Source organism: Apodemus sylvaticus, chromosome 10 (assembly GCF_947179515.1).
Source record: "Apodemus sylvaticus chromosome 10, mApoSyl1.1, whole genome shotgun sequence".
Taxonomy (NCBI): Eukaryota; Metazoa; Chordata; class Mammalia; order Rodentia; family Muridae; genus Apodemus; species Apodemus sylvaticus.
The window spans coordinates 59,008,739-59,152,917 of NC_067481.1; positions in this window are offsets into that span (position 1 = coordinate 59,008,739).

Here is a 144,179-nt window from a genome sequence, read left to right on the forward strand (position 1 = left end):
CATGAGAGTTGTTTACAAAAGTGTCTTAACATGGACAAACCCACAATAGCAAGGGAATGGGCAGAATGAGAGCCATATTTTATTTTTCTAAGCCAGTTATATTTATTTCCAAGGATTTAGTACTAGAAAAATCCAAGGAAACTATGTGTAATACAACCAGGGAGAGCCAAGTGACTTTTATTTACCTAAAAAAGGGTCTACTGCAGACTACGTTTGCAATACAGTTCCTATTCCTGTAATCCGATGTCCTCTGTTAACTTCCTAAGATTAGCCAGACAAACCCAGCTGCTCGTACCCTGGAAGAATTGGTCATTTTCAGCGCTCAGAGCACAGTTGAAGGTACCAAAGTTTCAGAACTCTTCTTTTGAAAGCCCAAGTTTGTTGTCAGAATGTGAATGTCTTCACATCCCCCCATTTCCTCCTCCTTTCTGTCAGTGCCTGCTCCACAACTAAGCATTTAATGGGCAGCTATTGAATCCCTTCCATCCTTGAATTGATCCTGACTAGAAGTCTAAAAGAACTGCACCTCAGGCCTGCTTGGCTGCTCATTGCTGCAGTCATCCAAAACTGACTATTTTACATTGTTTGTTTATACTAATGGCACTCACGAGGCAAGGAAAGCTGTAGCATTCACTGTCTACAGTTATGGATTTTGAATGTCCTTCCTGCCCCAGAAGCCCACGTGTTGAGGTCATAGTTCCCATCTAGTGGCATTTCTGGGAGGTTGAGGGACCTTTAGGATGTGGAATCTAATTAAAAGAAGTTGGGTTAGTGGGTGCCTCTCCCTGGCCTTTTTATGAATATTTTGTTGACTTAAAAAAAAAAACCTTTACATATTACATTGTCCTCTTACCTTCTTGCCTACCATAACATTCAGATCACGTTTACTGTGTCTTGAAAAGTTTGGGTCCTTTACAATTACTCAGAACTCTAGGCCCTGTCCCATGGTGAGGCCTTTGAGAACCTCCTCAATTCCTTCTACTCTCTAGGACTTTGCAGGGGTTTTTGAGGGGGGCAATGTAGTGATTTTACTTTGTTTGCTTGTTTGTTTAACTATAGTTCATCTAGAAATCTTCTGGAATGATTGGAACATGGTGTTTGTTCACTTCCTCTGGAAGGCTAACTTTGGGTTTGCATGCATGCTGTGCTGTTATACTAATTAGATTTACCCAGAGCTTGCTTGTCTTAGTTTCTATTTCCTTCAGAAAATCTTAATGATTTATTTGTTGTTTTTCAAATTTATATTTACAGATAAAGCAATTCTAACTTTTTATTCTGGATATAAAGAACATTGGTGTTTCTAGTTTCTGTTTACTGCTCTGGATTTGCTTCTATTGATCTTTTACCCAGATCATCTGCCACTCAGTTTTAACTTCCTGTCACCTTTTGATTTCCTATCTTGTATCAGTTTGGTGACTGTTTCTTACTTTCAAAGAACTAATGCTCTTGCTATCTTGCTTTTTATTTCTACTTCTAGTTTTATTGTATCATGCTCACAGATGTAGCCTAAAATTTGTGGTGTTTACTTTGTGCCAACTCTTACTGTAAAGGACCATGACCATAAGGAGGAATAGACATATCTTCGTGTATTGTTTGACTTTTACGTTAGGGAAATGTCTTTTTCAAAAAACATCCCAAGCTATCACCCACTGAAGGGAGCATACCAGTCTTTCAAGATGATGTTTTAGAATGAAGGCATGTTCAAATGTCTGATAATTAATATCACACGCTTAGGTGCCGTGTGTCTCCAGGACATGCAAGTTTATGGCCAGTGCATCTCCACCATAAACTCTCTTTTATTATTACACATTGTTCCTCTTTATTCCGTTTGGTGCTTGTAACCTTAAGTTCTAGCCCATGTCACATTAATATTGTTATTTCTGCTTTCCTTTTGTTTGGGCTTTCCTGACATCTCTTTGCCCTTCCTTCTGCTTACAATGTTTCTTTTCCAATTTTAAGAGTGTTCCTTGTAAACAAGGTATATCTGGTCTTTGCTTTTTATTTTTTTTAACTCAAAATGACAATCTCAGTTACTTAATGGGGCAATCCATCCTGCTCACATTTAATGTAAGACGTGACTCTCATTTCTGTTTGCCACTTGTTTGCTTTGTACAACCCCTGTGTTTATTTGCACTTCTTAGGTAAGTTTCTTTACAATCTGTTCTGTTCTATTCTTATTTGTTGGAGCGCCCTACTGCATTACTTGCTCCCTTTGTCTCATGTTCACCTTCCAATTTCTAACTGCTAATCAAACACTTTTTTTTTCATGGATGTGGGGGCTTCAAAGTCCCACTTACCTCTATGAAAGTGCTCTGTTACTGACCTACGGTCCATCCCTAATTACAATATTTTATCTTCCCCATCTTCAAGGTCCCCAATTCCCCTCTTTATGACAGTTTAGAAGTTTATACTTCAGACCCATATTTGAGGTTCTCTCTCTGCTTCTCTTGTTCCACCTTCTTCTCAGGAATCATCATTAGCCATTCCAGTATGGTGGCAGAGGGTATTGTTGGAGGACCAGTTTTCCTTCAAGAAAGTAAAGGTTCTGGGGAACACATTCAGTAAAGTTTTGCCCAGCAGCATCAAAGTGACAAAACTGTTGGAGGTCAGGGCTCCTTCATCTGGAGATGCCAGAGAAAAGCAGAGTCAGAAGCAACTTTGACCTCAAAGGTGTTTACAGTTAGGCAAATCTACCCTGGATGGAAAAACAGGGTGTTAAAAAAGAAAGCAGCATGGCTTCCCCAATGGGGAGATGAAGAAAGATGTTTCTGCCATAGATCCAAATTCTCAAAAGTCAACCCCTCAGGGGAGTGATGCAGTTATCTCTGGGGAATCACAAGATCTGCTCAGCACCTGGCAATCAGAACTAAAAATAGCACCAAAAAGATAAAACAAAACAGATCTTGTGGACCCCAGGGCTACCCCCAGACAGTGGTGACACAAGCCATCCCCTCTTTAAATAGGCCACAGGCACCTGATGGTCAGCAATGCCTGATCTGATGGGTCCTATGAAAGCTGCAGAGCCGGGAGCCCTCCAGAAGCCTCTCAGAGGCAAAGCACAATCTCTCCTCATCTCAGAAGCTCAGAGTGTTACAGAGAAATTTCTAGGGAAAGGGTCTGTTGATAGTAATGTTAACTGAGCACAAGAGGAAATTCCTCACTGTGAGTCAGAAGCAGCCAGAACAACTGGCAGCATTTCTTTAGATATTGGAACTACCTAACCTTGAGCAATGCAATAATGGTTTTCTACAGTGTTTAAGGAAAAAAAAAGAGAGACAAGATTATATATACATCTTCTAAGAATGGAAACAAGCAATGAACTAAGTGACAAGGTCTTTTTAAAAATCCAGGTAGTGCTGCTGAAATAAAAACTAAGTTACTGAAATATGAAATGAAAGTGAATGCAGAGTTTGTAAGCCACACTATACATTGGGTGCCAAAAAAGCAAATTACAACAGTGACGGTAAAACTAGTCAAAAAAAAAAAAAAAAAGAAGAAAGGGTATAAGAAGGAAGGGTAGAAAGAGAAAAGGAGGAAGGAAGAAAGGACAGAGGAGGAGAAAGTAGGGTTGGGGAGAGGAAAGAGGGAAGAGCAAAATGGGAAATTTCTACTTTCCCCTGAAAAGTTATTAGGTATGGGTGGACCAAGCTGTGGGGACTCAATAGAATACCTAAGCCATTGGCTAGGTAGCAGAAGGTGTTTTGTTCATATAACCACAGCATGCTTGGTGTGTGGACAGCTCCCCTCAAAGTCATCAATCTGATTGCCTCTCTCTTGGGATTTTGTATCTCCCAGTTCTTACTACAGCATCCAGGTTCTGCATAGGATAAGACAATGTGGACAGTATTCTGGTTTTGCTTCTTGACACAAAAATTACACTAGACACTTGTCATTTAGTATTAGTCAGGAATGCCGCAAGGGAAGCTGGGAAGGGTATGTAGTTCCCACTTGGCTTCCATGGTTGAACATAGTCTGTGGAGCAGTCGAGTATGGGGATGTGGTGTGGCTAACAGCAAGTTATCTTTGTTTGAGCATCAGGCATCCAAGAAGAGACATGATAAGTGTGGTTGCTTTTGAAATAAACACTTAAATTAATGTGCAGTATACCCACAGCACAACAAATCATCAAAGTGAAGAAAACACCCATGTAAAAAACAGCACTCAGATTAAGAAATAAAAGATTTCCAGGGCTCGAGAAACCAGAACCGTCTTGTCTTTTTAACAACTATCCCAAGAAATCCTGCTCAAAAGATAACTGCTAATCCCCCATATTACTTTTCTGTTGCTGTGATAACATGACTGAGAGCAGGATACAGAAGGGAATGTTTAGTTTGGCTTGGGGTTCCAGGGGCATAAGAGTCCAGCATGGCATAGAGGCATGGTAGCAAGTGGCCAGCATGGTGGCAGGAGGAGGAAGCAAGATGGCCACATTTTGTCACACAGGAAGTTGAGAAAATGAGCTCACAGTAGAGGGAATGACTCCTTCCTGATGCTCCGGCAAGGCTGCATGTTCCCCAAAGAGTGCCACCAACCAGGGACGAGTGTTCAAGGATGTGAGTCTACTGTGGAAGGTTCTCAATCAGACTACCTCACCCCCACTCAAAACATTACAGATTAGGTTTGTGGGGAGAGAGGTAGCTATAAATGCTGAAGGCAGTGCAAACTGGTGCAACCCCTGTGGAAGTTAACATGGAGCTTTCTGTATGGAGCTAAATGTAAAATATAAAACAAATGACCCAGGCTTTCCACTTCTGGCTACAAACCAAAAGGAATTGAATTCAGCACCACACGGAGATATCCAAACACCCGTATCTATTGCTGTGTTATTTACAACAATCAAGACATGGAGCCAGCCTAGTTGTCCATAATCAGATCAACGGGTAAAGAAAATGCCCAATGGAATTTTACTTGGCCATAAAGAAGAATGAGATGGTGTCCTTTACGTGAAAACAGATGCAACAGAAAATCATCACATTAAGTGAGATGAAACAAGTGTCATCTCCTTGTATAGCGTATCTGTGCTCAATGAAACTATGAGCAGGTTAAGTGAAAAGACAAGAAGGGAGAAAGACAAACTATTATGTTTTGTTTGACATGCAGGGTCTCTATTTCACACACATGCACACATGAGAGAGAGAGAGAGAGAGAGAGAGAGAGAGAGAGAGAGAGAGAGAGAGAGATGAGAAGATTGGGTAGAGGAAGATGATGTAGGAGGGCAGAGTCTGGGGCAGTTAGAACCAGAGCAAGATGCAATGCTATATTTGTATAAAATGTCATGATGAAACCCATTATTTTGTATGCTAACTAAAAAAAGAATAATAAAGAAAAACAAAGTCCAACAGGTTTGTTTAAGAATGAGTGACAAGATTAATATGACAAAGAATAAAATCAGAGATGATCTGGGCAGAGTGTGCACATCTGAGTTTCATCTTATAAATTTTTAGTAAGCCATAAAGCAGATGGAGGCGATGTGACAGTTGTTCTTAACAAACTTTCTCATGCTTTCTCTTCTGGACAATTTGTTGTTTGTTCTCCACATTTATCTTTTAAAACAAAAAGAATATATTGTGCCTCTCCATGGTCAGCTAGCACTGTGCTCTGGGAATGTCTTTTTGGCACATACCTTATATTAATTATCAACTGTTACGTGACAATATCACCACAGATTTAGTGGCCTAAAACAACTCTTGTTCCTTGCCTCTCACTGGGAAGTCAAGATTGCCTCCAAGTCTTTGGAGGTTCTGTAAGGATAACCACAGTATCTTGTTATGTGAGATTTTAAACAATTCCCTTGCCTTCTTAAAGATGGAGAAGGGAGAAAGGGACACACAGAGAGATAGATGGTGATGATAGATAAGTAGATAGATGATAAATAGAGAGATAGATAGATGATAGATAGATAATAGATGGATGGAAAGAAAGGTGATAGATAATAAATGACATAGAGAAATGATAGATGATAGATAAGTAGATAGATGATAGATATAGATGATAAATAATAGATGATAGATAATAGATAGATGATATACAATAAATAACTTATAGGGAAATGAGAGATAGATGATAATAGATGATAGATAAGTAGATAGATGATATATAATAAATAACTTATAGATAAATGAGAGATAGATGATAATAGATGATAGATAAGTAGATAGATGATAGATATAGATGATAAATAATAGATGATAGATAATAGATAGATGATATATAATAAATAACTTATAGAGAAATGAGAGATGATAATAGATGATAGATAAGTAGATAGATGATAGAGGAAAGAGAGATACAGATGCTAGATAACAGAGGATAGATGATTGATAATAGATGATAGATAAAAGATAATAAACAGATAATAGATAGAGGTAGAGGTGTGTGTGCATGCGTGTATGTGTGTGTGTGTGTGTGTGTGTGTTGAGAGAGAAAGCAAAAGCGAGAGGGGAGAGGGGAGAGGGAGGGAGGGAGGGAGGGAGAGAGAGAGAGAGAGAGAGAGAGAGAGAGAGCAGGCATCATGGCTCACCCTGTACATGTAAGGCTGATGAAGAAGGGTTGTCACAAGTCCCAGGTCATTCCAGGGGTACACAAAAATAAAAGTCTGATGAAATAGCAGGTGGGGGCTTTTCCTGCCGAGGCTGACACCTGAGTTCAGACCCTGGAACTTGGAACCCACATGTTGAAAGGAGAGTAATGACTTGTGAAAGTTGTTCTTTGAACTCCAAATAAACCATGCAGGAACACAAATATGCACAAATAAATAAATATAATAATTGCTTTCAAAGGAAAAAAGATGATAGGGACCATGTTAACATAATAATGTATATGCAATATCACTGGCTTTGCCACCTTTGCTATATTCTTTTCACTGAAGGCAAACTACAGGCCATGCTATGCTTTGGACAGCTAGGGAATATACACATGATTGTGGTCCCATGACAGTATAAGCAAACTGAAAAAATTATCACATTAAAAAATTATGACATTGTAGCCATTATAATGTCATAGGGTCAATTTTGGTGTAAATAGCCCTATTGAATTGGAGATCTTATAAAAGTACAGGACATGCAATTATGTACAGTATACAGTATTTGATACTGAAAGTGGCCATGTTGATGCATCATGAATTTAACTATATTATGGTTTAATGATATTTTAGAATGAAATATATACTATAACAAGGTCTGTGATTTGTTTTGTGTTCAATTTAAGGAATACAGCAACATACTTCTCATGAAGTGTGTAGCATGTTACACTAATAGAAGTTTATAATCTAGTACTGAATCTCTTGATCCTGCCAAGTGACCACGTAGAGGAATGGACTTCCACCATGCAGTGCTGTGAGTGCCCCTGTTATGTTCCCATGATGAGATCTGTGATCTCAGAGTGTAATTCTGCCTTAGTCTCTGTGTTGTTCCAAGGTTACTCGGCATCACTGGTAGAATAGCCTTTTCTTTCCTCACTTCCCTCACTTCCTATTTCTGCCATGCAGCAGGTGTTTCTGAAGCACACAGTACTCTATGTGCCTTTCTTTTGACTATTGTCCTGTTAACAGGTGACCATCTTCCACCTTTACTCTTCCTGACTGCATTGGCTGTATGTGGCCTCTTATCTATGTTTAGGAATTTTAGAATATGATTAAGAATTTTCACAAAAACTTGCTGGGTTTTATCTAGAGGACAGTAAATCTACATATGTCTTTAATAAGAACTGAATATACTTGTGAATCTCCTAATTCGCTAGTGTCATATGTCCTTTCTTTTAAAGTTACTTTGGTTTCAATGTTTTAGAGTCTTTCAAAGGTTTTAACAAGTTTATCAGATGTTTAATAAGTTTAGCAGTCAAATCAGTATTTGATTATTGGGATTATTTTATGCTATTGCAAACATGTATTTAAAGCTTATATTCTAAAAAGAAAAAATTAAAAAAAAGCTTATATTCTAATTGTTTGGTACCTGTGAAAGGAAATATATTTAACTTTTATATATGAAAGCCTTGTGTCTTTCAACTTTAAAGCATTTTCGTTTTTAAATTTTTGTTACTACCTGTTTAAAAAATCTGTAGATTCTTCTAGCTTTTCAAGTACAACATACAACATTGTGAGCAATTTCTTTTTCCTAATACTTGTGCCTCTTTCCTTTTTATTATTGAAAGAGCTGATCAGCAGGGCAATAATGACACACTTGTCTTATTTGCATTCTGATTGTCAGTTTTCAGGCTCTTACCATGGAGTGTGATACTTGCTGTAGGGTTTGGTGGACAGTCCTTTTTAGATTTAGAAAGATCCTCTATGTCAGATTTGCCAAGTGTTCTTTTTTTAAAATCATGACAGAATTTTGAATTTTATGTAAAAAAAGACTTCTGTATCAGTTGAGATAATCATGTAATTTTTTATTTTGCTAATGATGTTATTTACATGGATTATTTTCTAATGTTAAGCCAACTATGTATTTCTGAAATGTTCTCTATTTGGTTGGATATTATTCATTTTTTATCTCCGTTTACTTATTTATTTCCCAAATGTTTTATCTAAGCTACTGTATCTGTTTATGGGAGTTTTAGGAGGAAAAGCTCCAGCTTGAGGAATTCCTATAAACAAGACTGAGCCGTTGTCTCACTGAGACAATTAAAGAGACAGTAATGAAAAAGCAGAGAACAGAGAGCCAATGGGACACACTGGGAAAAGGAACTGGAAAAGGGGTCCATGATCTTCAAGTCTATCTCTCTTTGATATGGGCAGGAACCATCAGACCTATCAGCTATAGGTCTAAACAGAGGAAGAGTTGGGCCCCCTCATCATTGTCATTGTTTATCTGGTTGACCATTGTCTCCATCCTGTCTCTGCAGGGTGCTTCACAGATGTTGTCATGGCTGTTTGGGAACAATCTGGCTCTCATGAGGTGACCCCTCAGGCTTCCGAAGCCAGGTGATTGCCTTCATCCAATCAGAGGTCTGTCCTGGTGAGCTTGTCATTGTTTCAGGGTAATTGACACAGAGATCTTTTTTTTTTTTTTTTTTTTGTGTGATTTTTTTTTAACTTTTTTTACATTTCAAATGATTTCCCCTTTTCTAGCCCCCCACTCCCCGAAAGTCCCGTAAGCCCCCTTCTCTTCCCGTCCTCCCACCCACCCCTTCCCACTTCCCCGTTCTGGTTTTGTCGAATACTGCTTCACTGAGTCTTTCCAGAACCAGGGGCCACTCCTCCTTTCTTCTTGTACCTCATTTGATGTGTGGATTATGTTTTGGGTATTCCAGTTTTCTAGGTTAATATCCACTTATTAGTGAGTGCATACCATGATTCACCTTTTGAGTCTGGGTTACCTCACTTAGTATGATGTTCTCTAGCTCCATCCATTTGCCTAAGAATTTCATGAATTCATTGTTTCTAATGGCTGAATAGTACTCCATTGTGTAGATATACCACATTTTTTGCATCCACTCTTCTGAGATTTCATCTTACACCAGTCAGAATGGCTAAGATTAAAAATTCAGGAGACAGCAGGTGTTGGAGAGGGTGTGGAGAAAGAGGAACACTCCTCCACTGCTGGTGGGGCTGCAAATTGGTACAACCACTCTGGAAAGCAGTCTGGCGGTTCCTCCGAAAACTGGGCACCTCACTTCCAGAAGATCCTGCTATACCACTCCTGGGCATATACCCAGAGGATTCCCCACCATGTAATAAGGATACATGCTCTACTATGTTCATAGCAGCCCTATTTATAATTGCCAGATGCTGGAAAGAACCCAGGTATCCCTCAACAGAAGAGTGGATGACACAGAGATCTTTATTGAGTAGCACTGTACCTCCTAGAACCCACTGAATCTTCAGGGGAATGGCACAGGAGGAGGAAAAGCTAAAGAGGCAGAAAAAACAGGAGGCCAGTGACTGGTGCCACTTCCGTGTCTGTGTTCATAAAAGGTCCCACTCTGGAGTCTTTAGAGCATCAATTTCATTTGTAATACTTATGGCGGGCTTACAAAATAAGTAAGTCTCCATTTTCTGGAGGGACTTGTGAAGTTGGTTCAATTTCATTTCCTTATGTTTGAAAACACAAGTGTGGACCTGATCTACGCCTGGAGGATCCTTTGTTGGGAGATGAGAGACTTGCTGTGTGCAGAAGACCTGTAATGCTTTAGATTAGCAGTTCTCAACCTATGGCTTCCAACCCCTTTGGGGTCTGAAGGACGATTTCACAGGGGTTGTCTAAGACCATCTGCATACAAGAGATCTACATTACAATCATAACAGTAGCAAAATTGCACCTATAAAGTAGAAATGAAATATTTTTATAGTTGGGAGAGTCACCCCAACATGAGGAACTCTATTATAAAGCTGCAACATCAGGAAGGTTGAGAACCACTGCTCTAGATGCTGAGTACATCCTAAGGCTGCTTAGTAGTGTGTTTTCTCTATCTTGACTTTGATATGTAATGGCTGATAGGTCATATAATATCTTTTCTGTGTGTCCCTTGATGCCTGCTTCTTCCTCTGTCTTCATCTTAAAGGCTCCCCGTCTTCACCTTCTTTGAGGTTATTTTGTTGCTCTATCTCTAGCATTGTAAGGTGGATGGATAACTAGATTTTCGCCTTCATTTCTTTCTAACATGTATGTTTAGAGCCAGAGGTGACATGGTTTGGGTCGGTTCTACATGTTTGACATTCTCTGTAGCTGCTTGCATCTCTCTGGGTTTTGTTCTTAATTAAGTTTGATTGGTTCTTCTTGGCCATGATCAAATCATACAAGGAATAATGATTATAGAGTCAGGAATTTTATCATTTCCAGATAACAGTCAAGGGAGGGAGAGCCTTAATATTTTTCCATTTGAAGCAGCCAGATTTTGTGTCTTTTTAAAGTTTCTTTATTATCTTGTGATAATTCTACATAATAATGGATTTCATTATTACATCCTATATTCTGATTCCAAGAATGGATCGCATGTACCCTGGCAATCTCCTGAAAGTTCTATCCCCTAGTGCAGCCATCTTATCCTGTGGGAGTACTCTACTGTGTTTACACAATAATTAAAATCACTTGATGACACCACCCTCAGAATGTGTTCCTGTTGCAAGGACACACGCCTGTCATCTCCTTTGCAGGGTAACAGACATGCTGAGCTCTGCTGCATCCACCTTGCACAAACACATTGCTGCTTGTGACCTGGATTTCTTCTCTATGAGACAGCAATGGCACCATGGAGAGATTTAAGGCCCAGTGTGGTAAACATTTGTCAACCCAGCACATAGAAGTTGGGCAGAATAATCTCAAGTTTAAGGCTAGGGGAGTTGTATGAATAAAAACAAACAAACACAAACCAAACAAACTTCAAAACCTGCCTACCAAACTAGAAACTCAACTAAATACCTCACCTCTAACAGGCAAATAGCAGTATTTTATTAGTCCCCTAAGCTTTTATGCTAAGTGATGGTGATGATGTGTACAGCATCTTGAGGTTAGTGTTGTCATGAGCAAGAGGCAGGAAGTACCCTGGTCATAGTTCACAGGGGACCAGCTCGCTTTCTCAACAGCCATTGCTGTTAGTTATCTGAGATATTCTAAAAAAGCACCAGTACATGAGAATTTCCTGAGAGACTTATCTATATCTTTGTCTTTGTTACTTCATGTCTCCGCTGTGTAAACTGAGGCACATTTTCTATCTTTTTAAAATTCTTTGATGATTTCATATATGTGTACAATGTATTTCGATAATTTTCCTACCCATGGCCTCTTCCTATCCTCTCCTAATCCTACTGAACCACTTCCCAACATAGCCTCCTTCTACCCTCATGTCTTATTCTGTGTATGGCTGACTGGATTTAGTTAGAGTTTCTTGCACAAGTATGCTCTTCTTTCTTTCTTCTGCTCCTTCCTCCTCCTCCTTCCTCCTCTTTCCTCCTCCTCCTTCCTCCTCCTTCCTCCTCCTTCCTCCTCCTTCCTCCTTCTTCCTCCTCCTTCCTCCTCCTTCCTCCTCCTTCGTCCTCCTCTTTCCTCTTCCTTCCTCCTCCTCCTCCTCCTCCTTCCTCCTCCTTCCTCCTCTTTCCTTCTACTTCTTCCTCCTACTCCTTCCTCTTCCTTCCTCCTTCTTCCTCCTCCTTCCTCCTCCTTCCTCCTCTTTCCTCCTCCTTCCTCCTCCTTCTTCCTCCTCCTTCCTCTTCCTCCTTTCTCCTCCTCCTTCCTCCTTCTCCTTCCTCTTCCTCCTCCTCCTTTCTCTTTCCTCCTCCTTCCTCCATCCTCCTCCTTCCTCCATCCTCCTCCTTCCTCCTCCTCTTTCCTCCTTCCTCCTCCTCCTTCCTCTTCCTCCTTTCTCCTTCTTCCTCCTTCCTCCTCCTTTTTCCCCTCCTCCTCCTCTTCCTCCTTCTCCTCTTTCTTCTCCTCCTCCTCCCCTTATTTCCCTCCCCCTCCCTCTCCTCCTCCTTCCTCCTCTTCCCTCCTCCTTCTCCCTCCTCCTCCCCTCTTTTCTCCTCCCCTTTCTTCCCCTCCCCCTCCCCCTTCTCCTCCTCCCCCTTCTTCCCCTCCTCCCTCCTCCTCTCCTCCTTCCTTCTTCTCCCTCCTCCTCCTCCCTCCTACTCCTCCCCTCCTTCCTCATCCCCTTCTTCCCCTCCCCTCCTCCTCCCCCTTCTTCCCCTCCTCCCTCCTTCTCCCCTTCTTCCCCTCCCCCTCCTCCTCCCCCTTCTTCCCCTCCTCCCTCCTCCTCTCCCTTCTTCCCCTCCTCCTCCTCCCTCTTCTCCCTCCTCCCTCTCCCCCTCCTCCCCTTCCCGTTCTCTCCCTCTCCCTCCTCCCCTTCCCCTTTTCTCCCTACCCCTCTCCCTTCCATTCTCCCTCCCCCTCTCCCTCTTCTTCTTCCCTCCTCTTCCTCCCCCTCCTCTCCCCCTGCTATCCCCCTCCCCTCCCCCTCCCCTTTCCTTCCCTTTTCCTCCTCCTCCCCCCCCTCCTCCTCCTCCTCCTTCTTTTCCAGAAACTACACCAACTGAAACAAAAGACTCTCCCTCCCACAGCAACCACTGACCACCAATTGCTCCTCTGCTAGTAACTAGGCCTCATGTGCTCTTCTCTCATCCATGATAGACTCTTATCTAGGTCTTGGGCAGATAACTGTGCTCTAAGTTTATGGTGTGATGGCTATGTCATTTCCAGAGATAGTATTCCTTTCCCATTTTTCCACTCTTTACATTCTTTCTGCCCTCCAGTTCTGCAATGTTTCCTGAACCTTGAGGGAGGGGGCATGATAAAGATGTTTTGCTTGTGGATGATCATTCACTTACCATTTATACTTAACATTTGAATAAGTTATGAGTCTTTCTATATAAACTGATGTTTATGACAAAGAGTTTCTCTGACCAAGGCTGAGAATAGCATTAATCTATGGCTATAAACATATATATTTGGAAGATAGTTTTACACCATGAACATTTAGCATAGCAACAGGAATAGACTCCCTCCTAGGGCCTATGACCTCCCTATCCTTGAGCTTTTGACCAGGTTTACATTAAGAAGTATGACTGCCTCCTGTGAAGCAGGTCTTCAATCCAATCAGAAAGGGATTTGCTATTTCTCTAACAACTATGCTGCTACTTAAACAGTAGACACATTGTTCTCAGCAGGTTGGTACTGTGGCTCCCAGGGTTCACAGATCAGCAACACTTTGATCACTTTCCTTATCCAGCATCAGATTAACACATTCTAGGGCTATGAAAACTAGTCAGTGGGGAGAAGGCTTCTAGCTCAGTTCAAGCTCGATTTCTTTGCCCTGCAACCAGAATCAGTATCTTCAACAATAGGGTTTTTAAAAAAATATATATATATAAATGTATGTATGTATATATATATATATATATATATATATATATATATATATATATATATATATATATATATAAAACTAAGCTTGAACAGAGGTACTGTGTATGGGTGGACAATGTTGCTCCCAGATATGATAGGTTATTAAATGAAAATTCCACTTGTCAGGCATGAGAAACCTCCATATGAATTCTTGGTCAAGGAGGCTCTAAAGCTCCCTCCCCCCTCCAAATCTCATAGAATATTGCATTGTCCCTGTTGTCTACAAAAATGAAATAGTAAAAGCCAACTGCTGGGGCTGGAGAGAGGGAAAATGCCTACCTAGATCAGTCAGAAGAAGCCACTATATCTCCTGCAATTAGAGTTTCAGGTGGTTGCGAGCTGCCTAACATGGAAGGTGAGACCTGAACTCAGGTTTTCTGCAAATATAGTAGCTGGTCTTAACCATTTTCTCTCTCTCCAGCTACCTCTGTTCAAGCTTAGTTTTTATTTTATTTATATATATTTTAATTAGCGTATAAACAATAGTTTTCCACATGGCTGTATCAGACATCTTTAGTTGTGGTCAGATCCCCAAACTCCCCCCCCCCCACTGCCCATGCCCTTGCCCTCACCCTCATATGAGTCCTTCTGCCCCTGGCATTCTCTTTGTACTCTGTCATTATATGTGTCCAGTACCACCCATCCTGTAAGATATCTCTCCCCCTTTAGAGCTTCATGGCCAACTGAAGCAAATTACTAAAAGCCTTTACTGTCTAATGTTCCATACTTCATTTGTAAAATACTTTATGTTTTTACATAGGAAAGTAAATTTTAGAAAATTTCCCTCAGTACTATTTACAATTAGCAAACCCACATTAGATCTAACAGCTATTTTGTGCATCTTTCCCTGACAATCATTTATGTATCCTTTCCTAGTGTTTCAAAAAAAATTCACTGAGAAGATGCATTTTCTATTCTTGATGTTTGGAGCTGATTAAAAAATTATATATATATATATATATATATATATATATATATATATATATATGAGGCTGGAGAGGTGGATCAGATGAGAGATGGCTGATCTTGCAGAGGACTTGGATTCAGTTCCCAGCACCCACATGGCAGTAGTTCTATATCCAATGCCCTCTTCTGGTTATTGCTGGTATTACACATAAACTTACACAATGTACACATGTGTGCATGTGCGCAAGTGCATGCACACATACACCAAATAATAAACAAATTAAAAGCCAAAATTAAAAATAATAAAAAAATGATAAAAATTTATGATGGAGACAAGACTTATTCTTCCAATCCATGCAGATATTTTAAAAAATAAATATAAAACCCCTCACAAATAATAAAAACATCACATATCCAAACTAAGTAGATTCAAAGTCTACAACTTAATGAATTTATATATGGTTAGAACTGACATTCAAAATGGAAACTGTGGAGGCTCACATTGAATTTTCATTTTCAGAAGATATTTGTACATTTATCCACTATGAAAAACAAAACTGCAAGACAGTTAGAACTACATAGACAATTAGCTTTACATCCTTCTTTATAACTTGTATCCATCACCTTTATTCAGTTGGTCCTCAACCTTTAGTACTTAGACTTTCTTATTCTCTTTCTACAAGTTAACTTTGTATCATATGTGCATTTTTTGCACAATACATGTATTGCTATCTGGAGTCTACATATAAGTAAGAACATGCAGTTTATCCTTTTATAAGATGGTGTGACCTTCCTTAGTAAGATACATTCTGAGGCCATACTCTTATAACTAGCAGCCTATAAACATGCTATTTTCCTTCAGAACTAGTGAATTAGAACAAAAATAAAATACACTTTAAACATATGCCATCAAATTTATGCAGTTATGGTCATGTATGTTTTATCAAAAGGTTTTATTCTCCACAAAATAAATATTCTAAGGTAAATTTCAGATACCTGAGAAAGAAACAGCCTATGTAACAAAAAATTTCAAAATAAAACAGCAGATTGTATAAAATCATGATCATTGAGAAAATTCAAAACACAACTTTAAACTTCCATGGAAAAGATGAGACATCTTTCATTTTATTACTTTTTACTATTTTATAAATGTTATAAGAGGCACCAGCTTGTGATGAGACTTGGGGGTATGTCCTGTTTCCCTAAACACCTCTTTGGCATTCTGACTTTATTTATTAGGGTTGACAAAACCTTGTAAATTTTTGGATACCACTATAATATACTGATATAGTATTAACAGATATAATACAGTATACTATAACTAGTATAGCATTTATTGAAGATACTGATAACTTAAATGATCACTTTAAGACACTGATACAGTACTAACATTTTGAATTGCAACATACAAAAATGTGGTGGTTTGATGAGAATGGTTCTCATGGGCTCATATATCCAAATGCTTGGCCCTTGGTGGAACTGTTTGGGAAGAATTAGGAGGTGTGGCCTTGTTAGGAGGGGTGTGTCACTGAGGGAGAGCTTTGTGGTTTTGGCTTCAAAACCCAGTGCCATTCACGTTCTCAGCTAGTGATCGCTCCCTCTCCTGCTCTCCTTCCCTCTCTCTCAGTGTGTGTCTCTGTTTGTCTGTCTCTGTTTGTCTGTCTCTCTTAGTATGTGTCTATTTCTATTTCTCTCTCTGTGTTTGTCTTTGTCTCTCTCTGTCTCTGTTTCTCTCTCTCTCTCTCTCTCTCTCTCTCTCTCTCTCTCTCTCTCTCTCTCTCTCTCTCTCTCTCTCTGCTTTGTGGTTGTTATCTAAAGGTATAAGCCCTTAACTACCACCTCCACACCATGCCTGCCTGACTCCTTCCATGACGATTATGGGCTAATCCTCTGAAACTGTATGCTCACAATAGATTCTCTTTAATAGTTGCCTTGGTGATGATGCATATTCGTAGCAGTAGAGCAGTGACTTAAGACAAAGAATAACTATTCTCAACAACAAAAGAAATTGTGGGGGAATCAGTATCCCTGACTTCAAGCAATACTACAGAGCAATAGTGTTAAAAAGTGCATGGTATTGGCACAGTGACAGACAAGTGGACCAATGGAATAGAATTGAAGATCCAGAAATGAATCCACACACCTATGGTCACTTGATCTTCGACAAAGGAGCCAAAAACATCCAGTGGAAAAAAGATAGCCTTTTCAACAAATGGTGCTGGATCAATTGGAGGTCAGCATGCAGAAGAATGCGAATTGATCCATTCTTATCTCCATGTACTAAACTTCACTCCAAGTGGATCAAGGACCTCCATGTAAAACCAGACACACTGAAACTAATAGAAAAGAAACTGGGGAAGCCCCTTGAGGACATGGGCACAGGGGAAAAGTTCCTGAACAGATCACCAATAGCTTATGCTTTAAGATCAAGAATTGACAAATGGGACCTCATAAAATTACAAAGTTTCTGTAAGGCAAAGGACACTGTTAAAAGGACAAAACGGCAACCATCAAATTGTGAAAGGATATTCACCAACCCTACATCTGATAGAGGGCTAATATCCAATGTATACAAAGAACTCAAGAAGTTAGACTCCAGGGAACCAAATAACCCTATTAAAAATGGGGTACAGATCTAAACAAAGAATTTTCACCTGAAGAAATTTGGATGGCCAAGAGGCACCTTAAGAAGTGCTCAACATCATTAGTCATTAGGGAAATGCAGATCAAAACAACCCTGAGATTTCACCTTACACCAGTTAGAATGGCTAAGGTCAAAAACTCAGGAGACAGCAGGTGTTGGCGAGGATGTGGAGAAAGAGGAACACTCCTCCACTGCTGGTGGGGCTGTAAGATGGTACAACCATTGTGGAAATCAGTCTGGAGGTTCCTCAGAAAACTGGACATGAGACTTCCAGAGGACCCTGCTTATACCTCTCCTGGGCATATACCCAAAGGATTCCCCGGCATGCAATAAAGACACATGCTCCATTATGTTCATAGCAGCCTTATTTATAATAGCCAGAAGCTGGAAAGAACCCAGATGCCCCTCGAAGGAGGAATGGATACAGAAAATGTGGTATATTTACACAATGGAATACTACTCAGCAATTAGAAACAATGAATTCACAAAATTTTTAGGCAAATGGTTTGATCTGGAAAATATCATCCTAAGTGAGGTAACCCAATCACAAAAGAATACACATGGAATGCAATCTCTGATAAGTGGATATTAATTAGCCCAGAAGCCCTGAATACCCAAGGCACAAATAGCATAACAAATGACTCCCATGTAGAAGTATGGAGAGGGTCCTGATCCTGGAAAGGATTGATCTAGCATGGAAAGGGAATATAAGGACAGAGAAAAAGGAGGGAGGTGATTGGAGAAGGGATGGAGAGAAGAAGGTTTATGGGACATATGGGGAGGGGGAATCTGGGAAAGGGAAAATCATTTGGAATGTAAACAAAGAATATAAAAAATAAAAATATTAAAAAAAAGAATAAATGCAGTGTTTTGTAATATTGATTTTCCTAGGGAGAAGAGAATATGTTGTAATTAATAAAAGAGGAACATTGAGGAACTGTACTAGATATCATGTCTGTCAGATTGTGTTCTCACTCTCCTGTGCATGTGGCAGATAAAATTTCCACCATATTTGTGTGCACACGTGTATGCACATTTATTGAGCTGGAGATGATGGAAGGTCTGATTTTTGCAGATCCCAGGTTATGGCTTGCTGCGACGTGGAGTCATGAGTGGCAGTGCTGAATCCCTGTTGGATCTGTTCAGTGCACCAGAGTATTCAGTTAGGAGATCACTGGAAATAACTCAGCACTTCCACTAAGGGACGTAGACTGGAGAGACAAGCTTATCACCAGTCTTCGTCTTGCTCCCCAGCTGTAAAGGACGGTGCAGCTGTCAATCCAGGGAAACTCAGTGAGAGTGGCTGTGAATATGTATGTTCAAGCAATCCGATTTTTTTTCCTCTGTCAAATCTCAAAACCAAAATGCAAACAAGGAATCTGGGAATAACCCAGTAGGACGCCATTGTTAGGAGAGGAAAAACAGATTTTTAAAAAATGTAATGTAGCCAGTTTGTGGTCTCCTTTTATTACCTAAAGATTTATCACATTCACTGTATAATTAAATCTCTACATCTGTGGGGCACAAATGTTTTATGTTTCCAACATTTATGGTTTGACATCGGAAACATCTGTGCAGGCCCAGTATACAACATCTGGAAGGCATTTCTGAGCTTTTATGACATGCAGAGTGATCTTTGTTTTGGAACAAGTGTGTGGTTTTCTCCAGTAGCTCTTCCTTCTGGCTATGTCCTTCTAATTGGCATTTCGCTGGAGGACTGAAAGAAGCCTGGCTTCCTGACCTCCCCCTAGGCATAAGGATGTGTTTTGTAGGAGTCTTCCCTGAGCTGAGAATCAGAAGGACAAGATGCTGACAGGGTTTAGCTGCTTCCCACCAGGATTTGTTGATTCCAGGAAGCAGGTTGAGAGAAAACGAAGGGCCTGGAACTATTCAGAGCTTTCCTAGATGCTTTCCTTAGCATAAGTCATTGGTGGCAAAGTGAACACCGTTGTCCCACTTAACATGCAGGAAATGGGGTCTTAAAAAAGTTAGTTCTCTCCAGGTTACCCAGCTAATCAATGACAGGTTTGAAATATTGAAATTTAAATTGAATGATCGAATATAATATCGAAACTTACTGCTTTGGTCCTAAAGTGAAGACGGATGTTTAGCATTCAGCAAATGTTTGCACCTCAGTGTTGGGAAATATTCTAGGTGCTGAGGTAGATACAAAACCAAAATCTCCATCCTCGTGAGCACGTTAATGTGCTGGCTTAGGTAATATAAGAGTGTGGCAAACACATGCAATAGAATTTACACATTCCCCATGTACAACGGAATAATAACAAATATGTGTTGTATGATCAGCGGGAAGTTGGCAAAGTTGCTAGTGTGGGCTCAGGAAAGCCCTGGAAGGATTTATTTTAGTCTGGGATTCCCTAAAATGAGCCTGAAAACAGGTCTTCGAATGGCCACTTTATTTATCAAGTGATCCCAAGGATGCAGAAGCCCAGGGTGGAGAGAGTGGCCCAGTGTGACGAAAAGGCCACTGAGGAGCTGCTTACGGCTGGGTGTTTGACTCTGTGATAGAGCACCCGGCAGCCATTTCAATAAGCCTTTCTTATTGCTGTGACAAAATGACCTCAAAAGGAGACTTTAAGGAGGGAGGGTTTACTTTGGTCCACAGTTTAAGTAGAGATTCAGCTCATTAGGGCATGGAAGACAGCGGCGGGAACCTGAGTGAGAGGAACCTTAGTTCTTCGATCGGTTCCCTTCTCCTCCAGTCCACTGTCACCACCCTCAGAAAACCAGCATCTATTGGAAAGGTGGCTCTTCCCGCCTGAGGTAAACTTCCTCAACGTCAGAACTGTGTGGCCTAGGTGATCCCAAATCCCGGTCATGTAAAGATCAACCATTATGCTGAGTGAGCACAAGACCCCGAGACCCAAACCCCTGTACGGTTAAGAAGCAGACATAATTATCTCTGAAACAATGAGGTTCTTAGGACTTTACGTCTGATGGCACGCTCCTTCTGAGGAATTGCCACTCTTCCCAACATGCTGGTGTAAATGGTCATTCTTCCAAAGCTTCAAAGCAGAAAGTGAGAGAGGCACCAAAGGGGCATGCATAGCAGGAGATGCCACCAATGTCACTAAAGCCAGCTGTTCTGCCACAGACGACAGACACCTTGTGGTACAACAGCTAGCAGCTGTGCTTTTGAATGTGCCCTGACAACCTCCTATGCCCGCCCCGCTTTCATCTCCTGTTTTCCACAGAACAATTTTAACCTGGAAGAAATTCTATGACCAGGAGCCAATCAAGAAGGAATAGATATGTAATGATTTTGCCAATACATTGTTGCTAATAGTTCTGTCAATCTTTTATATGTACATAGTTAAAGACAGATTTTTTTATGGTGTGAAAATTGTTAATTACAGCATACAAGCTTCCTGAGACCACGTTCAGGCAATCAATATGAATATACCTGTTTGAAAAATGTGAATATAAAGAGATCTAATGTCTTTCATGTGGTTAACTAGTCTTGGAATCATGGTGGCTTGATGATTCTTTTCTTTTTGTTCATTTTGGTTGTCTGATTTTTATATACTGACCATAAATTGTTTTTGTAACATGAAAAAGGAAAACACTATTTTAATTTTAAGAGAAAAAAAAGTGTCCTATCTTCTAAGAGGAAGCAGTGGAGAAAACTCTGTGAGTAGGAATGGAAGCCTCAGTCACAGGCACAACTGATACCCTTGGATTCTAGACCTCAGAGGAAACATTTTGTGTTTTTATGTGGGTGCATCTGTACTTCCAAAACTCAGGACTCATGGTCTTCTGAAGGGTGTACATGCTGGTTGGTATATCTGTCTCAGAGATAATCTCATAACGAGTTTGGTTGCTGAAATGTCTAAGCTTTAAAACTATATCTGGAAACAGCAGAATATTTGATATGAAGACATTGAAAAATCTGACCTCAACAATCACCACAAATACAGATATTTTCATTTCTTGATATTTTTCTTTACTTTACTTTTTTCTTTTCTTTTCTCTTCTTTTCTTTCTTTCTTTCTTTCTTTCTTTCTTTCTTTCTTTCTTTCTTTCTCTTTCTTTCTTTCTTTCTTTTGTTCTTTCTTTTTTCAAGGTAGGGTTTCTCTGTGTAGCCCTCATGTGGCCTGGAACTCACTCTGTAGACCATGGTGGTCTTGAACTCAGAGATTTGCCTGGCTCTGCCTTCTCAGTACTCAGATTAAAGGTGTATGTCACCACCATCCAGCTAAAAATGTTTAATGTTTTGGCTAGAGGTTTCCATTCTTATTATAGTGGACTTTTGATCTCAAGATGCTTGCCTTGTGCCTGCCTCAGTGATTTCCCAAGCTTCACGTCTACAGGAGTCCTTCATGACTGCATGTATATACCATTTATATTATTACTTACACACTACTTTTCCTTTTAAAAAAAGACTCTTTGTAGACATTGAACAACCTCCTTAACTCAATTCTAAACAATAATATCCAAGATAAAACTGACTTACAAGTCATAATTCTTAAGTACACATTAAAATAAGTACATATTTATCAAAATAGAAAATGTTTGTCCACGTGTCTCTGAAAAGTCATCTCTCACTGAGCTTTGGGAACACACTGCTCCAGGTTGTCAGCATCCGAAGGGACAGGCATTTCTGGGTGCTTCTGCAGGCTTGCTAAGCTGGACCGAGAGGGGAAGGCACTTGAAAACATTTGGCCTGGCCTGCTCTCAGCACAGGCAAACCCTGACCTCTAGCAAAGATTTATTTGTAAGTCAGTCTTGTGGAGCAAGAACACATTATATGTTAAATGGGTTTTTTATGAGCTGGTGGGAGAAGGTGATCACCACATACAAAGTAAACTTTTATGGGCCTTCTCTGAGGATGCTAGATGCCACCGCAGACATGATTTGTGTATTTATTTTGGCCAAGGATGATCCACCCATGCCTGACACCTGGTAGTGGTGGATATTTCTTGAATTTAATTGAGTAAAACCCATTTAAAATGCTTTCTTTAATTATCTTGGAAATTTCAGAAAGAGAATGGTTCTTATTTGAAACTGAAAAGGAATTCAGAAGCCACACTGAGATATGAACCAGGAAGTGAGAGAAAATAGCAAGGAAGATGTTGAGAGGATATTAGATCTCTGTTGGAGAGATCATATCCCATCCCCCAATAGCTTATATTTAACATGGGTATACACACTGTAGCATGCAGTCAGAGGGTCTATGGACTGTTTGTAGCATGAGACAGTGGACTCAGTGTTGTTTTGTGGATTCACATCCTTGCTGTATAATCTATCATTGAAACTGACTTAAAATTTCATCTGGGGAATTCTTCATTTAGAAGTTGCATTCATTTTCTGAGCCGATTTTGGTTGCTTTTCCTTCGTACCGGAACCCAAGCCATACAATGAAAAAGTTTAGTTACTACTGTTTTCAAAGAATTTTCATTGTGGTACAGTCAGCCATCCCTAACACACTTTGCTGTTTATTTTTGGAAAGTACCGTACAAGAATTCACATCAGTGTATCATATGCAAATGGTCTTAGGAATGTTCAAAGATGAGTCAAGTCAGTAAAAAATATTTAAAACAGTTTTTTTTATGCATTGGGTATTTGTGCGTGGGGATAGAACATGGGGTTGGTGGGGGCTGGAGTCACAGCACAACACATGTAAGTCACCATGCTTCCATGCAGATACATGGATTAATGATTATTAATGTTTAGCTGTTCATCTGGCCACTCCTCCTGTCTGTCAGTTACTTATTAACTGCTTTTCTGTTTTTAGTGCTCACCTGTTTCCGATTTGGAATTCTAGTCGCAATGGTCATCTGGTGCCCATGTTCCAGGGTACTCCCACTGAATTGGTGTTGCCCTGTGACCTGCTTTAGTCACTAGAATGTGGAAGAGATGACACAGATCTGCTCCGCATCTGTGTCTACAGAAATCCTGGCATCTTTTGCATTGTGTCTGAGAAGGCCAGTACCAGCTACGAAGTCCTGCTACCTTCAGATCATTGTGCTGTGAGAATCCCACGCCAGCCATGCAGAGTTCATGTGGACAAACACAGAGGCTTCCAAGCCCCCAGAGCTGCATATTTGCAGCTGTCAGCCAGCACTAAACTCCAGCCACAGGAGTGGGGTCCTCTTAAAAGTGATCCTATTGCCTTACTCACGCCTCCTCTGGGAGTGCCATATAGAACCTGATAAAGCGTGTGCTGGATTGCTAGCATGTCAAAACAAAGACACAAAATAAGAGACTCACATTTAGTCTCTAATATAGAGGCTAGACGTCTGAAATCAAGGTCTTATGTGTCAGTGCCAGGATCCCTTCGAAGGCTCTAGCAGGGAACTGGCCTTGTATCTTCCAATACTTCATAGCCCCAGCTACTCCCTTGGCTTGGGGTAGCAAGCTCCAATCTTTGTCTCCATCTTTACGTGGCTCTTTTCCCTTTAGCTGTGGCCCAAACTTCTTCCTGCAAGGATGCTGGTCATTGGACTAGGTCCCACCATAATGACTTCATCAGAACATTATTACATCTACAAAGACCTTATTTCCAAATAAAGTCACACTTACCAATCCTGAGAGTTAGGATTTCAACATTTCCCTTTGGGGGGGGTGGGTGGGAGGGTGGAGACACAATTCTATCCGTAACAAACTGTCTGCATTGAGCCCTGCTGCAATTGAAGAACTGTGTAGTAATAAATAGCCTGATGTTTTTAGGCACTGAGTTTTGGATTACTGTCTTGTAGAGCAGTAAGAAGCAGGGCACTAACTTCGCAGTCTTTTGGTGCCTTCCTTGGCAGAAGCATCTCATTCCTAAATTGCAATCCTTCTATAAGCTTCCCCTCCCCTCCTGTTGTAAAGATCATTGTGATTTCCAACCATGTCTAGTTTTTTTTTTTTTTCCCAATCCAAAGCAAGATTGTATAGGGGGCTCAGGTAGGTCATTTGTTTCATTCCCTATATAATTATTCACTATAATGATTTCCAAGCCCTGATTTCTGTATTCTCTGGTCATAGTGTTCTCTCTGTTCTCTCTCTCTCTCTCTCTCTCTCTCTCTCTCTCTCTCTCTCTCTCTCTCTCTCTTCTGCTGTATGTCTGATCCTATAATACAATGGTTCTCATCCTATACGTTTAGACCCTTTTTGGGTGGTTGAATTTGAATGACTTTTTGAAAAGGGTCAACTAAGATCATGAGAAAAACAGATATTTACATATTAACAGCTATGAAGGAGCAATAAAATAATTTTGTCATGGGGGGGTCATCACAACATGAGAAACTGTATTATAGGGTCACAGCATTAGGAAGGTTGAGAAGCACCACTCTATAGATACAGACTTCTGAGCATTTCTTCTTTCTCTCCTGCTCTTTGCTGCCTCTCTCTAGACAGAGATCTTACACTAGGAATTCTCGTGTTCCACAGAGCTGAGTCTATGGCTCAAGGCAAACTTTATTACCTCCCTACTATGTGCTATGAATTGTGACCTGGGACATTTTTATAAGGAAAGGGGATTTGGGTCTTAACATTTGTATCCCCAGCATCATTCTCAATCCATACTTTCTTAATTATGGGAGAGATGGGAAGATGGCATACTAGGGTAAGGAAAAAATTGGGAGATGCTACTAAAATTTATTTTGTATTCCATATTAGTTCTGATTTTGTGTTGTATCAAAAATACTTTCAAGAGCAACTTGAAGGGGGAAGATTCATCCTGACTCATGGTTCCAGAGGTATTGGCCCATTATGGCACAGAAGCTGTAGCAGAGTGGACAGTTGATGCTATGTAGGAGGCAAGGGGAGTGATACGAAAGGAGCAGGAATAATATGTGCCCAAGTATCTGACTTTCAGTGGCCACTTGCTTTCAGCAAGGCCCACCCCCCAAATGTCCACTACATTGTGGAACAGCCAGCTAGGGAGGTTCCCACTGAAACCATGAGCCTGTAAAGGCTTTTCACATTCACGTGAGAATTTTCTCCCTGGGGGGTGGGGGTGGGAGGTGACTAGCAATATAGACTTCCAAAGTGCCGAATATTCTAAGGTGCTGAATAACTAACCCAAGTTTAATTCCACCAACGTTCACCCTAGGAACCGATGAGTTTGTTAGACTTAAAAACAGAGTATGCCTAGAGATTACTAGGAGCATGGGTGACCCTAAAACACCTGCACTGAAAAGTCTGCCGACATGGATCATAGTTTCCAGTGGTGGTGGGTGGAGCCCTTTTCTGCATTCTCCCCTCCCCTATACACCTTAGCCCCTCCCTGAGCCCCTAAGGCTATATGAAATTGGAGTTACATAAAACAGATTGAGAGAAGCACTGGATATTCAGGTGAAGGTCCAGTGACCTTCCCTGTGCTTCCTTTTATGAAGGAGCATCAACAATCAGCAACCCAGTTGTGGGGATGCTTGCAAGCAGAAACAGCTGGTTATGAAGATGGCAGATGTTCTGTTCAGGGATGACTACTATACAATATCCAAACCCCAACAAAACCCAACTTCCTTGCACGCTTGTACATCCATATCATGGCAAAGACCTGAATATTATGTCCTTCCCACATTTCTATCTTCTGACATGATCTTTTGTATGCTTATTATCATATATTTCAACATTTGAAGTCAGGTGGTACTATTATCAGCTGACACTGAGACTGGGGTGCTTGAGGTCTTTAAGTTTTAGATAAAGTCTCCACCTCAGGCTGACCTTGAACTCCTCATATAGATAAGAATGGCCTTGAACTTCAAGGTAGTCTCCAGTCTCTATCTCAAGAATTCTGAGATTATGGGCATTTGCCCCCAGGCCAGACTTCTGCAGTGCTGGGGATCTAACCCAGGCCTCGTGAATGCCAAGGAAGCCCTTTACACGCCACACTGCATCCCTGGACCCTGAGGTTGAGCTATAAGGAAAAGCAATCACTCACTGATTTGTTCATTTCTCCAGCAGAAATATACTGCTTTAGAACTTGAAAGGCTCACATTGCTACAAAAGTAGGTGATATCCGAAATTTGTTTCCTAGAAATCTAATTCAAGGCTTTTGTGTAAACCTTTAATTCAGAAAGTTCTCTTAAGATATCATGGGAAAGGCAGTGGAGTCTGGGATTTCTGGAAGAGCTCACCAGACAGACAGTTGTCCATTCCCCATGCCCAGAAGTTTCTTGTCTGTTTTGAACTGTTAATGGAGAGGTCGAGAACTATCAGTCAAAAATCTCAATTAGTTCTCGTTTCCCTAAAAGGCTTTGAGATAATTAAGAAATATAACACATGACGTGTGAAGATGCCCAAAGGGGATCTTCCAAGGCTAACAAGGGATGATGACTTGCAGCACTGGGCATTCCTGCCTCTGGGCTATTCTCAGATGGATTAGTCAATGCCGCGTACACCTTTACCCAACGGGTGCCAAGCAGTGCTGGGAAAGAATGTCAAGACAGCCTGCAGTTAATTTAACACTCTGTAACTATTCACATAAGAGAAATTTGCCTGTAGTAAGGAAAAAGAAAATATCTCTTGTCCCTGAGCCAACCCCTGCTCCTACCCAAAACAAGGATTGATGGAACAACTCAGAATTCCAGTTTTAGAGCAGGGCATCTTATCGCCCAGCATGGGTACCAACTGGCTGGCTGCTAAAAGCACTCACATGTTTGCTCCTGTTCCATGTTTGTGTGTGTGTGTGTATGTATGTGTGTGTGTGTGTATGTATGTGTGTGTGTGTACACATATGCATACACATGTACATTATATACACATATGACATATATATATATATATATATATATATATATATATATATATATATATATATATATATTAGGGGATAAATGCAAATGGTACAGAAAATAACTTAACACAATAATGTTTCAAGTGACAGTGATGTAAGTGCACAGTAAGTTAGGAAAGAAGTTTGCACTTTAGAGTCAAGAGTTGTGTCAAATATAAGCTGGCCTTTGAGGTGAGCATTAAAGACTTACTAATTCTAATTACGTGCATATCTCTGTATATAATCTCTCTCTCTCTCTCTCTCTGTGTGTGTGTGTGTGTGTGTGTGTGTATTTCCCTAGTTAATTAGAGCCATGAAAGGAATAAGACCACCACCCCCCAGAGAAAAAGCAATGTGTTAGTAAATTAGTAAATACTTTGAACTCTCAAACCACAGCATTTGCAACTTCCTGGTTCTCTGGTTCCACAGCTCACCTCTATCCACTTTAGACATTTCAGCTTCCTGCACTGTAGGGATCACTTGATCTTTTAAAGAATTTTCTATACAGATATACGCTGTTGGCCGTCTCTTTACATACCTGATATAGCTAGGAGGATCACACATGGGAACAAATTGACTGGGGTAAGCCTTTAAATCAACCTCTGGGTTCTGGCCTGACTTTTGGTCACAGAGAGGTTGAGGATCAAAGTGGAAAACTGTTTTGAGGAGGCAGCTTATAACCCAGGCAAAGGATAGCAGAATCAATGCAGAGCTAGCAGCAGAGAGGCAAAGAGAAGCCGTAGGTTTTCAGTCTTTGCAGGTTGAGCTACCTGCATTTACTGTTGGGATACTGACAATTTTGTTGCAATTTATTATGGAGATTTAGGGCTTTGTCAAATCAAATGTGAAGTTAGTGATTTATTTACTTTGGGGCACCGGCAGGAAAAGCATGGTAAGCCTTAACAGACACAGGCACAGAATGAAAGGCTTGCTCCCTGGAGAATTCTGGCCCCAACCAAACAATTCAGACACTTTCAAACATGCTGCAATAAGCAAGAAACAAAACACACTTTGATAGAAAATTTATTTCCAAACTATATGTATCTTAAGGGTAACTGAATCCAGCTGTTTCTTCTCCTTGGCTTTCTCCTCTCTCTCTGGCTTTGATGAGGCACTGACAGAGGCAGAGCACGTCAAGTTCAGAGCTCCCCCAGCGGGACAAAATGTTTTGTTATTCACAAGGACTCTGACCCCAAGAGGGCCGAAGGTTTTCTTCTATAAATCATCGCCCAGACATCCAAGGGCTGCTGTGTTTGGCACCAACCCGCTGCTGCCCAATTACATCAAGGCCAATGTCAGGCACACACAAGGAAAACTAAAGCTCAAGGTGAAAGATACAGCCACACTGCCCCGAGCTGTCTGTCTTTCTACCTGACACATGCACGGCTTTGGCAATGCCTGCTGTGTGAACCTCATGCTCCTCCACCTGGTGGTCATTTCCCCCACAACCTGATCCACCTGACTCAAGCCCTCAGCGGGTTCTTCCCGCTTTGCAAAGAGTGAAAGTTTACATTTTCTTGAAATGTATTTGAAAGCCCTTATGTCACTGTCACTTGAAACATTGTGTTCTGTTATTTTCTATACCGTTTGCAGCCTCTCATTGTTTCCTTAGAAAGTACTATGGTCTGAATGTTTACATTCCCCCACATTCACCTGTTAAAATCATCACCATCCCAAGGTGATGGTTTTAGGAGGTAGGGCCTTTGGAGTGCAACGAGGTCATAGGGATGGATCAGGAAAGGGATAGAATCGGTGTCCTTACCAAAGAGAATCCTCAGGCTTTACAAACACGATTAACAAAAGAACACTCAAGCTCCCTGCACATGAGGTCAGAGGAGAAAGCAGTCTAACGGAGGCACTCCTCACCAGGCATCCATCTGTTGGCTCCTAGATCTAGCTTTTTCTAGCACCCAGAGTTAGGAGAGATAAACTCCCATGGTTACTCTATAAGGCACACAGCCTACAGTGTTTTCTAGAGCCTCCCAGACTAGTGCAACCAACTACTGTGAAGGTCTATTCTATTTAATAGTACATTCATGAGCATCGTGCCATTCCATTTCCACTGTCAAGGCTCCAAATCCTGGAACATAAGAACAGGCCCACTGCTACCTGGATTCCTCTTTTAAGTCTAAATGTCAGCCTAGGACCTTGTTGTGTTACTATTTTTAATTTGCCATTTGCCAGGATCTGAGTATTTGATGTTCAATCAAGACCTTTAGCGGAGAGGTGAAATTCAAAGGTATACAAATAACTTTGTCATCATGTTCCTAAAACCAGATCACATCTCCAAATTTCTAATAAAAGACATCATTATATCCCTAGATCCCCAAGCATTGCTACTTGCACACCTTACACTCAGCACATCCAATCCTGGAGGGTAGGGAAGCCTTTCAAGTAGTCCCTAGATTCCTGTCTTCATTACTGCTGGTCCTAGCTTGAGGTATTTTTCATGTGTGAATTAGTAAAGCAGCAATTTCATTCTGCCTTCCTGACCAAAGGTGAAACCTATGCATATTCAGTTTGTGATTGTACATTTTCATACTTTAAGTATACAGCCTTTTTACTCCTATTATGTATGAACATATCACACACACACACACACACACACATACACACACACACACATACACAAACACACACACTCAAATCTACATATGTGTGTATGGAGGCACATGTGCTGCATAGTTCGATGTCAACACAAGCTAAAGTCATCTGAGAGCAGAGAATCTTAATTACTAAAATGTTTCCATAAGACAGGGCTGTAAGCAAGCCTGTTAGGTATTTTCTTAGTCAATGATTGATGGGTGAGAGCTGGGCTCATTGTGGGCAGGGCCCCTCCTGGGGTTCTATAAGAAGGCAGGCTGAGCAAGCCAAGGGGAGCAAGGCAGTAAGCAGCACCCTTCTATCGCTTTTGTATCAGCCCCTGCCTCCTGGTTAGGTTCCTGCCCCCTCTGCTTGTGATGATGAACTGTTACATTGAACTGTGTGAGAAATAAACCCTTTCCTCCCCAACTTGCATTTAATCATGGTGTTTCATCACAACAATGGTTATCCTACTTAAACAGCATATGTCACTTTAAACATATGAATTACATGATATAGTCTCAGTCACTTTCTATCTCAGGTGAGGTGTTGCTATATCCTCCAGGCAGGCCTTGAATCTTTTTGCCTCAAGCTTGTAAGTGAGGAGATCTTAGGCAGACGCCACCATGCCCAGCTTACTTTTGTTTTCTCTTTCTTTTGCCAGGTTATCAAAAATAACAAGAAAAGTGGAAAACACACGTTTGTAGGATAGAGAGGGAGAGGATGCACTGGCAGAATTCACATTTAGGACTCATTGCAGTGGCAGAATTAGTAGCAAATCTTTTACTCTAGAGCCACATCTTTACTCTGGAGCCACTAGAAAGGGCTCCAGAAATAGACTAATGACCGGGCCCTTTTCTCGGGAACTCCAAAGAAAGGCAACATATTGTGATCAGAAGCTGGGCCACACAAGCCAGCAGGCCCATGGATTTACTCTTCAAATCTACATCATCTGGGTGGTGAGTTTTGTTTATAGCGTTTCTGGACTGGAGGTCCTCTCAACGCTTGGTGGTAATGAAGAAAAATTAGAGCCAATTATTAACAGATGGAAAAAGTAAAGTTGCATAAAATCTATTCAGTGCAGAACAGTATTTATCATTTAATATAACAAAGACTGAATATAGAATTCACAAAAAATGAGATATTATGATCTTGGGAGAGTGGACAGAGGGGGGAAGGGAGGAAGGTGCTGGGTAACAGTGAGCCAATAAGCAATAAGTAGTAAAACAAAAAAAATGTAATTCAGAAACATAGGATAAGTTAGCAATGATAGAGTTAAAACCTTTTGAAGGAATTGCTTTTTAGAATGTAAAATGGCAACAGTAAACTTGAGAAAAGTTATTTTTTCTTTTGCTCTAAGCCTTTAACAGTATTGGACATTTTAAGTTATTAAAACCACATATAATCTTTTGTTTAAAACAAACTCCAAGCATAAAAGATCATAAATAAATCATAAATGACCCAAATCCAAATGAAATAGAGGCGTGAGATACAATGCAGAAGGAAAGTTCCAGGAGAACCACACAAAGACATCTCCACATAAGACGTATATTCGACAAGAAATAGAAAGCCATGAACATCTGTATCACCAAATACCATTCAGTATATAAATCAAAAACTATTATAACACTGTAGGAACCACTACCAGAATACAGCAAAGCTTAGAAGGTTGCATGTCCCACTCAGTCACTGTGAACAAGAGTGAGATATAGAGAAAATATAAGTGATGCAATTATACTTAGAATAGATTCACCAGATGAGATGTCTATTCAGCAGAAATTCTAGAATACAGGGACGCGTTGTAATTCTGTAAAACTAAAGAACTGCAATAACACAATGAAATAACACCCAGTCAACTGGAAATATTAATGAAGTATCCTAAATATCTCTTGAAAGATAGAATCATATACAAACAACAAAAGGGGGATTGGAAAATGGAGCTATAGCAAAGAATATAACAGAAGAACTTAATAGATTAGAATTTGCAGGCAATAGAATAATAAAATACTAAAGAAATTAGCTTGTATGGTTAAAAAAAGTAAAAATAAGGGCTACTCAAAAACGTTAGGTACTGAAAAATATGGAAAGCGCTACAAAATATACATTAAAGTATTTAGTAAAGTAAGAGATTTGAAATAAATATTTTATCAAGGAGGAAGCAGAAGGAGGCATGACACTGACACGTATGCAAGCATCCAGTCTAGACCTGCTTCTACAAGTCTAGACCTGCTTCTACAAGTCTAGACCTGAGTCTAGAAGTTTTCAAAGGACAGACAGCTATCATAGTGTGAAAATTTCTTTCTTTCAGAATGGTTTTTTCTTAACCTGTTTGAAGAACATCCAGTCTCTCTAAAACTTACTTTTCTGATTATTAAAGTCACACTAATAATAAAGCACTTGACTGTAAAAAGAAAGGGACATATTTAAAGTACTTGAGTTGCTAGGTGCCTGCAGTCATAGTCAGTTAAAATCCAGCACTACTACAATAAGACAATTATGGTTTGAAAATGCAACAGGAAAGATATTTCATAGCACAATCAGCCTCAAACACACACACACACACTAAAAATGGTACGAGACGCACCATTTCCCAAGAAACACACAGGAACACTTACATAAATAGAGACGGGCTTGGGACGAGGGGAAGGTTGACACACTTATGATTGTGGAAAATATGATGCTTGTGGGCAGTGTGGTACTTAATTTATGTCTTTTCTGTGGAATTTACTTTTTTGCATTCTGAGTAAATTCTGCTAAAGTTTTGATCAAGATATTTTGAATACATGGGAATGATGTATTCTCAAGCAATTGTCTAGTTTTGATGGAATTTCTATGGAGCATGAATGAACAGATCCGTTTTCTGGGTTCAATTTGTATTATTAATGCTTCTGCTTCCATATTCTGGGGGAGATCTCATCTTGCCTAGTGGTGAGTCACATAAATTAAATACACTAGACATGGGGACTAATGATTAGGTCACCAAGGAGGCATGAGGGACCTCCCAAGAGGCCAGAGCAAACAAGCATCTCCACAATGAGTCTGGCACTTGGGCAGGGAGAAGAGGACTTGCAATTAGACATAACATGTCTCTGAGAAAGCCTAGGGTGCATCTCCCTAAAATCGCCCATGATGTCAACCATTGCCAAACTGCAGCTGCCTCCCAGTGGTCTCTCCCAGCTGCTGTCTATCAGCCAGCAGTGATGGGAAAGACTCCTCCTTCCTGGAATTCAGTCCAGCAACAAGGTCAACAATATGAATTACAACAGTGAACATCTTAGAATTTTGAATATGCTCCTGGCTGGCCAGAGAGCACACGCATGGTCGATCCCATGCACGCGCACACACACTCCACTCATGTACTCATGCACTATTTGTACCCCCAACTCTCATCTGTATTCCTTTCCATAACGCTTTAGGGATGGCTATTAACTGATACCTATGCTGCTGGGTGAAGGCTTGTGTACTGCTGTTATCCAGGCACTTCAATAGTCTGTTCCCACTCATCACAAAAAGAACACACATTATGAATCTTTCCTGGCCATGACTGGCAAATCAAGTTCTAAAAAACCTTAAGAAAGTTTCTTCTATGAAACAGTTGACAATTTCAAATTTATAATTTCACAATTGGGAACAATACCAAAGTAAGATGTGGAAGGCAAGAGCTGCATGTGATAAATCTAGTAGAGAGGCTAGTTGTTGGGGTCCACAAAATAGGGAGGGAACAAACGGGTTCGAGGGATTTAGTGGCTGGATTGAGTACCTGTGTCATACTTTTTCAGTGACTAGGAAGAGAAAACAAAAACAAAACAAAAGAAACAATAAACCCAAAACTATCCACATCCCACTCACCTACCTACTACACATGAATACACAGCCCACCTCTGTTCAGATGTGTGGTTCTTTTCTTCAATTTAAGATGCTCTAATTAGACACAGCAGATCCTGGGAGAAGAAACTAAAAGAGGAAAGGCGGTAAAGTTGTAAGAGGGGTTAAGGACTCATAAACTGTACTTAAATCTAAGCATTTAAATCTGAGTGAACCACCTAACCAGCAACCTATGACCCCAAATGTCAGAGTTCTGACCAGTTTGCACTCTTTCTTACAGAGATGGTTATAGACAGAAAAATGTCTAGGAGGTTCACTCTTCTCCTCCTTCCTGTGTTATATAACTCAGGCCTAATACTGGAGTCATCCTTATGGGAAATTGGTTCAAGGACAACTGACAGCAAGATTCTCAGTTGCTTAGGTCTTTGATGTAAAATAGCACATTACTTGAATATATCCCATACCCATGCACCTAGCTGACTTTAAATCATCTCTACATTACTTGAAATACCTAATAACATTCGAATGCTATGCACATAGTTGCTATACTTCATGGGTTAGGAAATAACAGGAATGAAGGTTGAACATGGTCAGTACAGACACAATTTTCAGTTACTGTTTATAGTCCATTATTGGAGTAACCTGGAGCTGTTGGACCTGTAATAATATGTATAGCATGGTCTTTCCATGTGTGTCCAGCTGACTTAAATTCAAGAGCAAAAGGTCTATCAACAAGCATATATTCTGTTCTGGATTTGTGTCATCTGAAGCATGAGACTGTTGCATGAAAATATTAAAAAAGTTTGAACCAGCTCATTCCCATGCTTGTGCCTCTAACTCTCTGCCCCTGCGGCCTGGCCAGCCATATGGAGATTCACTGGCCCAGTGCTCCCAGAATGTCTCCACCCAGCTCATTAGGTTCCCAGTGGCAGATTGCTTCCATGCCAACCCCATGCTTCAAATCCCCCATGACCTTTGTGGAGCACCTCAGGCAAACTCATGCTTGGCTGCAGTACCTATTCCCCTTGAAAGCAGATGAATTGCTATGTGAAGGAAAATGCAGCACAAACTTAGTTCAGAAACAATGGTAACTCAATATCTGGGTACAACCTAATCTTGTAAGCCTTATTAAAATCTGATCCCTCCCAACATAGATCCTTGCAGATACACCATGATACTAGGAAACGATAGCACCTACATCTTACCCCTCTGCTGTCCCAGCTCCAAAGGGAAGTCACTCTCCTGCTTCCTCTTTTCCTCTGTCCAACCCAGAAGTCCCACCAACTTGCCCAGTGATTGGATCCTTTATTCACTAGGGATTGGTTCACAAGAACAGCACTAGGCCTATCCACAACACAAGACCACAATGTTATCTTGTGGGAGGAGATGACAATGTTATGGAGCTGAAGAAAATCTTCCCAGCCTCTAACAAAGCAGCACCCTCTGTCCTAAATTCCCTAGGGAGTAGGTGCCTATACATGGTCTTGAACATTCCCACTGTCCATCTCACTTTCATTTACCTCCAGTAACCATTCCTGCGTCCTTGAAGATGCTTTAGCCTCTGTGGCCTTCAAGGCATCCTTAGCCCTTGTGTCATATTGGTTTTGTATCACTTGAAAATGTAGTAGTCCAATAAAGAGACTGGAGATGGATTCCTTAAGCCGACAAATGGTTTCCTAATCCAATATTGATAATAGAATGGTGGGAGATGATAAGTATCAAGCTTCACTCAGAGTGGTTAATTTCTTCTTTCTTTCTTTCTTTTTCTTTTGTTCTTTCTTTCTTTTTCTTTCTTCTTTCTTTCCTTCCTTCCCTTCTTTCTTTCTTTTTTCTTTCTTTTTTTTTGAAGATCTGTATTAGTTAGGTTGAAGATCTATTGTTAGAATTGGCTAGGAGGAAAGTTCTAGAAAGGGAGAGTAATATGAACAATTACTTGGAAAAAGAAATGGTGTGGCTTGTTAGGATACCATTGAAGTTCATCTTGGGAACCAGTGAGCCTACTGAATAGAAGCATGCATGACTCAAAGGCAAGCATTTTGAAAGCCCATCCCAGCATGAATGGGGACTCAGGAAGGCTGGAATTCTGGAACTATTTGCATGGCTCCCAGTACTTAGGCAGGTGGGAGGGTCTCCTTGTTTCAGTCCTTACTGCTTCTATAACCATAGGGAGAGAATATCTTTCTGCATCTGGTCTGTTTCAGGGACTTCCTGAGACTTTTGAGTTGTTTCCTCTAGAGTACAAAGGACTTAAACCTTTCTGAATATTAAGGAACTTCACTCCAAGATAGATTGTTTCAGTTTGGAGGAAATTGTTATACAGTCCTAGTTCAGAAAGATTTCAGAGAAAATAAATCATGATCCTGAGGATTATGGGAAAATAAACCTCCCTCTGAAGCTGAAGAAATTTCTGGAGTTGAATATGCAACATTGAGCTGTGCCTTGATCCATCCATTCCCTTTTGAGTCTTGCTACTGAATGTATGCCTTAGACCAGAGAAAATATTGTAGAGTTGTTTGTGTAGAATCTCAGGGTCTGCCCCAAAGTTTTCAAAACAGAATCTCGGTGATTTGTACACACTTTACAACTTGACAAGCGTTGTCAATCATGTAAGTTGTTAAGACACTAAGTGTCCCAGTAAGTCTTGAGCAGGAATAAATGCTTTTGATTGCAGCTAGCAGCTGGGTTCTGGGTCATTACCTTGAATTTCATTTTTTACCAGCATTGTTCCTGAAGACAGCAGGTAAGAAGGAAGGTCCCAAACTTCAGTGAGCTCAAGAGAAGTCTTACCTGCAAGCCCCAGTTCATGGAGGGAGTGTGAGGCTGATGGCGGACAGTGAGAGGAGTACTGGGCTGGAAGGACTGGTTGCTATCACTGAGGATAGGATTCTGGACAAAAGAACAGTTTGAGACATGAATATTTCCCACATCAGAAAGTTTTAGATTTGCTGTATTGGTCTTCAAAGTGCCCCAGTCCTGCTTCAGCTGGACATTTATCATAGTTAAAGCAGAAATCATACCATTAGCTTTCCAAGCATGATAAAATTAGCTGTGTAAACAAAGCAAGCAAACGACCTTCATCAGATCCCTTGTTGTTGCTGACCCAACACCTACTAAGATGATTAGTCAGGGCACATGGGAGCAGGGCAAAGGGACCTCTGAGGACCAGAGTCTTCTTATTTATTTTCTGGGAGTCCTCAGGCACAGGCTGGTTCCTAAAATGCCTGCAGATGATTAGGCTCTGGATATTGTGTTCTGTGCCAAACTCTGTCATGATTATTTTTCTCCAAGAGGGAAAGCTCCTTACAACTTACAGTGTTTTTAATTTTTGTATTTACTTCTTTTCTGCTGCTGATACTTTGGCTTCTGAGAAGAGAGTCCTCTCCCTGGAGCTTCAGGGAGGTGCCTGTGGCATGAGAGACTAGCCACCTCGACATCTTCTGGCCTTTCCTGGGACGTGCTTGTGTTGGATAGACAGCATTTGTGCCCATTGGCAAGAGCCAGACAGTGGCGTAATCTCCACATGTCTCACAGATTTCTGGACTGGCCATGTCCTAAGTAAGTGGCCCTTCTGTTTGTCCATGTTATGGGCTTAAGCCCTCACACTATGCTTTCTATTGGACTCTCTTCTACCTGGGAGATTGCCTTCTTGAGGCACCAACTTACATTTCTTGTTTTCTTCATTGTGCAGCAGGAAATACAGTGTGTGTTGTCTTGGTTTTTACTATGGCATGGAAGGTAATACTCCTTCAAGTCTCTTCAGCATCGACTCTCAAGGAACAGTCTTAATCAGTGATAGACAGCAGACACTAGCGGGCTTGATGACAGATGAGTTTTTGTTAAGCTGTAAGTTTACACATGGAAGTATGTTCTGGGTACATGTACACAAGTGAATGTGTGTGTCCCCTTATATATGTGCCCAGGTACATAGACACATTTATGTTTGTGTGAATGTATCATTTTTATATATTTACTTACCTGTAAGTTTGTGGATATATATGTGTACATGTGTGATCACATACATGTATGTACATGTATGTGTTTTTCTGTTACTTCCTCCTCCTGTGTTTATGTGTTTCCTTCTCTCCTCTCCTCCCTTCCCCTCCTTCTCCTCCCCTCCCCTCTTCTCCTCCACTCCCCTTTTTCCCTCCCCTCCCCTCCTCTCCATCCCCCATCCCCTCCCCTTCCCTCCCCTCCTCTCCCTTTCCTCCTCTCCACCCCTATGCCCTCCCCTTCCCTCCCTTCCTCTACCTTCCCTCCTCTCCCCCATTCCCTCCTCTTCCCCCTCCCCTCCTCTCCCCCCTCCCCTCCTCTTCCCTCCTCTCCTCTCCTCTTCTCATTGGTGTTTTGACCAATGTTTCCATATTCCCTCCCAATTCCCACTTCTGGCAGCCTTGTTTTAATCTGTACATCTGAACAGTCATCCTTCAGTACCCATGGGGCTTCATTCCAGGGCTTCAGTAGATACAAAAGCTGGCTCTCAAGGTTTAAGAAGTGAGCTCAGAGCCTGAGGCACAAGAAACCATGTCCCTGTCTTCTCATCACACTCTTGCCAGAAGGCCAGGGTTCACTGGGGATTACTCTAAGCTAGCCCTCTTTATCAACAGCAGATAAAGCAGATGGGTGTCCTGCCTGGGCTCTCTATATGCTTCCTCTCTTGCTCCAGGTAAGCTATGCTGAGCACCATACTCTAGCCTGCTGTTATTAGGGATGCCGCAGGAAATAAACCCCAAGTGCCGCTTGCCATTGCTTTTCATGTCTAGCTTGTTATGCCTTCCTGGTCTTATACCATCCACCAGCCCTGGAATTGCAACTGTGCCTTGTGACTTCTCAACTGTGCCTCATGACACTTGCTCTTTTCTAGTGTCTGCGTCCTATCAAATCACATAAGCTCCTAGAGGCATCGCTCTTTTCACTCTGTAGAAATGGTGATTATGGTAATCATGTCCATGTTGACAGAAATTTAAGTGAAATAACATTAGCAAATGCCTGGTCAACTTAGAAATCACAGTCCAAAGGGAAATTCTCCTGTCTTTCTCCTCAGGCTTGTTGAGCTTTCTTCATGAAACAGATAATAAATCTTTATAGAATAGTTGGCTGATCAAACTGCCAAGATTTCTTACCTATAAATAGGTAAGTCAGTGTTGCCGCTGAGAAGTGATGTTGCTTGTCTGTTTTGAAACAGGCTCTCACCATGTCACCTAGGCTGAGCTTCAAGTTATACAATCCTTCTCTCTCCATCTCCCGAGGGTTGAGATTAAAAGCTACCATACCTGATGGGTTTTACAGTTTTCAAAAGAGGTGCAATACGATGGATCACTTCTGATGGGATGTACATAGCAATCACATTGGCCCTGAACATGCGTAGTGGATCCCTGTCATCTAAAATGTCAGTCTGCTGGCCTATGAGTCCATGGAGAATGCTCTGTTCATTAAATCAGGATGGCTTGACTGACTCCGCCCAGTGCTTTAAACACATATCCATTGACTTTTATGTTGAATGTGTTTATGGAACACTTGACCCCGGGAACATATTCTCAACATGGAGCAAATGAATAAACACAAGGTAAACCTTCTCTCTTTAGAAGGAAAGCCAACATTTTCGTCTTGTCTATGGGATTTTCTGTATGCAACTGGAGAAAACCAGACGCGATGAGGACAATCCCCAGATAAGAAGCCTTCAGGGAGCCTACCTCAATCTGTCTGTGTCACTGCACTGTGACGCAGCCAGCTGATTTCAATCTCAATGCACACAAGTGGCTGCAAAACAAGGTCAGATCAGCACATATGTCGAGGAAGGTCCCTGGCACCTGGATTCAACATTGTAAGATATCAAAACCGGTGGAGTCCCTTCACCCCCCCCCCAGGGACTCAGCCCAAGAGCTTATAACTCAATATATCTGTCCTGCTTACTCTCTTATGCCCACCACTTTTCCACTAAAACAAAGACAAATCTAACAAAACAAAATGACCCTTGTCCTCTCCTCTCCTCTCCTCTCCTCTCCTCTCCTCTCCTCTCCTCTCCTCTCCTCTCCTCTCCTCTCCTCTCCTCTCCTCTCCTCTCCTCTCCTCTCCTCTCAGAGAAGCATTGCTCCTCTGTCCATTGTTATAGTTTCCTGTATCAGCAGCTAGCACTATCGGACACAGTTTCTCTTTATACAGTAAATTATATTGGCTGTATCTGAGGCTGTATGAGATTCTATTAGATATGTATAGTAAGAAGGTCTTATGGTAAGTCAAACTCACATATTTAGCATCTCACACTGTTAACTTTTATTTTTGTGATAATTACCTTTGACCTACTTGTTCTGTCAAAGTCCCTGACCCAGCACCAGTTCTTGACCTGCATGCTAGCCATGGGCTCTCATCCTATGTGTCTTCTACTCTGTGTCTTTAGCTACTCTCTCCCCATTGCCTCCCCTTACCTGTCTCTGGCACCCTTTGTTTTATTATGGATCTCAGTAGTGATCCTGAACTGTAGTGTTTCATTAAAGGGTCCTGCAGATACCTAAATCAGCAGATGCTCAAGTCCTTGTATAAAACAATGTTGCCATATATCCTATGAACACCTTCCTGTAGAGGGTTTTGTTATTTTGTTTGTTTTAATACAAGGTCTAACCCAGGTAGACCTTGCTTCCTAATCCTCCTGTCTTTACCTCCCAAGTCCAAGGATTACATGAACCACCACACCCAGCCACATCTGTACACTTTAAATCATTCCTATATGACTTCTGTCTAACATGACATAAACATGATCTACACAGTTACACTGTGTTGTTTAGGGACTCTACAAAAAATTCTAATTGAGTTCATAAAAATTCAATAAAGGTTTATGTTAATACTCTTAATATGTGGTTTAGCTGAGTCTGAAGACACAAACCTGGGGAGATGAATCCCTCATCATGGAAAGCCAATTGTGCATTTGGTTTCTGATTCTGTCTTTAAATTCCACATGTAAGCAAGACAGTAAGAAAGGCAGTCTTTCTGGGTCTCGTTTATTTCACGTCACATGGTAATTAGTGTGTGCATTATGGCAAATGGCAGGATTTCCTTTTTAAAGGCTGAATGATGTTCACATGTGTATCTGTGCCATCTTTTAATTACCTGTTGATTCACTGGTGTACTGTTTGTGTGTTTTAGTGTCTGTGGTTAGAAATGAACTCACAGTGAGTGTGTAAGTGTAATGAATCCTAAGATACTATGACTGACCTTATCCCAGACATAGCCGCTACTTTTCTTTCTTTCTTTCTTTCTTTCTTTCTTTCTTTCTTTCTTTCTTTCTTTCTTTCTTTCTTTCTTTCTTTCTTTCTTTCTTTCTTTCTTTCTTCTTCTTCTTCTTCTTCTTTCTTTCTTCTTCATCTTCTTCTTCTCTCCTCCTCTTCCTCTATCTCCTTCTACTTCTTTCTTCTTCCTCCTCTTTCTTCTTCCTCTTCTTCCTTTCTTCTCTTTTGTCTTTTTTGTCTTCTCCATCTTTTTTTTCTTTTTTCTTTTTGCTGTTACCACATGGCCCAGGTTCTTCTCTCACAACTGTCTGTCTACTGAGGAATCCTGTATTTTCTTGTTTCCCAGCTACTTCAGTTTCTTTTCTGTGTTAGACCCCACTGGATAGCTTTAAAGATTATTTTAACCAAATCTTTCTCTGACTCTGAACAACAATTAATCCTTCCTTAGCCTAGCCAATTCCTGGAGGCAGCACAGGACCTACCTACCCTACCGCATCCTTTTTCTATGCAAACTCCAACCACTTCCTCCCTAAAGATCCACAGTTAGGACCAGTATCCTTCATTTTCCTCAACCTGAGACTTAGGAATTAACCTAATTGATCAACCAGATTGGCTTCTTGCCAGTCAGGGACAGTGCTCCAGAGTCTACCACAATGAGTCAAACTCTGTTTACCCTTTACCTTGCCTTGTTCCTCCCTCCATGGAAATCATAATACAGGCTATTCTCCATACTTGGTTTCTCCTGATACCTCTCAGAGCATCATGTGGCTTCGCCACTAGCCCTCCCCAGCATGCCTGGCTTTTGTTTCTAAAGAGCTATACATATAAAATACTTCTTTCTTCCAGTAGTCATTTCTGTCTTACTAGCGAGAAGCAAAGGGCAGGAAGCACACAGCAATGTGATGCTTTTCCTGGGGTTTCTCTATATGTGGGCTGCTGCTGGGAGGGGCCCTCTATTCTGGGGTAAAGTCTTCCACCCTCAATTTCCTCACATACTTGCTTTTTAAAAAAGGCGCATCTTTTAGTTGAGCCTAGATCCAATCAAGTTGACAGTCAAGATTAGTCATCATTTGGGTCTGCCCTACTACTGAAATAACTTTAGTGCATGCCCCTCCAGGGCTAGAACACGGGAAAAGAAGGCAGGAGTATTATTGGAGGGGCTGGAGAGATGGATCCATGTGGGAAAGTGCTTACTTCTCTTTTAGGGGACCCCAGTTACGTTTCCAGTATAGACATATTGGAGTTACAGCCACTTGTAACTCCAGGTACAGAGAATATGACTCCCTCTTCTGTCCTTTGACGGTACCTATAAGCATGTGCACATACATGTCTACATGCACATCATTAAAATACAAAAGAGTTCATTTTTAAAGGAAAGGATTATTGAAATATCTTCCTTCACTAACAGAGTGGCAAGATGGCTCTGCTCCTCATGGTCCAGATGAGGACCAAAGCTGGCTGGTCTTATGTAGCTCTTAGGACTGAGGATACTGGTCCCTCTTGTCTTCCTTTTGGGGTGTTACACTACAAAGAGCTGTTAGAATACTAGTTGTCCACTCTAAAAACATTTCTCCGCTAGAGCCCATTCCTCTTTCAGGCAACCCTTCTAGACAGGATTCTACACAGCTCTAGGCTACCTTTTCCCTTCCACCATAAGACAATATAGTAAAATCACACTGCCTCAGGATCAATAGATAGGGCCTCCCCAGAGAGAGAACCTCCCAATGATCTTCAACTTCTCAGCCTCCAGAACCAAGAGAAAACAATTCCTGTTGTTTACACCGTATAAAATAGTTGTGCCACAATGTTCCCCAGGAGAATGTCACAAGGTCAAGTCCATGTGGGGACCATCACCACCTCCCAGATGAAGGCTTTCATTATGCCAATAGAACCTCTTTTCTTCTTTATGTCATCCAGACTTAGGATTGCTGCAGTCCCCACCACAGAAAATATGTTGAATCCCTGCAGGGGTAGCAGTTCTGTGCCTCTCACCAGGCTTGGAAGACCTACCACCCTTGTCTCCTTGAAGAGTCACTAGCTTTAACACGGCAACATCTCTTCCCCAGGAATCCCCCCTCCCCTGTCTCAAGAGCAGAACTCCGGACATGGTACCTTACACTTTCCTCCAAGCCCTTCCTATTCTCTCCAAGTCTCACAATCAAAGCTTTCTCTCAAAGATCATCTTTCCCAGTTTTAAAGAGTTAGAGGGAATCAAGAAGAACTTTTTTAGTGACTTTCATATAGCTGTTTGTCATGATCTTTCACTTAGATAAGGGTACTACATGTTTTTAAAATTATACAGGCAAGATAGGCATTAAGGATCATGTTTCTTCTCACAGACCTATTGTGACGAAAAAAAAAAAGACGATATTTTCAAACACTTAGTTTTCTGGGCCTGTGCAAAATCTTTGTGTTTGGACAAGGCGGTGATCTGTATTAGTGATTCTCAAGCTTGGCAGCACATCAATAAAACCTGAAGAACTTATTTAAAATTCGCATGTCGGACTCTCTTCCAGGTCTACTAAATCAGTCCCTGCCAGCAGCGGTTTTTATCACGCTTCACCTGTGAGGTTTCTCGCACTGTCAGGCACATGGCTCTTTCTGATGGTGGCTAGTTAGAAATATGGTATGCACTCACTAATAAGTGGATATTAACCTAGAAAACTAGAATACCCAAAACATAATCCACACATCAAATGAGGTACAAGAAGAACGGAGGAGTGGCCCCTTGTTCTGGAAAGACTCAGTGAAGCAGTATAGAGCAAAGTCAGAACAGGGAAGTGGGAAGGGTTGGGTGGGAAAACAGGGGGAGGGAAGGGGACTGATGGAACTTTCGGGGAGTGGGGGTCCAGAAAAGGGGAAATCATTTGAAATGTAAATAAATATATCAATAAATTAAAAAAAAAAGAAATATCAATGGCAGCTGAAGCACAAAGGATGGGGAAACTCCTGACTGGAATAGGTGCATATAGAGATTCACAGAGCTTCAGCCTCCACAGAGGCCCCATTGGGAGTCAATGCCAGCAACAGCTTGTTTTTGTTTATTTGTTACTAGGGCTTCATCCGTTCCTTAGTTTTCTCTACTACTCTATATTGTCCGGTTATCTCGACTCCCAGTTGGTCAGTTAGTTGCCTGTCCAATCAGTCACTATGGAACGTCTCTGTTTAACAGAGTTGCTAAGAAAGCCTGACAATCTTCAACCCCACAGTGACTGAGTTCCAGTGCTAAGTCTTTGCTGACCGGTTTATCCACATTCTCTTCACTGGTCTTGACTACTTCAGCCTCTGCTGCCAATTCTCTTGTTTTGTGTCTTGGTAGCCTTGGGGATTTTAAACATTTCACCCCTCTCTATTCCTCCTTAATCAGAAGCCCGAAGTTCTCCATGGTTCTCACCAGTAACCTCTGGGTATGAAAAATTATATCAAAAGTTCATGACCCTTCCAATGTTTTCCTGATCTGCTATTTTGATTTGTCCTCTTCTCCTTGGTAAAGATCTCCTCCCTCTGTTCTCTTTTGCATCCTTAGCTCTGGAAGTGGATGAGGTGAGGAGGGTCTTGGGTGCTATTAAGAATTTAAGTCTTTCCCTTTCATGGTTCATGGAGTCTAAGGCGACTGGAAAAAATCTAATTCTTTCCTCTGGGCCTAACCTTCCCCGTGTTGATCCCCCTTTAAAGTCACTGAAGTTATTCTTATTAGCTGTAGGGTACCCCCACCAAGTTCCCCATAATACCTCTTGGCTTCCTGTGGTCTCCAGTTTCAAAGTTCCAGAAAAGCCTGATGCTAATGTGCATTTTCAGTTTTGACTTCCATTTTTTTCTGCTATACTCCTAAATTATTCAAATTTCTTATGATCTCCCAAAGATGTTGTCTAAATTCATTTGGGTTTCCATAACAAAAATGTCACAGACTGGGTGGTTAAATAAACATTCTCACAGTTTAGAAGGCTGGAAGTCAAAGATCAAGGCGGAGACCCTTGATCTGTCTGGCACGGACCCACTTTTGGTCCATAGGTGGCTGTATTTTTGCTGTATCTCTATGTAATGGAAGATGCTGAAGAGCTCCCTGAGGCCACCTCCCTTAAGAACACTAATCCCAGTTGTGAGAGAGGAGCCAATTAACTCCCAGAGTCTCAGCATCCAAATGACATCAGGTCTCACAGCAGCCTCTGAAAGTTACTTATAGTCTTAATTCTATAAATAGTGACATAGGTTTTTAAAGTAATCTTATCTAAAGTGACACAATTCTTAAAATTTATCAAGTACGAACCTGACCCTTCAAAGGCCCATTGGCATCAAAGACCCCTCTTCACCCGTGCCATTTCAGAACCTGTTCTCCAAGCTTGGGCATCTGCATCCCACTCCTTATGGAAACCCCTTCTGTTTTCTCACAGCCATCGTTCTCATTCCTCAGTCCAGAAATGAACCTCCCTGATAATATCCTTTTGACAGATACCGTAAACAGCTTAGCGTATCCCCTCGTCCTTCTGGAGCTCGCATGCTCAAAGATAAGACAGGCAAGCACAAAGCTATGAGAAACCCACATGTGGAGGTGCCTCAATGTGATAAGCAGTCCTAACAGTCTTCTTCTCCCTCTCCTCCCTCTCCTCCCTTTTCTTCTTCTTCTTCTTCTTTTCTTCTTCTTCTTCTTCTTCTTCTTCTTCTTCTTCTTCTTCTTCTTCTTCTTCTTCTTCTTCTTCTTCTTCTTCTTCTTCTTCTTCTTTCTTCTTCTTCTTCTTCTTCTTCCTCCTCCTCCTCCTCCTCCTCCTCCTCCTCCTCCTCTCTTCCTCTTCTTCTTCTTCTTCTTCTTCTTCTTCTTCTTCTTCTTCTTCTTCTTCTTCTTCTTCTTCTTCTTCTTCTTCTTCTTCTTCTTCTTCTTCCTCTTCTCCTTCCTCTTCCTCTTCTTCCTTTTCTTCTTCTTCTTCTTCCTCTTCCTCTTCTTCCTTTTCTTCCTCTTCCTCTTCTTCCTCTTCCTCTTCTTCTTCTCCTCTTTCTCCTCCCCTCCTCCTCTTCTGCCTCCTCCCCTTCCTCCTTCTTTTTGAAACATTATGCTAGTATCCTCAGGTTGACCTTGAATTCAAGATTTTCCTCTCACTTTTCTGGTGATGGACGGTACACCTGAGAGCCACAATATCCAGTTGAGAGATGAAGAGTTTGGAAGTCTTATATGTGAAGATGAAGTGATGCTTAAGTTGAGATTTGAAAAAAAATAAAAAAAGAACCAAATAGATGAAGTTAACCAAATAGAAGAAGAAGTTTGATTAGAAAATGTGCATCTGTATGATTTTCTTATAATATTTTTGTCTAAGTTTGGTGTCTAAGAAATGCTAGGTTCATATAATGAGTTCATTTTTCCTTAGGGATTTGTCCAAGTTTGGGCTCTAGTGATAGGTCAGTCTGGCCTGGAAAACATGAGGACCTGACTGAGTTTGATTTCCAGAATCCATGTAAAAATGCCAGGTGTGGTAGTCCCGTTTGAAATCCCATTTCTGGCAAGTGAAAGACAAGAGAGTCCTGGAAATAATTGGACAACTAGTTCAGCTGAAGTGGTCAATTCAAATTAGGGAGAGACCCTGTGTCAAACTACAAACTTGAATATGTGAGCACATGTACACAAATGTGTGCACACACACATACATTTGTTAATGTGATTTAATTTTTTGTTAGCATTTGGGAAATTTCACTAGGCTCAGGGCTGATATTTCCATTAGTAGAAGGTCTTATATGCAAAGTCAGTTTTCAGTTTTCTGAAGTAGAAGAGGGATTGTGTATTCAGGTTATCTACTTTCCCCTTGAATGCCTATTGGTTGTGTGTCTTCTGAGGAATCTGCCCTTTTCTTCTAAGGTGTCTAAATTATCATAAACTTGTTTATAACAGCGGCCCTTTGACATCCCTTTCATGTCTGCATACTTTTAGTGATGCCTCATGTGTGCCATTTCTCATTCCCAATGTTATTAATTTGTGAATCCCTTACTTTCTCCATGATGGGGTCTGGCTACAGCCACAAAAGATTTCATTGATCTTTTCAAATTTCCAGCTTTTGATCTCATTCCTCTTCTCTACTAAAGCTTTTAAAAGTTTTATATCTAATTGGGATTCTCTCTACTTCTAATGTTCCATTGTTCTGTTACTCTGAGTTTAGTGTGTTCTTTACTGGTGTTTTGTTATAGGAGGAGGCTCAGGCCACTGAGAGGAGTTTGGTCTTTGGGATTTGCATTCCAGATGGTAAGAAGAGGAGCTATTATTCCCAGTTCTGTGTCATATCTGATCCTTTCAGGTCAACTTTAGAGACAGCAAAATTGAGTCATAACCTAAAAGTGCTCAGAGATCCAAGACTGGAGAGCATTACTCAGGGGAAGAAAACAGAGGAAGAAGAGGACCCTGTCTGAGTCTGGAGAGTCTTTAGCATCTGGATGTTAGGAACCAGGAAGACCTGGAAGATGGCGCCAGGAGATGCTCTCCTGTCCTACCAGGCAAAGAGCCTTTTTGAACCACACGCAGAGTATTATAACTACCATTCACCATGCTGTTATAGAGCAGCTGTTGAAGGATGGATGGATGGATGGATGGATGGATGGATGGATGGATGGATAAAACCAATGAGGCGAGGAGATGATTGGAGAGATGTCAAAAGGAGAGAACCACAGAAGACAATTGTAGGAAAATGAATTGGGTGAACCTATTCTTGTCTTGGGTACCAATCTTGTGCTTTGTGAAACCCTGGAGAAAAGGCCTTTCCTGTCACTTTCCTGGACATAGTGAATACAAACTGGAACCCGCCAGCCTTCTGCTACAGAACCTATGAGGAGACAAAACAATGTATTCATGTTCAGCTTCCCGGATTGACTTTCTATTCCTTTGGTCTCTTGTCTGTTTTCACCCAGATCAAAGACTGCTTGTGAAATGTTTTGGCCCAAGAATAGAATTTAAGATTCACCAAGGGCAAGAGCAGACATTAATAAAAAACCATTTGGACCCTTGGAACTAAGGACCACTATATGGGTCAAAGAGTCCGGGTGTATCCCCTGCCAGCCCTAAAAGACATAAAGATGTTGTTCCAAAGATCTGGGCTCTGGGTTAGTGACAGGCTCCATGGCTACCCCCTGCTGTGCTGGAGCGCCAAACCTCCCCCCTTGACTCACAGGACTGGCAGAGACAGTGACAGGCGCCTGGCCCAGGAGCCTGGCTGACATCCGGCTGACCGAAAGCCGAGCAAGAGAGCTCCAGAGCGCTGCAGAGCAAGGCACCCTTCTGAGGTTAACCGCGATATTTACAGTTTCATAATTTCTGTGGAGAGCTGTGGTCTCGTGTTTTATACATTCAGCAAGTTGAATAGACCCTGGAAGGTTTAACTGTCCAGTTGAACCTATAATAAAGTTTATTTTGATTAAAACCTGCAACGAGCCTGAGTTTGGAGTTTGCAGCCTGGTGGCTTTACATAAACAGTTTACTTAATATCATTTTTGGCTCTTGTTCAATAAACCACCATGATAATCCCATTCACAGACAAAACAGATCACAGATTAGCAGACATGCTGCTGTAAAACAGCCGGGTACCTGCACTTTGCAGGAAGGAGACTGTCTGTTTGGAAGAGGGCACTTGTCCCCCTTCGGAGCAGAAAGCACACTTTCTTTGGCTAGCTAAAGAAGCAAAGGGTTGTTACATCGCTCTGCTTCTTTTTATACCACAAAAATAGATTTTAATTAAGCACATAAAGTGAGCCCGGCTTGGAGCTGTTATTTTCCAGAGAAGGCAAGCTGGCTTTGTTCAGATTGGAAGAGACCCTAGGCAAACGCCAAAATCACCTATGCTTACATTTCATTTTAATGTGCTCAAGTTCAATAAAAGTTTATCATCTCCATTAAACCAGTACCTATTGGAACTGATTTAATCTTCTTAGTGCACGGAACCACATGAAAGAAATCAAGACCCCATAACAAGACTGTGTCCATGGGGGGGGGGCAGGATTACATAAGAGGAGCATGGCTGGCTCACTGTCTGTCTCACCTGGTCTGGTCTATGTGAGCACTTGCCTGTACATGTGGATGGAGTTCTAAGCCTGCAGTACCCTGGCTGCCTGCCACAGTGCAGCACGCCGGGGAGTCTGCCAAGCTTGGGAGTCCTCAGCTGCTCAGTGTCACAGCACCACCGCGATCCCACACAGAACATGAATTGTGTGACATTTGAACAAACAGATGTCACGTGTAGGGGTGCGAGTCAAGCGTCTACTGGCAGCAGCGCAATGAGGACATATAGATCTTGATTCCAACCCTGGAGAATTGAGGTGTACACACACACACACACACACACACACACACACACACACATACACACACACACTCAGACACACATACAAACACACTTAAACACACTCATATATGCATGCACACATACACTCATATACATGCCATTTTCTACAAGGGACAGAATCACTTTCTTCTCATCTTCCATGTGATTTTTCCCATAAACACTATATGAATAAGTCAGTAAATAAATGAAGTCTCCTATACTCCATGGCTAGGTATGAACAGAGTCTAAGACTCAGATGTGTTAGGTCATTGATTCAAGATATGATGTGACCTTGTAACATGACTATAGAAGACATGAGGTATTAGAGGGATGAGTGGATGACCACAGATGCCTGCTCATTTGACAGAAATCTTGGGCTGTGCATAAGCTCAGGAAACATAGAACTGCAAAGGGAAGATGTAGAGTCCATTTACTTAGAAGATTCAGTGACAACTGAGGCAGGAGGATCATTTTTTAGGAATCCAGGCTGAAAGTCCCAGAATGGAAGACATGTTTTATTCCTTGATCCCTGCATGTAAATTAGGGGAAGCTGTGAGGATCACAGCTTCGCATGGGCATCTTAAGTGTTTTTAGCTTTGGGACCAGAAGGTAACTATCGCCCTTGATGTCTTAACTTCAGGGATAATGCCAAAAGCCACAGAACTCTAGGGTGGAAGAACATGGAACAGAATGTTTTGCTCTTCTGCAGGATTATCAAGATTTCTAAAAATACCTGGTTAAACATTGAGAGAGGAACTAGAGGTCCTGTTTACACAGCCTTAGATGAGCCACTAATGGCTGAGGGGTAGCAGCACATCTACTTTCTCTACCACTATTTCATTAAAAGGCTATGTTCAGCTCCTCTACTGAGGTTAAACTTAGTAGACTGTCAGTCAGCTTGGGTTGTTAGAACATAATATCATAGACTGGGTCTGAGTGGTGGAGAGCTGGACTCCAGGCAAAACTTTATTTTCCAGCATTGTAGAAGCTGCAGAATGATTGATCAAAGTACTGGGCAAGTAGGGTTTGTTTTGAGGCTTCTAATGACACATATACACTGCTCTTTTTGTGTCCTTACACAGAGGAAAGAAAAGGAATAGAATATCTATGTTATCTCTTAGAGCACCAGTTCCACGAGGCTAGGAGTATTGTCATGACGCATTTAACATGAATTACCACCCAAGGTCCCATTTCCATGCATCTTTACACTGGGGTCATGGATTCAATATATAAATTTGGAGGAGAAAACACATAAAGTTTATACCAAGACTTTGTCAAGGTTCCAGGGCTATTTAAAATGCTTATGCAGCCATCAGGGAGAAAGACAAAAAGAAGACCTTGAAAAGGACCCCTACAGCCACCGGCTTCTGTGACTTGGGCCCCAAAGGTCCATCCTCAGTACGTTGTGACTGTTCCTCAAGTGTACCAAGTCCAGTTGTTCTTCCAAGTCCTGGAAGACCTTGTCTAAAATATCAGCACAGCTGTCTTTCTTAGTCTTTGGCTTGCAGAGTCTGCAGTCACCACCCCATGCACAGTTTCCTCCTGTTCCATTCACTCAGTACCACTTTTAATATTTAAAACCATTTAAAACAGTTTGTATGTTTATTTTCACATCATCTGGCATTCCCCAGTTCTTGGTAACAAGGCTTCTATGACATCATGACTTTCTGCGTCCCTCAAAAGTGGAAAAGTATCTTGCCCTGGCAGACATGCGATAGCATGCACTGACAAATCTGAACTCCCATAGAGAGGGTGAGAACAACATTCTGTGGACATCACAGATAGGCCTTGGATGAAGGGGAAAACTTTGACAAGTAAACATGTCTGGCCAGGAGGGAAGGAAATCCACCCTTTTCCTGTCACCCACAGCAGCTCATCTCTATCTCCATCACTGGAAGACTTAGGGACTCTGTCTGCAATCCTTACAAATCTTTTAATTTGAAAATGTGAGTTATGCAAGTAAAGAGCAGTGTCATACTTTCAATGTTATGCTTTCACTGAAAGATACTGAATGATTCTGGAAAGCACCAAATAAAACTTTAGGTCCATGGCAGCTCCATGTTGTAGTTGCCCCTCACATGGATGAGAGAAAATGAGGAGATATAGAGGGACAGTGAAACAATGGCTGAGTGATGGGATTGATTTAAATGCCCATCAACAAATGAACAGATAAAAAGAATGTAATATATGAACATGTATGCACATACATGTATATATATGAGTGCATACATGCATGTACATATACACTTGTATGCACAAACACACATAATGGAGCTTTATAAGTCATAATGATATTAAGCCATTTATTGGACAATGGATGAAACTAGAGATCATGTTAAGCAAAATTAGTCAGATTCAATGTATGATATTTGGAAGTCAAATATCTCATGTCATATTCACAATCTAAGTTAGTGTGTATGTGTGTGTATGTGTGTGTGTATAACTAGAAAGGAGATTATTTCATGTGTGTGTGTGTGTGTGTGTGTGTGTGTAACTAGAAATGAGACTATTTGAGAAGAGGAAGAGGACCATCATGGAGGGAAGCAAGGAAAAGTAACAAGGGTTGAAAATGATCAAAGAGTTTCATCTATAGTTATAAAAATGTCACACAAAGTCTATCATTTTGCACAGTGCATATAAAATTTAAAAAAGGAAAACTGTAGAGAGTCCATTCAATAAACTTGTAATAACAACATCTAGGAACAAGACCTGTGCTTGATGTTGCCCCATCTATTCAAGTCAATGAGGCCTGTTTCCATACACAGGCAAGAAGGTGTGCAAGGCAGACCAAAGAGGACACTCACCAAAGACATGTGTAATGATGCTCTTGACCACTAGGCTTAGTATATAAGCCTGAAGTGCATTATAGCCTGGGCTAAGGGTCCACAACTCACATGTCAGTAGTGAAGGAACACTAAATTGCTCTTTCCAGGAGTAGTCTTTGTGACACTTAGCCTCTTGTCCTCCAGGCTCAGATTGGCTCCCTTTCTAGGCCCAGGCTCCTGAGTTCTTGTTGGTGGGTTAAGCTTGGTCTACCTCTCTTCCTGTAGAGACAACATAAATTCAAGTTCAGAAACCAGACAGCAGCTAAGAGGGAGCTGACTTTGAAGTTTAGGGCCTTAGGTTGAAGGGAATTCTCTTGGCTGAGTTACAAAGGGAATGAATGCCATCATAAGGAAAGTAGCTTTAGATTTTCACTTTATCTTCAAAATAAAAGATTAGGGACACAATTCTGGTTGAGATGGCTAAGCGGGTGTTTGTATAATTGAATTTCATGCTCATTATTTTCCTCTGAAGTGGTGTACACAAGCAGTCATTGGAAAGCAAGGTTAACAAGCACACCGACTTTGCTGGACTTTACGACTTCCTTAACTTTCCAGGTTCTTGCTGTCTTTGTGATGACTGCCATGTAGTATGACGAAAGGGAACTCTGATAGGGCTGAAAGGGGGCAAGGGAGGCAAGCGCCTGGAAGATATGCTTTTCTGACATTAGCGAACCTGGGTAAATAGTTTGGTTTTTGCACAAGATCAAACATAGTCCAAAGGAAACTTTCAGCTGCATTGGATAGGCTAATTCATGGAGTTTTAGCATCTGTCAATGTCAGAATTCAAGTAAGTCTGAACCACAGACTTCTGTGATAAGGAATATATGTCCTAAGTCATCCATCCAACGTCACAGAACCTAGAGCACAAAGAGAAAATCCTAACACTGGACTGAGGTCTTTGGGCAACAATGAAATACTATAATGTAGGCCAAGAGGCAAGAAGCTGCCTATAGAGACTGTGCTGTGTCCTCTATGGTTTTGAAGAAAGCAGTCACATGCCCATTTTGCCCCTTGATCAAAGACTTCTACACAACACATTAGTAGGGCTCATTTCAAGATTCAGTTGGAATAAGCCAGGCTTCATAAGATCTCCAACACTGACTGCAGATTTGGACTCTTTTTGTAGACAGAAGAGTGAGCTGGCATGACATTTGCTGAGCTATTCATACACCGGCATCACTCTGATGTTGACTGTGCCTTATTTGAATCTCCTTTCCTGAGATTCTTAAGCTTTCTTTAGGAAATGGCCAGGTATCTTTTGATTTGTTCTTTCCTATACCAGTACCCTGTTCAATAAGAGGAGCTCAAGCCTCTAGGCATCAGTGTGGCAGCAGTGCCACATTCCTACACAGTTTCTAATGCTGCCTCTAAGGTTTCTTGCCTCCTTCAGTGTGAACCTGGGATGTCCACACCATGCTATCTGGGCAGCAGATATGAGCAGCACACTCAGAGAAGGTGGCCAAAGGTCACACCATAGGTGAGACCTGGGTATCTTCTCCATGGTATAGTATTCAGGCACCTGTGCATTATGGGTACAAACTATAAAATGACTGTTTTTACAGTTCTCTCCAAACTAGTGGGTTTCAAATGACAGGGAAGAGGGTCCCTCATTTTCCTAAGTCAGGCCTGTAGATGCTTTTCCAAGAAATCTGGTCTCTATCCCCCACCAGCGGGGCCAGAATCTTGTTGACATATCCTTCCCGTTCTTTCCATCCTGCCAAAGCCCCTTCCTAATAACTCCCTCGGTCCAGAGAAGGGATTTCAAGGTTGGGGTGAGCATCCGAACAATTAAACAAATTACAGCGTCCAAAGGACTCTCAGGAATCCAGACAGAGCAGAAATTATTATGTTTAATATAAAACTGAACTTAAAATAATTCTGCTCCATGTTTAATAACAACAGGTATGGCTGAGCTAAGCCAAGTCCTCTTGGTCCCTTCAGCCAGGCAGCCTGGCTTCTCTTAGCAAGAAAGATAAAGCGAACAAGAGCTCTTGAAAGCTGATAGAATCTATCACTTCTGAAAGAATGCAAACTGTACAAATACTCAGGTTTTAAAACAAAATCCCTCAAAGCCAGCATTGCACAATGAGGTCGGCATGGCTTGGCAGGGCCCATTGGCTTGTCTCTCAGCTGTGCAGTGCTGTTTCTTGTGACCAGAATATCCATGACATATAGACACATCTTTGCCTCTGCACTGTATATTGAACCGGGGAAGGCAGAACCCCCATAGCTCAAGTTTATAGAACTACGTGACAGTGTTTGAAGTAGCTTAGCGGAGACTCAAACAGTCTGACATCACAGTCTTCAGGAGGATGATGGAAATTTCTTAATTTCTTTGGAAAATTGGAAAAACAAATTCTTTTCAGGTACTGTGTTGGCCACCCAAGTGCAGCTGTTGGGCTGCTGTACTTGTTTCAGGAAAAGCACCCAGGAATGCAGTGTGTGGAAGTCCCGTCCATTCTGGATGGCCCATGCTCTGGCTTATGGCCTGTGTTTGGCAGCAGAGTGTGTAATAGTGTGTGCCCAGCTGTATCGAGTGCTCTCTGCTCAACCTCTGGATTATTTCTCTTTTCTTCTTCCTCCTCTGTGCCTTTGGAGGTTGACCCCACTGAATGTCATACTTACATTTGGTGGGCTTACACTTCTATCTGGGCTTGGCCAATGAGAGACATTGCTAGGAGAGGGATGAGGACAAGGGAGCCCACCTCTAAACCCCCATCTCTTCCCAAGGTCTATAGACACAGTTGCCTTGGTTGTCTGTTTTGGCCAGGGGTTAGTATCAGCTGGTCCCTGGGAGATTCAGTTTCTCTTCCTTTTAGTGATGCCGTCTACTTGGCATTTGAGCCAAGGATGCTCAGCAGACTCACCCCTTAGACTAAGCGACTGCTCAGGAGCATCTGTTTCTAATTTAATTTGAGCATGCTAATATTAAACTGATCGTTCTGAGGACAAATGAGATAAGCTGATGTAAAGAACAAAATGAATATTTTTTTTTGCTCTCATTTAACCATTCTTTCCCCTGTTTTAGTTTGCTATGATTTAAACATGTGTTTCATGAAAGGTATATGTGTGCCAGAAGTTTGGTACCCAGTCAGGTGGGGTAGCCTAGAGCGAGTCAGGTAGGTCACTGGGAGCTCCACTCTTGGAAGGGGTTAATGCTGGTCTTACAAAGTGAAGCAGTTCCCGTGAGAGTGAGCTCGGTCTATGAATCCTTGTTTCTTATTTTGGATAGGCTACCACCTGCTATATTGTAATGTGGCCAGATCTAGTTGTTCCTTCTGGACTTTCAAAGATCTGTTTGTGAGTTATATCCACTTCTTAATACATTATCCAGATTTTCTTTTTTGTCTGTTTGTTTGTTTCTTCATGTACCTCAGTGACTTAAAACTATTGTCCAGGAGCATATCAACTCTTTCTAAACAAGTTACCAAGTGACATATTGGCCCTATCTATGTTTGCATTGTTTGTTTACTTGAGGAACAAATGCATAATGCACTTTGTAACATCTATAAATGGTAAATGAAAATACTGCTTTTTCTTTTCATTTTTTCTTTTGGGAGGGATTAGGCTGAGACAAACTCTCACTATGTAGCCTAGAATAGCTTCAAATTCACTATGGAGGGCCTTGAGTTCAGAATCATCCTCTTGGACTCCTAAGTTCTAGGACACCACACCTAGGTATTCTATGTTTCTTTTTTTATGTTTCAGGAAAACTTTACCTTCAGTCATTATCAATTTCCCCTGCGTACTATTATTTAGATCCAGTTTGTTCCCTAACGTTCCCTAAAGTTATTGGAGCTTAGTTCCCTGAGGGACTGGGACTAGGAGATATTGGGGGACTTTGGGGGGGGCACTTAAGGCATGTTTCATGGAATCTCATTAGTTGTCAACAGATGTTCCTTATGAACAGACTTTCAGACATCCCCTTCTCAAAATTCAGGATACCACATTGTACTGGCCGGTTTTGTGTGTCTACTTGACACAAGCTGAAATTATCACAGAGAAAGAAGCCTCCCTTGAGGAAATGCCTCCATGAGATCCAGCTGTAAGGCATTTTCTCAATTAGTAATTAAAGGTGGGAGGGCCAATTGTGGGTGGTACCCTCACTGGGCTGGTAGTCCTGGGTTCAATAAGAAAGCAGGCTGAACAAGCAAGGGAAAGCAAGTCATTAAGGAACATGCCTCCATGGCCTCTGCATCAGCTCCTGCTTCCTGCCCTGTGTCAGTTCCTGTCCTGACTTCCTTTGGTGATGAATAGCAATGTAAAAGTGTCAGCTGAATAAACCCTTTCCTCCCTAACTTGCTTCTTGGTCATGATGTTTTGTGCAGGAATAGAAACTTTGACTAAGACACACATGATATCTCCACATAGGCCATCAGATGATAGCCAAGGGAAGATGCTCTCAGAACTGGTACCATGCTTATCAGACTTTGAACATCCAGAATCGTGTGATCAACCATTTTCTTTGTAAAGGTAACTGCCTCCTGTATCATATTGTAATAATGCAGTATGGACTAACATGTTTATCATGATCAAATGGGTGTAATGGGTTCTTCACATGCTGTCATTTTTGTATGGACACACACAACTAATTCTTGAGTTTCTTCTGCTCTTAATTTTGCCTAAGGAGTTAGAAAGAGATGGCATCCTTCATCACTTTCTGCCCCCTTAGCATAATGTTTGCCATGTTTTGGGAGTTTGGATTCAGAAAACAGTTGAATGCTTTAAATGGGGCTTAATGGGTCATACTAGTAGGAGCATGGAAGACAGCTCACGAGGTTTCAGAGGAGAGACGTGTTAGTATGTGGTCTAGAGGCTGTTCTTGTAATATTTTGGCAAACAATGTGAAGGTAAAGCCTAGATTGCCTTGGAGACTCCAAGATGTTGAGATGCCAAAGTTGTGCCTAGAAGTACTACTAATAGGGAATGGAAACAACCCAAAGGAGAGAATGGTGTTGCAGTCAACACAGGTAAAAGGAATGAGAAATCTACAGGGCACTTTGACATTAGACATGAAGATATAGAGTTTGGAGTTTGGTCTCGCTTGGTCCAGTATTTCCTCACTCTGCTCCCTTTCCTCCCTTGTGGAATATATATGCTAATCTACTGTATGTGATTTGCCTTTTCATTTTGCTATTACAGAGGGTTTCAGTTAAGAGATTACCATGAGTCTCAGAAGAGACTTTGAACTTTGGACTTTTAACCAGCATTGAGACTCTGATAGACTGTGGATGAGATTTTTAAAGCTGGACTGAATGAAGTTTTGCATTGTGATGTGGCTACCAGCCTATGGGGTGCAGGGAGTGAAATGTGGTGGTTTGAATGAAAATGGCCCCCATAGGCTCCCAGGGAGTGTCACTATTAGGAGGTGTGCCCTTGTTGAGGGACATGTGTTATTGGGAGTAGGCTTTGGGGTTCAAGAGCCAAAGAGACTCAATGTCTCTTTTCCTGCTGCCTGAAGATCCAGTTGTAGAAGCTCCTTCTCCAGCACTATGTCTGCCTTCATGTCACTATGCTTGCCACAGCAATGGTAATAGACTAAACACTGAATCCGTAAGAAGTCCCCACTGCATTAAATGCGTTCCCTTATGAGAGTTGCTATGGTCATGGTGTCTTTTCACAGAAATAGAACACGAAGAAAGACAGGAATATTGTCCTTTGGATTTTCTAGGCAGTGTGAAAGATCTGGGTCCATAACTGCCCCTGGGCCTACAGTGGTCTAGTCTCTGGGTATCCATATATATCTATAGCACAGGTCCAATCCCCTCTCACACTCTGGAACATCATTCTTACACCTTCTGTTGGTATGTTGGCCCACAAAGTTGATTATGTTGTTGCCATGATTGGTTCTGGATGATCTCCTAATGAATTGGCCAATTTTCCCCTTGGGATCTGGGGAAGATCATGTCTAGTATCATCTACTGATGTCCTATTAGCCACAATTTCTTGGGGCCATAACAAAAGAGCCATTGGAAGAACCTGAAGGGAGACATACCAACTTTGCTCACAGTTCCTGAAGCTTCCATCCATTCTGATGGGGACACATGATGGAGCAAATCACATCATGAAAGACAGAGAGAGTAAACAGAGTGGAACATTAGCAACAAGGGGTTAGGCAACATGTATCACTCGAGTTCACACTCCCAGACATCTCCCTCTCCAGCCAGGCCTCACTTGTCCCAGGTCTGCCACCTCCATTCTCCACAGCCAACATACACACTTCTTCCTGAAGATGTTAATAATCTCCAGAGTACTGATAATATCCAACACAATCTAAATTCTAGGTAGTCATTACACCATATTGTCCAGAGTCCAAGAGAAAGAATAAAACATCTGTTCATGTTAGCTACATGAAACCGTTTCCCATCTTCCCTCCACGGCTCTCTGAACCTGGATGGACACAGATGCAGAAGGCCAACTGTACTTTCAGTCTTTTCCTTGCTCTGTTTCCTGTTAAAGCTTCAACGAGGATTTGAGTTCCAAGGACAGTGATGAATCAAATCGGATAGTCTCTCTACCTTTCTCTCCTTAACTCTTCCTTACCTTTTCATGCATTATAGTAGACGCTGGTGTTTGAATCCTCAGTCTGCTCTAACCATGTCCAGAAAAGTTTGGTAATCCTTTTTTTTCTTAATAAAGACTGCCTTTTTATTGTTGTTGCTGCTGCTGCTGCTGCTGCTGCTACTGTGGTGAGAGGTCTTGCTCTGCTACCCAGACTGTGAACTAATGAACTCCTCGGCTTAAGTGATGCTCCTACCTCAGCCTTCCATACAGCATGAACCATGGGTACGCACCAGCATGCCCTGTTTCTAGATAAGAACTAAAGCAAGCACACAGTCAAAACAAACACTAGAAAAAAATCATCCTGGCTCCAATACTCAAAACAGGTTTGAGCAGGGGCATGAACACAGAGGAACTGTAGGCTATTTAATGGGTTTTTTTCTTCGTTTTTGCTGTTTTTCTTTTTAATAAAGTTTTTTTAAGATTTATATATCATATGCATGTGAGTATGCTGTCACTGTCTTCAGACACACCAGAAGAGGGCACTTGATCCAAATACAGATGGTTATAAGCCACTATGTAGTTGCTGGGAATTGAATTCAGGACCTCTGGAAGAGCAGTCGGTGCTCTTAGCCACTGAGCCATCTCTCTAGCCCTTCTTTTTTTCTAATTTGCACTAGTTTAGATACTTTTGAAGATTCTTTTCAGTATTTTGGTGCATGGTTTTATATGTTAACTGAACTGGGCTGAAGGATGCCCAGATCTGAGTTGGTCATTGAAGCATTCCTGAGGAGAGTTAAATGAACAGAGTAAAGAGTGAAGGTGAGTATTGTTCAGTTCACCAGTGTTGCAGGATATTTGATTACATTGTGAATGCCAAGAGTGTGAAGAAACCTGTTTCTAGTTGTGATGTGGCTCAGCCTTTAGCACACATCCTTAATCCCAAACAATGAAGGTAAAGTTGGTTTATAGAATGAAGCATCCAGGGTACTCCATCTTTGGGGTCCTCACACCTTAATCAAATCAGCATACTATATCTCCTCTTTTGCACATTTTGTGAGAGCATGGGACAGCACACTCCACAGAAAACAGCACAAAGTCACTATGAAATTTTCTTTTCTCCAACAGTTTTCTTGAACCATGTCATTTCTTCCAGATTATTCCCTTCCACAGTCTCCTTACTCTCAGCACCATGAACACAGCTCTCCACCACTCTCCCTTGAAATGTGTTTGGATTTCTCCCCTATACTTTGAAGGGAAAGGGGTTGGTTTAGTTCTGGCCTGCTTTGTTTGTTGCTTCCTCTGTAACTCCACATTCCTGTACATTGTTTCATGGGCATGGGGTGAGGATGGGGATGGGGATGGAGATGGGGACTGGGTGGAGATAGGCACAGAGATGATGGGAGCAGAGATGCAGTGAGAATGAAGATGGAGATGAGGATGAGGACACGGAAGGGGACGGGGATGGAGATGAGGATGGGGATGGGGACGGGGAAGGGGATGGGGACAGGGATGAGGATGAGGACAGGGATGGGGACAGGGATGGGGACGGGGAAGGGGATGGGGATGGGAAAGGGGATGGGGATGGGGATGGGGATGGGGATGGGGATGGGGACTGGGTGGAGATGGGCACAGAGATGATGGGAACAGAGATGCAGTTAATAATGAAGATGTGTAGAGATGGAGAGCCATATAATCTTGGAATGAAACATGGCTCACTGTAATGTCATACAAGATCCTGGTGTTATTATCTCTATTGCAACAATGTTAACATTTGCTTTTACTCTGGTTGTGTTGATTTCTTTACTATCCAACCCCTCCCTTGTTCTATTTTCTAAGAATTATGTTAACATCTGTTCCCAGTACTCTCACACCCCTCATATTGTTTTAGGACTTTTCATTTTATAAGGATTGTTTATAAACTTATTCATGTTGCTTGTCAACAGTCTAAATGCCCGAGGGAGGTCTGACATTGTTGCTACGGTTAAATCTAAATTCTTAAGCTAGGATTCTAAGTGCCTGGAATCTCTCTTGACTAGAGGGATCTAGAGGACTGAACAGGCATTTCTCCCTGGCTTCACAATTAATACAGATATTGAGAAGTTAATCTGCTCTGTCCATTTAGTCCTGGAGTGAAGGCCCCCCTTGTAATTCCAAATTCATTTTTTTTATTGATCTAATAAATGAAATCAAGGAGACTTGCTTTTAGTGTACCTAGTCTATGCCATGAAGACACTGCACAACATTTTTAGGGTAAAATTCAGGAGGTAAAAATTGATGGTGTTTATTATGTTATTTTTTTTCAAAACCCTTTTAAGAAGAGAATAATTAGCTGAGATCTACTGAACCCACCCGCCCCCCATAGCAGTTAAGAACCCTACACACACACACACACACACACACACACACACACACACACACCAGTTAAGGTAATTAAGATAATCTTCCATAGGCATCCCCAGTGGCCCATCTCCCAGGTGATACTAGATTTTGCTAAATTGACAACACAAACAGCACATCACCTGACATATCTGACATATTAGTAAAATTTAACCAAAAGGTAACTAAAGTCTAATGAGTGCTTTGAAAGCATCATCTTGAAGCAAAACAATGTGCCACTAAAGGCATTAAGATATGACATTTACACAAAACTATTTTATCATTCACATTTTAATTACATCAGAAACTATGCAAAGGATAAATAATTCAGAGAGAGAGAGAGAGAGAGAGAGAGAGAGAGAGAGGTGTTTAATACACATTTAAAAAGAGGGTGAGAGTATGGAGAAAATATATTTACAGGGCTACCTGTATTTTGCTAAAAATGTGTGAAAATTAATTACCTGGGCACTGTTTTGTTCTGTGGTGTAGCCATCTTATGAATAAATCAACAGCATCAAAAAAAAAACCTAGAAAAAATTAAAAAAGAAAAACCATTTAAAAAAACTATGCAAAGGGTGGAAAGCAATGGAAAAGTTAAAGAAAAATAACATTTCATTGCTTAAAGCCAGAGCATGGGATAAAGGAAAGAGAAGAAACAACATGGATGAAAATGAAACCAAACCAAACCAAACCCAGATAACCTGCTAAACCCAACAAAAGCAGTCTCTTCAGACATCTCCTTGACTATCAAGTTGAGAAAACTTGAAAACCAGAATGAACAGAATGAACTTGCCATCTTGATTGGATGGGAGATGGGCAGGTAAGTCAACCAGAGGTAAACACATCTAACCCTAAAGAGAGGTTTACTAACTAGAGAGACAAAAGCAAAAAGAGTTCAAGAGCCACGCCAAAGATCAGCAAGACAAGAAACCAACGTCCCTGAGCCCTGGCGGTTCCCCTTGTCCACCCCCACTGTGAGTCATCACTGGGCCCCGTCTGCCCTCGTTTCTGTTGTCTAGAAGAAGATGGAAGAAAGTGGGAGAGGATAAGCTCAGAGCTCTGTCAAAGCCAATCACTCCGGTGACATTTTCTATAACTGGGGCAAAATTCTCAGACAGCAAACCACTTAGTCATGGACATTTCCTCAGCTGGACCAGGGAAATACAAGCATGGTGTGTTTAAATAAAAATCAAAAGACAAAAGCAAAGAACAAACAACAAAAATTAGTGCTGCAGAGATGGCTCAGCAATTAAGATAGAGGAACACTCCTCCACTGCTGGTGGGGTTGCAAATTGGTACAACCACTCTGGAAATCAGTCTGGCAGTTCCTCAGAAAACTGAGCATGTCACTTCCAAAAGATCCTGCTATACCACTCCTGGGCATATACCCAGAGGATTCCCCAGCATGTAATAAGGATATATGTTCCACTATGTTCATAGCAGCCCTATTTATAATAGCCAGAAGCTGGAAAGAACCCAGGTATCCCTCAACAGAAGAATGGATGCAAAAAATGTGGTATATCTACACAACTGAGTACTATTCAGCCATTAGAAACAATGAATTCATGAAATTCTTAGGCAAATGGATGGAGCTGGAGAACATCATGCTAAGTGAGGTAACCCAGTCTCAAAAGATCAATCATGGTATGCACTCACTAATAAGTGGATATTAGCTTGGAAAACTGGAATATGCAAAACATAATCCACACATCAAATGAGGTACAAGAAGAACGGAGGAGTGGCCCCTAGTTCTGGAAAGACTCAGTGTAGCAGTATAGGGCAAAACCAGAACAGGGAAGTGGGAAGGGTTGGGTGGGAAAAAAAGGGGGGAGGGAAGGGGACTGATGGGACTTTTGGGGAGTGGGGGTCCAGAAAAGGGGAAATAATTTGAAATTTAAATAAAAAATATATCGAATAAAATTTAAAAAAAAGATAGCCTGCTGCTCTTGCAGTGGACTTGGTTCCATTCCTATCACTTCCATGGTGGCTCATGACTGTCTATAACTCAAATCCTGGAGGATCCTAAGACCTCTTCTGTCCTCTTTGGGAACTGCATACATGTGGCATGCAGGCATAAAATAAATACAAACACATCTTAAAACAAGGAAATAAATGAACAGCACAAAGTCATGATTGTTACTGTTGATGTCACAGGCGAGTTCTTCCCTACTCCACTCAACCACCAACCTCTACCAATCTATCAAGAATTTTAAAAAGTATATGTTCACCCTAGACATTCTGTATATAGCTTCTGCTATGGCAGAAAGACTGGAAATGACAGTGGTGGCCATGCAAGCATATTGCACACTTCCAACCTTTTCCACCTGAATAAGAAGTAGGGGCAGAAGGCTCAGCAAGTATTCCCTCCAATGTGTGCACCAAGAACCAGGAGCAAATATTCTGCTCTTAACCCAATTCTAAAATGATTTAAATCTGCAAAAATCTCCATGTTACAAAGGATACATGAAGTAATTGAACTGCTAAAAGAGATGGAAAGGCAAGCTGAAAGCAAAGGAGATAGCACGGTGTGTGTGTGGGGGGACAAATAGCAGAGAGCAATAGACCCAGGATACGTGGACAATGATTAGATACAGATGAAATGGACTTAGTACGCTGGAAAGGCCCAAGATAACAACAGAAAACAAGAAGTCAAAATGCTGCATGATCCCACTTAGAATTTAAGAAAGCCATTCTCATAGAGGAGAGTAATTTCTAAAGCCCAAGGGGAGAGAGAGTCTAGGGGCATGCCAAGGGCAGGTACCAAAATACAGAAACACACCGCTGTTTCTGAGCAGGGATAGATGGGTGATTGTGGCTTAAAACAACCCACTGCATGTTTTAGAAGGAACTGGGAGAGGTAAGTTTGAAGATTTCTCAAGAAAGAGAGATAGTGTGAGAGAAAAGAGGGGGAGGGGAGGGAGAGGGAAAGGAGAGGGAGAGGGAAAGAAAGAGAGAGACACACAGAGAGAGAGAGAGACAGAGAGAGAACAGTATACCCCCCAAACCATGCAGATTTAGTATACTCTAAGCAGTCTTTAAAATGCAAAAAGTTGCAAAGCAAAAGCAACTAGACTATAGATTGTAAATACACAAAACAAACAATGGGGGCAGCACACAGAGTAGAAGGTGCAGTAAGAATCTGTCTGTTGAGAGAGTGGAAAAAAACAGTTGAGTCTGCAAAGGAGAGGGCATACTGTGTTCTAGGAAAACACTTAGAACAAACAATTTGTGGTGAAACAGAGCCTAAGAATTCTGAGCTTCAAGGATAGAGAAAGAATTCTGTAGGCATCCAGCCAAAGAAAGCAATCTGCTTCTGGTGGGGGTGGGTAGGGAGCTAGGGATTTGTGCAGCTTCTGAGTCTCATGAAAAGCTTCACTCACTGAGAGACAGAGGAATCACATCTATAGGGTTCTAAATGTTTTTATAAAGCGGCCCAGGACTTTCCCTTTAATAGTTTAAAGTGTATATGTTTGTGTGTATGTCTACGGTATGTATGGGTGCCCACAGAAGCCAGAAGAGGACACTGGGTCTCCTGGAGCTAGAGACACAGGAAGCTGGAAGCTGCCTGACAGGGATGCTAGAAACTGACCTCACATCCTCTAGAAGAGCAGCAAATACCCGTTACTCCTGGCCAGAGTGATTTGTCTAGTCTCAGGAATGCTCAATACTTTCTAATAGGTCATCCAGCTGTAAGACACCATAGTCTGAGTGTCTACAAGATCAAGGGCTTAGGATGTTTCACACAAGGTAAAATTTCCAGACAAAATTGAAAGCAGCCGTTAAGTTTGAACTTCAAATAAATAACAACAGCTACTGTGAGACTTGATGTCCCAAATAGGGCAAGGACATGCTTATTCTTTTTTTTTTTTTTTTTTTTTTGTCTTTTTTTTTTATTTGATATAATTTATTTACATTTCAAATGATTTCCCCTTTTCTAGCCCCCCCCCACTCCCCGAAAGTCCCGTAAGCCCCCTTCTCTTCCCCTGTCCTCCCTCCCACCCCTTCCCAGTTCCCCGTTCTGGTTTTGCCAAATACTGTTTCACTGAGTCTTTCCAGAACCAGGGACCACTCCTGCTTTCTTCTTGTATCTCATTTGATGTGTGGATTATGTTTCGGGTATTCCAGTTTTCTAGGTTAATAACCACTTATTAGTGAGTGCATACCATGATTCACCTTTTGAGTCTGGGTTACCTCACTTAGTATGATGTTCTCTAGCTCCATCCATTTGCCTAAGAATTTCATGAATTCATTGTTTCTAATGGCTGAATAGTACTCCATTGTGTAGATATACCACATTTTTTGTATCCACTCTTCTGTTGAGGGATACCTGGGTTCTTTCCAGCATCTGGCAATTATAAATAGGGCTGCTATGAACATAGTAGAGCATGTATCCTTATTACATGGTGGGGAATCCTCTGGGTATATGCCCAGGAGTGGTATAGCAGGATCTTCTGGAAGTGAGGTGCCCAGTTTTCGGAGGAACCGCCAGACTGCTTTCCAGAGTGGTTGTACCAATTTGCAACCCCACCAGCAGTGGAGGAGTGTTCCTCTTTCTCCGCACCCTCTCCAACACCTGCTGTCTCCTGAATTTTTAATCTTAGCCATTCTGACTGGTGTAAGATGAAATCTTAGGGTTGTTTTGATTTGCATTTCCCTAATGACTAATGAAGTGGAGCATTTTTTAAGATGCTTCTCCGCCATCCGAAGTTCTTCAGGTGAGAATTCTTTGTTTAACTCTGTACCCCATTTTTTAATAGGGTTGTTCGGTTTTCTGGAGTCTAACTTCTTGAGTTCTTTATATATATTGGATATTAGCCCTCTATCTGATGTAGGATTGGTGAAGATCTTTTCCCAATTTGTTGGTTGCCGATCTGTCCTCTTGATGGTGTCCTTTGCCTTACAGAAACTCTGTAACCTTATGAGGTCCCATTTGTCAATTCTTGCTCTTAGAGCATACGCTATTGGTGTTCTGTTCAGAAACTTTCTCCCTGTACCGATGTCCTCAAGGGTCTTCCCCAGTTTCTTTTCTATTAGCTTCAGAGTGTCTGGCTTTATGTGGAGGTCCTTGATCCATTTGGATTTGAGCTTAGTACAAGGAGACAAGGATGGATCAATTCGCATTCTTCTGCATGCTGACCTCCAGTTGAACCAGCACCATTTGTTGAAAAGGCTATCTTTTTTCCATTGGATGTTTTCAGCCTCTTTGTCGAGGATCAAGTGGCCATAGGTGTGTGGGTTCATTTCTGGATCTTCAATCCTGTTCCATTGATCCTCCTGCCTGTCACTGTACCAATACCATGCAGTTTTTAACACTATTGCTCTGTAGTATTGCTTGAGGTCAGGGATACTGATTCCCCCAGATTTTCTTTTGTTGCTGAGAATAGTTTTAGCTATCCTGGGTTTTTTGTTGTTCCAGATGAATTTGATAATTGCTCTTTCTATCTCTGTGAAGAATTGAGTTGGGATTTTGATGGGTATTGCATTGAATCTGTATAGTGCTTTAGGCAAAATGGCCATTTTAACTATATTGATTCTACCGATCCATGAGCATGGGAGGTTTTCCCATTTTTTGAGGTCTTCTTCCATTTCCTTCTTCAGAGTCTTGAAGTTCTTGCCATACAGATCTTTCGCAGGACATGCTTATTCTTAAAAAACGATTTGCCTTTTAATATACACTTCCACTTTCATTGGGAGATTTGTATTTTATTTACTAAGGCTGGCAACCAGATTGTAAGAATTTTGGGGATCGATTTGTTTGAGTAAATGTATCTACATAAGAGTTCATTTGTGACCAAAGAGGACATTTTAAATGGAAGCCAGACCTTCAAAGCACTGGCATGAGAGCCTGCTTTTTTATCATAGACCTAAGGAGGAAAAATGAGAAGTATCAGTGCAAAAACTAAAATAAATAAGAAAATAACCAATACATATTACTAACCTAAAATCAGGGGTTTTTCAACCTGTGGGTCACAACCCCTTTTGTGGGAGTGTTGGTCGGCCCTTTCACAGGGTCATCTAAGACCATGGAAAACACAGATATATACATTATAATTATTAACAGAAGCAAAGCTACAATTGTGAAATAGCAATGATAATAATTTTATGGTTGTGGTGGTCACCACAGCATGAAGAACTGTATCAAAGGATTGTAGCATTAGCAAAGTCGAGGACCACTGCTTTAAATGAAAACCATGTGACATTAATATGCAGATGTACATATTAAAGGCACAAAATTCTCACCAACACAAACAAAAACTCATCAGGAAGAAACCAGAAGCTGTGAGAGAGTGTAAATGAGCTGGTATCTACACATGATTCCTCTCCAGGATCCAAGAGGTGCAGCTCTGTTCTTCGCGTTCTGAGAAGAGGTAGTTAGTGGGATCCCATGTCTGTGGCCAGGTTGGGCACATAGGCCAGCACTGAAGATATTGTGCCTCACAAAGCACTGCTTTACAACCACTAAGGCAAACTAAATCACCATCAACAAGTGAGAGCCACTGAGTCACAAGACTACCAAGCCACTGAGTCACTAGACTACCCACTTGCAAGCCATCATGGCGGATTTAAAGCAGAGCACAGCCTTGTTTTCAAAAGCTAGGTTTCCTTCTGCTTTGTCTTTCCTGGCTTATAAATCAGGAGACCTAGAGACCTGGTTCTAAGATGCCTTCCTGTCTATGCCCTAATCCAAAGACCCAGATGGACCAGACCATCTTCCTTCAGCTCTTTCAAAAACAGCAAAGAGCTGTCCTCTCCCCACACCAAGGAGTTCTCAGCAAAGCTCTTCGTTGTTGGCTCTGACTGAGGTGTCCACACTTTTTCTCTTGAGATGAAGGTGATCACAAGATGCAGACTAACTCAAGGGTGAGTCATCTTCACTCCTAGAACGGGGTGTGGAGACAACTCTGAACATTCCGGAACCATGCTGATGTAGAACAGATTCGCATGAGAAAATGAAGCTCGTTATCGAGAGAATGAAAGTTGGACATGGTCGCAGCCCAGTGCCCACTGAGGCCTCAATGATCTAGGCTGCTTCAAATGCCTGAAGGAAAGTGTCTTCCTGGAAATCAGCCTGTTGTTTCTCTGTACATTCACCTCAGCCATTGCTTTCTCATCATCCGGAAATGTGGAACATTCACCATCTGTCACTAGAGGGAACAGAAGGCTGGGAGTAGTTAGCTAATGGGTGCTAAGTCATAGTCGCATAGTCGACTAGTAGAGAGATACTTTGGTGAGCTATTGCACAGGGGGACTCTAAGTAATGATGACATATTGCTTATTTTTTAAGCTATAAGAAAGGGTTTCCAGTGTTTTTATTGTATAGAAATGATGGATAGGTTTTCTCTGGTTTCAACCTTACACAAACCATATATACATCAAAACATCACGTTGCACCTCATAATATTTATAATTTTTATATGTCAGTTAAGATTAAAAGTATACACATAGGGCTTTTTCTTTCTTAAGCTCCAGATAGGGTTGTTGGCTTTCTCTAAAGGACCGTGTAAATAAAAAGTGTGTGTTCAGGCTCGGTGTGATGGCACTGACGGTTAATCCCAGCACTCGAGAGGCCAAAACAGTGAGAGCATGAATTCAAGGCCAATTCAGGCTTCACAGGGAGAGACTGTAGAACAAAATAGAGTTATCATCCAAGAATACGGGTCTTACATCCAGCATGATGGAAACGGGTCACAGACTAGTATTTCATCATTCTTCACTCTCTTTCCACAGCTGAGGGAAAGTTACCCTCCTGAGCAGGGCTTGTGGCTATGCACTGGGGAAGTAGAGTCAGGTGGATCCTGGAGTTCAAAGCTAGGCTGGTCTACAGAGCAAGTGCAAGGACAGCCAGAGATACACAGAGAAACCCTGGAAAAGGGGGCAAAGGAGGGAGATGGGGAGGCCTGGCTGCCACCCTTCTCAGGTCAGGGTCAGTACCCAGGAACGCTGATAAAATAAAACAAACCAAAAACTGCTAATGAACAAATGTAGAAGAAACACTAGATGCCAGTGAGACCACTACCAGAATTTTACTGAGTGCCATTATATTAGACCATTAAAAACTCAGTAAATTATGGTGAGTTAGCAGAAACACAGATCTATGTTTTAAGAACGTTGTAGTAATAAAACAGGAAATGGTAAGCACAGAATCAAAAGTACCTGGAGAGAGAGAGAGAGAGAGAGAGAGAGAGAGAGAGAGAGAGAGAGAGAGAGAGAGAAGATAGAACATCTTAAGTTTCTTTTAGGTGAAGGGTAACAGTCAACTAAAACATTTCATTTTCTTAACCAAAACACCTCTAAAATCATATGAGGAAAGAGTATTATTACTAAAGAAGAGAACTTCAGGATCTCAATCATATCATAAAATATAGTAATAAGGCATTTAAACCAGAGAGGCAAGAGCATCCTTGGCCTACTGAGTGGACCCATTTGTGGATGTTGATTAAAAATGAAACAGATTAATCTAATGGAAAGAAGAGCTGAGGAAAGGGACAGGCATGTTCCACAGTAAGACCTGGTGACAAGTGTCACCCGGTGGATTGGTAAACTCCACAAAGAACTTGGAAACTCGCTATAAACGAGAAACCCTTCCCGGGGAAGCATGAAGGAACCCAACCAACACTGCGCATGCCCAAGAAAACCCAGTAACCATGTCCTAAATGGAAACATTGTAATTCTTAAAGGATAGACGCTTCCTTCATCAACCCAGTGATAGTTACCAGGTACGAGGAGGCACATACCTGTAATCCCAGCAGCTGGCACAGGGAACCCAGAGGATCAGGAAGTCAGGGCCATCCTTGGGTAGATGAGAGTTTGTGCCAGACTGGGCTCCCTGAGACCCTGCATCAGAGGAGGAAGTGGGGGAGAAGAAGGAGGCTGATATTATTATTACTTCAGGAAAAATTAAGAAAATTGCTTTCCAAATTCAGTAGAATATGTTAAACACAGCCCCCTCAACACAAACCCTTGAACTAGAGGCTAATTCCGGTGATATTGGGGCCAAAATCCCAGGGTCATACTAAAGAATAGAAGTCACCGAATGAATTCATAAGTGAATTCATAGAATAATACATCACAACCAAACACATTTTAGTCAAAAGCTAAGAAAGATGGTTCCATTTTACATAATTTACTCTGTGAAGCAACACTGAAATTGGTAAAAATGAAAATCATATATTTAGAGAGATTAATATCTCAACTATGTATGATAAAAATATACATTCTGTATGTGTGTAGACCAGAGGAAAACCTCAGGTGTTGTTCCTCAGATATATTATCATCATCATCATCATCATCGTCGTCGTCGTCGTCGTTGTCGTCGTCATCGTCGTCGTCGTCGTCGTCATCATCATCATCATCATTATCATCACCATCATTTTTCAGATAAGATCTCTCACCAAGCAGTTCAGGCTGGCTGGCCCACAGATCCTCAGGATATTTCTAGTTCCATCTTCCTAGTTAGGATTATAAACATGTGCCACCATACTTGGCAGAGTTTTCAAAGCCGTATATTTTATGTCTATGAATGTTTCATCTCTGTGTCTGTATCTTGTATGTTCAGGGCTCATGGAGGCCAGAATAAAGCATCAGTCCTCTGGAAGTGGCATTACAGATGGTTGTGAGCCACAGTGCGGGTGCTAGGAATGGAACCCAGGTCCTCTGCAAGAGCAGCCAGTGCTCTTAACCTCTGAGCCATGTCTCTGGTTCCCCAAGCCTGGCAGTTTCTGACATGGGCTCTGGTGATGAAATTCATGTCCTGGTATTTTCCAGGGAAGTGCTATACTGACTGAGCTGGTACCCAACCCCTCAACACCTAATAGCAGTAGAGGGATTCTTTCCTGACAATCTCTTACTCATAGATAGACTCTCTGAAACACAGATAATCAACAGAGAGACACCAATAAGGCCGTTGTTAGAGGTGGGCTCAGGAGCCTGAGTGAGACCGCTCCCCTCAGTGCACTGCTTTATCCTTCTGTAGAAAAGCCAGGAGGCTGACGTGGTTACGAAAACAAAGTAAAGAGACAGTGAGGGCTGACTGAAAATTAGGTCTCCAGAAAACACAAGAGGATCAGCATGAGACCTGTCAAAATAGTAAGATATCTGCATATATCAAAATCAGTCTGTTTTCTTTTTTGAGACAGGGTCTCCTGTTGCTTAGGCTGGCGTGAAACTTAACTATGTGGCAGAGGATGACCCTGACCTTTTGATTCTCCTGCCTCTGCTTTCTGAGTGCTGGAATTGTAGGCATAGACCACCACACCGGGATTTCTGTTTTATTTCATTATTATTTACTATTCTAAGGACGAGGGAGCTAAGGCTTGGGGAAGCCTGGGCAAGCACCTTATCAAGCTAGCTTCATTCTCAGCCCCAAATCAAAGTCTCTTCCAGCACAAACATGGCAAGATGTCTCTTCAGACGATACACATGGTAATCGCAATGCCAGCTGCTAATATTTGTAAAGTGGCTCTTATGTGGCAATATTCTTCAGAATATTTTAACTAAGGATTCAGTCTAACCAGGTTCCTCTTGAATCGCATGGGTGAAAAAAACACCTAACAGTGAGGGAAGAGGGAGACACCCAAACCTTAGGAATGGAAACTATTTTTTTCTAAAAAGCAGTAACACAGAAAGCACAGTTGCTCAGACATGATCCATATGTTACTTAAGGTAGTTGTGCTTCAGTTACGTTGCCCGTAAACTGGGTGTGTCTGTAGTGTTAATTTAGTGATCTTGCTGTAAAGTATGAGTCAATACCTGCAAAGTGTTTACAAAATATGAATGTTTGTTGTCATTATTAGCAGGAAGATACCTATACTGGCATGAGAGAACACACCTTGTCTCAGCAACTAGGAAGGCTGAGGAGTATGGGTCCCTTGAGATCAGGAATTTGAGATTAGAGACAGGTAAGAGAGAACAGCAGGGGAGAAGGGTTGGAATTGTGATACATATGTGTGGAAATGCCATAATGAAACCCATCAGTTTATACATTAATGCATTAGCAATACAGGCATAGATCTAAAAAATTAAAAATCAATAATAATTGTCCTCTCCCTCAAAGAGAGAGAAAAATAGACATAATTCTGAAGAAGGGAAACTTAGACGGTTACCAAGGCATATGAAATCTGTGCTGCTCCTCGACACACAAGCCCAATCTTGGTCCTCAGCCCATGCTATTGGGAGGGGGTGCAGCCTTTAAGAAGTGAGGCAAGAGGGAGATTTCCAGCCTTGGAATGTGTCTTTGAAGGGGATGCAGGCTCTTCCTTTTCCTCAGTTTTCCTTCAGTGCTCATGGGGAAAGGCTTCGCTCTGTCACAGGCCTCCCTCACTGTCAAAACGCTGCCGCTCCCAGGGCTACCTGCTAAAACTTCCAAAGCAGTGAGTCAAGATAAACCTTTCTCTTTTGACATCGACTGACTGAGGTGTTTGCTACAGCAATAGAAAGCTGACTAGTACACGTTTATATTTATTAACACAGTGTAATCTCCACAGGTTCTTGTGACACTAAGTATTGGGTGTGATTCACAATGAGTCAGAGCCTGTAGAAGACCAAGTGGAAGTGAGGTGGCCTCCTGTAAGTCCAAGGATTTCCCCACATCATGTGATTGGGGAGATTCAATGCCTGAGAGCAGAGGTTCTGTAGGGAGCTGAGTGCTAACTCACCATTCCATGCTGTGAAGCCACAAACTCTTAGTGAATATGAAAGTTTTTCCTTCTCTATGCTCTTTATGGCCCTAGCAGCTAATCATATTTCATTATTATTTTCTATTACCTTAGGAGGCCAGCCTTAGGGTTTCTATTGCTGTGATGAAACACCATGACCAAAAAGCAAGCTGGGGAGGAGAGGGTTTATTTGGCTTATATTTTTAAAGTATGTAGTCCATCACTGAAGCTAGGATAGGAGCTCAGACAGGGCAGGATTCTGGAGGCAGGAGCTGATGCAGAAGCCATGGAAGATGCTGCTTACAGGCTTGCTCCTCCTGACTTAATCATCCTGAGTTCTACAGAACCAGGACCACTTATCCAAGAATGTCCAGATATACATACATACATGCATACATACATACATACATACATATGTATATATACATAGATAAATACATAAATACATACATAGAAATATAGACATAGTTATAGATAGATACATAGATATACATATTTCACTTTCATCACACAATTTTGTATGTCTATATAAAATTTAGAAATCAAAAAATATAGAGAATGCGTGATACTTGTCTATCTGTAGTTGGCTTAATCAGTTTAATATGGTTATCTCCAGCCCCATCCATTTTGCTGCAAACAACATGTTTTTCATGGCAGAACAGTATTCCATTGTGTGTGTGCATCGCATTCCCCCTGTCCTTTCCAGGATGCATAGGCTGATCTCATAGCTTAGCTATTGTAAACAATGCTATAATAGACAGCGGTGTATGTGTGTCAGTGTGAGTCGGTGACTTGGAGGCCTTTGGGAAAACACCAAGGAGTGTGTCATATGGACAACCCATTGCCAGTGTTTTGAGGACACTCTCTACTGACTTCATCCTTCTTGGACAAATTCCCAGCGGCAGTGCACAGGGGCTGCCTTTTGGCCACCTCCTCACCAACGTTTGTTGTTGTTTGCTTTTGCAGCATTCACAGAGGTGGGGTGGAGTCTCAGCGTGACCTTGATCCAAGTTTCTGTAGTAGCTATTGTGCTGTTGGACATTTTTCATGGGTTTATATGCCGCTCTATGTTTCATCTTTTAAGGAATGTCTGTTCATTTCATTAACCTGCCTATTGACTATGTTGTTTGCTCCTCTGCTTAGTGTTGCTGTTGTTGTTGTTGTTGTTTCTATATTCAGGATCCCCTGTCAGGTGACTTGCAAAGGCCATACACTGGCTCTTCACATCACTGTAGAAATACTTTTTAACACTTCTTTAAAAATACGAAGGTCGGAGATGAAATATGTATGGCTTTTACGGTTAGGCTCCCCTGTCTGAAAGCAATAGGTGAGTAGCCCCTGGACAGGATCATTGTAGATCAGGTGAACCTTGCCACCTTGACCTCCCTGATAGTCTCTCAGTGAGGTTTACACCACAGATTAAGAAGGTTCAGAAAGCCTTCTAGACCTGCTAGTCTGCAGCAAATGCATTCGGAGCACCGAGTGAGTGATACAGGCTCAAAAACTGATATTGCACAGTGCTCGTAGCATGAAGGATCTAGGGCAGTGTACACAGTGGACCTCGGGATCTGAGGACTGCTAAGCTCTATGATACCCACTTCCCTGCAGGAAGCCGACGGAACACAAGTAGACAAGAAGCCCATTTGGAACTTGATTTAAGAAACATTTTCTCTTGGAGTATGTGTATATAACCCTGACATACTGTGTTAGTGTGTGTGTTGATATTTTATTGTCACTGCTTTTCTATATGCAGTTAGTATATCATTCAAAGCATGGCTAAGAACACCATCTCCTCAAGATAAGGAAAGTGGGGGATGCTAATATTTTAATGTCTATTTTTATGCGATGAAGCAGGAATGTTGAAATATAAAATAATTTGGCCAAAGATTCCCTAATTGTCTACCCTAAAAGACTCCAGCTATGGTGAAGTCTGAATTCTCCATTCCCTTTAAACTGCCTTGACATGGGACAACATGACAGAAAGTGGAGCCCAGCACAGAGGCGGTGAGCAGAATTACAGAGGCGAGGAACTGGAGAATCGCTGCTTCGTAAACTTTACATTCCTCACTGCTTCATTATAATTCTGTCTCGAGAGAGTCCATTCAGAGGAAGTCATTTTGGTGACTTGGATGAGGGCCATGGGAGATGTGCCTCACCATCTAATTTGTGGATGTGTTAGAACGGGATGCTATTAAGATTCTCACAGTGCCGTTGGAATGTGGGGAGGGAGGCTGTGTTTATTTTATAGTTCCACACTTAACGCTGCGGGTGTCTAGAAGCTTTTGTTCATTCGTTCGTTCATTCATTCATTCATCATTCACTTATTCTAGCACGTTGGATGAATGCCCGCATCCACTTCCTGTAACATACTCTCACAGGTTTTGCATTTAAAATTAAATAACTCAAGAATTAAGTTAAACCATTGGAGTAATCAGCTCTTTCCTGGGAAGTAAGGAGGCTTCCCTTTCAAAACTAACCTATAAGCTGATGCAGAATCCTGGTGAACTGGAACAAAGTAGTGCCTAGAAACCTAGTATTGATTGAGATATCAAGAAAGAATTTTAATGATTCACTTTTTAAGAATTTGTCAGAATGGCACACTTGAATACATTCAAAGGTATGTCTGTAGGAGTATGTTTTATCATTGGTTGTCATAAAAGGATTAAATCTAATTTAAACATAGGAGGTCCCTGTCTTAGTTAAGATTTCTATTGCTATGATGGAATACCATGACCAAAAGCAACTTGGGGAGAAAAGGGTTTAGAGTTTTATTCTATATCACAGTCCATCCCTGAGGGAATCACAGCAGAAACTTGGAGGCAGAAGCTTCTGGAAGCTATGTAGGGGTGCTACTTACTGGCTTACTCTACATAGCTCATTTAGCCTGCTTTTGTATAGCACCCAGGACCACCAGCTTAGGGGGGGCACCACCCACAGTGGTCTGGGCCCTCCTACACCAATCACTGATTAAGAAAATGTCCCACAGGCTTTTTCTACAGACCAATCTGATAGAGGTGTTTTCTCAACAGAGGTCTCCTCTTCCAAAATGACTGTAGCTTCTGTCAAGCTGACATGAACTTAGCCAGTACAGATCCCTGTATCCACAGATTCCATGCTTACTGGTCTTCATCTGGCAATCTAATAAACTGAAATTGGAACATAGTTGGAAAAGTTTGAGTGGTCGCTGAACACATACAGACTCTCTTTTTTTGGCATTATTTCCTCAATGGTATATTCTATCTGCATAGCATTTATAGTATATTTGGTATCGTGTCCAATGGAGAGATGGTAAAGGATGGGGGACGGTGTTAGCAGTTTATATAAAGATGCTATGCTGTTAATATAAACTACTTGAGTACCCACTGATTATGGCATCTGTGAGAGACTCAGAAGGAACCTTTTATGGATATTAAAAGATGGCCATGTTTAGAAGATTTCAATAAATGATGGCCTAGTCACAGTATGGATGGGAGCTGACTTGAATTGTAAAATCCAGACTGTCCCTAGTTCCTGTCTCTCTTCTATATCACTTGGATTAGTTACTAACATAAGAGGTGTTAAGATGATCATTTCCAAATTGGAATCTAGGAAGCTTGATACTACACATCCTTCCCCTATGACTATATAACACATAAAATGTCAAAGTCCATTATTTTGCCTGTCTTGGTCTTTTTGGCACATGGTAGAATGTTAATTTAAAATTCCATCATTGGGTTTCCCTTGCAGCTGGATCCTGTATGCACTAGGTGCCTGTCTTGGTCTTTCTGACACATGATAGAATATTCCTGCATCATTTTTCACTCTCTTTATTTCTGACCTGTAAATCACCATTTCTGCAACATTTCCTGAGTCTTCTTAGTGGATGAGACATCTAGAGTGAAGATTGTGTACAGAAGAAATGAATGTTCCCTGCTTTTAGAGCGTCTAATTTTGGGGTACATTTAAATTCTGGTATTGTCTTTTCACATTGCAAAAATCTAGTTTCTCTTAATCGTCTTCATTTTAATCCAGCAGCAAGATCTCTCTTGCCTTCATCAGAGTTAGTCCCCTCCTCTCACTCGTCAGCACCTGCCTCTTGATTGTGCACAGTCTTTAAATTTTCTGTTCTCTAAACATATCCAAAACAGTTTCTTAATAACCATACCTATCGCTCCCACCAACACAATTTAAAGGAAATTCAGGGGTATTTTCAATTCTTTTATCCTTAAAGCCTTTGCCACAGAGAGCACAGAAACTAGTGGTTTCAAGAGAGGCAAGTACTAATTATGTTCTGTCTTCTCTATACTCACATCACACTGACAGAGAAGAGTCACTCAATTGATTTTTATGTGTGTTTCACTTTAAAATTCAATCCTAAGCTGCACCTTAGGTTTCAAAGGCAAGGTGCAGACTGGTTAAGTTTTATGATATTAATTGTGTGAAGAGGGAAGAAATTTGTTTTTAAAATGTTTGCCTTTGCATTAAAATGTAGATAGATGAACGTACTAGCAATTTATCATTGACTCCAGGATGAACAAGATGACTTGGGAGGAAGTGGGAGGATTTTCACGACATGCTGCTTTGTACTTTTAAATTTGAAATTTGACTGTATTAAAGTTTTAAAGGAATTGACACCTTCATTGTGTGGATCCATCTGTCTTACCCTCCTTTTTCTAAATGCCTCAGGAGAGGCACAGCTCACAGGCTTTTATCTGACTCCCAGAGACTCCCAATTATGGTTTCCTTGACTTCCTGCTGTCTCCCATGGGTGAGTCATATGGATGAGAAGGCTGTTTTTTCCAGGCTCTTGAGTCCGCCGAGGATGTTTCACGTGAGCACATAGTTGAGCAGTGCCTAGATGTACTTGTGAAGTTGCTTAGGAATCTTCTAAATGATTCAGTGCATTCTCTCTGAGCTCCGGGTTGTCACGTTGAACATTCAGCAGATGTGTTTGGCTCATGTGCAGCTTTTGATTCTCAGAGATGAGGAATTTTTCATTCTTGCTGGTCTGTGGAGTGCCAGAAACATTTGATCTCTCTCTCTCTCTCTCTCTCTCTCTCTCTCTCTCTCTCTCTCTCTCTCTCTCTGCTCTGTTCTCTTGTCTTTGATTTCTCCAGTCTGCTGAGTTCACAGGTGAATTACAGAGGCCACACATATTTCCTTAGCATAGTTACATCTCTGAAAACATTGTGTCACAGCAAAGGTGGGCTAGAAACAAAAATAAGAGCAGTCTATGGCCTTAGCATCCTTGTTTGCAATGGTTAGTTTAATCACTTGACAAAACCTACAATCACCAAGGAAGAAAAACTCAACAGGGGTGTGGTGTAGATAAGGTTGACCTGTGGGCATGCCTGTGTGGAAATTTAATTAAGTGGGAAGACCCACCCAGAATGTGAAAGGTATCATTTTAATGGCTGGGCCCTGAACTGTAAAAGAGTAAAAAATGGACTGAGCAGTAGACATGCATGCATATCTTCTCTCTTTGTTGTGGAACTTGTAAGATATGACCAGTGTTTTTGAATACCTGTCTTGACTTTGCCATAGTGGTGGACCATCACATGGAATTGAATGCCAAACAAACCCTTTCTCCAGTAAGACCCTTTTCATCAGGACATTTTTTTCCATAACAACAGAAATGATTCCAGGACTGTGCTTTTGTTAGCAGGTGTTTGTCTGAACTATGAAAATCATTATGTCTTCCAACCACCCTGGGCTATGGAAGATATAACTATGGATCAGTTGAGTCTAGTTTGTCCCTCCTTTGGATTGGAAGTATATATGTTTGTTTGTTTGTTCATTTGTTTGTGTTGTACAGTAGTGACTGCCTGCTAGCCATTGTTTTAGAACTCAGGAGTCCAAATTAGTTTTATAAGTACAGCAGTAAAATACAGAAACTTTCTCAGAACCTAAAACAGCACTGTGTACATGGTGGAACCCAGTGAGTGAAGGAACTGTAAAATTATGAAAAAGGGAGAGCGAAGAAAGCCAGGCTCCTAATCCAGGTGACTGACTCCTGATGCAAGGCCTTTTCTGTTTATCGAGGGGTGAGAAATCTGTGTATGCTTTGTGCAGAAGTCCTTCATCAACTATGCAGTTTGAAAATAATTTCTTCCACCCTATGCTTTGTCTTTCTACTCTCTTGCCATATATTTTCCAAGAGCACAAATTTCTATGTACCTATGATGTGCATGTGTGCTCATGTATATATCGTATGTGAGGTATAGAGGGCATAGGCGTCTTCCTTAACTGTTTTCATTTATTTTTAATTTTTAAATGATGTGTGTACTCCTGTGTGCATATTTCTGTGTGTGCGGGGGCTGGCATGCTCATGTCACAACACACTTGTGGAGGTTAGCTGGTTCTTTTTCTTTTCCTTTCTTTTGGTTTGAGACAAGGGCTTTTGTTTGCTGCTGTGTAGATAGGCTAGCTGTCCTGCAAGGTTTAAGAATGCTCCCGCCTTCACCTCCCCTATGACTGTAGGAGCGCTGTGGTACATACACGTGCTACTGTGCCCAACTTTGCATAAGATCCAAGGATCTGAATTTAGGTCCCATGTTTTCAAGGAAAGTGCCTTACCTACCAAACCACCTCCCCAGCCTTCTGCCTTACTTTTTTGAGACAGGTTTTCTGACAGAACCAGGAACTAGCCAATTTGGATAGACTGGCTGGCCAGAAAGCCCTAAGGGTCATCCTGTCACCAGCCCTCCCAGCTAGTATTGCAGATGTGGGCTGCCATTCCTGGCCTTCTTATATAGGTACCAGACATAATGATACTTGAGATATCATGTATCTCTGTAGCCACTTAATCAACCAAGTCTTCCCATGTCCCCCAGAACAAAAAAGTTTAAGCAAGTGTTGCTTAGATCACTGAGGATTTGGAATAGTTTGTTCTTAAGCATTAACCAGACTATATTCAGGACACTGTCTTGGGTGATCATGTATGTACTTGGATGAACTGTCTAACTGTGCAGATGATTTTGGTTTCCATGAATCCTCTCCAACCAATTCTTTAGCACAGGGCACAGTATGAAGGAATGGGAGCTAAAGGAGAGTTGAGGAATTCTTGCTTCCCTATTACAAGACAGAATCTTTTCATCTTTGAGAAACTCAGTTCTGGGGAAGTAGAAAGAAAGAGTGTATCCATAGACAACCGTTCCATTGTGTTGCATTCCATGGAATTCCCTGAAAGGCAGGTATGTTTCTGAGAGTGATGGAGGGGGTTGGAAAAGAGTGCATTTATTACACACTTTTTATGTGCCAGGCACCACAGTTGATTTTATATATCTTTCAAGTGTTGATACCAGAGCTCTTCTTCCTAGGAAAGTAAGACTCATTGCAGCTTCATCTGGTAAGTAATAGGTCAGAATTCAGACTCATGTCTGAGGATGAATTCCTGAGCCTTCTATAGACCCATTTTTCTTTCTCCAGGATTTATTTCCTTGGGTCTAAAGTATAAGGAGAGTAAGGGAGAAATTACTGAAAGTTTTATGTAATGAATATTCTACTTTCCAGAGCATTTAAAATACTCTAGATCAAGGACTTAGATGTTGTTTCTCTGCATCTAAGAATGTGACATAATATCAGACCTTTAGTTTGGTCCAGAAGAGGGATTATCAAACTCAGGCGTGTTAGTCAAGGTGACAGATGTGCTGTGGTACACTGGCTTTGACACAGTATATGAGGTTACGTTCTGTGACTCCTTCAGATCACATGGCCGATGAACACCCAAGCAAGGTAATACCAGTGCTTCTATTTTTTGCAAGGAGAGTAGAGAGATGGTGGACGATGGTGTTATTCAACAAAGAAGAGACCAGACTAAACTGTGCTCGTGCATCGAGATAGTCAGACTTCTGCTAGACTCCTTGGGTATTTTGCCAGCAAGCATTCCTCAGGAGCAGGTCTCTTCAACAAAGTGTTGCCTGATTTTTTTTTTAAAAGAATGACAATAAAAGTAAGAGGAGCGAAAGGCTCTGTGGGTAGTAAATCCTTTTGTTAGCCTAATAACAAACTCATTAAAAGGAAATAACACAAATAGCAAGGCAGACTCATCAGGCTAGAGGCCCCGAGTGGTTCCTAAGTGCTCAGTAATTGTATAAATCCTCCTCCACTAAGCAGAGGTTTGAGAGAGAGAGAAACTAACAACTGGGACCAGGAACCTTTTGGAAGAGCTGAGGGTTTAGCAATGGCACACCTCCAACTTTCCATCTTTTATTTAACTTCTTTGAACTCCTACTAATTTCCAGCCAACACTTTGGAATTCCATTTTTAGCTTCGTCTTTTGAATTATTATTTTTCCCCCTTGGTGTACAAATCTGTGGATGGAGATGGCCTCTCTTTTCATTAAATTTTTTTTTGATTGTTGAATAATGCTCATTGCCAGGATGATTTAAAAATAGAGACTAATCTGAGGAAGAAAATAAACATGATCTGTAATCCCACCATTCAGAAGGAATCACTGTTAAGGTTTTGGTGCATCTCCAGCTGGGATGTTTGCTAAATGTTCATAGACTTTTCAAAAATGGGAAGGGTCGTTCGATAGAATATGGCTTAGAGAGTGTCCTGTAAAGAAGGTTGTCAAAACTACCAGTTTTTCATGATGTAACCCTTATTTATGGCCTGGCTCAGTCATCTAGTGATTTGTTGGGTATAGGGCACATCGCAAGTTCTGCCTCCTCATAATAGGTACTGATGGATGATACATGTCCTGAAAGGTGGATGAAAAATAGATTAAAACCTGAAGGTGGCTGATACTAAGAAACACTGGCAAGAAGCCTAAGTTCATGGCCCTTGCTGCCAAGGCTCATGACCTGAGTTTGAACCCTGGGACCCAAATGGTAAAGAAGAGAACCAATTCCTACAAATTATCATCTGACCTCCAAATGGATGTTATAGCATGCATGTGCCCACATGTACAATAAAATAATAATTTTAATTAAAATATTAGCTGCTACTATTGATTCATTTTTTCGCCCTTAATAGTCTAGCATAAATATTCCCCACAAAGATTTCTTCCAGAGTCATAGCTTTTAATAGACGTTTTATCGTGTGCCACTCAGCTTTTATCATCATGACAACATATCTAAGACAAACAGAGAGAAAAGAGCCATTTGGGAATATGGTGTCCTTTGGTGATCCCTTTGCTCCATAGCTTTAAAGCTGTGGTCAGACTCAAAGTCATAGCAGAAGGATGTGGTAGAAGCAGGCTGCTCACATCATGGCCAGGAAGGAGCAGAGGAACAGGACAGAGTGACCTGGAACAAGATACACCCACTAAAGAGGAACCTCACCTCCAAAGACAATCATGTTAACAGTTATGTTCCTGATTGTTAAGGTTTGGAGGGACACATTCAGGTGGTGAGAATCATTACTGAGCTCTTTAACTTTCTGTTTCCCAGCTTGTCTTAAATCACTGTTTTGAAACTATTTCATCCTATAATCTTTAAGTGGTTTTTTTTGTTTGTTTTTTGGATTTGTTTTTGTTTTGTGAATGAAAGATGACTTGACCTGGTATATAATTCTTGGATTAAAAAAAATCATCAAAAATGGATTGTTTCCAGGATGCCAAATCACCTTACCTTATAAAAACAGAAAACTGTATAAACAGACCATTCCTTTACCCCAACAACAGCTTCCAGAATTCATTGAATCTCAAACAGTGTAGGTTTGGAACGTGTTCTGCAAAGACCAGAATGTTCTGGAGTCTGCAGTCAGTGCAGTCCCTGCCTCTTGTAGTTATGGTGCTTATAATATGCCTTGTGTAGTGGAAGAACCAATTTCTAACTATTTAGATTAATTATTTTAATTTAATTCATTTAATTGTGGCCAGTGGCTTCCTTGCTGGACAGCACAATGCTAGAGATGAAGAATGAAACATAGTCAACATTGTTGCCCTGAAGAGTGCACATTACCTTTCTGGATCTTGTGTGCCTTATCTGTGAGATTCTGCAACTATCTCTTAGTTTAGTTAATAACTGAGGTGTAGGCCAGTGCCCTAAGAAGCTCTCAGTTCTGTATTGATTGCTTCATTGTTATGGTGCAATTATCCATTTAATCTTTGAGTCGTGAAGTTAAAGATCATAAGTTAAATTAAAAAATTTTTTCTTGATTTCCAAACCTTCTAAACTGAGATCTGTGGATTATCTGACTACCCTGCATGAAGTGATAGTTAAAGATTCTCTGTTTTTGAACCAGTGGGATGACTTAAAAGGAGCCCACCACCAACCCTGATGACTTGAGTTCAGTCCTGGGACCTACATGGCAGAAGGAGATAGCGGCTCCCACAAGTTGTTCTTGGACTTCCACATATCATAGCTCACATGTCTGACCTTTCCAAAAGAGATAAATAAATAGACAGATAAATAAATCTCACATACATTAAAAGAAATTCTCTTCTTCTTGTTATTTTAAAAGAATCTTTTACTTATTTTTATATGTTTACATGCAAACAACAGATCTTGATCATGACAATCCCTTACTCCTCCTTCCTACTCTTAGTAGTAACTCACACATCTTCCACTCTTCACTTATCTCCTGACCCATGCTCACTAAGTCTAATTAGTTCTGCCTGCTGGAATGTTGACTAACCTTGCTGGATTGATTTTGTTCAGATATTGTGCAGGTAGCCATAGTTGGAGTTCATGGGTATAATGGTCAAGCCATATCCAGAAAACAGCATGTCTCAATACTCCTTTCCATTACCCATCTGGCTCTTACCATCTTTCAGCTTTCCCCTCTGTCAACCTTCTGTGATCTTTCCTGAGCCTTGGGGGAAGGATTTGATGTAGATGTCCCAGGTAGGCATTCTCTATAGTCTCTTAGTCACAGCTCGGTGATCATTCAGAATCCCTGAATTAGGTGCCACCCATTGCACAAAGAAGATTCTCCTTCCAATATTAAGAGAGTCACTAATCTACATGAATAAGTGTTAGTATTTAGAAGGCAGTTTGACAATGTGTCCATTTGGCAAGAAAACAGTAGTGAGCCTGTGACCTCTGAAGCCACGACTTTGATCAAGTTTATAGTACCAGGTCTGAATTCCCTTCTGGGGATCAGACCTCAAATCCAATGAAATTTGGATTTTCAAATTTCTGTTCTGTACTCCTAAACCTTTGCACAATTATACTAGTGAGCACCTCTTGTCTGATAGGTCAGCATTGTAACACACAGGGTTCACCCATGGGTAATAATGTTGATAGCTTTTCTTCCAATGTGGTTCACTGAGCACCTTCCAGCACTACGAGAATGATCTATGCTTAGCCTTTCTCTATTCTTTCCTTCCTTTTTCTTGAAATCAGCTGAAGTGACTATCTTCATTGGTGGATTCTCCTAGTCTAGAGATGTTTTGAAGTATGGTAGATGCTCATAAAAAAAGGTATTAACCTTTACTGAGTGGGATGCATGAAATCTGTTCGTCACTTGCAGTTGGGTGGGGTTTGTAATTGTGTTTGTAAGGAGCCTCTTTAGCTTATTACTTAGTATTCTTGGATGGCTGATGAGTTTCTGTTTGATGAGCCTTTTGTTGTTGTTCTTGAGGTCTCTTCTTTTTTTTTTAGGATTTATTCATTTTATGTGAGTACACTGTTGCTGCCTTCAGACACATCAGAAAAGGGCATCTGATTCCATTACAGATGCTCATGAGGCACCATGTGGTTGCTGGGAGTTGAACTCAGGACCTCTGGAAGAGCAGTAGGTACTCCCAACCACTGAGCCATCTCTCCAGCCCTTGAGCTCTCTTCTTGTGGAATGAAGTAGACTAGACAGGTTGCCATGCTGAGATATTTTCTCCCCAACCCAACTGTCAAGTCTTAGAAGCCAGTTGAACTTTTGTTAGTAGTGTTTTCTCTCTACAGGGCCAACCTTGAAAGGCAGTGCTGTGTTCATTTGATGAGGGAGCTAGAAGAAAGTTTTATGATCACCTGCGTGACTCTTCAGAACGGGGAAGAGCTGCTTGGAACCTAGTATGAACATGAAGAACCAGTGAGACCACACATGAAAACATCCATGGCAATGAGTGACAGTGTCCTCTCCCTAGTGCTCATTCTAATCCTGAAGGGAATGCTCAGTAAGTGGAGGACCAGACTTCTGGTCTCAAAATGCTGTGTTCTTTGGATCAAACCAGGGTTGTTATCCCAGCCTGTCTGCTGGTCTCTATTCAACATAACTAGTTTAGGGGAGATGGGAGGAGGAGGGCACTTTTGATGCTAATGTGTATGGACTATTCCAAGCCCTGTCTCCCCAGCCCTGTCTGGTTTGCCTGGATACATGTGGGATCATCTCTCTTGACGAGGCAGGGCTTGGTCAGTCTGACCCAGAATCTTGCCTTGTCTAGCTACATATCTACACCGAGAGTCTGTAAATGCCGAGGAGCCCTTACAATGAAACCTTTCACAATGGAGTGCCTGGATTTTATTGAGAAAAGCCAATCCCCTCCCATCTGTCACTTGGCACTTAGCACTGTAGTTATTCTAGATGAGTGAACACTTGTGTTATATTTTCCAATAGCAAAACTGGGGTCACCAGGGTGCCTGATGTTTTAGCCGAATCCAGATGGGGTTTTCCTATAAACAAGTGCACATGGGATATTTATGCCGCCCGTGGCACCTGACGCCTTAATACTTAGGACTTCTATGTAGTAGCCACTCTTCCTATAAGTCACTTTAGCACACTAAGTAAATATTTTAATATAGCCATGTCACTGTTTATTATAGAATGGCTTGGGCCCAGATCTTGCCTAATGCTTGGTTAAAAAGTCAGTTTATACCATCCTTTAAAGTGAATTAAAGAATGCGTAAACGCCACTCTTTGTTACTCGGAACTCTGTTTACTTTACTTTTCTGTAAACCTTGTGAAATGCTTGCTTACAAAAAGCTGACACATGCCAGATTTGCTCATTAGGCGAAGGTGTTTTCTACATCAGGAAGGTGAGGTGAGAATGTGGGAGGTGGGGTGTCTTCTCCACTGCCACCTCTCAATGTCCACTGTCCAAGGGGCCCATTGCATTGTCCTGAGAACATGACCATAGCCACTATGTGATTGGATTGAGAAATACTGAATAATGGCTTCTATGTCCAATTTGTCCTGGGATGATGAAGACTGCTTGGGCAGTCTGAGACTGTGAGTGATTTTGAAAAAGGCACAGTGCTTCCTTCAGTCAAGTGACAATGTTAGTATTAGTCATTTCAGCACCCCAGTGAGCAAATACCTGACAAACAACTGAAGTTGGAAAGAGCTTATCATGTTTAGCTTATGGTTTCATTCCCTCCTGTGGAGTCTTCTGCTGGTGTCCAAAGCACGTTCACCACGGTGTAGGGGCCACATTCACACTGTTACACCAGAAAACAGAACGACAGAAACCAGGATTTGGTGTAACCTTCAAATGCCTACCCCTAATATTCTACTTTAACCAGCCAAGCCCCACCTCTTAATGGTTCTATAGACTTGCAAAGCAGCACTACCAGCTGAAGGAGAAGCATTTGAGGCATAAGCCTGTTGATGGGATATTTCAGATTCAATACACAATATTCCTGGTTCAATGACCTTGGGATATTTGCCAGCTCTTAGTAGCATTTAATTGCTAAGCCTCACCCTGAAGACTATGGTAGTTTTTACTAGCTGACAATTAAAACCTTAGTGTGGTCTTCCTAGTGCCTGAGGGATGCAGTTGTTTCTGTTCTTGGGGTAGCAAAGAAGACATGTTATATAGAAGATATAGAAATAAAAACCAATCACCCTTTTTAATATTATGGATCGGTTAACAAAGTTGTCTATGAAGTAAACAGAAATACAATCTATGCCCAGGATTAAGGAGTAAGTTATTTCAGAGCAAACCAGCAGCCCTTCCTTTGTGCATCAGCACCCACTTCCCTAAGAGTTATCTCATAGACACAGTGCTTGCCAGGATCATCTGTCGAAAAGGGCCAGTGGGCTTCTCTAGGCAAGTAGGAGACAAAGTACAAGCTGCTGGTGCTTTTGACTGTATTTCTTTTTCCTTCAGCACAAGATGTCCCTTTGGATTTGTTAAAATGCTCTTCATGAATCCTTGAAGTAGACCTTTATGGAGATTCCTTCTATAAAAATGACATGGTGTCACTTGTAATAAGTGCAATGATGCCCTCCTGCACCCTCCACCCCAAATGCCCAAAGGCCGAACAAAACTTGATGTCTGAATGTGTTCCATCATGTGGCTGAGGGGAATGAAACTGAACTGAGTTTATCAGTCAGTTGAGAGTCCAATAGGGAGATTATCTAGTATACCCACTGCAGCTAAAAATGTTCTCAACAGTGTGAGGAAGGCTCACGCAGAGGTGACAACAGAGTAATAAGAAGAGGACTCAACCCACGTGGCTGCCTTTGCAGGTGGAGGAGGGGCCATGATCCTTGGAAGGCATACGAGTGGCCAGAAATATGGAAAAGAAGAAGGGAATTCTCTAGAGCCTCCAGGAAGGAATCTGGTCTTGCAGAACAATCTCTCCCCCTCCTCTTCCTCCTCTTCCCCCCTCCCCCTCCCTTTTCCTCTCTCCCTCTCCTTCACTCCCTCTCCCTCTCTCTCACTCCCTCTCCTACCCTTCTCTGTGCATGATATGTATAAATGTTCATACCATGGTATGTGTGTGGAGGTCAGAGGTCACTTTTGTGGTGTTGATTCTCTCTTCCCACTTTTGCATGGGTCCTAGAGATAGCACTCAAGTGGCCAATCTTGTGTGACTAATGCCTTTATCTGTTGAGCCATCTTACTGAGGTACACCATCCCCCAAACTTCTACAATGTAGGACTTCTAGTTTAGAGAACTTTAAGATAATAAATCTGTGTTAAGAGCTACATTTGTAATAATGTCACAGTAACAATAGAAATAGAATCACTTATGAGAGAATGGTAGTAATGTATACAAGAAACAAACAGAAAATAGCAAATGGGAGAGTAAGGTAAAAATTGCTGTATTTGACTACACAGGAGATGTGATCATCATTTTCTTTTACTTTGCCTTTGTTGTCTTGTACCAACAATCACTGTTGCTCCATCGTCCCTTATCATAAAGCCTTATTTTATATTTTCTCCTACTTTCAGAAAATGCATGCCCAATGAATCATTCATGCTTGGTTTCTATTTCAAACTTATTTATAGACAGATGGTGATTTTCTTACTACAGGATTTTAAAATTACTGAGTCAAAAATGAATGACCAATTGTTGGTCTTAAAGTATTTCGCTACATAGTTCTTGGGAAGGGCTGGGGTCAACCTCTGTTCCCCAGCAGCCTCAACTTGACCTTACCTTATTACTGACAATCACTGGACATTGCCATTTTTAAAATTGTCACATTGGGAGCTGAAAAGGGCATTTAATTGTTATAATTTGTATTGCTATGAGATTGATACATCTCCTCTTTACTGTATGGTTGACCACCTGGGCTGCTGGGAAGTACCTGCTCATATCATTTTGTTTTCTAACAGTGGTTCTCAATGTTCCTAATGCTTCAACCTTTAAAAAAAAAGTTCCTCATGCTGTAGTGAACTCCAATCCTAAAATTAATTCATTGCTACTTCATCACTATAATTTTGCTACTGTTATGAATTATAATGTAAATATTTTTTGGAGATAGAGGTTTGTCAAAGGGTCTGCAACCCACAGGTTGAGAATCATCACTCTATAGGTTGTATTCCACATTTTCTTAGATATTTGGGATAGGAACCAATTGCCTATACTATAGGTCACAAGTAATTTAGCATAATTAATTCTTAATATTCCTATTAACTTATATTACTTGCACATATATTATTTAATGTCTATGTGTGTCTATGATTAAATAAATAAATGTACTATATATAGTTTCATAAAAATACTACCAGAAATCTAAAATTGCAATGCAAGGGGAAAATGTCTACTGCTATCATTTTTGGCCTCTATTTGAACAAATTCTTTTTCCATAGAGTTGCATACATATGTGTATAAAGTTGAACCACATGTCTTTCAGAGGGAATTCTTTTTGTTAACATCCCACTATACAACATGTATCACAATGCCTTTTCCAATACACCCTACTAGATACCTTGTTACTGTGTCCTGGCTATTACAAATCCTGCTGTGCAGAGACAGTTCTATGTGGTTCCAATCGCTTTTTTCTTAAGTGTATACCCAGAAGAGGAATTGCTGTGCTGCATGATGCTTTCTGTTTTCAACACTTTGAGAAGCCAAAGAAACTAGACAAGAATGGCATTTTATCATGTTGGGAGAAGGTAGAAAGAGAGGAGATACTGGTTGAAAGGTTTAACTTGTCCTCATTTGAGGCACCCAGGGACTCTGAATAGCAGAACAAATATAATTAATAATACTGAAGCAGGAACAACACTGAGCACATTTAACTTTTCTTTTCTACAATCCATACTGGTATGACAGCCACACATTGGCAATATACCAAATATTCTATGGCATATGCAGGAGTGTATGCACAGGCTACATGTAAATGCTGCACCACATTACACAAAGGACTTGAACACCCTTTGATGTGCAAACCTGTAGAGTGTGCTGGGATCAATCACAGATACTGAGGGGTGACTACACTCCAGATACACTCAAATGTTCAGACCACAAAACAAGCATAACAGGTACCAACTGGATTTAACTGATGCAATTTGAATGATCAATTATGTATGTAAAATCATGTTATGTTATACACCGTTAAACCACACACTTTTACTTGTCAATAAAAATTGAATAAAACCAGAAAAGTATACAAAATTATTTGAGAAAAAAATTCATGACTTAAAACAACGCAGTCATGAATGTACACACATACACATATACATAAAAGCACACAGATACTCATGCATACATGCACTCTCACACACACACACAAGCACATTTCTCCACCTTCATGTATACACAGCATCAAACAAGCAAATAGCAAAGAACCTCTTGGGACCATCGATGCTCTACAGTGTGTGGTTTCTTGCTCTGTGTTTTAGTTATCATCATGGAACCTCTCCTATTCAGAGAAATGAGTTCCTACGATGCTCTTACATAAATGCTGTATGGTGAAGAAAGGAGACGACTGGCACATCCCACCCAAAACAAAAGCAGGAGAGTCTTGCTAGAATGTGGTAAGGAAGCTGGTAAGTAGGTTAGGGGACAGCCAGGGGTGACCAAGACAAAGCTACTGAAACACATCTACTCAGGTGTCTTGGTATGTTCATTTAAAGTCAGGGGAAAACCAAGACATGTGTAAGATTTGAAGGTCTGGAGAGAATTAGTGCATCAGGCCTGCAGATTTCCTTATGGTGATGTCTGGAGCTTTATAAGTAATCCATGCTTCCTTAAGTCCTGCTTCTGGGATGGCTACAGATGACATGGTCACCATTAAGACCCTTCAGATAGTCTCCTCTAGACTCTTCCATGCATTTCACCCATTGCTTGCAGGGGTTCTCAGTTATGATGGGAAGAGGAGAGAAGGGATGTAGATTCCAGTTCCATCCTCACGCTTCGAGCTCCACTGACACTCACTCAGCATCTTCCGCTTTTGGGTTAATGGTTTCTCTCTGGTTGATGGTAATGCTCTCCTAAAGGTTGTTAGTCTTGTTAGTTTTATTACCTGGAAATAGGTTTCTTTGGTCTCATGTGAGGAAAGGAGCTGGGGTGTGGGGAAGCAGACAATTCAAGATTCTGCTTCAACAACACATCATCGTGAGTCTATAACACGGACTTCCCAGCTGCTCTAGCATCAAGAAAAAAACAAAACAAAACATTAACTCCTCATAATGGCCATATGTTCATGAGAATGGTTTTTTGGAGGGATGGAAGTTACACAAGTAAAATAATAAAACATGTTAAGGTTCCTATTTCTTTCTCCTCCTACCTATCAACTGTCACCCATCTCTGATGGCGTGGCACCGGGGACTTGGAGACATGAACAGTGGAACTCACTTAGTTTGAATGGAGTGGCATGTACATATGTGAATGACGCTTCCTCTCACCACCCTGCATGGGAATGGCTTGCCGGTAAGCTCCTGAGAGCTGTGTCGCCAGCATCATCCACACAGGTAAATCAAGCCACCTCCCGTCATGACAAGACTGTGCTCTGCCACTCAGCACCTGAAGATGAAAATACACGCAACTAAAAATTGGTCAGGCGAAAGTCCCCCTGCATCATAAAATATGAAAGAATGCCTACACTGATTTTCCAAATTCATGATGATATTAATTTGCCTAATCCAGACTGTTCCCAATTTAGGATGAGTTATCTTTTCTATCTTAAAATGCTACCCATTCGGTAGATGCTGAGTTTCAGATCTTGAATCTCCTTCCTTCTGTGTAAATTGTATGCCATGCTGATGACTAAACCCATGGCTCTGCCAGGCAAGAATTCTACAGCTGGGCCACATTCCAAGCCCAAATCTTTGAATTTTGATTTGTTTTCTAGGCAGGTGAACTTGGTGCAATATTTATGCATTTAAGTTTGTTCATATGGATATACTCCACAATCAGTCAAGGAACAGCTCTCCTACCAATAATCCTAGGAAGCCGGAAGAAGCTTTCAGTGGTTCTTATCTGATAAAGTGATTAAGTCTAATAGTCCAAAAATGAGGAGGTGTTAAGTTTTACAGTCTAAAAATGTAGGAAATATTACAGAATCATTTAAGTGGTTAATTATTTCATAATAATACATGTCTTGAGGGTTTTATCATGTTATTTATGTTTGCTAATTTTTAAGTCTTTAGTTTGTTGTGAGTTATTCTCATCACAAGCAAAATTATATTTGTATCTGGCTCCATATCCTTCCCCCTAATGAATCCCCCCAGATGTATAAGTCCTGAACTGAGATCACCTGATTCTGGGCATCCAGCTGGTTAACTCTCCCACTCGTGTGTGTGTGTGTGTGTGTGTGTGTGTGTGTGTGCGTGTGCGTGTGCGTGTGCGTGTCTGTGTGTCTGTGTGTCTGTGTGTGTGTCTGTGTGCGTGTGTGCGTGCATGTGTGTGTGTGCGTGTGCGTGTGCGTGTGCGTGTGCGTGTGCGTGTGTGTGTGTGTGTGTGTGTGTGTGTGTGTGTGTGTATGTGTGTGTATGTGTCCAGGCTCACTCACTCCTTGCAGTTCTGCAGCTCTGATGTCCCTTGTTGGCAGATCCAACTTTACAAAGCAGTACCGAGCTACATCTTATAAACAGGATTTGTGTATTTCCTCACCCCAACTCCTCTTCTGTGATAAAGCCACCGCTTTCCACACTGCAGATGTAACCTCTCTAGTCCATCTGTTTCACTTGACTGCATGTCTGTGAGTGAAGTTTTCTTCTTGTTTGAATCTCACTGGTGTTTTAGTGAGAAACGTGTGTTCTGGGGCATGTGTCCTGGGAAGATAATACCTGGATACTTTATGAAACTAGCCGCAACGATGTGCTTCTAAATCTAGTGGGAGCATGTCTCAGACATCTTTTGTGATCGTGTTATGGTTCCATAAGGAGTAGTGAAGGCATCTGGTGAATGTTTTCAATCGGGATGATTATTTTCTCTGATAACTTGGGTTATTGTTGGCATTCTGAACTATACAGTTCTTATGCAGTTGGTGCCTTCATTCCCTATTAGTCTGATAAGGAATGGGGCCTGGGAAGGAACTAATACTTTATATTGGATGTTTAATGCATCTAATTTGCCTCTCATAGGAGGAACTGAATTATAGTTAGATAGTTCTGGATGGAAGAACAGAAAGCTTAGGGATTACAAACATTTCTACTTGACAAATGCCAAGTCCTAAAAACTTAGGGAAGAGGACATAGCCAAAGCTGGATGACATATTCTGGAGAATTGTTCTACAATCTTTATTGTGCTCAGTAGCTACCTGAGGCAGAAACCCTGTTCTTCACTGGGCAGAGTCTCCCTCATTGAGAGCCTGCCATTAGGGTGATCTTACTTTTTCCTAGAATGTCAGCCAGGGTCAAAAACAAGTAGCATGATGAGTTCTCCACCCCAGTCACCTCCAGGGCCAAGCAGCTGATACATCCCAGATGTGTCCTTGGCTACCCCACAGGCACCGGCACCTCCAGCACACTCCAAGTCATGAAGGGTTCATGGTCTCGTCCATTCTCTTTCATAAATGCGACAGGAGCTTATATGTCATACTGACTTTTGTTTCCATACAGACCAATGGAACTTCCAGCAGTAATTCCTCAAAGTTTTTTTGGCATGTAATGAAATGTTCCTGGTTCCCAGAGCTTACTAAATGAGCCATTCACTCACTCATTTGTTTGGCAAGATTTTATTGAGCAACTACTCTGTGCCAGACTCCCTTCTAAAAGTGAGATGCAGAAATGGACTTGTGGGATAGGTAAGTGCCTGCACCCACAGTGCTCATATGCTTGTGAAAGTGAAACACAATAAACAGCAGTGCCAGATCTTTCCCTCGGATGAGAAGGTTTGTGTTCTAAACCCTGGAGCAGGTACTGAAATGTCGGAATCCCAAGCTCTCTCTATACTATAGGATTCTCCACTCCCCCACCCACCACCCCCGACCCCTTGCTCTGCACGCCTATGATAAAGTTAACTCTAGAAATCAGGCACTGCGAACACTGACATTTGGATCTGGAATGTCCCTCAAAGCCCATATACTAGAGACTTGGCACTTGGAGGAGGCAGAAGAGTCATGGGAATGAGGATTTTCTGGGAGGTCTTTGGTCCCTGGAGATTTGTCCTTAAAGGAGAGGATGGGAGCCCAGCTCCTTCCCTTCATTCTCTTTTGGTTCTGACCAGGCACAGAGTAGATTTTTTTTCTACCACACGGTCATCCAACTCTAAACTGCTTTACATTCTGCCCCAAAGCAATGAGCCCAAGTAACTGTGGACCAGAATCTGTAAAACTGTGAGCTGAAATGTTTTAAACATAATTAGCTCAGATTTTTCTTTTGTTTTATGCTGTTGTTATCACAACAGAACACTGACAGTAAAAGATCAGCAAAAATATATTTTTTAAAAAAATCACTGGTAACAATGTGCTATAATATGAGCAAGTTGAGTGCTCCCCCCACCATCCCCACCACCCTCACCACTCCCACCCAGTCTCTCTCTCTCTCTCTCTCTCATTTTATTTTCTGTAACATTTTCAGACCACAGTTGACCAACCACAGGTGACAGAAGCTATGGAAAGTAAAACTAAAGATAAGAGGGAATTACCCTGCCTGTATTTGTCCAACACCAACATGCCTCTGAATGGAGAGGTGTTGTACAGTAAGGACACCTTGAAACTGCTGACAGATAAGGAAGCCTTTTAGTTTGCATGATTAAAAACATGAACAGAACTATCGTTTCTGCCATCAATTCAGCTGAACTATCAGTGTACAATTGCTGGTATTAAACATAATAGAGTTTGTTTAAACCTATTTAAATAGAGTTTCTAAAACCTCATGAAGGGGACTGCATCATGACTTGGCTCTGAAACCCAGGGTTATTTTGAATTCCTCAAAGCATGGCCATGGGACATAGGCATGGCATTAGGAAGCATACACAATCCGAGGAAGGATGGGAATTCTTCTTTCCTTGAAATCAATGGTCCAGCTTCACTCCACCCCACCCCCAGGAAAACCCATGCTGATAAATAGATAAACGCTACTACAAGGCAGACCATGGGTGTGAATGCTGGAGACATGGTCCAGCTCCGATGGTAGAGCTTCAGGTCGTAGGTTCCTAGCACCCTCTTGCTCTCCCCAAGGCAGCAAAATAAGCACTTAAAGAATAAGTATTTGCCTTGTGCAAATCAACAGCACAACTCTTTGTCACCCAATAAACTGATAGAACTTCCAAGTTTCTGTTTCTTGGAGCTGAGCTATCGATGCTGAGTTGAAAGTGTTGAACCGTTTGTCCCACATCTTCAGTTGTGTGACACACCCTGATGTGCTCCGTCACACATCTTCTTCAGTTGTGCGACATACCCTGACATGCTCTGTCACACATCTTCTTTAGTTGTGTGACACACCCTGACCTGCTCTGTCACACATCTTCAGTTGTGCGACACACCCTGACCTGCTCCAGCTTCTACAGCAAGATTTGGGGGAGAGGGTATTTTGTTTTATTTTTAAAAAATTTTCTTTTGGGGGGGGGAAGTTGCACGGCTGGAAGATAGATATGGGCGAATAGGGGATGAGAGGGATTGGGATGCATGATGTGAAATTCACAGAAAATAAAAAGTGAAAAAAAAATAAAGGGTTGAAGATGAACAGGCCCGTGTGATGTGTTGTGGCTTATATCTGAAATCTCAGCACTCAGAGCAGAATGATGATGGCCAGCCTCTAGAAGGAACAGGAGTGAACGGCAAACCACAGTCTTTAGATCCTTGTTCCTATTTCTGGTGGGAAATCATCAGGATGGGAGGAAAGTGGGAAGAGAACAGCAAGCCACAACTGTTCTTCATGACCGCAACACTGGCTTCATTTTTCCTTTCCTTATAGCTGGTGTGTGGGTGTGAGATTGTGTAGTATATGTGTACGCCTATGTGTTTGTCTTGTGTATGTATATAGTGTCTGTGTAGTCTATACATGTGTGTGTTTGTGCAATGTGTATGTCTGTATCAGTATCTATGTGGGGTGTGTGTCTATGTGGTATATATGTGCCGGTCTATTTGTGCTTTGTCTGTATATTGTGTGTCTGTGTAGTATACGTGTAATGTATGTATATATACAGTGTGTAGAGTATGCTATATGTGTCTGTCTAGGTACTGTGCATGTGGTATATGTATGTGTGTAGTGTCCTGTGTGTGTATGTGTGCTTTATGTGTCTTATGTGTAATGTGTGGCATATGTGGTGTGCATGTGTATGGTGTGTAATATGTATATATGTGTGTATGGTGTATGTGTGATATGTTTGTATGTGCAGTGTATGTGGTATGTGTGTACATGTATGTGGTGTGTGTGGTGTGGTGTCTTAGTGTCTGTAGATTACAAACACATGTGCATATTAGTCACTCTCATTTTTCCATTACCCCAGTTATGATATTTACTTATAAGAATCATACACATTCTGGAACATAATGTGACATACGTTGACAATATTTTCTTAATTCTTTGAGAATTCCATTCAGTGTATTTTGATCTTATTCACTCTCTACTTTCATAGTTCTGCCCTCTCCACCCTCCCCTCTCCACTCACCCAGTCTTGAGGTTTTCTTCTCCTCCTCTTCCTTTTCCTCCTCCTCTTCCTCCTCTTCTTCCTTCCTCCTCCTCTTCTTCTTTCTCCTCCTTGTCTTTTAACCTATGGAGTCTAATTTGTGTTGCCCAGTTAGTCTGGGAATTGGAGCCAGGCTCACACCACTAGGCTTCCCTCTCTCTGCAGCCATCAAATGCCAATAACTTCTTAGCTACTGATGGGACTTGCCCACCCCCATGCTGGGATTTTTATCTGGCCAATGTGATATTTTGGCATGTCTATGTATTTGAAGTGATTGCTACAAACAAGCTAATTAGCATATCCACGATTTCACAGAGTCATCTAATTCTGCATGTGTGGTAAACACACACACACACACACACACACACACACACACACACAAGACCTGCTCTATTCACAAACCGCACACACAGAAGATGCCATTTTTAGCCACAGTCACCAAGCTGCACCATGCAGCTCTCGGGCTTCTGGCTTGTGTGTACATGTATGTGGTGTGTGTGGTGTGGTGTTCTGCATCCTTGATCAGCTTCAGGGTACCTCCAAATTCCACATATTCATCTCACCTTTGATTCCTTCCTCAATGTTCTCCAAATCTCCTAAATTAGAGACCTGTCTCTACCCTCACTGTCCATTGTTTTCAAGTAACCAAGCTTTGGGCTTAGACCTAATTGCATCATCCTCCTGCTCAGGATTTTAAAATTCAGAATCAAATCCACGGTCGTTGTTTCGACCCCCAGCTCTCTCCCTTTGCCCGCTGGCCTCCTGACTTTGACTGCATCTTTTCTTCTAGCAGCTCACTGAAGTTCATAGGATCTGAGATGCTATCAGGACACAGGTAACTTACACATATTTAGGAATTACTTTTTGCACTTATTTAATTTTATGTCTATGAGAGCTTGGTCTGCAAGTATTTGTGTGTACCACATGTGTGACTGGAGCTGTCAGAGGCCAAGAAGGGAGCTGGATTCCCTAGAGTTGGAGTTCCAGACAGTTGGGAGCTACCATGTGGGTTGGAAAGCTGAACACAGTTCTAACTACTGAGGCACAAACTCAGTAGTTAGAGCCATCTTGGTCCTTGATTTATATATATATATATATATATATATATATATATATATATATATATATATATATATATACTTCAAGTTTATATGAAGCATCCAAAGCAATTGTACAATAATCTAAAAGGTGATTACCCCACAGGTCTCTATGAGGAAACGCCAGCACAGTCGGCAATACTGTTGTCCTTCTGAAATGAATGTTGAGTTTTTATTAACTTGCTCTTTACCATCTTGATCCCACTTCAGAAAGGGTAATAAGGTCTTTTCCAGTGTCTCCCTCCACTATCTTTGCACAGTGCTTAAATCTAAATTAAGACTCTTAGTTAATAAACTACACCTTAAAAAGCAAGAGAAAGAAATTTGCATTTAAAAATGTACTGAGAGACCTTGGTATAGCAAATCATGCCTGTCAGACCAGCATATGGGAGGCAGAGGCAGAAGAATTGTCGCAAGTTTAAAGTTTGTCTGGATTACTTAGCTAGATCCAGTCTCTGAGGACTAATGGCTGGGGATATAATTTCCTGATAGAGTAGTTGCTGACGTGCTATGCCTTGCGTAAATAAATAAATGAATAATGAAAGGTGTTAGTTGAGCTACAGACTCCCCCATCTCTCCATTTTTCCACCTTCTTCAACCAGAGTGGGTTTTACTTACTTTGCCCTATTTTTCTACATTCTTTGCTCCTCATCTTCCTGCCTTTTTCTGGAAAGACAAACTAGAGTGAGTTCATGTGCAAAATGTACAGAGAGAGAGAGAGAGAAAGAGAGAGAGAGAGAGTGAGGCAGAGATATACACAGAGACAGAGACAGATACAGAGACAAAGAGACAGAGATATAGCCATTCCACTTCTACTTGATATCTATATTCACACAACCATAAAGAATTGTAGACATAATACATTTGTATATGTATGTGTGCAAGTGTGCAAGTGTGTGTGTGTGTGTGTGTGTGTGTTATGCATGTGTGTTTGGCTCTGTTTTCTTTCAGGGAAGCCTTAATGCATGGCCGGGGCACAGGTGCATGGTTTGAGTGAGTGGTTAAGGGGAGCTCCCAACAGTTTCCTTGCACACAGTCAGGGTACATGCCCTTTACTTGTTGGTTTTTCCCACTTCCTTTCCAATGCCCTGAGTCACAGTGAAGGTTTCCAGGAGTTTGATTATGACCCTGCCTGCTCCTTACTTGCTGCACCATTGTATGGATGGCCCCAGTTAAGCTGAGAGAATGTGTTACACGTGTTACTTGGCATAAGACAGATGCCTGCTTTCAGCCTCTGAATGTGTTGTCAGTCAGCATCGTGGGGCCTCTTTCATCACTCTTGGGGCCCAGAGAGACCTGTTGGATCTCAGAAGGCCAGACACAGGCAGGATCCGGTGTAAGTGAGTGACAGTGGAGATTCTGGGCCTGGAGTCACCTTCTCTTGTCTTCTGCCCCACTTCCTCTCTTCTCCCTTGGGTCTTCTCTGCCCTTCAGAGTCCTTCCTCCTCGTCCCTCCTGCCCTCAGCCAAGCATCCCCTGTGCTGAACAACCTGTCACTCATTTATGGAAACACTCCCCATGCACCTTCCCCACTTCCCATTGCAGCTTCCATGTTCTGGGTTTCATCTCCAGCTAAGTGTCTTTGCTGGGAGATAAGCGTACTCCAAGCTGATATGGGGTTGTCTGTAGAAGCTCCCTGATGTTCCTCTCCTGAGTGACATGTTTGCATTCTCCATTGAGCTTTCAGGAGAAAACTGGCAGAACCAAATTTTCACCTCAGTTTCTCTAAGAAATTCAACATGGTTACAAACACATGGCTCAGGAACAGAGCATTATGGGTTGTACTTACTGCTCCATCACTCTGTGAACTGTGTGAGCCTAGCAACTTCAGCCATTCATGGGTTCAGGCCTCCAAGGGATTTTATCTGAAGATCTTTCCTAGCCACTGGGGATGTAGAGACTCAAAGCAAAGTCCCACCTTAGTTAGATTGCACATTCTCTGAGCAAGGTAAGTGGTTTAAAAAAAAACTTGTGAAAATCTTAAGCTATAGATTGGGGTGTGCTGTAATGGTTAGTATCTGACTAGCATTGGCTTGAGGCCACAGGTTTCATGCCCAGAACTATAAAATATTAGAAAGAAATATCCAGCTGCTTTGTCTCTCTCTCTCTCTCTCTTTCTCTCTCTCTTTCTCTCTCTCTCTGTCTCTCTCTGTCTCTCTCTCTCTCTCTCTCTCTCTCTCTGTGTGTGTGTGTGTGTGTGTATGTGTGTCTTATATAAATAATAACATTTTCTTCCTAGTGGCACTGGAGAAATCAGACAAAGCAACAGGTTCTATTAGCTAAGTATTCTGTTGAGTTCATTATACAGCAGGCAGTTCAGAAAGAGCCAATGGCCATCTCTATTCCTGGGTAATCATCTCTAAAGAGATCTTTAAGGTCCTGTGGGAGCTATGGATTTGTGTGTGCAGCAAGTTTTCCTGCAGGTTGGGTCTCTCTCCTCCACAGCACACTTTAACCCCAGCTTTGCTCCATGACCTGGTCCAGTAGTCCATCCTTCAGCCATGTTTGGTTGGAGATGTGAATGCCAAGGCAAGCTGGTCTGAGACCTTTCCTTGGACCTTTGTGGGAACTTTAAGGGAAAGGAGCCCTGTTATGCAATTCTAAGGTGTAGCTGCTGCATTAGAACATCTTTACAGAGAATCGTAGGGCCCACGCCCTATACCCACTCTGAATGTCCCATCTGTTCTGCTCTTTCCATTTCTACTTGAGAATTACCACTTTAATGTGATTTTACTCACTTAGCTGCTTCTTCTTTTTATAACAGAGCTGGTACCTAATTTATATTCTCAGTAATTAATAATAATAAATTAAATTAAGATATAATTTATCTATAATTATACCCAATTGAGTTTCACTCTAACGCATACAATTTCATGACCTTGGACTCAGTAGAGAACACCCAATCCCAGCAAATTCTTGAGGGGTTGATATTGATGGTAATTTTGTGCAGAAACCATCTCTGCAACCTTGTTTAAGATCTTGTATAGCATTTTATGAATGATGTGTTTATGAGGTTATGTTGTCAATCTGATCCACATCACAGCTAACTTTCACTCCGGGAAAGGAACTCACATCCACTGATGAGAATATCTTGCGAAGCTTCCTGCTTATATCATCCAAGAACTTCAGTACAAAGGCTTTACTTCTGACTCCAAACAAAAGGCTGTGGCGGTTAACTTCAGCACTGGCCTTCCCAGATTATGGAACTCCTAGATGGTGCCTGGGTGTATCTGTGAACCCCTCATGTGACTCAGTGAACTTAGTTAAAATGGCTTATCTGATAGTCTGGATGGAAAACCCAAAGGCACAGGAGGCATCTCTTCACAGATGGGAACAGATGGTCCTCCCTGCACCTGGGAGGAGACGGTCTTCCCTGCAGTTGTGAGAAGATGGCCCTTCTCCTGTCAGTGCTTATCATAACTCTAGGCACTTTGATCCTGTGCCTTGGGATGTGTACCAGCAGCCCCCTTGGGTGGAGGTGATGAGCTCTTGGGCCTTTTCCCTCTCCCCTGGAGTGGTACCATCATGAACTGAGCTATCCTGCCAATCCTGTGGCCCTGCCTGCAGGGGGTTTCCTGGTGCTGAGAGTCAAGTTCCTCTACCTGGCCTGAAAGACAAGGGTAACTTAAGTACTGCTGGTAGCTGGGGCATTTATTCTCATCCTGATGGCAGTCACTGGGAATCAGCCCCATGTAGTCTGAAGAGTCTTTGTCCTTTGTGGAATGACAACTGTCTGGTTTATGTAACTAGGGCAGCTGAAATGTTTTCTTTTTCCATGTGTAAGTGCCCAGGCTTATGGTTTCTTTTAATTTATTGTGTATAATTCAGTCTCTGCTCCTATGTACTGATGTCATTGTCAAGGCAGCCGGCTCTGAGGAGGCCTAGCTAAAGCTACTTAGACCAGGCATCCCCCCACATCTACCAGACCCTTGGTGTTCCTCACTGGAAAGAGCTCAATTCAGGGAGCTCACAGACATGAAGCTTCATGGGCAGGCGTCACCTGTCCTCTGACAGTTGGAAGGTATGAAGAGCAGATGCCACTGTGTGCTTCCACCTAAAGAAGGAATTGTTGTGGATTGGGGACTGTCATGAGAGCTGTGCATAAATTCTCTGAGGAGGATAAGAAGGGTTCTGCATTGATTTAGCAGCAACACTGTCATGACCTGCAGAGGTGCCACCCCTTCCCCGGCTACAGAGATTTCAAATGTGAGTGGATACACTTCATGTCTAAGAGGAACCTGCAGGCTATTTCTTGCAAGGATGAACTTCCAAGGTGGAGAGCAGAAGTTTTCACACAGAGAGCAGGAACTGCTACTGACTGGGAATTGCTAGTAACTGAGCTGAAGTCTAGGAAAGATGTGAAATGGGCCAGGAGTCTCTACTAATGTCTGTGTGATTTCAAAGGTTGGGCCATGTAAAGCAGAGGAAGAGACCTAAGATACAAGGTCAGTCTCCAAAGATGGAGTTGGGAATGAATCTAGCATTTATGATGTTCTGGAATTGACCCCCAGTGTCACAAAACAAAAACCAAACAACCAAAGAGGTTTCTTAAAGCAGCCTTGTGTGAAAGCTGCATCCACACCTGCATGCAAACAGGATTTGGAAATCAGTTAGAGACATCATCTGTGGGACCAAGACAGCTATCTATATAAGGCAATACCAATGATGGAGCTGGAAGGAAGCAGTCGGTATATTCTAGTAGATGTAGAACTATATCTTCACCATATATTTGGCAGTTTGAAGGCACTTTTAATGCTTGTCAGAGTTTATTCTATTTAAAAAGTGATGTCATTTATAAAAATCACACCAAAGCAATGCGAAGCATATTCCAGGGTTTTAAGTCCTAGTAACTAGCAAGTGGCACTCAATTCACCTGTTACAGGGGATTAACATGTGAACAGACAACAGCTTTTCATCCAAACAGCTCACAATCAAATATGAAAGAATTAAATAAGGTGGTCTCCATAATTGCATAAGATGACAAAGAATAAACAAAAAAATAATCAATGTAGAAATATGTGCATAGCAATGCCAGAAAGAGATGTCTAAACAGATTGCAAAATGGTGTCTCTCTTATCAGACCTGCTTTAAAAGAGCTAAGGACTGCTTCATCCTCAGTCTGGGCAGCTCATAATAAGGTTGCTCTGTTTGCAAGACATAATTCAATTGCATAATATTTATTAAACAACGTCACGTTTAAGATTGTGTCTTAACGTGGGTTCGAGGGTAGTTTGCTGGAAGAATTTTTGTCTAGGGCAGAAAGAGAATAAGGAAAAGAAGAAGAGTAGGAAGGAGAGGAGGAGGAGTGGAGGAGGAAGGGGAGGAAGAGGAGCAGGAGAAGGGGCAGGAGGAGGAGTGGGAGGAGGAGGAGAAGGAGGAGGTTACTTTGTTTTTAAACACTACTGTCTTAGTCAGGGTTTCTATTCCTACACAATCACCATGACCAAGAAGCAAGTTGGGAAGGAAAGGGTTTATTCAGCTTACACTTCCACACAGCTGTTGTTCACTAAAGCAAGTCAGGACTGGAACTCAAGCAGGTCAGGAAGCAGGAGCTGATTGATGCAGGGGCCATGGAGGGATGTTTCTTACTGGCTTGCTCGGCTTGCTTTTTTATAGAACCCAAGACGACCAGCCCAGGGATGGCACCACCCACAATGGGACCTTCCCCCTTGATCACCAACTGAGAAAATACCCTACAGTTGGATCTCATGGATGCACTTCCCCAAATGAAGCTCTTTTCTCTGTGGTAATTCCAGCCTGTGTCAAGTTGACACACAAAACCAGCCAGTACAACTGCCCAGCACATTGTAGTTAAGAAAAAAAGTTAATATTGAACTTGGCAGTCAATTTAGGAAAAAGACAATTGCAACTCAAAATTTCTAATATTGCCCAAAGTGATCTATTTCTTCATTTATAAGACAATTATAACAGTAATTTTATAAAAGGGAGTGAAAATAAACAAGCAGCAGGACCCATTCCCGGTGTGTGAGCAGAGACCACACTCAAACCTCCAAGAATTTACTTTTGTTTATAACTAACCTTATTCTAAGAAGGCTTTGAGAAAATGTAACATATTCATTATAGTGATAACAGCCAAAGCTGAGTAAATAAGAATCCAACAGGGAAAAAAACCCAGAAAAGTCAGAAGAGTCAAACCATGTCTACTATTTATGTCTCAAATTTATGCCCTATTTTCCTGATGAAACCCATGATTTCTTACCTAGTCCCATTATCTGATATTTGAGGAACATTGAATTCTGAATTTTAGTTTCTCAAAGCATGGCCCTTGGACCATCAGCCTTATAATCAGCTGGAAACTTTGGTAGAAGTGAAGAATTTCCAGCTGACCCCAGACTTACTGAATCGTAGCCTGAAGTGCAACAAAGTCCGGGGTAACTTACATGCATGCTGCATTTTGAGAAGTATTTGCTTTAGACACGGTGTTTCATCTGTGCTGCTACCCAAGTTCTGCTGGCTTTACCATGTGAAGGGGCAAATATACTAAATAACTTAATGCATTGTTTCTTACAGAGATTCTTAATTCAGCACAGATTGTAACAATTAACCATAAGGCAAAGACTTCTCAGACATGGCATACCAAAAGTATAAATCATAAAACCAAATTAGTAAACTGGATTTCATCCCACTTTAAAACGTTTGCTCTGAGAACAATCCTGTCAAGAGAGCGAGAAAATGAGATGCAGATGAAAAGAAAATATTTGCACATTGTATTTCCAACAAAGGACACATATCTCAGATATATAAAGAACTCACAAAAGTCAACACAAATCAAGCAGGAAATAACAGCTTTACTCATAATAGCCCCCAGGTGTAAAGGACATGAATGTCCTCCCCTAAGGGTGTGGTTAAACAAAACCTCACGTTCACTTGCAGCACTGCAAGAAATTGAGAGCAATGGAGATGCAGAGGTGACTCCTCTTTAGGAGCACACATTGCTCTTGTAGAGAACCTGAATTGGGCTCCCAGTATTCAAATCGAGTGGATCCTAAATGTCTCTAACTCCAGTTCAAGCGAATATGATGATTTCTCAGGCACTTGCATTCATGTGCAAAAACCCACACACATAAACAAAAAGAATGTTAAATTTTTAAAGAAGAAAAAGGGCTAATTATACATAAAGCAATGTGCTAGAACTCTAGGGCATCAGCTGGGAGAAAGGAGCCAGTATATAAAGATTGTCTCTCAGAATGATTGAAGGTGAAGATAAATGAATTTGTACAGTCCCAAGGGTAGAGGTGACTATGATCTAAAGAGAGGGGAGTCTTCTGTGGTGATTGAGTAGCTCTGTGTCTTGATTCGGGTGGGGCCTGCACAAACACATACATGGGAGGAAATGGCAGGGGCAGAGGCTGGGTTGGGCGCAGAGAGCAGAGATCCAGAGGCAGATACAGATAGAGTTCTGTGAATTCTACAGAGTTTTAAGCCAGCCAGGGCTATAAAGCAAGACTGTCTCAAACCAATCAACCAACCAACCAATCAACCACAAACAAACAAGCACATCTTCCGGTAAGACCACAGAGGGGCAGGGCGGGCAGCTCAGAGTTTCCTTTGTTCCTTCAAAGTAAAGTTTTACCTGAATGGAAATGCATGCCTGCAAATATATACACATAAACTATGATACACACAGACACACAGACACACACAGGCACAGACACAGACACACAGACACACACACACACACACACACATCTTACATTAAAAGTAGTAAATCCTAAATAAATTCTTCAGTACACATAACAGTATGCACTGTATCATTTCCCTAGCGGTAACCAACTAAGAAGACACCATGAGAGGAGCTGGAAGATCATATGTGCTATTCTACACACACACACACACACACACACACACACACACACTAACCACACTACCAACACCACCATGGTTTATAGTACTGGTTACTGAACCTGTGTCTCTGGACATGCTAGGCAAACATTCTACCCCTGAACTGTACTCCCAGCTTTCTATTAACTTTCCCAAGGCTCCAATAATTTCAGAATATCAAGACATGAAGGTGTGCCAGGATGAAAATGGAAGACTGCAACCATGTCCTCCGGCTACTTCAAGCAATTCATTTGTCCAGTTTTCTTTAGAAGTACAGTTAGCAGCAAAGGTGGGCACTGGGAACACTGTCAGAAGAGCTTACAAACTTTAGATTTGGGCCAGTCATTGGTAAAAGAAAGCTATGCAGAAGAACAGCAGATCCAAGTTTTAGAAAATACTCAGTCTGCAAAAGTAAATAATTCATCTGAGAAAAGAGTGGAAACAGTGACTGAGCTGCCCTGGTTGCTCTCGATGGCATCAGAGGGCTTTCTTCTGGAGTAGGCAGCTCTTGCTCTGGGATAGCCTGGGGTACTGTGTGCCATGGGACTTGGAGTATTGGTTCTTTTCTATATCTCCCAATTCACTTACCAGAAAATATATGCTAGATAATATCATACAGTAGAAAAAGGAAACTTCCAGAGAGCTAAGCAGACCAAGCCATGCCACAACATTCTGTGTGATAAGGTCTGATGAAAGGACAGACTTGGACATTAGTGACAATAGTACAAAATCCCACAGGGTGCTGGTCAGCTTGTCATGTGGTACAACCACTTCAGAAAACAGTTTGGACTATCTAAAACATTACTGTAGCCTTACCCATTGCATTCTTTGGCGAGTCTATGAAAATAGTAGAGAAAAAGTGATATAGGAAAAAAGGAAGTCAAATGACTCTGAGCCTGAGTCTCCCTTATACATGATTCTAATTATCTGGTAGCTCCTTTATACATAATTCTAATTATCTGGTGGCAACCACCGATGTAGCACCCAAGGACATTAAATGGAAAACTCTATCTTGAAAGAGTACTGTACTGTAACTTTTATTCCAATGCAATGTTGTATTTTACTATCCGTTATTGCTGGTAATGTCTTACTGTGTCTAATTTATGAATTAAATTTTACCACAGGGTGGGGGGAAGGAACCTAGCACACATAGGGTTCAATACTCCCTAAAGACTGACACACCCAGTGGAGATCTTACCGTGTACCCTGTGCAGATGAGGGGTACCTGCACTTCTGAACCCTCAAGATTCATCACGCTGTAGTTAAAGCTGGGCCCAGTTAAAGCAAGCAGGGTAGGCAATTAGATGTCCCCCATTGTAGTTTAAGACATAGCATGACATGAATACTCTGGACAAAAAGGCTTATTTCGAAAGAAATCATTTTTTGTTACATTTAACAGTGTAGATTAGTTATCACGTGAGTCCTAACGACCAGCCACAGTGACAGAGGGTCCTGGGATCCAATCGTATGGGTAACCGTGTCTCTATTTGGGAGAATTTGAAACCGCTGTCATAAACACTGGTGGCCCTGGGCTTTGTCATAAGCTCTCCAATACATCACCTTCACACTGCAGCATCTTCAGATGAGATCACAAGGCTGGCTAAATGGGCACTGCATTTACACTTCAGTGTAAAAACTCAAGTCCTGTCCTTTGGTATCTTCAGATGCCACATTTCCCTCAGGGCCAGGAAGAATCTGGTTGATCCACACAGCTCCTTCCAATGCCTTTGAGACCTAATATGCTATATTCTCATGGTGTGAAAATTAGATTTTAAATCCTCCATGTGAGGTGCTGGCTTCTGGCTCCCTCCCAACCATCAGATCTCCGCAGATGGCTGCTGGCTTTGCGTTCTGCTGTTCAGAGCTCCTGTTTATTGGAAACTGGTCTCTGGGCCCGCTCACTTGGATGCCACCCCTGGCCTGGCATATCTCACCAGGTGGAAGTGAGTGGATTTTCCATAGTACAAAACCTTGTCACCATGTGCCAGTTCTGGAATCTCATTGTTTAACCAATACCTAATGTCAGAACCTTTTGCAAGGTAAATATTTAATCTTTTGGCTCTGTATTCCAAACTTTTAAGGGCCCCCAGCAACTCACCGAGTCTTCTTAAAAATAGATGCATCGTATATTGGTAGAACTGGGCAGATAGCAAGTAGTGAGTAAGCTTCTCTTTGGCTGTAGTTTAAACATCTGATAAAGACCAGGTCGTGAAACTGGGAACTTCAATGGAGACTTTGGACTCTTTCCTCTGGCCGAGTTTCAGAAAGAGCATAGAACAGAGCAAGAATGCAGCAGACACATGGGCTGCAGAGCAAGGTTTCCATGCTGCCATCACCCTCACTCTCTGGATACTGTTCCCTGGTTCTGGGTCATCAATATAGATCCAAGTTTCTTTGCTTGTTTAATTGTTTTCAGTCATGGAACAAAAGTATGAATCCTAGCCTTTCTCCCTCTCCTCTCCTTTTCTCCCTATTTTAAAAAGACAAGATAAATACTCCACATGAGATTTGGCTTTGGTTTTCTTTTACTCCCTGGGTGGAAAAAGGAAGTACAAACTGGTTTCAGCCATGTTTTCTATACTGCAGTGTTTGAAAGACTTCTATAAAAAATTATGGAAATGAAAACCCCATAACATAGAAGTACATCACTGACCTTGGTGGCGTTCACAACTCTGTGTGACCTCCACCTCTATCAGGCACCAGGGCATCTTCAAACTTTTCAAAATGAAGCCAGATCATCTTCCCTGCAGCGTCTGGCAACCACGGATAGATTTTACTTCTGTACATTTAGCTGTTCTGACTGGTTCATATCTATCAGTGACTCTCAGCCTTCCTAAGGCTGCGACCCTTTAATACAGCTCCTCATGTTTTGGTGACCCCCCCCCCAACCAAAGAATTATTTTGTTGGTACTTCATAATTATAATTTTGCTACTGTTATGAACCATAATGTAAATACCCATGTTTATCAATGGTCTCAGGAAACTTCTGTGAAACAGTTGTTCGACCCCCAACAGGGATGAGACTCAGTTTGAAAAATGCTTATATAGAGAGAATTACACACATGATCTTTCTGTCTGGCTTCTTTCATTAGTAAAGTGTCACCAAGCTTCTTTTATATTGCAAGGTAAATCTCTGTTGCTATATTTTTCCAACCCAATTACCCGGTAAAAGAAATCTCAACTCAATCAGTAACAATACAAGCTATAAGCCTAGACTGGGTGGATCTCCCACTACACCCATCTATGTTATCCCATATAACTTGTTGTTTCTCCAGGCCACAAGCTTCTCTCCAGCCTCTCCATTGATCCTCCATAGCCCTCTGCCTTCCTGTCGATCCTTTTCTCCTTCCCCCCAAACCCTCAGCTCCTCCCCCTTCCTCCTGTCCATTCATTGGCTCAAACCTTTATTTGAAAAGTTAAGGTGGGGAGAAGGTTCACAAGGCAACTCCTCATCTGCAGCCCCTCCCAGGAGTAGAATTAGCATCAAAATACAAGCCCAGGGCTATCCACAACAAGTCCCTAAGTACTGTGTTCTTTAAAAGCTTACTAGCACTATTGTAATTATCACATTTTATACACATATTTAATAATTCATAATTCATAAATATTTATAATTAACAATTTATTATTTTCCTTTGGGTAACATAAATAATGCTCAGACAAACACATACAGATATATATTCTAAAAGTCACTTTGGATTAACTCATTTTATTTTATGTACATGAGCGTTTTACTTAGATGTATGCATCTACATCATGAAAGTATCTGGTGTTCAGGGAAGCCAAAAGAAGTCATCAGATTCCCATGGAACTGGAGGTACAGAATATTGTCAGCAGTCATGTGGGTGCTGGGAATTGAACTTGGGTCTTCTTCAGGAGCAACAAGTGCCCTAAACCACAGAGCCAGCTCTCTAGCCTCACCTTGGCATTGCTGAGTCACTGGTAATAATTCTATGTTTAACTCTTGGAAAGCCTAGCTAGCTTTTTTCCCACAGTGGCTGCATAAATGTAAGAGGAATTTATCAAAGCACATCACTTAAAGACAAGTTCTGGTCCATAGTGAGGGGATATGTTTGGAGGGAAAAGAAAGTGGGAGCCCCTATTCTCTAATAGTAGAGAATTAAAGCAGCAACAGCAAAGAAAATTCTTTGACTGGGAGTGCTCAAATGACAAATTAGGAACATAAAGGTAAACATCAGGGGCTGGAAAGACAACTCAGCAGGTATGAATACATTGTGATCCTCCAGAGGACCCACATTCAAGTCCCAGATTCACATTAGACAACTGCTTGTAACTCCAGCTGCAGTAGATCCAGCACCATCTGCTGGCCTCCACCGGCACTGCACTCATGTGCATACACATACAAACATAGGAGTAAAAATAAAACTTACACAAAACTTATATTCTAACTAGGGAAGTTTTTACCCAAGTCAGTTGCTCCCTAGAATGCCTATCTTTTGTTTCTAAGATATAAATTTTTTAAATGTATTTTGGGTATTATGTCCCTTTCTAACAGATACTATTTAAATACTCTCAAGTATTTTACACTATTCTATAGATTTTCTTTCTTACTTTATTAATAATGTTATTCAAGAAAAGACTTTTAATTCAGGTAAACTTTAATATACAAATTTATCTATTTTCCTTTGTTGCTTGTTTCATTTAGTAAAATATAGAAATTCATTGCCCACTATAAAATATATAGACTTAACTTTTTATTTTCTTCTGACTTTTAAGATTTTCAGCTATTAAATTAGCTTGTTTCACTTTGAGTGGATTTTTATATATTTGAAAGGGCAGCTTTAACTTTATGCTTTTGCTTATGAGTATCCACTTGAGCCATCACCCTTGTGGAAATTGTCTCACAAAAGTCTAATAGTCTTTGTCCCTATCACCTCTCACCCCAATGGTCTTGACATTGATTAACAATAATCAATAGTTGCACACATTTGTAAGAGAGCCAGCAGGGAGGTCACTCTTGGGAGGAATTGTTACTGATGCATTTACTTATTATTATAGGTTGATTGACAGTTTCTAGTTCTCCTTAAGTCAATCTTGCTAACTTTTATTTTCAGGTAGTCTGTGATTTAATCTAGATTATTTGGTTTGCTGGTGCATTACTTTTATAACATTTCCTCATAATGTTTTCAATTTCTGTAAGGTCTGTAGTTTTGACCCATTTTTGTGTATGGTTTTCGTTCCCCCTCCCACTCCCTCCTTTTCTTTCCCTCCATCTCTCAGTCTTCTCTCCCTTTCTCCCTCTCTCTTTAACGCCCCTCCCCAGTCAACCAAAGGTTTATAAGTTTTTTATCAAAGAACAAAAGCTCACCAAACAAAAGATATTTTGTTTCTCTGTGGTTTGTTTAATTCCTTTCAATGCTAATCTGTATTTTTCTCATTTTTATAGTAACTCAGAGGGAGAATGTAGGCTATTGAGCTACTTAGTGTTTTATAGTGTAGGTGTTTATATAAATTTCCTTTGCTAGGAATTTCTTTCAGTAAATGAAATGAGTTCATTATATTGTCTTGTGTTTATTTATTTGGAGGCATTTTTCTCTGTTTTCTTGTATGAGATATATTCAAGACATTAACCTGAGTTTCTGATCTTAGCCATTCTGACTGGTGTGAGGTGAAATATCAGGGTTGTTTTGATTTGCATTTCCTTAATGACTAAGGATGTTGAACAGTTTTTTAGGTGCTTCCCAGCCATTCGATATTCCTCAGGTGAAAATTCTTTGTTTGGCTCTGTACCCCATTTTTAAGGGGAATATTTGGCTCTCTGGAGTCTACCTTCTTGAGTTCTTTGTATATCTTGGATATAAGCCTTCTGTCAGATGTAGTGTTGGTAAAGATCTTTTCCCAATTTGTTGGTTGCCATTTTGTCCTTTTGACAATGTCCTTTGCCTTGCAGAAACTTTGTAGTTTTATGAGGTTCCATTTGTCAATTCTTGATCTTAGAGCATAAGCTATTGGTGTTCTGTTGAGGAAATTTTCCCCTGTGCCCATGCCCTCAAGGTTCTTTCCCAGTTTCTTTTCTATTAGTTTCAGTGTGTCTAGTTTTATGTGGAGGTTCTTGATCCACTTCTACTTGAGCTTAGTTCAAGGAGATAAGAATGTATCAATTTGCATTCTTTTGCATGCTGATCTCCAGTTGAACCAGCACCATTTGTTGAAAAGGCTATCTTTTTTCCACTGGATGGTTGTAGCTCCTTTATCAAAAATCAAGTGGCCATAATTCTGTGGGTTCATTTCTGGATCTTCAGTTCTATTCCATTGATCTACTTGCCTGTCACTGTACCAATACCATGCAGTTTTTAACACAATTTCTCTGTAGTATTGCTTGAGGTCGGGGATACTGATTCCCCCAGAAGTTCTTTTACTGTCGAGAATAATTTTAACTATCCTGAGTTTTTTTGGTATCCCAGGTGAATTTGAGAATTGCTCTTTCTGAGTCTATGAAGAATTGAGTTGGGATTTTGATAGAAACAATTCATGAAATTCTTAGACAAATGGATGGAACTAGAGAACATCATCCTAAGTGAGGTAACCCAGTCTCAAAAGAACACTCATGGTATGCACTCACTGATAAATGGATATTAGCCTAGAAACTTGGAATACCCAAGACACAATTCACATATCAAATGATGCCCAGGAAGAAGGAAGGAGTGGCCCCTGGTCCTGGAAAGGCTCAGTGCAGCAGTGTAGGGTAATACCAGGACAGGGAAGTGGGAAGGGGTAGATTGGGGAACAGGGGAAGGGAAGAGGACTTATGGGACTTTCAGGGAGGGGGGGGATCCAGGAAAGGGAAAATCACTTGAAATGTAAATAAAGAATATGGGGGGCACCTTTGCACACACTTGTGACTTTTCTAGCTTACCTTCTGCTACTAATTCTAGCTCCTGTAGATTGTGCTAAGACTGTCCTAGATTTTCCTCTACTTTTGAAAGAATGTTATTGTAAGTCAGGGGTTTTGGTTGTCAGTGAGGTTTTCTTTTCCTTTTAGTGTCTTAAATAATTCTCTTTATTGGATATAGTCTTTAAAGATTTTTGGATGTTACCATTTTATAAACATTTGATTCATTTTTCTCAAATAAGAACTTAAAAAACTCTATTATACTAGAAATCAACTTTTGTGTTCCTTAAATGTTACTTGGACATTCCAAACCAAAGCTCATATTTTATGTTTTTATATTAACTACTCAATTTTTTTTCTTCTTTTGCTTTTTTTACCACATTTGCTTTTTTTCCATTTAACACACATTTAACTAATTTTCTATGGGTCAGAACTTGTTTTAAGTGACTTACTTGTTATCTTAAAGTTTCTATTGCTGTGATAAACATCATGGCTATTATCAACTTGGGGAAAAAAAGAGTTTATTTTTCTTACATTCTTTTACACTTCTACATTTCAGTCCATCAGAAGAAGAAGTCAGGACAGGAATTCAAATGAAGGAAACTGGAGGCCATGGAGGGGTGCTGCTTACTGCCTTGCTCCCCATGACTTGCTCAGCCTGCTTTGTTATATCACCCAGGACCACCATCCCAGGAATAGCACTGCCCACAGTACACTGAGCTCTCCCATATTAATCTTCAGTTAACATGCACCACATGTTGGCCTACAATCCTGGTAGAATCATGTTCTCAACTGAAGTTCCCTCTTGAATAAAATGACTCTGGCTTTTGTCAAGTTGACATAAAATTAGCCACCACAATTAAGCTGATTCATTTTAAGATGTCAGTGACCTAGTGAGGCAGGCATTTCTACTTCCTTGTGGATTCAGAGAGATCCTGGTGGGGGCGGGGGGGGGTGAGATTGTCACTTAAGGGTACACAGAGCTGGAAGCCCATTTACGCCTTCAGACATTGAGCTCAATGCATTGTTACATGATTTGGTCATAGTGATGTCATCAGAGTCAAGTCATGTGAATGATGCTATGATATCATTAGACAGAGAGAACTAATGAGCTCATGGCACATACAGTCCACTATTGGCCAGAGCAATGCTATATGCCACACAACTAGCCTCTTGCCTATTCCTGAAATTAGAAGAACCTATTGTAAAGTCTTTGTTTTTATCTACTGTTCTCTTTTACTTGCTGAATTTAGGGACTCTCTGTCATGCAGGTGAAGACCCTTGCATCTGTGACATCTGTAGCTTATGATCTCTTGTTAGTCTGTGGCCATGCTGGCCACAATTTTCCTGGAGAATTTACTCCAAATAATGGTGGGAGTATATTTGATCATATTTCATTGTATATGTATATGAAGCCTGCAAAAAATTAAATGAAGCTTGAAAAAATTTTAAAAAATTTATTTTGATATAAGGAAGTATAATTTATAGATATATACCACTATTGCTGTTGAATATATATGGTTATTGAATTGGCATATGGGCATTACATTGCATTAGTGATACACACATATAAAACATATTTCATTTATTCCCAGAGAAACTTACTATTCTGACAAAAAATGTTGTTAAAGGGAACAGAAGACAAGCAAAATACACTATTCAGATATATTCGGAATGCCTGTCTCAAATAGAGTTCACATCTAGAATATATATTAAATTTTAACCAGAATTTATCTGTTTATCTCATTATGTATGTATGCCATGGTGTGTAGTTGCCAAGGTCTGAGTGTGGAGGGAAAAAGACAACTTTCATAATTTGGTTGTCCTTATGGGTCTATTGCAATTGAAAACATGTTTTAAGAGAATACCTTTCACTTATTCTTTGAGAATTTCATGTATGTAAAAAAAAATATATCCTGACCATACCCTGTCCCATTTTCTCAACCTACTCTCCCTCGGCACCCTCTTCCCACTTTCATGACTTGTTCTGTCAGTTTGTCCGGGTCTAACCCAGTGGGTCTAACTGGTTCAACCTGTTGGAATATTGACTGGTTTTGTTGACTTGATCCTGGGATGCTCTTGTGCAAACACCCACAAGTGCAGTGAGTTGGGTTCCAATGGCCATTTATGTAGAGGGCAGCATTCCAGAGCACTTCCTGCCACCTCCATCTCTTACATTCCTTCTGCTCCTTCTTCAGGGATGTTCCCCAAGCCTTTGGGGGAGAGAGAGGGCTGGTTTGACTCATCCACAACCAAGCACTCACAGTCGCTTCTCCATATTCTTAGTAGTTGGGAGTCTCTGTAATGGACTTCCCATTGCAGAGAGAAGCTTCTCTGGCCAAGGTTAAGAAGGTTCTAATCTAGGCCAATTAGCATAATTAATAATCTATGTCTACTACCATATGCATGTAGAAGGCAGTTTGGCATGTTCGTTTAGTAAGGTAACCGTAGCAGGTTCCCTCCTGGGGTCCGTGGCTACAAGCTTTTGACTAGGATTACAGTACCAGGCATGGGAACCTCTTGTCAAACAGGTCTAAAAAAATAAAGAAGCCTCAGCAACACAAATAATGGGCTTTGTGAGAGGTAGGAGGATCTCCAAGACCGAAAGTCTCCCCAACCCCACGGAGAAGAGCAGTCCTGGGGCCAACTATTCGCCCCAAGCACCCACATTTTCTGCTTCTGGCTATGAGAGGATAGTTGACCCAGGGTAACCCTGCTCTCTCATTGCTCTGAAGGCAGAGTCTGGCCAATCATCCATAGTCACCCCTGAGAAGCTCCTGCTCAGAGTGCCCATGACTAGAGAGGTGCAGCTCTTCCGCTTCTGTCTCCCTAGTGTTTCCCTGATCATCCCCCGATTCACCTCTTAGGGATTGTTCACACTACCGCCATGACACCAGCTTTCTGAGGGAGGTGTTAAATGTCCTCTGAGTGTGATTTCTGCTTTCACTGGGAACCTGACAAACATGGGACGTGCTATAGAAATGTTCCTGAGTATACCTTCCAACTCTATGTCTTTCCCACTTGTCCGGAGAGGATTGCCTACAGCATTTTCCTTCCTTGGCAGGTTCTGTAGAGACCATTATTCCATAGCTTCCTCTCAGACTTGTTCTCCACCCTCCTCTACTTCTCTATCCAACTCAGGCAATATTGCCTTACTTTTGATTTCTCTTCTATTACCAGGATAACAAATGCAGCGTAACTTAAGCAGAACTCAATAAGAATAAAAGAAAGCAGAATATCATGGTGCAACACACGCTGCACAGAATGCTTGTTTCCCTGTGCTTTCAATGTGTGTGGCAATTTACACAGCAGACCTTTCCTGGCTGCAGTAGTTTTGGCATTTCTATTGCTTCCCAATTTTATTCAAGCTCTTAGTCCTTCTGTGTGTCTCACCTGAGTGAGCCTTACTGTTTCCTAGCTAGCTTCATTTCACCCATCCACACCCTCATGCCTTCTTGTTTTTCCCTAAATATTTCACAGAGATGTGAAGGAAGAGAATCCACACTGAGCCCGGCTTTTAAGCAGAAACTGGTACAGAGTACAAACAACCCGGAGAATCTGCGTTGATGGGATTAGTACTGACATTCGAAGTCGTAGAGTGGACTCGAGCTTCTTGTGACCTCTTTTGAGGAAGAGACAAAATGGTTTTGGAGGTCTTTAAATTTTCCTTTGGCCCCTTCTCACAAATGTGAGGGCTTGAGACTCAAGGCGTCAGATAAAACAAGGCTTAAAGGTGGAAATAATTCGAATCACTTTCTTAACTGTTGTTGTTTTCCAGGGCCATAAAAGTGAAGAGTAAGGAATCAGATAAGTGAGCAATAGCTTCACATCAGATCTTAACTCGTTTTCACTTCTCTCTCTAAAGGGGTCCAAGTTCCAGGTTGTTTGTTGAATCCTTGATTCACTTGGAGCTGTGTGTGTGTGTGTGTGTGTGTGTGTGCGTGCGCGCACATGCTTGCAAAGTAAAAAAAAAGGGTTTATTCTTGCTCTTCTATATGTGAATGTTCAGTTTTCCCATTAAGTGAAAGAGACTGCCTTTTAGCATTTTGTTCAATATTCAGGTGACTATAGCTGCATGAGTCTTGTATTCTGTCCTCATAATCTACATTTCTGTGTCTGTCTCATGAGCGCACTGATTTTATTACTGACTCTGTGATATAACTGCAAATCAGGATGCTTCTGCCAGTGTTCTTTTCTTTAAATTTTTAAAAATCATTTTATGTGTACAGGCATTTTGTCTACACAGTTGTCTGCACCCTATGTGTATGCCTGGTGCCTGCTGAAGCCAGAAGGGAGCATAAGAGCCCCTGGAACCGGAGTTCCATGCAGGGCCTCTGGAAGACCAGCTAACGTTCTTAACAGCTGAACCATCTCTCCATCCCCCAGCCCTGTAGTATATTCTATGCTCAGGGTTATTATCAAGGTGCGGAGAAAGAGGAACACTCCTCCACTGCTGGTGGGGTTGCAAATTGGTACAACCACTCTGGAAATCAGTCTGGCGGTTCCTCCAAAAACTGGGCACCTCACTTCCAGAAGATCCTGCTATACCACTCCTGGGCATATACCCAGAGGATTCCCTACCATGTAATAAGGATACATGCTCTACTATGTTCATAGCAGCCCTATTTATAATTGCCAGATGCTGGAAAGAACCCAGGTATCCCTCAACAGAAGAGTGGATGCAAAAAATGTGGTATATCTACACAATGGAGTACTATTCAGCCATTAGAAACAATGAATTCATGAAATTCTTAGGCAAATGGATGGAGCTAGAGAACATCATACTAAGTGAGGTAACCCAGACTCAAAAGATGAATCATGGTATGCACTCACTAATAAGTGAATATTAACCTAGAAACCTGGATTACCCAAAACATAACCTACACATCAAATGAGGTACAAGAAGAAAGGAAGAGTGGCCCCTTGTTCTGGAAAGACTCAATGAAGCAGTATTCAGCAAAACCAGAATGGAGAAGTGGGAAGGGGTGGTTGGGAGGACAGGGGGAGAGAAGGGTGCTTACGGGACTTTTTGGGAGTGGGGGGCTAGGAAAGGGGAAATCATTTGAAATGTAAATAAAAAATATACCGAATAAAAAAAATTTAAAAAAAAAGTGCTTCATGCTTCAGATAGAATCATAAAGCCTTTCCTCTATCTGGTTGAGGAATGTTATTGGTGTTTTGATGGAGATTGCATCAAATCTGTAGATTGCTTTTGGCAATTTTTACAATATTGATTCTTTCAGTCCATGAGTATGGATGGTTTTGGGGGGGACTTTTTTCCCCTTTTTTTTCTATCTTCTAGCATTGTTTTCAATTTTGCTTGAGTATTTTGAAGTTTTTGTAATAGAGGTCATTCACTTCCCTGGTTAGATTTATTTCAAGGTTTGTTACATTTCAGAGGCAACTTTGAATTTGGGGTTGTTTCTGTGATTTCCCCCTCAGCATGCTGTTATTGATGTCTGGGGAGGCTAAGGATATTTGTATTTTACTTTTATAGTTTGCTAAAATTGCTTATTAGTTCAAAGAGCTTTCTAATGGATTTTTTAAAGGACTCTTAGATAGAAAACCAAATCTGTGAAAATGAGGGCACTTGGACTTCATCTTTCCAAACTGTACCCTTATGTCTGTGTCTCTTGTCTTACCACTCTAAAAGTTCCAGTATTATATTAAGAATGGAGATGGATTGGAGACCCTGTTTTCTTCCCAATTTTATAGGAAATGCTTTGAATATCTCCCCATTTAATATCATATTGAATATGGACGTATAACCTGTATTAGGTTAAGGTGTGTTCCTTCTATTCTGTGTGTCTTCAGGACTTTTATCATAAAAGGGTGCTGGGTTTTGTGAAAGACCTTTTCATCTATTGAAATGATGATGGGATTTCTCTCCTTGAGTCTGTTTGTATGGTGTGCTACAGTGACTTTGCATTACGTATTGGTTACTCTTCAATTGTGAAGAGGCAACATGGCCAAGGCAAGTTTTGAAAGAAAGAGTCTAGCTGAGGCTTACTTATAGTTTCAAAGTGTTAGCCTATGCCCACCATGGTGGGGAGCACTGCAGCAGGCAGGCAGGAATAGTGTCAGGGTAGTAACTGAGAGCTCATATCTACATGGAAACAGACCCATCAACAGCCAGCTGTGGGTGGAGGAGGGGTCCAGGGAGCACCACCAGTCACCTCTGAACTATTTCATACTGATGGGTTCATTGATGTCAGTTGTTTCCACTGGTGACCCCATCAGGCTCCAAAGGGTAGCTCTGATCCCAAGGTCATAGCTGGCCAACTCATGAAGCTCAAAACCAACCCAAAACGTCATGAGTCTGAGAAAGGGACAGGCAGAGAGGCAAGGATCTGAGTGGCACCCAATTTAATCTAATTTGTAAAAATGTCTTTCTCATAAAGCAAAAAAAAAAGAGCAACTTCACTCATTTGAACATTGACACATTAACAAAAGGAGCAGAGATGATATCCCAGCAACAATTACATGGAAATGCATGCACATTGATCCATGGGTATTTACTTAGTGATAAACTCAGAAATAGTAGTATTAGAATAATTGATATCATCAGGGAAAGAAGAAAATTACTGCTGTGAGGAATGCCAAAAGTATGCTGGTAAAAAATACGGTCACATGCTACTTATTACATACAAACCTATGGGTGCAGCATAACTACAGCTAGAGGTTAAAAGGAGACACCATTTACAAATAGTGTGTTTTGCTTTGGTCTTACTCAGCATGTCTTATTGACAACTGAGACCTACATGGCTAGAGGGGAGGCCAAAAGGCATAACCTGGGGAACTCTGTATATGAAAAGCTACATGAGACCCAGATATCCCACTTCTAGGTATTTTCCCAAAGATGAAACATGCTATAAACATGATACATACAAGCTCTTAGAAGCTTCATCCTCAGTAATTCCAAACTGCAAGTCACACAAGCCTCCATTCATAGTTGAAAAGGTTAACACATTAAGCTGCATGAGGATTTCATAATACTACACAGCCATTGACACAGGCTACGAGTACATGTGAAGACAAGGATCTTTTCCTAGAACTCTATGTTCAATGGACAAAGCCAGACACAACAAATATCCACAGAATGTTTCTATTTACAGGACCCTCTAGAAAAGAGAAACATTCTCAAACCTGTCAAGGAAGAAACCAGCAGTTACCTGCAAAGTGGGACTGTGGGGCTGGTGTGAATGGGGAGCCTGCATGTTGATTGTGGTAGTCATTTATGGTCACATCCATTTGTCAAACGTTACCCAACTGTATGCCAATGTCTGAGTGTTTGTTTGCAAACTGAGTCTTTGCAAAGTTGAGTTATACTGAAAGCTACAAAGCAAGTAATAACAATGCTACCTTCTAGGTGGCCTCTATTTTGATTCATACAATAAGAACAACCAAAGCCTAGGCATGTAAGAAATATGTACATGTATGTCTCCCAGAAGCAGGTGAGTGCACATTTTAAAAGTGCACATAGTAAAGTGCAGGCGAGTGCACCTTTTAAATAGTAAAAGTGGAAGTGGTAAAGAAAGAGAATGTGCTGCACACCTAATGCTCTGGAACCAACAAGGGACCAAGGGACAGACTTGAAGACTCCATTGCACAGTATGAAGTCCTCCATGACCACTAGTTGCTCTAATTCCATCCCCAGTTGGAGGCTCCTGGTCTCCCAGAGGCCCAGGGCACACATGGGAGACAGCAGCCATCTGCTAACACATAGGGACCTGAGGCTCACAGTCTTCCATGCGACCATCTGCAGAGGGAAGCAGACAGGGTTTGATTTACATCTCCATCTGTCTGGGCTGGCAAGAGCCTCTGAGAAACGTGCTGGGCGACCCAAATGTGCTCATGATTTGTAAATAAAACAACGTCAAACAACTGCAAGCAAACTGTGTGGTGTGTCTTGGGTCCAAATTCCACCATCCAGTCAGCAGAGGCTGGAAGGGGTGTATGTCTAGGGGGTGAGGAATGGGTCAGATAGGGGTGAGGGGTGGGTCAGCATGGACGTGGGTTTAGAAGTTGAGGACCTTGGTCTTCTCTTTGAAAACGAAACTGCTAAATGTGCAAAATGGACTTAACATAAATAATAGGGCAGCCTGTGTGGAAAGCCTTCTCCGATGCTGGTGGTCTCCGACTACTCACTGTCTGGCATTGTCACGTTACAGTTCAAAACCACAGATCATTACAAGGCACATAAATCTGTCACACCACTTGAATTTGTACATCATCAAATCGCTGTCTAATTTTTCAAAGATTATATTGTGCTCAAGTGAAGTCTGGGCCCTCTGACCCAGTGGAACTGATTGGGACCACAGCATCCTTGTTGCAGATTGTGTTTTTCTTACATGAGTGAACATTTTCCTGAAATGTTGGGCACAGGATCTGTGTGTGGGTCCCCAAATTATCTTAATTGTTTCTCTAGAAACTCTTTCAAGTCTACTGAGTGGGTCACTGGCTGTCATTGTTCCCTTCATTAGAAATAAGGCACAGTATAGCCCCCTCTCTCACTTCTCCCTGAGAAACCCAGATTCTCTTCACTTCCCTTAGCATATGCAGAAATCTCCTAGGGTTGATTTGCTCAATTTGGTTCACTCATTATGAGCCTACTTTAGTTAGGGTTTCTATTGCTGTGACAAACCACCATGACCAAAAGCAACTTGAGGAGGGAAGGGTTTATTTCAGCTTGTATCTTGCAGTCTACTATCTATGGCAGGAAGTCAGGGCAGGAATTCAAGGCAGGAACCTGGAGGCAGGAATTGATGAAGAAGTCCTAGAGGAGTGCTGCTCACTGGCTTGCATCTAATGGCTTGCTGAGCTTACTGTCTCATATGCTTCAGATGCACCTGCCAACGGATGGTACCACGAAAGGTTAGCAAAATGCTTCTACATCAATCTTTAATCAAGGAAATGTCCTACAGACTTGCATACAGGCCGATCTTACGGAGTCATTTTCTCACTACAGCTGATAGACAACTTCAGCAAAGTGGCGGGTTATAAAATCAACTCAAGCAAATCAGTGGCCTTCCTATACTCAAAGGATAAGCAGGCTGAGAAAGAAATTAGGGAAATGACCCCTTTCACAATAGCCACAAACAGTATAAAGTATCTTGGGGTGACTCTTACCAAACATGTGAAAGATCTGTATGACAAGAACTTCAAGACTCTGAAGAAGGAAATGGAAGAAGACCTCAAAAAATGGGAAAACCTCCCATGCTCTTGGATCGGTAGAATCAATATAGTTAAAATGACCATTTTGCCTAAAGCACTATACAGATTCAATGCAATACCCATCAAAATCCCAACTCAATTCTTCACAGAGTTAGAAAGAGCAATTCTCAAATTCATCTGGAACAACAAAAAACCCAGGATAGCTAAAACTATTCTCAGCAACAAAAGAAAATCTTGGGGAATCAGTATCCCTGACCTCAAGCAATACTACAGAGCAATAGTGTTAAAAACTGCATGGTATTGGTACAGTGACAGGCAGGAGGATCAATGGAACAGGATTGAAGATCCAGAAATGAACCCACACACCTATGGCCACTTGATCCTCGACAAAGAGGCTGAAAACATCCAATGGAAAAAAGATAGCCTTTTCAACAAATGGTGCTGGTTCAACTGGAGGTCAGCATGCAGAAGAATGCAAATTGATCCTTCCTTGTCTCCTTGTACTAAGCTCAAATCCAAATGGATCAAGGACCTCCACATAAAGCCAGACACTCTGAAGCTAATAGAAAAGAAACTGGGGAAGACCCTTGAGGACATCGGTACAGGGAGAAAGTTTCTGAACAGAACACCAATAGCGTATGCTCTAAGAGCAAGAATTGACAAATGGGACTTCATAAGGTTACAGAGTTTCTGTAAGGCAAAGGACACCATCAAGAGGACAGATTGGCAACCAACAAATTGGGAAAAGATCTTCACCAATCCTACATTAGATAGAGGGCTAATATCCAATATATATAAAGAACTCAAGAAGTTAGACTCCAGAAAACCGAACAACCCTATTAAAAAATGGGGTACAGAGTAAAACAAAGAATTCTCACCTGAAGAACTTCGGTTGGCGGAGAAGCATCTTAAAAAATGTTCAACTTCATTAGTCATTAGGGAAATGCAAATCAAAACAACCCTAAGATTTCATCTTACACCAGTCAGAATGGCTAAGATTAAAAATTCAGGAGACAGCAGGTGTTGGAGAGGGTGTGGAGAAAGAGGAACACTCCTCCACTGCTGGTGGGGTTGCAAATTGGTACAACTACTCTGGAAATCAGTCTGGCGGTTCCTCCAAAAACTGGGCACCTCACTTCCAGAAGATCCTGCTATACCACTCCTGGGCATATATCCAGAGGATTCCCCACCATGTAATAAGGATACATGCTCTACTATGTTCATAGCAGCCCTATTTATAATTGCCAGATGCTGGAAAGAACCCAGGTATCCCTCAACAGAAGAGTGGATGCAAAAAATGTGGTATATCTACACAATGGAGTACTATTCAGCCATTAGAAACAATGAATTCATGAAATTCTTAGGCAAATGGATGGAGCTAGAGAACATCATACTAAGTGAGGTAACCCAGACTCAAAAGGTGAATCATGGTATGCACTCACTAATAAGTGGTTATTAACCTAGAAAACTGGAATACCCAAAACATAATCCACACATTAAATGAGGTACAAGAAGAAAGGAGGAGTGGCCCCTGGTTCTGGAAAGACTCAGTGAAACAGTATTCAGCAAAACCAGAACGGAGAAGTGGGAAGGGGTGGGTGGGAGGACAGGGGAAGAGAAGGGGGCTTACGGGACTTTCAGGGAGTGGGGGGGCTAGAAAAGGGGAAATCATTTGAAATGTAAATAAATTATATCGAATAAAAAAAATTAAAAAAAAAAAGATTCCCTCTTCCTAGGTATGTCTAGATTAGTGTCAAGTTGACAGAAACCAAGCAGCATACACCCCACTCTGGTTATATATCTACTGTCCTAGATTGTTTCATTAGCCATTTTATAGAGATAGTATGTTATTACAATGTTATTATGAAAATACACTGCATGTTTATGGGTGCTCCAAAGGGATGTGTGTGTGTGTGTGTGTGTGTGTGTGTGCATGTGTGTGTGCGTGTGTGTGTGTGTGTGTGTGTGTGTGTGTGAGAGAGAGAGAGAGAGAGAGAGAGAGAGAGAGAGGAGAAGAGAGGAGAGAGAGAGGAAGAACCTCCTTTCTTTCCTTCTCTTCCTTTGTGCTGCTCCTCTGCCTTGACTTTATTAGGATTTATTTGTATTTCCTATAAGGTGACATTATCTGCAGACTTTCACTGTCTTTTGAGACACAGACCAAGCTCATGGGACCCTGTCCTGATCATGGATCTCCTCTAAACACCACTTCTCTGCTACCTCTTCATCAGGGCATCATGGACCAAGGCACGATGAGGGGTGAGGTCTTAGGTCATTCTCCATTGTTGAAGATATTACATATCACTTTGTCCAATTTTCTGAAAATATTTCATTATACTGCATTGTCTTGTTGTAAAAAGAGCTGAGACACAGGACATAGTGGTTTGCTTGGCTGAGTGATAAGCCTGTGGGTCTAGCTCCTGTAGGCCCTAACTTTGCACACTAAAAATAATTAATAAAAAAAAGCATTTTTACTATTAGTTCCCTTAATTACTCTCTTACTCAATGGGATCCTTTCCTGAGGTAACCTAATACCTGGTTGACTTCAGAAGCAAGCTCTGCTCTGCATTCAATGTAGCTTAGTAAAATGGAGACAGACATCAGACCTTGTACCAATAGATGTGAGATTTTTACACAACTTTCAAACTCAGACATCTTGAGAAGTTCTATCTATGAATGATGTTCTGTTTTGTCTGTCTGTCTGTCTGTCTATCTATCTATCTATCTATCTTTCTATCTATCTATCTATCTAATTTTTTAACAGGCTGGCCTCAAATTCAAGATTCTACTATCCCAGTTCATAAATGCTAGGATGATGGGTCTCTGTCATAATTTAACTGTTCTCTAGGTGAATATTTATATTGTTCCTTATTTATATTTATATATTTATATTGTTCCTTAACTTTAGTTCACTTATCTGATAATTCTGGAAGAGATTTTGACTTGCTTTAATTATGTTAAAATGATTGAAAGTATTTGCAATGCCTTCAGGTTGTTGTTGACAATATCAGATATATACTCTGATGGTCTACATGTAATAAGCTAGCCAGAGAGGAAAGAGGTGTTCATAATTACCCAGGAGAAAAGCTGAAAGGTCCTGCACAAGGAGGTGAGTGTGGAAGAAGTTTTCTCCTTCATCAAGAGGAAAACTTATTTTGGAGGTTTGTTTTGTATCCAGGTCAAGTTTGTCATAGTCTGGATGATTTCAACATTAGAAATCTGTTTTCTCTGAGTGTGGAAGCCAGAAGTTCAAGATTAGAATGCTACCTTGCTCAGGTTCTCTTCATGGCTTATAAACCACTGCCTTCCACTGTGACCTCATACAGGAGACAAGGAAAGGATGGGAAATGGGAAGGAAAGGGAGGAAATGGGGGAGAAGAGAAGGAGAGGAAGAGAAAACATAAGGAAGAGTAGAAGGAAGAGAAGGGGGAGGAGGAGGAAGGAGAAAAAGAACTCTAGCTCTGTTGGAATGTCTTCTAATAAAGTCATTAAGACTGTCATCAAGGCCCCATACCGATGACATCGTCTCAACTAATTACTTCCCAAAGGCTTGATCTCCAACTACATTGTGCATCCTGTTCAAGAAAGAGCTCATGGGGCTGTGAAACACTTGGCTTTATACACACTAAGGGTGGCCTGGATGCAACACAAGAGCACACACACACACACACACACACACACACACACACACACGCACACACACACAGTAAGTCTAAACTTAAGTCGTGGTGATCCAGATGATCACAAATTCTTCACTCTTAAAAGCTAAGGAGATATGTTTTGGGTATAATGACCACAAGAAAGTGTTAGTGGTGCTCAGGATGTCCACGGATACTGGTTCACTGATAACAAGCAGGTCAAGCTGCTTACCCTGTTTGTAGAGAATCTGAACTTTCTCACCATCAAAATGGGATTACTAATATGTACTCTACTGGAGTTTAGAACATTCTCATAACTTGTTTGGGAACCTAATATCTTTTCTGATATAAATGGCTTTCAAATTAAAAAGATAATTTTCTGAATGTTTTCTGGAAAACAGTCATAGAATAAGAATTTACTAGTGTTTATCCAGCATTCTCATCAAGCCATTTAGTCACGAGTCACTAGTAATGTACTCTGCATTTAAACATGAGTACTTTCCATAACTTCATCTTTAAAAATGTATTTAGTCTAGAGCTGTATATCATGGACAGCTCCATACCAGACACTTTGCTAATCTTTGGAGGCCTAGTAGTGAACAAATGGAGCCTTGATCTCAAACCTTCATGGATAAAGAACTCCTGTGAAAGACGGAGGACATACAATATAGGAGACCAGTTAAGTCATCTCTGGGGATACAACCATCAGGCAGAGAAGGAAGGATAAACAAGAATATTGTAGGCACAATGTAGAATGAGAAATATTTCAGGGAAACAGAACAGTGTATCTTTATGTTTGGGAATACAAAAGAATATGGTAAAACAATAGGAAGAATATGTAGACCAGAAGGACAAAAGAGTCTGGGGTGGGGATTGGTCTACAGGGGATAGACCCAGGGTTGGAGTCTTACAGCTATACAAAGAATGTTGCTGCATCCTGGAGGTCTCACATAGGCAGAAGATGAGTTTTGGCAGCTTGAGAGGGCCATGTGGAGTTTGTCTGACCCATACACAAAATACAAGTGGTAAGAACTATTATTGAGTCATAAGATACTTGAGGCACACACACACACACACAAACATGTGTTCATGCACACACACACACACACACACACACACACACACTTTGAGTTCTGAGTTTTGAGGGCTTTGACCTGTTTCCCTAAGAGTCATTTAGAGATACTGGTACAATTAAATAAAAAAAATTATATAAAAATCTTTCTAATATTGCAAACAGAATAAATACAAAATCCCACTGTATTTTCATAAAGTCAATGGAGTAGGGGTACATTTGTATTGGTTGGAAATTTTATTCTTCACATAACAAAAAAACCCTATGACAGCTATCAATGAAATCAAGGATAATTCACAATAACTAAATTAATTGAGCCAAAGTCAGTCTTCAAGGTTAATAGAGTCTCCATCCTAGCTCTGTTTCTGCTCTGAGCTGTCCACATGTTCTCCTTATAACTAAACGGCCACAGCACCACACACATGCCATCCAGAGAGTACAGAGACATCTAGTTGGCCTCTATTAAAAGCAAAGCAAAAAAGATTTCCCAAAACCCATGAGCAGTCTTTTCCCCATATGATTTAAGTTATATCTCATGACCATCTTTGGAACATGACCCTGTGGCTGAGGGTTTTCTCTGTTCTAACTGTCTTAGACTAGTATTCCCTGCTTCAATCAATGTGACCACATTTGGGTGATTCCAGTTCTTCACCTCCTACCACCAGCACCCACTCCTGAGAGACAACAGTACACAAATTCCAGAACACCTGGACTTCAGGCGGAAGGGTGGGGACATAGGCAAAATGATGGAGGAATAGAATCTGGCTGCAAGTCAATCATCCCAGAGATGGGAAGCTATCAAATCCTCTCTGCAAAAGGACAAACAGTAAATATGTTCAGTTGTTGGAACTCTGCCACTATGGTGAGGAAGAGTCATAAGCAGCAAATAAATAAATAAATAAATAAATAAATAAATAAATAAATAAGTACAACTACCCTACAATAAAAAATGGATCAAGTTGTCCCTTGAGACATCATTTTGACTTACGCCCTGCTCTCCCTTCCCCTCCCACATACTCACTGGTATTAACCATCTCAGGTCCTACCCTTTAGGATATTTTCTAGCTGGAAATTTCCATTATTTTATTTTATTTTGAAGTATGAACTCAATTTTATTAATTATTTAAGTAAAATAACTTTATTCTAAGTAATATAAACATGACACAACTACTTTAAGGAAGTTGCTCAAATATCAGTCAAGTCCCAAACACTATATCCCTCAGTGAAGTTTGATACAGTTAGAATCTCCTTTCCACTTCATGTCTATGTGCGTGCTCAGAAGGTCTCAGAAGTTAGATAGCACAAGCAGGCTGTGCTGGATACCTACACTGGAGGTGAGTCAGGAAGATTATAAATCTAGGGACCCGTTAGGCTACAGAGTGAGTTTAAGTCCAGCCTGGGCAACTTTATGGGAATTTGCCTCAATATTAAAAGTAAAAAGAGGATGTGGGTATAGCTTCATGGTGGGGGGTCTTCCTTAGCATGTGTGAGGTTCTGGGGTCGGTGCCTTGTCCTGGACACGGGGCAGGAAGGTGGGGATGTTTTCCCCTAGGTTTTGATCCCCAGGGTAGGGTCTCTCCCAAGGGCAGGACTGCTTTGTCATGCTATAACATTTTCAGATGTTGTCCTTTAAGTTTAATACTTTTAAATTCAATCCAAATAAAGAGTACAGACGTCATTTCATATCCATTTCACTGCATAATGCCACGCTTTAGAAATTTTGCTAAATGTGGAATTGGATGAGAGTCATATAATTTTTACAAGTGAAATCATGGCTAAATTAGAAAGGCAAGAAGCAAGGACATTAAAAGTGATAAATATGATATGTTAGTAAAACGGAGTGTCCAGTATTTGCTTGTTCTTTCTAGTCTTTTCTATTTTGGAGTGGATATCAGGGAATCAAATTTCAAAGAGGAGAAGGAAGAAAGGATTTACTTTTAAGCTACAAACAATGAGGAAAGGGTAAGTGCCTGCTCACTGAGGGCTATACTGTTCATTTTCTGACAGAGTGCTTGACAAGAAATGACTCCCGACTTTCTGACTTCCTCCTGCTTTCAACTGAGGAGCCTGGAGAAGGCCAGGAGCTTCAAAGGGGGCATCCAGGGTCAGAAGAGCAACTATAGGCGGCAGCAGGGCAGAGGAGATGGACAGAAAAAAGTAGAGGCAGGGCTCTATGGGAATGAGCAATGGGATGCTGTAAAAATGCAACGTGCAAAGCCCGACGTTGAGTAGCAGTGAGCAGCCACCAGATATTGCCAGAGGCTGAAATGAAATAAGGCTCCATATATCCCTGGGGCAGATTTTTAATCTAAAAAATAGTAATGAAAAATGATGAGCAAAACCATGGTTATGAAAACTGAGGTCAATGAAACTCTATGCTTTCTCAATCTGTTGATAAATGTAAGCTGGACAAAAAATATTGTGGACAGGTAGATTCTGACTACAACCCATACCACTATCAATTCAAGTTACAGTTGTCAGTCTTTGCTGATTGATGTCATCACAAAGGTTTTATTCTTTATCTGTTGTATGTTTTGATAATATAAAGAATTTGGCATTGTGAGTCTCACAAATGTTATCTCTGTGCTCTTGTCAAATTCAAATGCTGTCCAAAATAGTGAATAGAAGATGGTAGACCTTACAGGTGCCTGGACATACCTGCATAAATATTTAATTAAAAGAAACACTTGTAAATCAAAGCAACAAGAGGTATCCCTTGAGAGATGGCTGGTAGGTTAGGAACACTTGTCCTTTTAGTGAATGAGAGTTCAGTTCCCAGCACCTAAATGGTGACTTGGAACTGTCTATAACTCCAGTTCAAGGGCTCTGATGCCCTCTTCTGGCCTCTGTGGGCACTCTGTGCACATATATGCATACAGGCAAAGCTTTCATACACACAAAAAAAAACTGAAATTAAATAAGGAGTGCAGAATTTGGTGTTAACTTTCTTACTGTAATGTGTATAGAAGGCCCGGGGATTTGATCAGTTAGAGGAGGACTTTTCTAGCATGAAGGTAGGATTCCCTGAGAAAGACTCTCACACTGCAAAAATTGGGCATGTTGCTACATGTCTGTAATCCCAGAACTTTAGAGATAGATGTAGAAGGCTCAGAAGTTCAAGATCATCCTTGCATATGTAGAGACTTTTGAGACCTTGTCTCAACACACACACACACACACACACACACACACACACACACACACACACGCACAGATATAGTTAAACTGATAAAAAAAAAAAAACCTTTGCGCAGGCTTCAGCTCAAAGCAAACTCAAATTTATGCTGCACAAAGTTATCTTTATAAAAATTTTTAAAGGGTGCTTCAGTGAGAAGACAAATGACCCCTCAAACAGATCTTTGTGTGTTCGTCCATGAGTCAAGAAAATTGTTTTACCTAATCTCATCTCCATTTTTCTTAGTCTCTGCAAGGTCAAAAATACTCAGGCGTTTAGCTGGCAAAGACTAGAAGTGGCTTGGGAAAACTCAACAGGTGGCAGCTCTCAGAGTAAATGAAATCAGGAGTACTCTGAAAGGCTGCTGTGTCTCCTCAAAACCCCAGACCCAGGCACTGAAGAGAGGGAAATGGCATCCCAGCAAAACAACTGAAAAGTAGGTGGAGTCATTGCCGGAAACTGGCAGCAGGATGTGAGAGTCAGGGTCCTGTCCTCTGAGACTTGGAAGTGGCTTTATCATCACACAACATATGGTGACCTCCAACCCCATGATCTCACTGAATCTCCATGTGAGATTTGAGTAGGGGCAGGTTCCACCTTGTTCAGGGATGTGCAAAGAGCAAACCCTTCTCCAAACATTTATAACTGGGTACAGTAAGAGGAAAGGGCTCCGGAGCAGAACACCAGGGCAGAGCTGGATGATGAAGACAAGCCCATCTGAAGATTATCAAATGCAGAGGCCATGTGGTGATGGGGACAACTGTTTAGCTTTATCCACTTGGATAAAGATGCACTAGGCACCAGCCGGACAGAGGCTGAGATAAAAGCAGTCTTGAGTTTGAACAATGAAATTGGAGAAAGAGACGGCAGACTTGCTTTCAAGATATGGAAGCTGTGATGTGGAGGTCTGCAAGAAATTAAAGATATGGTAGTAGAATTAAAATTAACCTCAAGGGCAGCAAAGGGCAAAATAAAGTGACGTCATGGAAGCCAAATTTGCAAATTTCCCAGAAAAGGCGTGCGCTGGCTCCCCTCTACGCTGTCAGCCTTTAGCCCCTTTCCCGTCCCTCCCTATTCTTCAGTCACTGGTTTCCTCTCTTTCTGCACATCCACCAAGCTGCTGTGACTTCTGGCTAGGACACAGTCTTCCCTACTCTTCTCTTGGCTGGGCTGGAAACCTAGCTCAGCTAATTTACAAGACCTCTTGAAGACTCGGTCCCTTTATCTGCATATCTGATTGGTAACAGATCCTTATTCTGTCATGAAGAATTAAATGAGATAATGAATACAAAAAGCTTACTCCAGAGCCTGGTACGTGGGAAGCATCCAAAGCATGCTAGGTGGTAGTTACAGTACATGCAGCCTAGGAGAAATGTATCCCTTCCATAACTACCTTGTTCCCTAGATTACTAACAGACTCCAAGGGTAAAAAAAATACCTGTATACATGTCCTATATATTCTGCACCTAAGTTGGAAAGCAAATGCAAAAGTTATACTGAATCAAAGATAGAATGTGTGTGTGTGTGTGTGTGTGTGTACCTTTTGAGATCACTTAAGATCTACCTTCTTCACAAATTTAATTTGATATTGCTGTCAACTATGAAAGGATATTTTTTTTAGCTAAAAGAAGACTTGACTATGTAGAAAAGACTCATTCTTTATTTGATTTCACTCATGGAATAATCTAGAGAATTCTCTAATGACAAGGATGGAAGCAATTAAATTTTTATATAAGGAAGTAGTAAAGAAAATGACTGGACTCAGTCTTCTTCGGTTTAGTCCCGAAATACCAGAAGACAAAGTAACTTGCAAAGTAATGCCTAGCGGCAAATGTTCTGGCAGGGACTTGACTGTACCAGGCTGCCTTTCGGCTGTTCAGGCAGCAGAGATACATCCTCAATAAAAGGCTCAGGAAATATTAGACCTGTGCTCTCCATGGACAATGTTCCTTAAGACAGCCATCTAAGAAATCAAAATCATTTGCCTCAGAGAAACTAATCTTAGTTTTGCCAATGTTCATTAAAACAAATTAAGAGAAATCTAACTTTCTGTGCTAGTGTAGATCCACAATTTTAACACTTGAGAGGCTGAAGCAGGAGGATGCAAGTTTGAGATCAGTGGGGGCTATTGAGTGAGTTCAAGTTTAAGCTGGTACGACCCTCTGTTAAAGCGAAAGGCAGCCCAGCAGTTGTAAATATGTCCTAAAACTGAATATAAATGATAAATGTCTTCAGCAAAGCAGACAAAGTATGTGATTCTCAGTTTATGGAGACAGGTTCTATAAAACCACATCCCATCAATAAGGATGAAGATGTGAACAGAGAAAACAAAACAAAACACCAATTTAAAAAAAAACCCACAAAATTGTATTAAATATTCTGGCAAAGGGAGAGATTCAGATGTCTCCCTCTAATAATTTATAAACCACACATGTGAGCACATTTGAAAATCAGAGAAAGACCAAATGAAAAACAAATGTTTTTAAAATGAGAAAAAAGTAACTGGGTATGGTGTGGTGACACAAGCTTCTAATCCCAGCACTCAGGGGCAGAGACAGAGGCAGGTGGCTCTCTGTGAGGTCGAGGACAACCTGTTTTACAAAGTGAGTTCCACAGAAAATACAGAGAGAGAGAGAGAGAGAGAGAGAGAGAGAGAGAGAGAGAGAGAGAGAGAGAATAAAAGAAAATCTTCGGGAATAGAAGCAGAAGCGGGGAGAAGCAGATAATCACAAGGCTCGGGTGTAACTGTAAAGGAAGTTAGTTTATGAAAACAGAGATTCTCAAACTGAAACATTAACAAAATGAAGTCCAATTGTCCTTTAACTACTTGCCTGAAATATTAGAATGTGTATTACATGAAGCCAGGCTGAGGAAATGAAGACTGAAATCTTTAAAGGAAACGAAGACCAAAAATATTATCACATGCCATAGAATCCCCAAAAACTCCATGACAAGAGGATCAACTAAGACCAATGGGTTGAATGGAATGCATGAGACACATCTAGTGTGTTTAGTCAGCTCTCTGTGTCATGGCAAAATACATGAGAGGACTAATGCATCTGGAAGAAAGGTTTCTGTTCGTCTTCCAGAGACTTCAGCACATGGCCACCTGGTCCACCTGGACCCTAGCAGAAGGCTTCATGGTAGAAATGTGTAGTAGAAGAGGCCTGTTCACCATATGATAGCCTGAACATGTTGCAAGTGAGTGTTGGTGGTGGGGAGAATGATCTAAGGTCTCAATAGCCCCTTCTAGGGCATCTTCAATGACCAAACAGACCATCACTAGGCACCATCTTTTCTAATGGTTCCTCACACATCCACAGGTTGGTGACAAGTATTTAGTACACTGTTCTTTGAAGGCTACTTAAGATGTGATCCACAAGAAAGAGAAAATGGTCTTAAATCACAAGGAGAGATTCATAGAGACAGGCCTACCTTTTTTAAAGTAAAGAGTAAATAATCATTTTAAGATTATTATTAATAAAATTAATGAGATGCATTTAAAAGGGAACAGTTTGAACAACGTACCTTTTCCAGAGAACGTTGCACTTAAAAAAAAAAGTATTATATATTAAGCCACAAATAAAATCTCAAGTTTCAAAACACAGAAAATAAATACAGAAAAAGGCAATGGCTTTCCCAATTTACAACCAAGAAGCATTTTGAAAACACAGTGGAAAAAGATCTTAATCACTAAACAATTGCAGATATAAACTGCCTGGAAATAAGTTTCAAAATAAAAGTACAAAAAAGGAAAAACTAGAAAAGTTTTCTGAAGAGCTTGGGATGAGATATGGTTATACAAGAAGGTATCCACTCCCAAGGTGGCAAGACCTCAAGATGAGAGAGACAACAGACCCTCTCCCACTGTTATAATTCAAAATAGCTTCAAAGGAAGTCAGAAAAGCATCTAGGTAAAACTTAAATTTGCTCTTTGGGAAGAAAATGTGGAAATAACTGGAAAGGTGAGGGACCATCTCAAAACACGTGAGACAGGATAGGAAGAGATATCCATTGGGATAGTGCAGATGTCATTGCTCAGTGGAAGCCATTGTGAAAACATCTGGATGTAGGCAAAGCACCCCACAGCCCACAGGAAACTTCATCAGTGGGACCATGATTCTGAAAGGGTGGTCCCAGGCCTAGATGCAAGGACTTCATTTTTTGCTTGAAGTACAAATTCTCAGGTCCTCCTCTAGATCCACTGAGTCATAAACTCAAAAGAGAGCCTGAATGTTTATGTTTAATGCAGTCTACAACTACTGTTGGTACACTAAGGTTTAAAATTCATTCCTTGTCTGATGGCATTCTCTTCCTGCGGATAGGTACATGCAGATGTGTGTATCTAGGAACTAGAGGTTTTGGGATTCAATGACATGAAAATTTAGAGTTTGAAGATCACCCCTGATGGCTGAATGAAAAGGACCAAAGAATAAGTGGGTCCCATCAGACTCTTATATTTGAGCTGACAGTCTACTTAGCAGAAGGCCCGGGTGGGGGTCTAACCCTGTTAGAGTACAGCCCTGTGGCCTGGGGCCAGCTGCTCTATCTCAGTAGATATTTTGACCCAGTTGAATTTATTTTTATTATGTGTATATGTATTTTATGCATGCATTTATTTATTTAGAGGCACATACATCCCAGGCTGGTCTTGACCTTGATATGCATGTAACGCAATATGAGTTTTATCCTCTTGCCTCTACCTGATATGAGCTGGAATCATACATATGTGGCACAATCCCCCATTTATGTATGACTGGGGATGGAACTCCAGGCTCTGTGCAGGTTAAGCAAGTGCTCTTCCAATTGAGCTATGTCTCCAACTGCTTAAATCTAGAATACACCATCTTTTTCTGTTGCTGTTTGTTAAGTCCTGCTTTCTGAGTTTTAATCCTTGTCTTATCTTAGAAATGCAGTAGTGGCTACTCTTTAGATATATTACACATTCCTAATGAGTGAAAGCTTAATATTCATTGATGCTTTTGACTCTCTTCTTGCTTGAGAAAGAAATTTTGATTCTTTTTATATTTTAAACTCGACAAGGCATTGTTAATGTTTATGCAGTCAATCTTTCTGTGCATGTTTGGTATAAGTCCTTTATCTTTAGGAAGTTTCCATCATCGTGGTCAAGTATCTACAGACCTAAGTTACAAGTTCATTCAGGGCAAATAAATGGGGAAATCTGGTCTTAAAATTCTTAACGAGGTTTTGCAATCCCTTTCTTTCCATCCTCATTGGTGAAGCCTGTAGTCTGGCACATGGTGTGACAACAGGCCACCAGAGCAGTTACCAGAATGACTCAGAAAACCAAGAATGTGGAATGACCATGCCTGGGATAGCTTGCTTTTGTTTCGAGATGATCCTACCCAGGATCATGACACTTCATATATCTTAATTAAATTCCTAAATTAAATTTAATTCTCTCCTGGACTCTTGTGATAGTCCCTTGAAAGGACTCAGTATCTGGGCTGAGGAGAATCCAAGGTTGAGACTCTGATGAAGGAAGTAAGTGAGTCAGTGTAACTATCTGTGAAGGCAGCATTGTGCAGTGGCTGTGGGTGCATCCACCTGTGCTCAGTTTCAGCAGCCAGGGATTATCCCAAGAAAAAGGGTGTTGGGATGAGGAAAGCCAGACATCTCTGGGAACAAGGAAGGACTGGGAAATTTTGTGAGCCGATATCTGCCAGCAATGAAATTTTGGTTCTGGGAACAAAGCCTTTTAGAGCCATCATTTTTGATCAATGGAGTCATCTGGCAGCATAATATATAGTGAGGTTTGTGGACAATGTTGAACCCTTGAAGACTTTTGTCCTTGTCACCATTGTCTATAAAATACAGTGTAACAACTCTTTCTATAGCTTTGATATTGGGTCAAGCACTACAAGTAATGCAGAGGTGAGAGTGTCGGAGAAAATCATTTCAGTGGAATGCAGATGCTGCCAAGTTACATGAAGACCTGAGCTGCCGCAGATTTGGGCATTCAGTGGTGTGGTAATCCCCACAAATAAGTGTGCTGGAAAGAGAAGGAACTGCCTTTTCTTTGGGGACTTGCCCAAAGCCACAACTCAAGTTACTGCCCCACTTCTGCCTTGATCACACAGCTGCCCTTCCTATCTTCCTTGGGAAGGGAGCATGGAGAATCCATGTGTGCTCTAGATCTCAGTGACCTGCAGAGAACCCGTTGGCTGTGGCCATGCCGCTGGCCACTGCAAGACTTTGTGAACCCTTTGTCTCTTATGTCAGGAGAGGTGCTGGGACAGTTTATCTGTGGGCTTGATCAACTTTACCACACAATGTGGCTATTAGGAGAAGTAGACTCTTACAGTAAGACAATAACTCTGACCCAGGACAACCAGTGACAGCCAGAAGTCTGAGAACACAATGGTACCAGCTGAACTATTCTATTGGCTCTCTTTCATCTCTAAACCACACAGACACGAGACAGAACTCAGATATTGCCCATAACTGGAGACCCAGTCTAAGAAAGGCAGCATGTACCAAAGAAAGATAGCTCTATCAGTCCTGACATATTTGTGACTATCATCAACTATAATCAGGCTTTTTGGCCATGGTGAGTTCTTCCAAGAGAATGGTCTTTCTGTTCTCCTTTAGCCCTTTCCTCTCAGGATGTCAGAGCTGGCAAATAAAATTACAGGCTACCTTCATACTACACAGAGCACGCCTATAATGAAACAGCTGTTCATTTGAAATTCGAATGTGCCTTCCCTCCTGTGCATTGTCCTAGCCAGCCAAGTGAGTTCACACTCTTCTGTCTGTTGATCACTGACTGTTCCATGGCACTTGCTTGGTTTATCAAGTCAGTGAGCCCTTGGGAACAACTGCTCCCTCCCCTGACTCTTCATGAAGCTGGAATATAGAATATAGATTCATGTAGCTTCAATTGGCAGAGACTACTTCCTAGCACAGTGCACAGCAAGCTGAAACTTCTTAAGGGGAATTGAAGAAGACTCTGCCCCACTGCATAGACATCTGGTTTCTGGAATGATGTTCTACCCTGTGTCTGTTCTCTCAGATCCTCAAAGGGACTAGCAAGGCTTAATAAGCAGGGCAGCATAATAGAAACATATGTGACCTTCACATGTAATCCAAAATTTTCTAATAGTGACCTTTAAAACATAAAATAAAACCAATAACTGGTTTGTAGTTGGTTCATGTATAATACTGTTATTTCAATATGAAATCATAATGAAGAAATTACTAATGAAATACTTCAAATTGTTTGAATATGGGGTCTTCAGAGTGCTAAATTTAACATTAACATTTCCAAGCAGTGACTGAATCCAGCTTTTTAAGTTTAAACTGGTAGTAAATTCACCTTTCAAGTATCCAAGATCTACAATATATTGCTTAGATAGTTGTTGGATCCCCAAACCTTTTCCACCCAACTACATAGGCACACAAAACAAACCAGCACCCAGACCTGTCTGCCCAGTCTGGAGCCTTGACACACCCCTCCAAGAAAACTAAACATTCAATGAAGCGTTTTCATTTGGAAGCCTGGCACCATCCATGTGTGTGACCTGACATCATCCATGTGTGTGACTTTTTTCTTTGGTTCTTCAGGTCATAGCTTTAGAGATGTTATTTCGATGAATCAGAGAAGTCCGTCCCAGAAGCATCCTGGAGACAGTACTGCCCCCTCGGCCCACTGAACTGCGCTGAGCCAGTCTGAAAACATGAAGGTCCAAACCTCCCCCGCAGTCCAAACAGTTTGTGGACTCTGTCTAAATAGTCTGCTGTCCTAACCACAACTGAGGAATTTAAGAGAGCATTAAAGTACTTTAATGAAAATGTTGTCATTCAAAGGCTAGGGGGAGGTGTGGAATAGTCCTCCAGCCAGACTCTGAAGCCCTGGCAGGACTCCAGGCAAAGTGTCAGGATCCCCGGGATCAAAAGGTGATGGAGAGGCATCTGAGGAGCCGCTCTGATAGCTGTGGTTTCCATCCTGTGGGGAAATTTGCTGCAGCCTTTGAAGAGCTCCCCAGCCAGCTCTGGGCCCTGTAGGGAGAGGCCAAGGATTCCTGGAAGTTACAAATAACTGTGTTGGGTCCTGCTCTCTGCTTTTTTCTAGGTTTAGACTCCTTCTTTTTAATTGCTTGTGCAACAAACAGCATTCTGTGGCAGAGCTGTGGCCTCCTGCAATTCTGTGAAATAAGACACACAAAGAAAAAACAGAATTTTTATATTTTGGTTTGTTGCTGTTATAAAAGCTAGGCTGCCCTCAGACTCAAAGAGATATCCACCTGCCTCTACCTCCCAGGTGCTGATGTTTTAATTTTGTGTGTTTGCGCCAATTGTATGCCTGGAACCTGAGATCAGAAGAGGGTGCTTTGTTCCTGGGATGGGAATTATGAACCATTGTGATCTGTTAAGGGGTACTGGGAACCAAAATTTTGTCCTATCCAAGAGCACTAAGTGTTCTTAACTACTGACCCATTACTCCAATCACCCAAAAGATACTTTTTAGAACTGTATATACATAAAAGAAACATTATCAAGGTATTATATCCATACCAACTTATGTCTTCAAACCATTGAATATTAATAACAATATAATAATATTCAGTGTAGTTAATAATAAATCACTGTATATTATTAATATCTTGTTCAGTATTCATGATGTAACTATGTTTCTTTAAGGATTTCTATGGTTGACTTTCTGTAGTGTTAAAATGTTTCTTTGTCTTCTGAGGCTCTCCATTAAGCACAGCGGAGGCAGGGGAATTGAAGCAGAGAGAAAAGAAAAGGTTTCTTTACTTTTACAAAAGGATTTACTTTGTTTTTTAACTATGTGCATGTCTGTGTGTGGCTGTTTGCATGTGAGTGGAATTTCACATGAAGATAAGAAAATGCTATGGGCCCTGTAGAGCTGGACTTCTGGGCAGTTGTGAGCTGCCCATGGTGAGTGCCAAGAACCAAACTCTGGTTCTCTGCAAGAGTAGTTACTGTCCTTCATTACTTGTTGAGTGATCTCGCCAGCCCAAAGCAAAGTTTCTCAATTATCCCCTTTAATACTTGGAAAATATTGTAGTCTTACAGAAGAAAAACATCTGTTCAATTTTTCAATCCATATTGTAGAACACTGTGTGGGATGACACGCACAAACACACACACACACACACACACACACACACATACACACACACATGAAGATGGTGGTACCTGTACCATGTACTCACTGGTGACTTTTACTTTATACATGTGAGTATTTTGACTGCATCTACATCTGTGTACCCCATGTAAGTGCCCACAGAGGCCTGAAGAAGGTGTCTGATCCTCTGTACCTGGAGTTACAGCACCCTATGGGTGCTTGGGCTCCAACCTGGGTTGGATTCCGGCAAGACCAGGAAGTGTTCTCAACCACTAATCCTCCCCTTAGTACCAAATTATTTTTTTTCAGAGTTCAAGTGCCTCAAGTTAAAATGAAGATAAAACAATGAGGGAAAAAGGTACGTGTTACTAACTAATGATGTCTCTGGGTTAGTCAGTCTCATAGACAGAGTATCACCACCCCAGTATCAAGTTTTGTTCTGTTAATGTGAATTACCAAGAATGTCTCAGTACACCTGGACAATAGACCGTAGCTTTAGCTTCTATCCATCATTCTTGTCTCTTTTTAAGGTTCAATGGCTTGAACCTTCTTGGCCTAAATCAAAACTATTCTTGTATGAAGCAAATTGCCTTTCTATACACAAGGGACAAAGATAACATGACCCAGGGTAACCTCCTCTGTTATTAAAGTCACCCTTTTTATATGAAATATGCAGACATCCAGACCCAGAATCACGATTTCAGACAAATTTGATGGAAACAGACAGAACTTGGGATGAAACTGCTGCCTCTGAGCTGCTTGGGGAGTTGAGATGAGGGCAGGTTAGGTCACTTCAGGGTTGTTGCTTTTTCTCTCTGAGTCCCCAGTTCTAGGTGAAATTCAAATCCTCTTTGTTTTCTTTGAAGTGCTTTTGCTGCTCCGAGACATAGCAATCTTGCTCTCAAACTGTTCTCCATTCTAGCGTGGAATGGAGAAGGCAGCATGGCTTCAAATCAAGGCAGTCTGTCCAGAAATCACTCTCCTCTGGTTCAGCTGCCAGACACTTTGTGGAGAACTGAGCAATTCTCCTGCCTCAGCCTCTCAAGTGGGAGGACAGCAGTTGGGCACCACATACTTGGCTGGCCCATGACTTTTATATTTTCACATGACCCTCTTCTTCGTGGCTCCCATATCACAAACAACAGAGGAGAGATTTTTTTCGAACCTCCCTTATTAAGTGCTTTGTATAGTTTTATTGAAAAGCATCTAATAGTACATCTATAATGATTTTATATTTCTGTTTGGCTTTGGTAAATACTTCTTATACACTTAAAGAATTTCCACTACCCATTTTCTCTGCATTTTTGCCAGTGATGCGTGTCCAAAGTCAGCATTACTGATATTCTCAAACTAGTCTTATAGTCGATTATATATATTATATATAATTATATTGTAAATATGATTCAACATATATGATATTTGTATATAATATAGATTATGTCATATCTTTAATTCTCCTTAGGTTTATTTTAACCTTTTTAAAAAAGAGATAAAGATGCATGTGCCTTCTAGCTTACCAAGTTAAATAGACATCAGTGACCACACAGTATTTGCCACTGCATAGATTTTTAGACTTCCTCCATGCATCATTCAACCCACTTCCATTGTCTACTACCTCTAAGAAAACATCAGTTGAATTTTTGACTCAATAAATTTGTTTACTTTGGACTATTTTATATAAATGGATTCACCCTCTCTTTTGTGCCTGGCTTTCCCCCCCCCCCTTTTAGTAGTAGTTTGTTCAAAGTTCATTCATAACATGGCATGCACCAATACATCACTACATGTTCATGGACACATAACACTTCGTTGTATGAACATACAAAACTCATTTGTCCATCCATCAGTTGAACATTTTGTTGTCATCTCCCTTATGACTATTATAAATATTTATGTAGTAACTTTTATATAGATATATGCTGTCAGTTGTCTTGTACAAATAAACAGAATATTTATCTGGATCTTAAGTTTAATTTTTTGAGAAATTGCTGGGATGCTTTTTCTAAATAGCCATGTGTTTTTCATTCCAAGAGAAGTCTATGTGGTTGGGGTTTGTCCAACAGCTGCTCTTATATGACATTTTTATTTATTATTTTTTTATGTGTATGAATGTCTTGATTACACCTATGGTTGTACCATGGGCTTGCCTTGTGTCTGAGGAGATCAGAGGAGAGCATCAAAATCCCTGAAACAGGAGTTACAGATAGGTGTGAACTACCACTTGGGCAGGTAATGGGAACTGAACCCTAATTTTCTGTAGGGGCAGCAAGTACATTTAACCAACCGGCCATCTCTGTAGCCCCCTGATTTCTGATTGTAGACATGTTAATATGAATGAACTGTTGTAATTCTAACTTTTAGTTTTTTTATGAGCAATGATGAGTTCTTGGAGTGTTTTTGATCACTGGCAAATGTTTGGAGATAAGTGTTTTATTATCTGCTAATTGTTAAGTTTAAATTTCTCTTCTCTTCACCATAGTTGTGTGAGTTTGTTGTCTGTTACAAGTGCATGACATATATTGGATGTGAGATTTCTATGTCTTACCTTTCTGTAGATGGCCTGTAATTTGCTTAGAAGCAACTTTTGTTGAACAAAGATTCTTTTAAAAAAGATTTAAAGTTTTTAATGGGCTTTGATTTCTGTTCTTTGATTTTTGTGGTTTTGGTTTATCTGGAAGTTCATTGCTCAAATTATTTAGATATATCCATGCATTCTCTTTTAAGAGTTTTGTAATCCTGCCTACAGTCAGGCCATTGATCCATACTGAGTTATCTGTTTTATTATTGTGTTTGTTTGTTTTTTGCATGTGATCATTCCAGTTACCTAGCTGGATTTGTTGATATGACTATTCTTTTTCTCTTGATACATTTCAGTTACCATGTTGACTACTCTCTGGTCTTAGATTTCTGGGTTTACTTTTGGTCTCTGGTTCCAGTCTGCTGTTGTCACTATCTATTATTATGTCCGTGCATGGGTCATGATCAACCAGCAGTGTGGCAGGTTGTTTACCCTCATCATTGCCTGCCCTTGAGTGATACACTGTAAGGTAATGTTATAGTGACTAGTTCTCTGTACAAAGAGAACTTCACAACTCTATGTCATCTCCTGGGATGCCTATCCTAATTGCAGTCTGTTCTTCAGAGCAGGACAATATAATGGCCATGGCTTTTAAATCTCTACATTTTAAAACACATTAATAGCCTCTTTGAAATCAACAATATGACCCAAACTTACAGGTGTTCATGGACACAAGAAAACCATGTGTCATTCTCCTATTGCACATAACAAAGTTCTAGATGTTGTCAAGCCATGTGGCTGTGTTCTTCAAATTGGTTATTTTCCATCTACCTACTTTTGAAAGAGTAATATGTGAATACCTAACTATGTATAATCTCAGGATCTTGCATTTCTTCACATAACACATTTGAAAATTTTTAAGATCTGTTTATGTTGTGTGATACTCTGTGATATGAATTTTATTACTACCTCATGTGTGTCTCTCTATTTGTCTGTCTCCCCCCCCCACGTGTGTGTGTGTGTGTGTGTGTGTGTGTGTGTTTGTGTGTGTAGGCTAGAGCTTGGGTGTCATTCTTTAATGGTTTTTTTCATAATTATTTTGAGACAGAGTCTCTCACTAAGTCTAGAGGTTATGGACTGGCTGGGTTTGCAGGTCAGCAAGCTGCAGGAATCCTGGGAACAGATTACATGTGTATGCTGCTATGACAAAGCATGAGTGCTGGGGGTGTGGGCTCAGATCCTCATCCTGATGTGACAACTACTGTACCAAACAAGTTATGCCATAGCCTTCACATTTCTAGATTTTTGTGTTTCTTGTTGCTGTTGTTGTTATTGTTATTATTGTTGTTGTCATGGTTGTTTTGGGATTTGGCTCCTGTCCCTGGATAGAATTTTTATGTCACTTTAGCCCAGGCTGGCCTGAGACTTATTATAATGGCCTGTGCCTGAAGATGGTCCTCTTGCCTCCTCTCAAGTGCTATAATTGCAGGCTTGGGTGTAGCCCTGCCCTTGGCTTCATATATCTTCATAATAATAACAGTTTTCAACTGCTTGCCTGTTGGTAGACATTCAGGTCATTCCCATTTCACTTATGTATTCTCCTAACACATTCTTGCTCGTGTCTCTTGAGGCCCATGCACAAAAATCTCTATAAATAGATATGAGTGGAAATATTAAGTTAATTGCATTTGTGGTCAGAGAATGTGGATTTTATTACCCCGATTCTTTGAAAGTTTTTCAGAATTGCTTTATGCCCTAGTCCATGATCAATTTCTGGAAATACACCATGTGAGCTTGAAGGAATGTGCATTCTCTCGTGGTTAGAAGCTGAGGGCTATTTATGTCCACTCGTTCAAGCTCATCATTTCTTGTTCTTTGAATCTAAGTAGCACTCTCAGTGCCTGACTGGTTTATCAGTGGTTGAGAGACTCAAAGCCTTTTTCTCATTCGTCTTATTTGGAATCTCCATGTGTCTTGGTTGTGTTTCTTCCAAGCAGGATGGCGTTTGATCATCCTTCAATTTAGCATCTCAAATACTGTGTTCTAGAAGGCGTGTTTAGTCAGTTCTGTTTGTGTGTGGTTTTTATATGTTTGGTCCAGTTTCTGTGATCTTGGTTCTTTAATTCTGTTTATCCAGATTTTGGATTAGAGACTTCTTTCTCCTAATTAGTCTTATTCTTTGTTCCAATTTTGATTAGTTATGTGAAATGTTCACACCTGAATACCATACAGCACCAACCAAATTGTGTACATAGATGACTTAATCTCATTGTGGACACTTGTAAAATGTTCAACAAACGTGAAAAAGTCCCAGAAACCTGTCGCTGTTCCTATTAGCTGAGGTTTTCCCTTTCCCTCAAAGTAATCTGTATTCTCACTTCGTGCTTATTGCCCACACACAGAATTGAGCAGTGTAAAACCTTTTGTACCCATTTCTTAATTCAAAGTTGTTTATAAAATGCACAAATGCACACTGCTGTTTAAGTTTTCACCCGGACAGCGTTTCTTTGAAGAGTGTCTCACCCATCTACTCAGCTCTGGCTGAACAATTAGTGAGGTTCTAATTCAGCCTTTTAGGCTACTGAAAGTAGTACTGCAATGAACATTCTAATACAGCATCCCCACTGTGGCTGGGCCTGTGCCTTGGGGAAGAGTGCCTGTGTTGCTGAAATAAGCATATATTGATTGGTAGCAGATATGAGAAAATTATTTGCAAAGGGATGACATTGATCCATGAGGCTTTTCTCAGTAGACATCTTTGCAGGGGCCACACTCTTGTATTGGGGATTTTATTGACATTTCTCTGATGACTGATGGATTGAATATCTTTCTGTGTTTGACCTAATGGATATATGTTTTAAGAAAAACCTGCTCAAGTCTTTTGTTTTCTACTGAGTTGTCTATTTATTAATGAGCAGGATTTATTTTACATTGGTAGTATGTCTTAAAAAACAAAAAACAGGCTGGGCGGTGGTGGCGCACACCTTTAATCCCAGAACTTGGGAGGCAGAGGCAGGCAGATTTCTGAGTTCAAGGCCAGCCTGTTCTACAGAGTGAGTTCCAGGACAGCCAGGGCTACACAGAGAAACTCTGTCTCGAAACAAAACAAAACAAACAAACAAAACCCCCAGAGACTAGGGGTAAACTGTGAGTTAAAACAAAACCTTTATCCTTATAACCCGAAAAAGTCTCAGGTATTTTGTTGTAGAGATGGAAAGGTGTGGTATGGGGTCTGGGACTAGCTGTGGTTCTACATCTTCCATTTCCTCCTTCTTAGGGTATGCAGATGCCACTATACACCAGACCATCTTGGAAGGGTGACATTGAGTCCTGAATGATAGGATCTTCTCTAATGATCTTCAGTGAAACAGTTCTCTCAGATGATCTTAGAGTGTGTGCGTTAGTTGGAGTGGGTTTGCACAGATACACTTTACTTGGGGTGATGAATGAAATCACTGACTGTAACATGAAGTGCTGTGAATACCTCATTTTTATGGAGAGCCGTTCCAGGAATCCCAGGTACTTACTGGTTGGGTTTTTAACAGAAAAAGAGGAAGTTGAACTTGTAGGTTGGCCAAGGACTACTCAACCTTCTCCAGGTAGAGGGTGTGTGTGGGGGGAGGGGGGTGTCAGGATCCCCAGACAAGGTCAGAGAAGGGGAAGCTATGCTGGTAAAGGGAGTCTTGTATTTTGTGCTGAACTCAGAGGAGCTATCTGGTCTTGGTAGATTGTAGCCTTAATTAGTTGAGTTTCCCCACAGAAAGGTTACAAACACACGGTGTCCACGTTTGTTTAGTTTTGTTTTTTGTCTTGATTGAGCTCTTTCCAGTGGTATAGGTAGCATTTGTGCTCTGGCCGTGTTCCATGGCAAGCTTCGAGGATCTAAATTGATAACTTCACCAAGGTCAAGGACAGCGTGACGACTGAACCTTTCTTAGTTTTTAAACATTTCTGATTTCTGCTACTAGCTGGACATATTTCTCTTCTGTTAGCCACTTGTGATTATGTGACATTTACCTAGTATTGTCTAATCATGCCCCATACTCTTGTGCATGGAGTCCTGATGGTCACAGCTTTTAGGAATTGGAGCCTCAGATCTTGGTACCACTGACATTGTTTGGGAATGGGGACTCTTATTTTTAAGCAAGGGAACAGCCTATCATGGACCCTCACTTTTCTCAAAGCACTCTTTCACCTATAGTGTGAC